This window comes from Erigeron canadensis, chromosome 2 (genome assembly GCF_010389155.1).
Source record: "Erigeron canadensis isolate Cc75 chromosome 2, C_canadensis_v1, whole genome shotgun sequence".
Taxonomy (NCBI): Eukaryota; Viridiplantae; Streptophyta; class Magnoliopsida; order Asterales; family Asteraceae; genus Erigeron; species Erigeron canadensis.
In genome coordinates, this window is record NC_057762.1 from 7873473 (window position 1) to 7995368 (window position 121896).

A 121896-nucleotide genomic window follows, 5' to 3' on the forward strand; every position below is an offset into this window, starting at 1 on the left:
CAACAGAATCCTGGTGAAAGCCATTGGATTGCTGTTAAAAATATTCTGAAGTACCTACGAGCTACTAAAGATATATTTTTGGTGTATGGAGAAAATCCAGACTTAGAGCTCAAAGTGACCAGATACTGTGATGCTGGATTTCAAACTGATAAAGATGACACGAAGTCTCAATCAGGATTCGTTTTCATTCTAAACGGAGGAGCTGTGGACTGGAAAAGCAAGAAGCAAACCACAGTCGCCATGTCTGCAACAGAGTCTGAGTACATTGCCGCCTCAGAAACCAGAATGGAAGCAGTCTGGATAAGGAAGTTCATTAGCGGGCTAAACGTGATCCCCTCAAATGAATTGCCCACTGATTTGTACTGTGATAATACCGGTGCATTAATCATTGCCAACGAACCCGGAGTTTAGAAAGGTGCCAGACATTATGCTAGACGATATCACTATGTTCGTGAGTAGATCGAACTAGGTGAAATCAAATTACTCAAAGTTCACACAGATTTTAACTTAGCTGATTCTTTCACAAAAGCTTTGTCTAGGCCCAAGCTTGAAAGGCATGCCGAGGGCATAGGACTTAAATTAACTAGTTATTTCATGTAAATCTGTTGTTTCAGTATTTGGATAAGGGATGTTAAACAATTTATATTTTTTATAATGAAATAAAGTACTTGATATGTTTGATTTCATTCAATATTAAATTGTGTCATATATTTGCATGTTTGATATGTTTCATTTAATATTTATATATTATTAAATATTCTAAATTTTTTATTGTCCATTGTCGATTAATTATATGAGAATATAATAAAAGACAAATGTGAGTGATTGGTTATATTCTTGGAATATGTAATGGATGGTTCCCACCAAACTCACATGATATTCATAGCGAATGCATATCGGACTACCCCACTAACGAATTATCACTTTATGGATCGTCGTCATTAAGTGAAATTCGTAAATGGTTACTTTTATTGATCCTTTGACTTGAGATGCAAGTAGGTCAGCATGTATGAATCGCACTTACTAGATGTAGTTCTAACTTCTAACTCACCTGAATAAGGGGGTACATAAAGGGCTATTTTCAGAAAGCGTCGTGAAGTATGATGACTGACACGTGTAGTCAATATAAGATTTGTTCCTTCAATTTAAAAGTTGAAGTATGATACCGTTTTGGCCGCCTCATTTGACTAATTAAGATGTTTGCATGGCCGTGCCCAAATAAATCCAGATGGTTCTCGATTATATTTGGTAATCATTAATTAGTTATTGAATGAGAAACATAATCGTTAAATTATGAAATGACCTTGATCCATATTCATATTTAACAAAGGTATCGGAACAAAGGGATAATAAATGCCTTAACCGTTTAAAACTATACTTAAATGTTTTTGGGAGCATTGGCGTGTTGCTAGACGCTAACCAATGTTATTACCTTCATTCGTTACGAGCTCAAGTGGGAGCTGTTAGAATATGATCACGTAAAATGAACGTATGTCCGAAAAGTATTTAAGCCTACGGGGTCACACCTCAACGTGAATGTAACTATAAATTAATTAATATATTAAAAGTAATTTATTAATTAATTTGATCACGAAAAACTAACGGAGGTCCGTTAAAAGAGTTAAAAGTTAACGGTACTTAACTAACGGACTTAACGGAGAAGAGTTGGAATTAGGAAACAATTAGGAAACCCCTCTAGAGTGTTCTAGGAGGGGACGGTCGACCAAGGGCTTCAAAAACCCTAAACTTGGTCATCAAGTTTCCAAAACACTATAAATAGAGGCCTAAGTTAATTGTTTTCAACACACAATTGATTAGGTTTTCTAAAACCCTAAAAATCTCTTCTTCTCTCTCTCTCTCTTGGTTCGGTTCGTGATCAAGTACTAGCATACATACATTCCAACGTTGTGTGTGCAATCGTAGAGAGGTTTAATTCAAACCTTCTTATTAAGGTTTCTTGCTTAATTCTCTCCAATTTAAGGTACACATTCTATACTTTGGTTAATTAATTAAACTACATAGATCTTGTCTTCCGTTGCGTGCTTTGTGATTTGTTTGATAATAGTTATATAACCCAACAATTTTTACATGGTTGACCAAATGTTTACCTGATGGCCTACAATATCAGGTTAAACTCTATATTTAATTTTATTTTTCCAGAAATTATCTTCATCATATTCATCAATTTTCCAGACGAAAATTGGATCCAGTATTTGATATTTGACAATCAGCCGGTATTTGATATTTGAGGACACTTAACCATACAATGGGAAAATCCTTGACATATAAACTACAAAATTTATATTATAAGTCGTTATAGGCAACGACGGAGCCACTATGGGGGCAGTGGGGTCAGCTGCCCCGCTCCAATTATGGTATAATGTAATTTTTCAATATTTAAAAGGTATATTTGTAATTTTTTTTTTCTAAAAGTAAGAAAAAATAAGTAGTAAATAAATACAAATGTTAACTTTTGGTTGTCATAGGCTTATTCTTTGAAAGTCATATTTAGGACTGCATCAGATTCTTTCAATAACATTTATTAATCTCAAATGCATCAAGTCCATCATCTTGAAAAAAAACACACTCACAAATGGGCAAATCAACATGGTTGCATCTCAAGTGCCAAGCCAATAAAAAAGAGACAACCATCACATCTCTCATAGCCAGTCTTTCAGTCCCTACTGGGCTTGCTAAAAACAACCATCGAAAAACACTCTTTGAGTAATATGTATTACATAAATCAAAACCAAAACAGAATAACCAATTTTTTTAAAAATAATACAACAAAGAAAGTACCTGGTTAATTTTTCCTTCTTAAAAAAAAAGAAACTGCTGCTGCTTCTGCTTCTGCTTCTGCTTCTGCTTTTGATGATGATGATGATGATGATGATGATGATGATGATGATGATGATGATGAATCGATGATAAATCCAAGAATTTGTATCTGTGAATTAAGACAGATGATGATGAATATGAAGATTGAAGGGATATATGTTTATAAATAAAATCAGATTTTGGGGAGAAAATAAAGATTTGAGATTTGTGTTGGAAAAGCCTCCCCCTCTCTCTTCTGTCTGTCTCTTTTCTTTCTTCCCTTTTGTCCCGCCCAACTTTATTTTGTTAATAAGCCCACTTCCGCCCAAACAAACTTCAGCACACACACCATTTACGCCCCCACACACACTAAAAACATCACAAAATTACCTACAACTTGACATCATAAAACCTATGTGGAAGAGCTCTTTGGTTGACACCTCAAACTTGTAATGTCACATGAGTTTCCTCCTTTAATATGAAAGGGGGATTATTAGCACTAAATTGGAAACCTTGACTATTTGTGGACCTAACAACCCAATAATGTCTAAGACTTCAATATGCAATAAAAAACTAATACTCATGTACATTTCGCATTTGCTCGAAATGAACTCGAACACTAATTTGCTTCCCAAAAGTTCATTGAGATCCGATGATTGAAATCAAATGATAAAATAGAAAGTTAACACAAACTGTTAAAGTTAGAGAAAATCGTATAGACCCAAATAATTACACTGAGTCACTGACATATTTCTTTTAAATTAACCACAAAGTATGATAGTATTTATTAAAAGAATAATTTTATAAATTACTTAATACATCGTTCATGGTTGGTTTGTAGTTTGTACATTGCTTAACTAAATCCAAACTCCAAACCATAGTCAAAACACCACCATCGTTATTAGGACGGCTTAATCAAACGGCCCACAAAATTTCCTTTTCTTCTCGCCCCAAATCTTAAAATAAATTAAAAAAAAAATAACAAAATAAAAAACACACACTCTCACTTACCTCGATTTTCTTCTCTTGTTTCTCTCTAAAATAAAACAGAGTCAGAGTTCATCTTTGCTTGCATTCATTCCGTACACCCATAATCTCATCAAGTAAAAATTTCATTAAATATATCTATTATTATAATCTTTTCGGTAAGATCACGCCTTTATTTTTATTTAATCTTTTTTTTTTCTTTATTTATTGTATTGCAATATTTTTGAATTCTAGATATCTAATCAAGTAAAAAGATTTTGTTTTATTTTACTTCATATTAGTTTTGTAATTACATAAGAATATTAATATTTAATTAATTGTGTAGTTTTAGTTTCTGAACAGACTTTAGTTATAATAATATGTTTAAAACCCTAATTTAAAGTTGATAGTAACTGAGAGAGATAATGGCGAAGAAAGATAGGTTTCCGGATGGGTATTCGGCGGGCGGGTTACCTCGGAACGAAGAATCCGGTTGTTCTGGACGTGATCATAATGAGACGACATCGGGTTATGAGAATCCGAGTGGTTTTAGGAAGAAATGGATTACGTTGAGTTCTGCGATGCAAGACGGGTTCAGTGTTCCTATTAGAAATGTGTCGTTGTCCACGTTAGCGGATTCTGAGAAAGATTTGTGGTTACTTAGGTTAAGGTCTGAACTTGATCAGGTTAGGACGTTTCAAAAATGTGTCGATGTGGATAGTAAGACGAACGTTGCAGTGGTGTCGTCTTCTAGTAACGTTGTTGATGATGTGAGGGGTAATGTGCAAGGAAACCAAACGAAAGTGAGGAAATCGATAGAGCCAAAAACGCAGAAAGGAAGTGGTGGTAATCGAGGTGTTGGTTCAAGGTTTTTATCTGTAAATGAGCCGGTTTCTTCTGCTGTTGTGCCGGATACTTTTAGTTTGATTTTGAAGAAACAGTGTGAGACTTTGTTAAAGAAATTGATGACACATCAGCATGGTTGGGTGTTTAATACACCTGTTGATGTTGTTACTCTTAAAATTCCGGATTACTATACTGTCATTACGAAGCCAATGGATTTTGGAACGATAAAAGAAAAACTTGGGTCCGGGGGTTATGACAGTCCGTATGAGTTTGCTTCTGATATCAGGCTAACTTTTTCCAATGCCAAGACGTATAATCCACCGGGAAATGATGTGCATATCATGGCAGATGTACTTAGTAAGTTTTTTGAGTTAAGATGGAAGCCTATTGAGAAGAAGTTAGTGGCTAATAATAGTTCTCAACAAAAGCCGGTTCAAGAAGAGATTGATTTGGCTCCTACCAAGAAGAGAAAGATTAGCCCAGTACAACCAAACATATTGCCAGAGCCAGTTAAACCGGTGATGACCAATGACGAAAAGGTTAGGCTAAGTACGGATTTGGAAACTCATCTTTCAGATCTGTCGGCTAACATCATTGACTTTTTGAGGCGACATAGTTCAAACAAGAATGAAGCTGGAGAAGATGAGATCGAGATTGAGATCGATAATCTTAGTAGTGAGACCTTGTTTGAATTACGTAAGATGTTGGATGACCATATTCGCGAGAAACAGAATAGTGCGAAAGCAGAACCTTGTGTTATTGAGGTATCTGTGTTTTTCAATTCTTCATTTACAATACAAGATTATTAAAAAGATAACGAGATTACAAAATAATGATCATTTTTCTTTCGAGTGCAGCTTCTGAATGAACCGGGGCTTAGCAACTCAACTATGCAATTGTACAAAGGTATAGTTTTTATCTTAATAAACCTCCCATTACTGAACATTTGATTGCTGTATGTTAACAGCAGGTTTCCATTCTAATATATATTACAGGGAATGATCTTATGGATGAAGATGTAGATGCTGCTGGGAATGAGCCTCCTGTTGCAAGTTGCCCCCCTGCTGATTTCGATAAAGGAACAAATGAAATTAACAACAAACAAGCTACTTCAGGTACCTCAAGTGGTAATTAGGTTATGTTCCGTATGTTGATTCGTGCTTTCATTAACCGTCCTCTTATAAATGATAGTTATGCTGTAGAGCTTTTATATGTTTACCCTAGAAGGCTAAAAGAGTCATTATTTTAATCCCAAAATTATTTCTTACTTTCCTTTAAGGTTTCTAGCTTAGATAGTTGAGTTCCAAAAAGTAGGTTTATGAAACTAAACTTCGAGTTATGGTCGTAACTTGTAAGGGATCAAACAGCCCTCATTAAACTTCACTACAATGATCACAAATCTGAGTGGACACAATCCATAGGAAAGCGTGCCTTTCCAGGTAATGGGATTCTATGAAAGTTCTGGCGTTTATTTTCTGATAGAGATGCTATGTTCTGAGAATTTTTGGTTAATTACATAATCATTTTGGTTCTTGCCATGAGTTTCCACATTATGAAATTTCTTACCATAGTTGAAGGACTATCATTAACATCTTTCGAAAACATTGACTTTGTATTTAAGGTTGTCTGGTATGATGTAATGAAGTATGGAATAAATACATGATTATGACAGAATTTTGTTTGATAGTATGGAACAGCATAAGTTATTACACGAGGAATGTGATATTCTCAATAACGACCATTTTCTATCAATAGGGAGTCCTTACTTCTATTTCATTCCATCTTCTAATGAAAACATACTTACATAAGTAGCCTTCAAACTTCTCCACTACAGTACTTCCTAAAAAAAATCACATCATCACTTTCATTCATTTGCATCATGCTTTGATATTTTCTATTTATTTCATTTTCATCGTTTTTTTATTAATATTTTTTTAAAGCTAACCTAATCGAAGTATAATACAGAGTAGTACATAATCTTATTTGAATAAGAGACGGATTTAAGTAAAGAAAATGATACAAGAATGTTGTTTGCCATCAAGCCAAACAGAACTTTACTTTCATTTTAATTGCATGTTCTTAGAAAGATGTTATAGGAATAACAGATGGTTAGGAAAATAGGACATCAGTTATGAACTTTTAGTCAAACAGAATACACTCAGTAGTAACTGTGTTAATGTTTGAATTTTGAAACAAATCTAACCATAGTAAATGGTACATGTTGTAGTTTTGCTTTTAAACCGTCTATGAAAATGATTGTAAAGGATAAAGAGAAATCTAAGGTAGGGAAAAGGTTTGCAGGAAGGGAGGAAATATTCTTTAAAGAAATGCTTATGAAATCTACACTCAATGTTCATATTTCATAACATTGATGTTCAAGTCAGATCTAGTTGTATGTTGTCGTGTTAGGTTGCTGAAATTACACCTTATCAGTCTCTCTTGCAATTGGTTGAGTCATTATAATCTAGATAGTGAGTTCAAAAAAGCTGGCATGAGAACTTGAAAGCTCTTTATACACTTGCAGTAAGGTAGGAATCAAAGACTAAATGATGCCTTTTTTTTAATCTGTAGTTAGTTGAAACAAGCTTAGAACATATTGAAACTCTGCATCATGTATAGGAATCAAAGATAGGTGAAATATGGTTTTAAAGGTGTTTTCCCTCCAAAATAGAGTGTTATTTCTTATTTTTGCCAACGAGACATGTCACTTATTGTATTGTTGTTAATGTTGATTATTTTGCACTTTCTTTGCAAGGGAGTAATTTATAGTAGCAAGTGGCTAATATAATGGCTAAACTAAATTCTATTAGGTAACATCAAGACAAAGGAAAAAATGTTGAAGAATAACATGTATTTGCTGCTTTGCAGAACGTAACCCATGAACTTAAGAAACAGGTCGCCAGCTGCAGTGTATAGCTGGGATCTGTTTAACATTTAAAAATTTTACATGTTTGTTATGAATGTTATATCCAGAGTTTGGGACGTCTAAAATGCCTTCGAAGGCCTAAAGGTGGAATATTTATGTAAGATAAGATTAGTTTGATTTTCAAAACAGTATTCATTTTGCCAAATAATAGGAGTTCAATAGAACTGCAGACAAAAGAAGCATGAAAGTAATCAAATCTAACATTTATGAAGAAAAAGGAAACCAGAACAACAAAAAAAAAAGGTACAGGTGCCTTGTTGGACCATGAAAAACGTTGCCAGAAAACTTTCTTAATGATTTATATCCTTTTTATGACAATATCTTCTAGGAAATTGCAAATGAAACTCTCCATATCTTTGTTTCTTCAATGGAGTTATGCGTAGTCGAATGGGATAGAAAGCATTTTCGTATCTTTCTTCGTTAGTCATTTGCTATTCTTTGACCAAGTGTTTTAGATTGTTTGATTCTTTGTGGTCTTGTCAAATGTACTTTCGTTTAGATATTGATCTTTGCCTTGTTTGATAGCTGATTGTTTTTTGGCTTATCAGATTCAGAACCTATCAGGGCTTCTGAAAATGAACTAAAAGAGGTTAAAGCTTCTAGTTCAGTTGGTGGAGCGAAGGTATATCTTGACTTTTTATAATATTCTATGCGCCAATCAGTATGCAGTCTTAGATGGGTGGAATTATGATCTTGTGTATATGGTCATTAATGCAGGAAACCGCTGATGCTGAAGTAGATTTGGGTCAGAAGACAGACACAACTTGTTCAGCTGAAAACAGTGAGTTTTAAACTACTGCTGAATAATTTATAATGACATGCGAGTCAAACTGTTCTTGTCTTTGTTTCTCTAATGGAACTTGACAAATTTAGAATCCGTTGGGTGCAATAGGAAGCATTTTTAGTTTTTTTTTTCCATTGATGAATTTTTTTTCTTTGAACCAACTTCCGTATATAACCTGATGGTTTTATGTAATATTAGGGCTTATTTGACCATGATTTTAGGTTGTTAGATTGTCTTTTAGTCATATCAAATGTGTTTTGGTTTTATTGTCAATCTTTACGTGTTTGATAGTTGACCGTTATGTGATTTTTGCAGAGTCGAAGCCTAGCAGTGCTTCTGAAAATGAACTAAGAGGGGTTAAAGCTTCTAGTCCGTCTAGTGGAGCAACGGTACATCTGGGGTTACCTTTGTTCTTTTTATATTATACTTTGTGCAAGACAGTAGGCAATTATCATGTCATTCTCAAGATTCAATGCTATTCCTTTCACACCGCTGGCAAATTCAACAATTTCCCCGGCTTGAATCTCGTTCAAGCCATAAACACATGCAATCCCATCTCCAACTGAGACCATCCGACCAATCTCATCCACTTGAAAATTCGTGTAAAAGATCTTTGTTTGGTGGAATCATAAAGCTTGTATGCCTAATATTTTGTATGTTTAATAATGCAGGAAATTAATGTCCTCCAAGTAGATTTGGGTCAAAAGACAGGCACTAGTTATTCAGCTGAAAATGGTGAGTTTAAACTACTGCTGATTGCTGAATAATACATAAGTATAAATAAATGATAGCGTGTGTGAACAAAGTTTTGTTTACCTCTATTTTCTTACTAGTCACTCTAACGGTCGTTTGATACAACATGAATTTTAGGGTTGGTTGGTGCATCAGACAATGCTGAGCCCATTTCACAGCAGAAGTCGAACTCTAATGAATCAGATAACCACAAGGATGATGGTAGGCATTGCAGACGTAAACATTATGTGTTGTTTTCAGGTCATCTGTTACCATCATTCGTTATCAAAATGCAGGGGATAGTGCTCCAGATGAGAGGCAGGTTTCTCCAGATAAACGCTATAGAGCTGCTGTTTTGATAGGCCGATTTGCTGATACAATTCTGAAAGCACGAGAAAAGACACTTCACCAGGTTTGTTGTGAATTCGGTTGCTTTGGATTGTGCATTGTTTGTCCACCAATATTTATGTGATTGTATTGTTCGTTCAGGATGAAAGAGCAGACCCTGATAAACTGCGTCGTGAGAAAGAACAACTTGAAAATCAAAGGAGGAAAGGTAAGATGGAAGTTTATTTTGTTGATGTGTAACAAAAGTAATGAGCTTGTGAAAAGCAATTTACACATTTGATTTTTATTCATGACCAGAAAAAGCTAGATTGCAAGCAGAAGCCAAAGCAGCAGAAGAAGCTCGAAGGCGAGTTGAGGCTGAGGCTGCTGCAGAAGCAAAACGGAAGAGAGACCTTGAGAGGGAAGCAGCTCGTCAGGCTTTGTTGAAGGTATCACAATCACTATTTGTCTACCATTGTCAACTTATTATCTTCAAAACTTACCATTTGTTTTGATATCTAAGCGCGAACTATTTGTGTTGGATGTAGGTTGAAGAGACGGTTGAGATCGACGAGACATCACGGTTTCTAAAAGACTTGGATATGCTGAGGACAGCAGACAATGACCAGCCGCTGCCAAGTTACTTAGACGAGATAAGTCCTGAGCTAGAGTCACAAGATGGATTAGGCAGTTTTAAGTTTGGAGCAAGCAATCCACTAGAACAACTGGGTTTGTATATGAAGAGAGATGAACATGAAGAGGAGGAAGAAATCGAGTTAGAGCCAGTTAGTACTGTTGGAGATGAACCTGGGGTAATAAATAATGATGTGGAAGAAGGTGAAATCAATTGATTTGATCGATGCTCATGTGTTTGGGTTACTGATGGTGTCTTTATATTTATGGAACTTGAAAGGAATTTTTGTTGTATACATGGTTGTTGGCAAGTGATGAGCTTCACGAAAGTAAAGAAAATGAGGCAAAGGATGGGGGAATGCATTTCTATGCGAAGTTGTGTTGTGTTGCGTCTTCCTTGTTAGCAATTGCGATGGTGACCCTCTGTTTCCGTTCTACCAATATATCAACGTACATAAAGCACTTATATAAAACTTAAAAAGTGTTTGACATTTATTCCCTCTACATTTTAAAGCTTAAACAACCAATATGCTTATGAAGAACTAAAAATTAGACTTGCAAAGCGATGACATCTACATAAATGCAAGGCGTCTTTTCTTTCTTGTGTCAATGCACGAATTAATGTTGCACTACTTATTCACTTTCATCAAAGTGAAAGCAAAAAAAAAAAAAAGATATTTAGTTTTGCAAAATATGTAACAAACCAGTGCTTACAAAGAGTGGCACGCTCCCACTTAATGATGTAAGCAGATGTCGCGGTTTCAACCTTCAAAACTAAGGCAATACTATTTTTTCTTCTTCTTCCTTTTTTCTTTTAATGGCTTTAAGATAGTAATGTAACTGTACTTATTTTCCACTTTTCTTTTCTTCATTTCCTCGTTCCTTGATTACCCTAATTGATGGTAAGGAAGAACGAGAGTAAGGGGTGTAGGCTTTTTAAGAAGAGGAAAGAACCTCAGTGTTCTTTAAAATCGACTAGAACACGTAGGTAGATGAAAATGAATAGGATGAACAAGGAGGTTAATTGTTTCTTATTCTTTTACACCATTCACCTGCATTCTTCTCTTTTTTCTTTTTTTTTTTTTTTTTTGTGTGTCCGTTAGAGCTATTCACTATGGCATTTATAGTTTGTATGTGGATCGTCGTTGCGAAAGTGGTTTTATGATATTTGATAGTTAAGAGGCAATTATATAGCTGCTATTAATTGAATTGTATAAGATATTATTTGGATGTGTCGTTATTGTTGAGCTCCTTATGAACTCCAGAAGGCGAACCCAAACACTGCTTAACATCTTTACTCAGTTGGTCACATCCCAGTATCCTACCATGTCATCATACTTAAAAGTTAAAACAACATATATCTATCTATATATATATATATATATATATATATATATATATATTAAAATAGGAGTCCTAAGCCATAATCAACTTTAAACTATCTTAAAACATTGTCATGTAGGATTTTATCCCGCGTGGCATCTCCATGTTTTTTTACAACATTTATAATACATAAATAAATAAAATTAGATTAAGAAATTTGGCAACAAAATTTTAATCCCAATTAAATATAACAACATATTAAGAATAAATCAAAGAAATTATCTATCTTATATAAAATTACGTACAAATATCATAAAGAAGAGTATTTATTTTTATATCCATAATTACAAATAAATTGTTGCTTAAATAATATTACAAAACTATAAAAAGAGTATTTATTTTTATATCCATAATTATAAATGAATTGTTGCTTAAATAATATTACTAAACTATAAAAATAAGAACATCTACCGCAATTTTGTTTTCCTGTGCTTACATATCTAACTTCACAGATAAATTACTTTTTAATATATTTCTTAATTATGTTTTCGCGTTTTGTGGTCTTGCAGCTATTTAAATAAATAAGAATATAAAATATATATAATATAAGACTTTTTTAGAAGAAAGATTTGTTGCATTTTTTTGTACATATACATATTTATCTATTTGTAGAGATATAAAACGATTACGAGATGATGTGTTTGGTAGTAATTATATTATTCTGGAGTTAAACGTCATTTTCCTTCTTCACATCCGCTCACTCAATCGTAATGTTTATAAATATTCATTCTTTTACTAATTATTATTATTATTGTTATTGTTATTATTTATTTTTACTTTATTTTGGAATGGCATTCTAATCTACTCTTACTTCTAAATCACACGCATGCCTGGGATGAAACCCGGGACTCTCATAAAATCCCTATTAATCCACCCCCACAAATGTGAGAAGTAAGATGCGAACCCAGGTGGATCCCCCCAAGGTCAAAGATATTACCAATGGACCACCAACCCCCGATTATAATTGTTATTATTTTTTATTATTGTTATTATTTTTGAACAGCGAGTTAGTAATTAGTAGTTAGCATTCAAGACACCACAGTAACATCTAATTGGGCAGTATGCGGTGCTCGAACCACGCATGCCTGGGATGGAACCCAGGACTCTCGAAACCCCCCTAATAATCCACCTCTACTATTAAAACTATATTTTATTTTCATACGTATACATCATAAAAAATGTTTAAAGTAGTTTTTCTCTCAATTTTGTCGATATTAATTCTTTTTGTTCCCTTACAATATGAAAGTTAATTGTTTATCATGCGTTACATTTTTTTCTCTTACTTTTCTTAATTGATTAGCCATGGGCATCTAATCTGGTTTTACATATTGTATAATCACTTATATATTTAGAGTTTGCTTCTAAATATAATATTTTCATAAGTTACCTTTTGGTTCAACATAATTATAGTAGACATCGTTATATAATTTTCAATTATGAAATAAACTACACAATAAAATTATGCTAACTAAACTAATTTTTTGGTTATCAGTATCAATATTATAAACTTTAAAATATTAATTCAATAACCGCACAATGTGCGGGTAACAAACCTAGTATTATATGTAAATTTAAGAATCTAAAGAGTGATTCATACCATTAATTTTGATTGCTTATTTGCCTTGGCAGTGGAGAAGATTTTGATGAATAAGGTAAGTATCTCACAAAGCTACGAGAAATATTCATTTTTGTTATTTATAGTAACATCAGCACAACGTATTATATATATGGGAAATGCTAAATACAGTCCTAAGGGCGGTATTTAACGTGCATTAAACAATTTGTACTTTCCATATTAAAAGTTCACCCCCTGATATATATATATATATATATATATATATAAAGTAAAAGTAAAAGTAACTCTCAATGCCGTCTTCCACGGGTTTTAGGTCCCAATACCGTCTTCGACAGTGTATGGGGGAGGTTGATATGTAGACAGCCTTACCCCTACCAAAGGTAGAGAGACTGCTTCCAGGTTCTACCATAGGTAGAAAAGGACCTCCAGCCTTGCTGGACATGAGGATCGAACCCATGACCTCTGTTTCCAGAGGCATGAGCTCCAACCACTGATCCAACCCAGTTGGTTTTTTTCTTTCCCCTATATATATATATATATATATAGGTTTTAGGTAAAAAAAACAAGTATTAAAGTAAAACAAAGAAAACAATAGGTTTTTTTTCAGTGATAATCACCGTGCATCATGAAAATCATCGTACATCAATTAATCCGTGAATCTTCGTGCATCAATTTAACCATGATCTAATGGTCAAGATCTTGTCTTATTTGTTTTACTTTAATACTTGTTTTACATCATCCAACCCCTATATATATATATATATATGGGAAAAGTGAGTATGATGTTGTTCCCCATCTAAGCTTAGATGGGGAACCCCTTAAATACAAATATTTTAATATTTATTTGAGTTTTAAATAAATACACGACCCCCATGATTTTTATGATTATAAAAACCAAATGTGATCCCCCTATATATATAAATATATATAGGGGTGAGACGGTGAGTTATTTTGAGAACCACTTAAAAAAAAAGAACACGAGAACCAATCTCAGTCCTCCATTCATCAAGATCAGGAAGAGCATGTTTGTCATTATTAAAAAAATTGTCCAACACTCTCTTTCTCTCTCCTCTTATTAAATCAAAATATATCTAAATCATTAAAAAACTTTTATCTCACAAATCGTACATCGTTAGACGGAAAAAAAAACATGGGTAGTCTTGAAATTTCGTCCTCTTTCATTAGAGATGCGATTCGATATACTTTTGACGACTTTTTAAATTTCGTTTTTTTTCCCATCACGTTCATCCTACACATGTGTAAGTACAACCTACACATGTGTAGGAAAGACCTGGAACTGGTGAGTTGTATAACCTGCCCATGGGTAAGTACAAACTACACATGGGTAAGTTACTTATAAAGTTCAAAAATGATGAGGACGCATTGTAAAACCCTAAATACTAAATCTAAAGCTTAATTTCTAATCTGAGGGGGAGGCTACTTTCTAGAAACCCAAGAAAATCTAAACCCTTAAAACCTAAAACGGATGAGGGTTCCCACTCTAGGGTTTAGGGTTTGAAGGTCGAGGGTTCCCACGGTACGCTTTAGGGTTTGAAGTTGTAGGGTTAGAGGCTAACCCTACAACTTCAAACCCTAAACCCTAAAGCTTAATTGCTAATCCGATGGGGAAACTACATTCTAAAAACCCTGGAAAATCTAAACCCTAAAAACCTAAAAAGGATGAGGGTTCCCACTCCAGGTTTAGGGTTTGAAGGTCGAGGGTTAGCCGATAAAGCGCGAGGGTTAGCCTCGGCTAACCCTCGACCTTCAAACCCTAAACCCTAGAGCGGGATGTATTAGGGGTAAGTACAACTTGACCATGGGTAAGTACAACTTACACATGTGTAAGATGAACGTGATAAAAATAAAGGGTATGTTTGGCACAAAAGCTTGAAGCTGGGGCTGTAGTTAAGGGCATGGGGCTGGAGCTTGACGTTGAGGCCAGAGGTTGGGGCTTTTTTTTCAACTCTCTTTCTATGAGCTTTTATTTTAAAGACCTTTTGGGGCTTTTAGGAGTTTTTCAGGGCTGGGGTTTTTGATTTCTTATGTATTACCAAACAGGGCTAAAAACTAAATTTAAAAAGTCATCAAAAGTATATCGAATCGCATCTCTAATGAAAGAGGACAAAATTCTAAGACTACCCACACTTTTCTTTTCGTCTAACGATTTACGGTTTGTGAGATAAAAGTTTTTTAGTGAATTAGATAGAATTCTATTAAAGTAAGAGAGAGAAAAAAAAAGGAGTTGACAAAAATACCTCTTTAGTGTTGAGAGGGGTTTTTTATTTTTAATCTTGTCCATCCATTTTCTTTAATCCAAAGGTGTAGAGGAGTTCTTGGGTTTTTTTTTTGAGTTCTCAAATAACCACTCCTCTCTCTCTCTCTCTCTATATATATATATATATCACTTAAATAGTAACTCCGCTTTCCCTTTTGATTTTCACAAGATTTATTATCCTTTCGTGTAGTAAATTCGACGCTATATGCAAGCTAGTTGATATATATATGACTGCAGCCATTTTTCAAAAACAGCTCATTTGTTTTCGATTTTTTCTTTTATAATATGTATTACTTCTTACATCATCTTTCAAAAACATGTTTTAAATTATTTCATTAAAGATATTATAAATATATTAAGCGGAGATTTTCAAAATAGTGAATAAAAGAGTGGGTAGCGACGACATTGGTTGCGACAACGAGTGCGGCGATGCAGGAAGCGGGTGGTGGCGGCGGTGGGAGATGGTGGCAGTGATGGTGGTGTAATGGTGAATGTAAAAAGAACTAATGTAAAAGAAAGTAGTTTAATTATTTTAAAGATTATATTGAATAAAGAAGAGGGGTAGAAAAGAACATTGACTACTTTATTGAAAAAAATAAAAGTATAATTTATTTTGTAAATGAGTAAAGATAAAAAAACAAATAAATAATAAAACAAAAATGAACGCACAATGTTTTTTATCTATCTTCACAAACTCAAGCTTCACCTATTTGTTTACCTACCCTCTTTGAAATTCATTCTTATTTTACTTTCATTTCATCTACCAGAATTCTCCTATAAATATAATGTCTTTATTCAAAGGGATAAAGAGTTTGACACAACCTTTGATTTAAGATGTTTGTTGTAGGTTGCACTAAGAATTTCTTGTGATTAATAATGATTTTCAATTAATTTAAAAAAAATGAGATGAAAGGTTACAAATAAGGTGTGGTTAATTAAGAGCACTCATACATGATTTTCGATACTTATATCCAGACCCCTCAACTATCTATTTAAAACAAAATATATCAAAAATGCAATTCAACAATATCAAATTCTATTTTCTAACAATCCCTCATTGTTGTTTTGCAAAAGATAGTTCCTATCTTTCACTCTCTTGCAAAAGATAGACCTTTCCATTTGATTTTACTTGGAATTTCGTGCCATTGTTTTGTCTAGGTCCAACAACATGAATGTACGATACGTTCTTGCCATAGTTTTGTGATGGGATGTTCTGAGGACCATATTTGTGGCTTGATGAATATTTAATGTATGTTGATGATCCTTTGAAATGACATACATTCGGATTTGTTCAAGTATTCTTACTCCTTTTAATCTTTTCATCATGTCCAATCTCAACGATAGATGATTTTCAATTTTGAATGCCATTACCTTCATTAACTGAGGCTCATCTAATCTGACAACTTGTTCATCATTGATTGATTGAATATCTTCAAAGCATAAAGCAGAGTTCTATAAATATTTGCAATCATGTTTTGTATAATAAACACATGATATCTTTGAATATTTATAAATACAAACCTTTGCTCAGGCTAAAAAATGACTAGAAGTCTCTGTTTCGGAACAGTTAGATTGACTTTTGTTTCTATTGCTCGAGTCCCAAATGAAATTCTTGGAATGTTGCTTGTTGGATAATGTAACAAATGAACCTTTTGAGTGATTTATGAGCAACTTGGACTTCATCCTTTTGTAGATTCTTTGCATGATTTATTCGTATAAATCAATAAAGTTTACGAACTTCATATAAGCAAAATCAACTTCACAAAGAGAGACTTGATTTACTTATACGAATACTTCATGCAAAGAAGGTACAAAGAGGATAAAGTCTAGGTTGCTCATAAATTAGCCAAAACGTTCATTTGTTGCATTAATTATTTAACAGACAACATTCTAAGATTTTCAATTGGGACAGTGAAAAAGAAAGTCAATCTTTCTAAGCAGAGACTTCTGGATTAGATCTTGATGAGTGAAGCATATGTCACAACCTAGCGTGAACAAGGATTTGTGGTTATCGATAGTCAAAGAAACCACATGTTTTATTAGACAAAAAGAACTTTGCAATTATTAAGATGGAACTCTCATTTATGCTTTAAAGATATTCCATATAATCTTTGATGAATATAAACAGTGTGAGAAGAACAACTTGAGTAAATAAGGTTAATGGCTTTTAAAATTGAAGATTATCTATTGTTGAGAACGAACATGAGAAGATTAGAAATAGTAAGATATCGTTGACCAAATCCGAATGTATGGTATTTCAAGGGATCAACATACATTAGATATTACCAAGTCACATACATGGTCCTCACAACTTGGCACCACAAAACTATGGCAAGAACACACTGTACATTACAATTGTTGGATGTAATGAAAATCGGATGGAAAGGTCAAGACTTAAAGATAAGAACTAGCTTCTTCAAATCAACAATAAAAAGGAGATTGTTTGAAATAAAATTTGATATTTATAATTTGTATTTTTTTTTGATATATCTTACCTTAAATAGATAGTTGACGGGGATGGATGTAAGTGTTGGAAATCATATATAAATACCGTTACCTACAATTTATTTATAAACTTCCAATATTTAATCAAGTGGTGATTTCAATTGCAACTAGATTAATACTCAGTCGGTGACCGGGTTATCAAATAACTTAAAAACCCGAAAATAAAAAATAATATGGAATCGAGCCTAATGTTGAAATAAAGTCTTAAATTTTGTACAGTTATAGATATAACATTATATAGAGTTGGTTTAATATGTATTAAATTTGTCAATACTTGACCTCACTCGAAATTTGAGTTGAAACCAATCCGAAAATCTGGGTTAGGGATGTGAATTCTCGACCCGGTTACCCGTCAACTTGAATTTTTTTTTTTTGTCCGACTTGGGTTAACATTTTGGTTAAAAGATCAGCCCACCAACCCAAAAAGATTTATATTTATATAACATTTTTAATAGGTCGAATCCAACTAATTTGATCTGACAACTCGCAACCCATTTGACGTAAAATCAACCCTTCAGCCCAACAACTCATATGAGTATATGACTTGACAAAAACCCACAAACGCATTTAACGCGTCAACCTGCCAACTCGATCACCAACCAATGTGACCTGAAATCAACCCACCAACCTATTCAACTTGCCAAGTCGATTTCTTTTGTGTTGGTGGTTGGGTTCAGGTTGATGGGTTGACGGATTTTGTGACATTTCCATGTCGACTTTGATATCATGGCCGGTTAGATATTTTCAACACGCCAACCCGAACCCGTTATAATTATGCTATAATTATACTTATTTAAATTTTATTTATTGTTTTATATAATGTTATTACCCGTGTAATAGGAATTTTAAAGTCAACGTTTGGTGAAGTAGACCGTTGTCACTCTTATCCGTTTTCGTAAGTAAATTTTAGTAGGTTGGTTCAAAGTTTTTTTACCTGCAAACCCAAAACCACCAACCCGAACCCATTGACAGCCCTATACAAAAATAATAATAATTAGATAATTTAGATGCCTCGCACATATTAATGTATATCCCTTATTTATTAGAATATTTTCTTTAATAGGGTGTTATGAGATTGTTTATCAAACAAATGACCAAAGAGGTGTTTGGGATGTCGTTCATAAAGTAAATTATGCGTTTAAAAATTGCGTTTATAATCAACTTATTTCGCCTAACGCATTTTTTCAAAAACTACATTATTCAAACGCAATACCCTTAGATGTTTGAAATTGGAAACTTTTGGTTCTAAACTTTCCAAATCCATACTTGAGAGTAACAACAACAATGTATGACCAAATCATTTATGTATCGTGTAAAATTTAAGGATCATGACATGTATACATGAAAACGTTTTGTCGTTTTTTCAAGGAGTTATGCTTCTATTTTGCCGTGTTTCTTTTTAAATGTAGCCCACAAGTTGTACCATATATTTTGAATGTATTTAAAGAGTTACCATGTTTATGATATGTAAACTTTGACTTTTATTTAAATGGTTAAGATTATTTTGTGATTCATTTTCAATGGTATGGATTAAAAGTTAAAATTATTTTTTTCTCTTAGCTCTACCAACAATATATATATATATATAATGTTAAAAAAATATCTCTTCATCATGCAAATACAAATATAGTTTGAGGTTATTTCTGGTTGAAAATTGTGTCTTTGTAATGTTAGCTACAAGCTATGTAATAAATCTGATTCCTTTCATATGTTGTACATTACACAATAGTAGACACTGATTTTCCGTTCTATTTCTTATGATTCTCCCTATACCTTTTGTGGTGATAACTATAAATTTGAGTCATGTTTTGTTGATTGATTCTAATTGTTTAGACGGTTACACATATCATATAACCTATAGAGTTACTAGACATGTGGTGCACAATGTGCAGTGGTATGGCGGCGGCAAAGGTGATAGTGGAGGTGATGGCAGTGGCAGCAGAGACGAACGGTGGCGGGCCAACAACACATTGTGATGATTAATATAAAAGTATCTGATTTAAAGAAGGTAATAATATCATAAGGGGAAGTCGGGCTTAAGGTTTATCCCTAAGTATCCCGCCGACTTTGGTTGGGTGTTTATAGATAGTTTATATTCGTTTCCCTTATTAAAGATATTTGTGCTTAATCCCTACATTTTCGGGAACCAATGTCCTTAGTTTTAGAGGAACATACATCATCTTTCGATACGTAACCTCACAGATAAGTTGTGTGGTGTTATGTCTTTGACCCAGTGAAGGGTAGGTCATTAGTATTGTTCCAATCTTTTTTAAACTTATTTTTGAAAAGATCGTAGACATACATTTTTATAACTTTGAGCTTCATCACCTTTTGTCTTTTACCATCATTCTGAATAATCTTTTTCTATGATGTCTCTTTACCTAAAAAGATTTATTATTAAAAATATTTATGATATATCCTTGTAATTTATCATTTAAAATTTTATGATATTTGATAAAATAATAAGACAAGATTAAAAAAAAAAGAGTTGAGTAGAATTTACGATTCATAAATTACTAGCTAATCAACCCGGTTTTAAATCGAGTTAATTTATAAACGCTTTACAAATAAACCGAATTTTACTCGGATTGAAGAATATATAGTTTAGATAGTTGGAGGGTTAGTCTTGTATTTATGCATAGTTTAAGGTGTAAATAGCTTAGATTAAAAGATAGTTAGTTATAACCATTTCTTAATTAGTTTATTATATAAATACATTTTCTTGTATATCAATATCTGTATCAATGAAAATACATAATTTTTCTCTCAAATTACTTCTTGCTTCCGCTTCAATATGGTATCAGAGCCAGGTTAGTGATCAGAGGATTCAATCAAGAAAAGGGAACTGATTATAAGCACACTTTCTCATCAGTTGCTAAATTGGCAACTATTAGAGTTCTTATTGCTTTGGCCACTGCTAAAGAGTGGTCCTTACATCAACTGGATGTGAATAATGCCTTTTTGCATGGATATATTGATGAAGATATATACATATTTCCCCCTTAAGGATATAATAAAGCTGCTTCTGGACAAGTTTGTAAGCTTAAAAAAATCCTTAAATGGTCTTAAACAAGTTTCAAGACAGTGGAATTTAGAATTATCAAAGTTTTTAGTCAGTCTTGGATATACACAATCCAAACATGATTATTCTTTGTTCATTAAAAAGAATGGTGATTTTCTTACAACAACCCTTGTATATGTGGATGATATTCTTCTCACTGGAAACTGTGATAAGGAAATCCAAGAGCTTAAGCAGGCTCTTGATGCCAAATTTACCATTAAGGACTTAGGGTTGGCTAAATACTTTCTTGTCATAGAATTATGCAGGACTGAAAGTGGTACTTATTTCAATCAAATAAAATATATTCTTGATCTATTGCAAGATGCAGGGTTAACTGCAGCGAAACCAGCTCCTTATCCTCTTCCACCAAACCTCAAATTATCTCTCAATAAAGGTATTTCTTTGACTGATCCTGGAGGTTATAGGAGGTTGGTTGGTAGGCTGCTTTACCTTACCATGACTAGACCAGATATATCTTATAGTGTGCAACATTTAAGTCAGTTTGTGTATGCCCCAAAAGATGTTCACATGCAAGCTGCTATATGTTTCAAAAGGTTTATTTTACCCAGTCCAACCTCATTTGAAAATCACTGGTTTCTCTGATGCTGATTGGGCCTCCTGCTTAATGACAATGAGGTCTTTAACTGGGTATTGTATTTTTCTGGGACATGCTCTTGTTTCATGGAAGACTAACAAGCAAGCTACTGTGTCTAGATCTTCCACAGAGACTGAATATAGGAGCATGGCTACTACTACTTGTGAGCTTTTATGGTTGAGTTTTCTTTTGAAGGATTTACATGTGCCTGTTAAGTGTCCTGTCACTCTGTTTTGTGATAACAAATCTGCACAACAAATAGCTGCCAACCCTTGTTATCATGAGAGAACCAAACACCTTGATATTGATTGCCATTTCACTATAGATAAAGTTGAAGACGGGTTTTTGCAGACTGCTTTTATTCCTTCTCATCTGCAGTTGGCTGATGTGATGACTAAAGCCTTAAATCGAGTACAACATGTTGTTTTGATCGACAAGTTGGGTGTTGAGAATGCTCCAACTTGAGGGGAGGATGAAGAATATATAGTTTAGATAGTTGGAGGGTTAGTCTTGTATTTATGCATAGTTTAAGGTGTAAATAGCTTAGATTAAAAGATAGTTAGTTATAACCATTTCTTAATTAGTTTATTATATAAATACATTTTCTTGTATATCAATATCTGTATCAATGAAAATACATAATTTTTCTCTCAAATTACTTCTTGCTTCCGCTTCAATACGGATATCTTTAAAATATGTTATCATGTGAAAATGTATAATAATAACGTTAAATAAATTGAAAAGTTGTGATAATTTATTATGTAAATAACTAAACTAAACAGAAACAAAACTTGTATTGTTGTGGACACATATTGAAACACATACGGGTGTTATGAGCAAAAAAATAAAACATATCCTAAAAAACACCATACTTTTCGGCCTATTATAACAAAAAATTAAAGTGATTAAAATCTTATATAAAACTGTGAGCATTAAATAAAAATTTATATTAATTAGATATATTTAAAAAAGGATAGTTATTTTAAACTTTAAATCAATAAAATATGATAATGTCATAATTAATTAAAAGGATGCATTTGAGTACACAATTTTATAAAAAAATTACTTGTATGTTATCAAAAATTTTTCTTTATTTATATAAAAGATTATTGTTTTAAACTTTTAATACTGTATAATTTTTCTTTTTTTAAAAAAAATTAATCATTTTCATATTCAAAATTTGAGTTGAAATAAAAGCAATCGGCGGTTAAAACTTCGAGAAGCTGCCATATGTTTTTCCTTCTCCTTTTCGGCACCTCATTTTAGTCGTCGTCTCGTAAAGTACGTTACTCTGCCAATTTTCACACACACCTACATCTATATCTATTTACCAGATTAATTAATCAAAAATCTATATATTCCCCCTTTAGTCAAACAAACTTTCAAATATCCCAAAAAAAACACAAATTAGGGTTTCAAATTCCTCCCCCCAAAAAAATGGATTTCAATTTCCTAATTTCATCTCTCCCAATCTTCTTCTTCATATTCCTGACAATCTATTTAACCGCACACCTGCTTGTTTTCCGGACCTGGAATTCAAAGCTCCGGCCCGAAGCGGCGAGTTGTTTGATCTCATTTGCACACGGAACACCTGCAGTCATTTTAGCTTCTTTAGCGATAAATCCGGAGACCGATTTCGCCACTCGAAACACCGGTTTCCAGAATTCGGTACTCGATTACAGCATTGCTTACTTTTTAATGGATCTTTGTCATTATTTGATATATAACCCTAGTGATATATTGTTTATAGGCCATCATTTAGCTACCCTTTTCGTGTTTGTTACGTGTCGGTATTTAGTCGTACATGGGGCTTATGGGGTTTTGGTTTTGCTTATACTTGCTGAAGTTACTAGCTTTTTGCAAAATGTGTGGACGTTAGCTAGCGCGTTGAGAGTCGAATCTAAAGTTGCAGCTAAGGTGTTTGATGTAATGTCGCCCCCATTTTATGTGCTTTATTCGATCGTTAGAGGGGTTTTAGGGCCGGTGTTTGTTTACCGGATGGTTGGGTTTTATTTAAGTGGTGGTGCTGATGATGTTATTCCTAGGTGGATTTGGGTTTCTTGGATTTGCGTTGTGGTTGCTGCGATTTCGGTTAGTATTCTTTGGATTTGTAATCGGTGGATCGAGTTGTATAGAGGAAGGTTAACTGTAATTGAAAAAGAGAAGAAATTTAGTTAGAGAAATTTAAAGTTAGTGAAATACTTGGATTACATCTAGTTCATTGTATGAATACAGTATTTCAAAGTAAATCAGATGTACTTTTGTTAGCTTTTTTTCGAAATAGTGCAATAAAATGTTATCTATGATGCTTTGAATCTTGCTGTTTTTGAGTTGAATGTCTCATGGCATTAGTCTTTGGGGCAAGTTTCATGTGTTTTGTTACATACATGTGTTGATATCAGACAATAATTTAGTAGCCACTTGCCACTGCTTGGACCTTTCAAGGGTTGTGCATTTTAAATGCTTTATATAATTATGAAGATAGAGAATAATCTAAGTTGATATTCTCCTACCTGTCTTTCCATTTTGTTTAATAATGCAATTATAGGGCTTTTGTGATGTTGACTTTTGCAATTTAAACTTGATGTTTGCGAGCTGACCAGCTTCTGGATAGTCAGAGCTACTCTTTTAGCAATTTGACAAATTTTGCAGTATTGTTTCATTTTGAAGAGTATCGTAAAAACATGTAAAACTATAGAATATGTAGGTTCTTTGTCGGAAACTTACCTAAATTTGTGTGGTGTATGGAGAATTGGAGATCTGACCATCAGACAAACCGAGATATGAAAGTATTGGATTTGGACGGTAAATTTAGTTATTTAGATTACTTGCTTTTAGTTGAAAACAGCTGATACGATAATAAACATACAGACCATTTGGGTGTACTCAGTTTGTAAACTGTAAATTTTCTGGCTTGTTGAAAATAAGCCAGTAGCTATGCAAAATATATTGAACTGCTTCCAGGTTCAATCACTTTTAATATGTTTCATGTGCTTGCTGGCTACAATGTGCTTTGTGATAGGTAAAGTTTCATGGCTGATTCTAAACTGCTTATATCTGATACTTGATCCCCTTAATACTTAAAGAAGAAATTGTCTGATAGAATTAAGACATACAAGAAAGGTCTCTTGATTGTATAACTGTCAGAACTCCGTAATACATGCTTGACTTCACTAGAACATTTGTGTTTGGGAACTTTTTTTTTACTCTTGAAAACGGAGTAGAGGTGATGTTGAATAGCAGCGTACCACCTTTTTGCATATCTTCCAATTTGAAGTCAGATATAATTTCAGATGATTTTGTTCAATGAGCAGAAGCTTATGATTTAGGGCCAACCTCAAAGAATAGGGGAAATGAAAAAGGAAACCCCAGGGATACTTAGACACGAAAAAAAGCACAGGGCCTAAATTTCGAATATTTTCAACCACATGGACCATTTGTGATATTCTCTCCAAAGAATGAATTAACATTGTTTCGATGCACATTTTGACATTTTGTAAAGAAACGTCGTTCATATTAACAAGGGCATGGATTCAGTTAGATTCGTGTTTGTTTTCTCGTTCAAATCAATTTTGCATTTCGTATTTAAATTATCCGGTAGTTTAGTGAGTTCCCTATCTAAACTACCCTATCTAAACTACTTAGTAGATTTTGCCTATATTCAATTTTAATATGAATGACGTTTCTTTCCAAAGGTTAGACGGTAGACATTGTAACTCCTAGAGTCCTAGGCCGTATCGTCTACACTATCTTGATGATAAAAATACAATAACATTCTTAATTAGTCTGATCCTCCTTGGTTTTTGGAAGACATACATGTATCTAACATCAAACCAGCCAAAGGTGGCCTAATGGTTAACATCATGAATCTCTCCCAAGAGGTCTCAAGTTCAAATCCTACTAGATTCAATTTTGGAGATGGACATGAAGGATTTCAAATGATCACAGGATACCCCTAGCCCGTAGGATGTGTACAGTTGAGTGAAGAAAAAAAGACCCGCCTTTCTAGAATAACCGGCATAGGACAATTTTATCCGTTCACATGTATATAACATCATTTGTTTCTATTAATCTAAAAGGCACCTGGTATATTAGGGACCTTGTAAAAGGGACTCGAATCAAAAGACTTCACCATTCAACTCACAAATTGAGAGATGTATAGATAGCAATTTTAGGTTCACATTTCACATGTGCGTCGATTATAGTTTATACCACATTTACACATACACAGCTTTATGAATGAATTGAAGGGAGTGTTAGAACTTCTGCAAGTAAGTTTCTTGACTAATTCCATGGCCACTTATCCCCCCTTAAACAATATTCCAATTTGTATATATACTCAAGGGATCTCCCCTGTGCAAAATTATTGATAACACAATCGCAGACTTCTGTAAACACATATAAAAATGCTATATTTTCATAGTTCTTCAGGAGAAGAACTCGTAGTCTTTGGCTTCAATGATGATCTGCCTTAAACCCCCAATAGGTGCTACGATCATTAAAGCAACCCCTAGTATGATACAGACCTGGAGTATGTGAACCAGTTACCGATGTCAGCAGAAATTATCAAGAATATGTAAAATGGTCGAAAAATAAACAAATGACCCTTATGGTGCATACCCAATTGGTGATCCAAGATAAGCTCCACGTTTTTGGTTTATAGATAGTTAGCCACATGATGCAAGGTAACTAGACCATGAAGAGCACGTGAAAACGATCAAAAAATTAGTTCTCATGATCTCAAGAGATCCACTGTAATGGAATAACTAGGAAAAAGTGGAAGTTCCTTACAAAGTATGTTGTGGGGGCGAATGCAAATCCACCGAAGAAACCCAGAAGTCCACCAAAGAAAGGGAAACAGATGCCAATGAACATTGTTAATGCTGCGCGCAAAAGAATGAATTAACCAAACAACAGTGTAATCCCAATAAGAATAAGATTTGAAGTGGCAAATGAGTGTTGTACAACGGATATGCAGGTTGAACAGGTTCGAATTGGGTTTAGTTTGGTGTCAGAAGTCGAGTATTTCTATAATAATCTAAATATTTAGATAAAATAATTAGGATTTTTATAATGCACTTTAGGAGACTTTCAGCTTGTTACCTTTTTAGCTGACTTACATGACCCAAAGCATAATTATTGCTAGAGTAGTTTACTTACCCACATAAAGATTCCTGGTAATAAACCGAAGCGTACAGCTAGGGGTGAAGTTTAAGTTCTTGACAAGTACAGTTTCGATCATATCAAATACTGGCATTGCATAAATCTACAGAAACGTAAGAAAAACTTTAGACCGGTTTAGTCAGATTAAACTTCATTAATAGAGAGAGATTTTTAACCTGATAACTTCCGATAACATGAATAACAACGAACAAGTTAGCCATAGCGATGAGCCATGTAGGTTTCTCTAAACTGATAAGAATATTATCTGAGACCTCATTTCCATACATCCAGTAGCCTATAATGGCGACAGGGAAATAGCATATAGCTACAACGATATATGCAACAACCACTCCCTTCCACATGGGTCCCTTTGACGGTTTCTCAGGTGTGGATGGAATAGTGGCTTGAATTTCCAAGACAACGTTGTGGCCTGCATATGCAAAAGCAACTTCACCCAGCCCGCTAAAGATGTTGAATACTTTCCCTGCTGTCGTAGTTGCCTTGTATCCGTATTGAACATTTGGCTGCACACCCTTTGCTACAGATGCCGACCACGCGATAATAGAGTAGCTGCATCACGTGGTTTCAATTAGTTTCCGTATCTTTTTACTAGAGGCGGCAACATTGGTGAACTGGGCATTCAGTCCAAAGGGATTCAGGTCAAATGCTTTTTCATGCTATAGCGTTAGATTCGGTTTTTCTGACACCACTTTTCATCTTGTTTTTTAAATGAAGCGATTTAAGAGGTTTATGTTCATGATAACCTACACCTTGACAATGTGATTTTACCATAAAATATTTACACAAAATAGCCCATTTTGCACTGTTCGGGCTATTTAACCTTTTCTCTTTTTTGCTAAACTTTTTTTACTTGATCTTTTTCGAGATTAAACATAACTAAAAACTGACGCTTCTATTACCTGAGGGACATAATAGCTGCAGCCAATGACACTCCAGATATGGAATTGAAATTGGGAAGATGGGACAGAACGAAATGGACAGAAGCAAAGATCATGATGAAGAAGGTGAGTCTGATTTCTTTGCAGTTATCATTGCAAACAAGATCATGGAATTTCTTTAACGATTTTCCACCAGTGACCATATACACAATGTTGACCCCGACTTCAACAATGAGTTGCTGTGGAACCACTATGTAAAGACCGAGCTTTTCACCAAACGCATGCTGGCCTAGCTCGTGGTATCTGTCGAATCGTTTCCCTGGTACCATCTCATGCATCTCTACCATTTGCCATAATGTGTATAGAGTTACTATCCATGATATTACCATTACTGATACACCAGGACCCCTGAAATTTCATACAAAATACAGTAATGGTTTTGCAGGTATTAAAGTATTATCATAATTGCTGAAAAGATCAAAATACATTCAACCTATTGGACTTTTTCTTTTTCTTTTTTTACAATCAGTCGGTATTCAACATCAAGGACACCTGACCATACAATGGTGAAAACCTGCACATACACTAGACTAAGAGGTATAAACCATGAAAAGTTGAGAACCCCTAGGACGCGTTAGAGTTGATTCAAAGGAAAAAACCTCCAAAACGCGACACTCTGGAAAGTCGAACCAATGACCTGGGGTAAAATCTAGTTTCATTTTTTAGCATAGTTTCTATGTTTCTCCAATTGAATAGCATGTATTTATTTGTGATTCATCCCTAAACTTCCCTCCATTTGCCTTTTTGTCTATGCATTCCTATTTTATTCAATGCTGATCAAGGAAAAATCCAATTACCAAGTTCGGATTCTTGATTTTTATTTCATATTTTCGACTGATCAAAACGTTTGTATTAAAGAAAGGACTGACCAACCAAGTTCCGACATTGCGTAAGGGAGGCTGAGAACACCAGCTCCAACCATAGCAGTAACATTGTGGAAGGCCGAATACCACCATTTTGCGTTCCGTGATGAGGTAACCGGAAGCCATTCATCGATGGCTCTCTCTCGTTCGGTTCTGTTATCTACCTGTTATATATACACAACTCGTGGCCATCAAAACCGTTGATATGATCAATAAATTAAAGAAGTAAAATAGACAAACAAACAAAAAGAGTTAAAAAAGAGTACATAAAGAAAATACATACAAGAGGTGTTGTAAGCGTCATGTTATTAAAGATAAGAGATATTGATTGAATCTAATTAGATTAGAATGTGTGGTTTTATTTATAACGTTACGTATCTCCCAATAATCTGGAGTAGTTCAAATGTCTGCATCTGCTAGTTCTTATATGGACCAAAATAAATCTACAATTTTGACTTAGGTAGAACACATTCTGTCACTATCCAGTTTCCACTGTCACATGTAGGCTAAATTGTTACATATCACAATTTTCTTTCTAATGACTTCTAAAAGTGTCCAACTATACGTATGTTATGATAATATGATTGTTTACAGTATGATCGTTTTCCATGTGTATTTAACCATCAAAAATTTAATATTATATGTACCCATCAATCAAAAACTTATAACCGACAACCTGGTCTTAAATGTGACACCATAATGGATGTCATATTCCGTTACAAATAATAAATATTTACAATAAACACAATTATAGTTGTACATTTACTGACGCAGACGGAAATATAGGATAAATAATTGATTCTAAGAATACCCAGAAACAACCATTCTAAAATTCATTGATTTAAAAAAGAATACCGGAAATTAGGAATTTCATACAAACACACGTGTTGGAAAAAATGAAAATTTGATTTATGTTAAACTGATCATTTTCCCATGTTCTAATACATATAAATAGAGCTGCAAATTTCGAATGGGCCTCAAAACATAAGTGGGCCGAAAATTATAACAAAAATAAAATTTGAAAAACCCAAAAAAACATATAAAAATGTCCAAAACTCATAGAAAAAGGCTGTTTCGGGGCTCAGAGGTCGACCAAACTGCCTTTGGTATTTGCAGCTTGATGCATCTTGTTTCTGCGGTCGTTTTGACTGGTCATACGCCCAAAATGAAGCCCTGTAGCTCAAGTTATGCCTATTTTAGTGAGACCTCTTTTTGTCTTAATTTTTTAAGAGCCTGCATCACTTACTATTTACATTCATGTTTAGTTAGACATTATTTGAAGCCATTAACCCCTTTATTTTAATTGTATTTATGTATATCCTTAAAAAAAAAATTAGTTAAAGAATGTGCTCTTCAATCTTTACACGTTTGATCCATATTGAGCATAAGTGGCACCAGGCCGGCATCCTCGTGGTGGAGGTTTCGTCTCAAACTCGTCCTTTCGACCAACGGTGTTCTACCGTTAATACTTCATAATCATACGTGGAAATCACGTGAGGGCATTTTGGTCACTTTATATATTTTGTCTTATTCTTATGGTGGAACTGGTTTTTGCCTCAAACTGGTTTTTTTTTTTTTTTTTTGAATGGATTTTGAATTTGTTTTATAAGAGCACACACAGTGTCTTTCACTCATTCTCCAAGGACTAGTTCTTATCAACACCACATCAACCCAATGACTAATTCCCAAAATACCCACAATGACAAGACTATTCTAGGACCAACTATTTATTTAATTCTACAATTTTATCTAAAGTTTTCACTTTTAACCCTCCAAAATTATAACAAAATCCATATATTTCATTAATAAAGAACACATACTACATTAATAATTTTCATTTTATAATAAAAACATACATAATAAAACATTAATAAATACTAAAAGACATACATAATACTAAAACCCACGTAATAATTAACACACATAATACTAAAACGTTACATAATATTAAAATACATAATACTAACATTCGAAATAGTCCGAGTCGCTGTCATTGCGATGAATGTATCGATAAGAGACCCGACAACGTCGTCTGGTTGAGGAGATGTGTACTCTTCCCCAAGGTCAGTCTGGTAATCTACAGGACGACCACCACCAACAAAGCCTTGACTGAATAACACGTGGTCTAGAGTGACGGTTAAAGTGGGTGTGGGTGTGGAAAGCTGAAAAATAGTTTGATCTAGCCAATCGATCTCCTTATAAATAATATAATCATCTTTGACGGCGTTACGAATCCGGCTTGCAGCTTCAAGTCGTCTGATTTCGGTTGTGTAAGCCGCCTTATTGGAAGTTATGCTCTGGATCACATTGTTAACTCTAGATTTGTGTCTATCATCGTTAAACATGTGATTCTGCATGGCCATTTTCCATCAAAGACAGTCATGTTTGGTATGTTCTTTTGAAAATGTGTTTGTGTTTATGAATGTGTGTTATTTGTTTAGAAGAGTGTTTTTTAAATAGAAAATAAGAAAGTAATGGTTTGTATATATGATGATAAACAGGGACCAAAAGTGTAAAATTATTCAAAATATGGATACTGGCCGTTAAACGGACTAAATGTGAAACTCTTTTGAAAATTTTGTATAAAGTCGTTTGAATCTTAATTTATGAAAAAAAATTAAAAAATAAATACAAACACAAGAACGAGCTTCATCCCGGGGGAACGGACGAGCGGAAAATGGAGGACGGACGAGTCACACCTAGCGGTGTGCACTCGTTCTCCATAAGAGAACGGGTGGAGAACAAATGGAAGATGAGGGCATTGTGAATGCTCTAACTACTTAACAATGATTGCTACCTAGGAGATTGTTAACATTGAAGTTTTATTCAGAATCATTTTTCTATTTGCAAGATCGGAATTGCAAGATTGAAAAATCATATCACGCCTACATATTTAAATTCATTTGTGTTTTATGATTCATATCAAATATCAAACACATTAGAAGTTATGAAATGCTTTAGTTAGTTTTTAATAAACATTATTTTCAAAACTTTTATTAAAATACCTGGCTTGTACTCAAGTTAACTAATTAGTATGAATTTAATTGATAATTGATTTTAATTATTTAGATTTTAAGGTATATTATATTCAGAAGAGAAAATAGTTTCACTGTTAAAAGTCATTTATTAGCTAACATACTAACATTTTTAGCAAATTTATCACTGGTTGATTTTTTTTATTAATTATGTCGTGTAACGCATGATGAAATCGTATGCTACTATGCTTCCAAAGTAGATCTTGTCATGCATCATATATAAGATACAATAATTGCATATATATGAATATATCTACATCTTGCCATTTGAGAAGTTTAATAAATGTAATATATTAACCTATATACTAAAAACCAACTGTTTTTTTACAACTATTTATGTATGATGTACATGATGTACTATGTACCAGTCTCTTTGCATATGTTACAATTATATATTGCGTATTAACAAGCCAACATCGGTTCTCTCACAAATAATACTGCAGCTAAAAGTACTCTTTTATTTGCATAAAGTACAACTTCTAAGGCATACATACAACATACACAATTTCTATCTCTATACAAAATACATATACACATACAGACTCATAAACCATTGTCGATAGCCACCACCAGCCTCCTTCACCGCATTTTAACATCTCCGGGAACAATCAATAGGAACAACCACCGATCTCCTTTAACTGCCAACAACCACCACCGCTGGACCACCGGTAACAAGTAAAAGTGAGCATAAAAACGAGACAACAGATTTCTTACTAGCAGAATAACCTACATCACTTTTGCACCATCACCTAGCCATAACTCGATGACTTCCGTCTCCAACTTTTAGGGGGAACCGTTGTCACGAAAATGCCATCAAATGACTTAACCTGTGATCGGAAATTATCAGAATAAAAACAAGTAAAAAGGCAAAAAAAAAACTTTTTATTTCATCAAAAAACAAAAAAATGATGATGTCTTGCTTTATGAAATTTTATACAAGAGACGGAGAAAAAGTGATAGAAAAATATTATTGAGAGAGAAAGATAGGTTGAGAGAATACTATAAAAAGGAAACAACAAAAGTCCACAGTTGGTTGCAATGTTTTTGAGAAATCTTCAAAACTTAAAAAGAGAATTGTATACACTAATGAAGAAAAAGTGGGTTTGCAATTGCAATTGCAATTGCAATTGCATATGATTTTATTTTTTAAGGCCGATAGAACATGTGATGTGAGATAAAGAGAATGAAAATACACAGAGACAAATACACAGTTTATTGAAATGCATATATGGCCCATGTGAACATCAAAAGTAGTGCCAGCTGTTTTCAAAAACATTTGAGGTTTTTATTTATTTTACTTGATTTTCTTTTCCTAACGAATTTTCCATATTCATATCATATTTATATGTATTTTTAACATTAAATTTTACATATTCATATCATATTTATATGTATTTTAACATCAATATTTATATTTATAAACTTCTCGGTTGCAGTACAACTTTTTTTCAAACATTAATGTTCGGAAAGAGGCTTATTGCACCGCATTTGTATATCATTGCAAGTTTGTTTGTAATGACAATTAGATTTAATTGAATTTATTTGGTGGGAAACATGAGTTAACACTAAAAGTTCCTAACATCTGGCTTTGCTAATATTTAATGACCCGCAGCGAAGCGCGGGGAAAAAAACTAGTTTAACAATCTAAGTTGCAAGGGGGAAAAACAGATAATTCTAGACACTATTACGTTATACACATTTTATTTTATCTTTTTTGATCAAAATTAAAGTTCATAGTTTTGTTGAGAAAGCTTTGGCCCAAATGACTAAAGTAGAAACCCAATAGTGTCTAGCTTTCATATTTGTACAACCCATATACTTAGGCCCATGATTCCACAATTCCACTACAGCCCACAAACCAACTCGCTTTCTCTTAAAGTGAACTCCTGATGGGCTGATGGCTCAAATAAGTTACGTCATGTTGATGCTATAATCTTTTTAATGCTTTAAGACCACAGGAACTTCAGGTGTATACCAATAATTCCGTAATGTTTTTAGGCATATATACAATGGGAAAATGTTAGGTAAAGCAGGGGGTATTATGTAAAATTCATGGGGAGTTTATATAAATTTCAGGGGTTTTATGTATGTTTATTAAATTCAAAGGTTTAATCTGTAACTTTTTTTAGTGTAACAGTACCTAAACTTAAGTAAAGTCTGCAGTACGGATTATTTTCCCATATACAATATACTCCGCAAAGAACTTTTTGGGTTGTTATATTTCTTCATTTCTCAGAAACTTAATAGTGGTTTCTATTTTTGTATAGTGTAGCATTCAAATTTTTCACATCATTTTAATATTTTTACATAATTTGTTTTCCACTTAGCGGGTATTACATATATACAACTAAAAAGTAACATCGGTGTCCCTCACGATTTACTGTAGCTAATAGTATAATTTTTCAAGCATAATGTACCACTACATTAGCAATTCAGCTTTATGGAAGCTACAGTAGCGGCTTCTTTGGCTAATAGGCTTAGTTGGCTTGGTTAGCTTCAAAGTCCACTTATATCAAAAAACTTTAAACTTTTCTCACTTTGGCCACAAAAATTTAGCCTACTTTTTATTTTGGCCACCACCTCATAAACATCAACAATTTTCAACGAAGCGCGTAACCCGACCAGGGAAAAAGTAGTAACCCGACCACCCACTATTTGCGGCGACGTCGTCGCTAATAGTGGGCCCCCTCTGTCAGTCAACGTCTGTAAGTAGACCGAATCACGTGGGTGTGGACCCCACTATTAGCGGCGACGTCGCCGCAAATAGTGGGTCCCCCACTACCGATTGTCGATATAAACAAGGCAGCTTTCTCTTCTTTCGTTCCATTCCTCTTCTCCGTTTTACTTCTCCTCCGTAAAAACTTTTAATTTATCCAGGAAATCCTTTCTTCTCCATTAGTATAACTCACAAATCCGGCCATCTATCCCCTCATCATCGTTATCAACGTTCTTTTTTACACGACCTACCTTTTCCGGCCTCCCGGAGTCCATTTTCAGGCGTTTTTTTAGCGGCGACATTTTTCAGGCGATTATATTTTCCGGCGTACCAGTTTTGCGGGGAACCTATTTTCCACCACTGATATACGGGAAAACAGATTTGAAAGTTTTCCGGTTTACTCCGGTGATATCGTTTTCCGGCGACTAATTTTTTTTCCGGCCAGCCATCCGTTATTTGTTCTACTCTTTTTTCCGGTAAACCATTTTTCAGACGAGGTAACACTCATTTACCTTTTAAATACTTGTTTTTATTTTAATATATAATAATGTTATCAAATATTTATTTCTTATAGAAATTATTAGTTATAGAATTGTTATATATTTTTGTTAGAAAATATATGTTGAAAAAAAAAGTTAGAAAAAATATGTGTTAGAAAATACGTGTTAGAAAATATTAGTTATATAAATGTTATAGTTTAATGTTATATAAAATATATGTTAGGAACAAGTGTTAGTAAATATATGTTAGAAAGTATTAGTTATAGAAATGTTATAGTATTATAGTTAGGAAAGATTACTTATGTTATTATAGTTAGGAATGATATGATTTTAGAAATTCATAAATTTTTAAGAAAACATTTGTAGTTATAATTATTGTTTATTATAGTTCAAAATATGATTCTTAGAAAACACTTTTTAGTATGATTGTAATTGTTAATATAGTTGTTATTAGGTTATTATTAATGTTATAAACGAAGGTTTGAAAAAAAGTTGCAAAAAAGTGGTCATTTTAGGTATAATAATTTTGGAAAACAATTTTGTGTTCAAAATATGTTAATTTAGGTCGCACCTTTTTTATGACTTTTATGTTTGTTTACGTTATTTTATAAATTGGGACGGCTGATGTAGGTTACAATGGCTGCACTTCACGGCGGAGATGGTGGCAACGACCCTCCAAATTGGGGGTGGAATCCCGAATGGGGTTGTAGGCGTACGGGTGGTAAGTATATATTAATGTACGTTGCATATAAATATATGTTACATATGTATATATATATATTTGTTATTTTATTTTGTTTTGTAGGTATTAGCACAGGGAGAGCTGTTGCCGCTAACAACGATCTGGAGCATGAGTTTCAGAATTCGGGACGCCGAATCTCGCTTATGTTAAATAACGATCTTAGTAGGTGGCAGGCAATCGGGGACCACGCCAAGTGGTACAAGAGCTATTTGGGGACCTATGTCGCTACCGTCCCACATAATTACGAGTCGTGGGATCAGGTGTCGCAGCCCATCAAGGATGGACTTACTGACGGGCTTATGGTATAAAACTATCTTTTTTTACTATTTAAATACGTCATTTAAAAAATATGGTAGATGCTAACTATTACTTGGTACTATTGCAGAGACGGTTCTACTTAGAACCATATCTAGGTCACCCAGAAAATCACCCGTTACGAGAGGCCGTAACCAGGATGATTCGTCAGGATGCCCTAAAGATCTACAGGGATAAAAAAGCAAAATTCAAGAAGACTTGGTTCACTGACAGGGGTGGGTCCCAGAGGCTGGCAGAACTGGAGGGTCAGCCTCCGTACGGGATGCCTCCACAGGTGTAGAGTTATCTACTGGGTTACTGGACCAGCGAGCCCCGGATGATTGCTGCCTAAAGAAACACGACAAACAGGCAGCAACAAAATAATTTTGTCAGTACTCACGGTCGGCAGTCTTACGCTCAGCGTGAATGGCGTTACGCTGTAAGTTATACGTAATTATTTATATCCACGTATGTAAACATATATCTATACAGAGATACACATACAAATATATAACTTTGATTAATGTATATACAGGAAGATAATGATGGGCGACGTGAGGAGCCGCCTGAGTTTTATTTGCGGGCCCACACGAGACGAGATGGGATGGTGCAGGACGCAGTTAGGCCCATTTATGTAAGATCTTGCACAAATCCGGAAAAAAGATATTTTATTGGTATATTTATATTAAGTATAACTAATTTTTAGTTATTATTAACTTAATTTTCATGTGCTACAGGAGCGGCTTCTTGATACCCACCAAAGACTTTCCCAAGTGCCCAATACCCCGCCTACGCAGACATATGTGGACGCTTTAGGGACTCGATCGGGACATACTCGTGTGGTTGGGCGTGTGGTTAGGGGAACATGTGGACCGAATGTCCCCCTCCCCGAGGATATAGAGCAACCCTTGCCAGCCCAACAGTCACCGTCCTTTAACGTCAATGATATGTTCGCGCAGGGTAGCCCTTGGAGCCAGTCATCATTCGAGGCCGGACCTAGCACGTCATCATCCCATGCTGGGCCTAGCACGTCACGGGCCCCCACACAGCGGTTGGGTAGTGATAGTGATAGTGATAGTGATGATGAAAGTGATTAGTTTTCCCTTTTTTTATTGTTTGTATTCATTGTTTAACTGAAATGTGATTTCCTTTTGCGTGATATTATCATTTGTATTTTTTATGTTTTTATACATTTGTTGATAAAAAAATAATTGGAATCAACTTTAGAAAAGTATTATAAAATCAATGTATGTACAACAGAAAAGTATGAAAAATTGTTGATTGAAACTTGTTTTGGAACAACAACAACTTAAATACATAAAAAATATATACGATAAAAAAAGTATACATACAAACAACCTATATAAAACATAGACTGGCGTTAATCGTTTATTACAATAGGAGGGCCTGGTGGTACTCTTGGTATGTTTGCGTACAACCAATTTTGATACGCATTTTCTTGATTTGCGTACGTTAATGCTAGTCGACGTGCAGGATCGGTTGCGTGAAATTCCCATTCCGGATTCTTGTAGGCCATTGGGTTGTCGCCTGCTAATTTCACTGCAACAAAATGGGTTTCGTCGTTTATGAAAGCAATACTTATCGGTTGTTTGAATAACAGCTGATCTAAGCCGTGATGCATCGGAAATACTGTGCGGGGGTCACGTAGGCTAACGCAGTTGACTATTATACCCAGCTTATTGGCCAGGAGGATATGGAACCAAACTTTACTCATCCAATGATCTATGGGCCGGCTTCTTCCATAATAAGATGTTCGCAGCGCCTACAACATTCGGTTGCCCTCTGTTTGCCCAAACATTTGCATGTACCCATCGAGGTCAGATTCAAACTTCGCGAGCATCTGCGTACGAACCCACTCTGCACCCATCTCCTCATCTAGCCCCAAAGCTACAGCGGTAGCTCGAAATCCACAGTTACCGTCTCCTTTGACATTTTGTGCGCCTACAACCTATGACCTTAAGTACGATGGTATCTCACCTAGTACCCAAGCGTAATTTTTGGAAAGACTGACGTTATACGGTTCCGCAACATACCCAACCCAACTGGCCGATGACTGTGCCTCTGACTCTGGATCTGACACCTGCGCCTGCCTTGATTCATATATGGGTGCATTTCTAAATTGTGTACGTGGTGGCCCGAAGATGTCATCAACTAAGTTGGAATATGGTTGGTCATAGTTGAGCCAATGGTCTTGGGACGTATCGCCGAATCCATATAATTTTTGTGTCACATATGGTGTATCCCCGTCCCCGTAGGATTGGGACGGCTCCCCGAAAGTATATATATTATCAAGACCTGGATATGGGTGCAGGTTTTCGAAAATGTCAGGATTATCTTTGACCCATTCTGATTCAGGGTGGGATTGATCGTCGAACAAGTTTCGTTTCTCGGGATAACGACAGGACTGGGACGGCTCGTACGTACTGTGTCTGGCGGGCTGCGCAGGTGGAGGTTTGTTCAAATCTGGCACCTTGTATTCCCTCGGTCGACTGGACTTGGATTTTCGTAGCCCAGGTGGGTTGGTGTTGAGATCGGGCACCTGGACCATTAGTAAGAATCAGTTTCCTTAACCGAGGTAGTTATGTATACTGTATTAATTGAATAAGACAAATATTTTTTAAGATGTATTATGTATACCTTTGGCGGCTTTTGTTTCAAGCCGACTGGTCTTCCGCGTGTGGTCTTTTGAACAAGAGGATCTTTCACTTGTGTCTTACCAGGCTTAAACATGTCTTTAATTTTTGACAACCAATGTTTTTTTTGGGCCTTGGGTTGCTGATCCAAAAAATTCGTAAGACCATCAACGAATTTATGGACATCGTCTTCTTCGTCTTCGTCTTCTACGCATGTCCACGGTGTTAAGTCAAGCTTTTTCCAAAACGGGTCTATGACATGAGGCTGTATATGAGTCCCTGCATTTTTTTGAGATAAATAAGTGTACGAAATTATGTGGTTTTGATGAAAAAATACAAGTAATAAATCGTACTAACCGCGCTGCATGTACTCGGCAATCTTGCAGGCACATGGTAGCCCGCAACTGGACTGAACCTTGCACCCACATTTGTTAACATGTCTTTTAAGGACTTTGTCTAAGCGTACAATTTCATCAGCCATGATGTCCAAAGCTTTAAGTGAAACCTTTCCCAACAGGTCCTTCATACAGTTGTAATTATGTTTCCCCTTCCGGGTCCCGTTGCTATACCCCAGTTGGCCCCTTATTTCTGCTTCTTGACTGATCAGGACAGAATCAACACATTGGAGGATTCTAGTAAATGTGCATTTCCCCCTCAATTCTTCCTTCAGTAAATGGTGCTCGGCCTCCACTCTGTTTGTGGTGTGGTTTTGGTAGTTGAGGTGTTCGTCGACCCAACAGGACACAAACTGCTCTCGGTATGGGGACAACCAATTATCGGTCAGGTACTTGTAGACGCCTGGAAAACCCGCAAGTTTTTCCTTTAACTCCTTCTCATTTGACTTAAACTCGTCAAAAGTCCGAGACTGATAGACTTTTTTCCACCAAACGTTAAGCCTGTCAATGTTAACATCTTTCTTCATCCGCAATGCCGGTTCACAGTGCTTGATTATGTTTTGCCATATATGGTACCTACACAGCAGTTGTTTCGCTTCCGGCATAACAACCTTCAAAGCTCTCATCAGGGCCAGCTCCCTGTCAGTAAGAACGACACGAACGGCAAAGCCATCAGCAAGGGTGGACTTGAGACATTGTAAAACCCATTGATAATTTGCCTCCCGCTCGTTTACGATAAACGCATACGCTAAACTGAAGGTCTTCCCCGTTGAAGTCACGCCGACGATCTCAACTAGCGGCATGTTGTAGATGTTGGTTTTGTACGTGGAGTCTATTTCAATAACCCAGGGAAATGCGCGCCATAGGGTCATTGATGTTGGATGAATGAAAAACAGGTTCTCCAAGCGTCCATTTTTGTTATTTGTGGTGAACTGGTAAAAGTACCTTTTCTCTTGCAACAGTGAAAACATAACCTGCGATTAGTGACCAAGATATAGTAAATAAGTCAATTCCAACAACGTAGTACAATAGAATATTTAATGTTTGTACCTGCATTGGAGTACGCCCTGCTTGGCCCGACCTTCTTCTCGCTTTTAGGAAGTTGGTAATGTCTCCTTTCCGAGTCAAGTTTCCTGGAAATTCAAGTTTGAGGTTTACCAGGATCTGATGTGGGTACAAACCGCGATCCGATTGGGTCCCCACAAATTCCTTTTCTTCATCCGTCATCCGTCTGGCGTATGCATTCCCTTGCAGATTGGTAGTTGGATCATGATTGTGTCTCCAATCCTTGACAATTAACCTCCAACCACCATCACGCCCAGGGCGGCCTATTAAAGTGAAGGGACAACCTATCTTACTGGACCGTTTGGTGGGCCAATTAACCTTGCATCACGCGCTCCACCGTGGTGACATATAAGTGTCACTTTATTGACCACCTCTTTTAAGTTTTTGTTCGTCCGCCGTATAACTAGAACATAACCCAAATCCATTGCTGTTCTTTGAGCCCACTCCGTTAATTCTTCAAAGGAACCGAACACCTCATCAGCTTCAAAGTCCCCAGCTTCGCATTCATATTCACCGTCTGCATCAGGTTGCTCAAACACATTATCCGGCACTTCAATACGTACATTTTCTGGGTCTGCCCAAATATCCTCCAAACTATCCATCTGAAACAATTCAAGTAAATATCAACCTCATTAACTATTAATGGTGTCCATACTATATATATATATATATTTACATCTATACTCAAAATATATATATATATATATATATATATATAAACAAAACGCTTGAAAAAGAAAGATACACAATACCAGCAACTACAAATACTGTTAAAGAAAGAGACACAAAGTCTTGAAAAAATATATATCTATACTCAAGAAATTTTTTTCAGAAATTTACATTTGAAAATGAATGTGATTTAGTTGGTAATATATAGTATTCGAAAATGATGGGCTGCCATCATTTTATCCTATCGAAGTATGAAAAGTATTGCTCGGTATGGCACATAACCATTCCCAAAGTCGCAGACCAGTATGGTACTGGACGTTGAATGACAGCCATTTGGGCGATGAAAACCAAGCGCCACGTCACCGGTATTAGCGGCGACGTCGCCGCTAATACTGGTGACGTGGCGCTTGGTTTTTATCGCCCAAATGGCTGTCATTCAACGTCGCCAGGCTGTCGGGGGTCCCACTATTAACGGCGACGTCGCCGCTAATACCCTGGTGGGGTTGACCGTTGACCTGGTGGTGTTACCTAATGCCTCCTCACCTAACCCTAAATCTTCATTAGCCACCTTCTCAAAAACCACTCCGCTGACATATCCCAAGAACAATTTTATTTATTATTATTTTGTTATTATTGTCATTACTTTAAGTAAAAACTTTTACGTAAATAACGGATCATCTTTGTATATGTTTTTTTTTCTTTTATCAATAGTCGTATTTCTTTTCTTTTCTATATAATCATCGGAAGGGATGTTCGAAAAAGAAAAAAAAAATCATCATTCGAAAGTGAGATTGTATGGAAACGATGGTTAGATGTTATTCAAATTATTTTGTATGTCAAGAACGTGACTACTAAATTATAGCTTTGTGAAAAAATAAAAGCATATTAATATTACGACTAAATTACGTATACTATCACATAATTGAGTTTACACATTTTTGTATTTTTTATAAGTTTGGCATTGCACTATATTAACTAAAAAAGTATTATTTTGTTAGTAACAACAGTAACTTAAACCGATGCTTACTATACGATGTTCATTATTTGTCGGTGGAGTTGCATTGCCAAATCTCACTGATGAGATAGGATATACGGTGGAGCTGCATTGCCAAATGAAAGGTTTCTCATCATCTATTTTATGCAATGTTTTAAATACCGGTGTTTTGGTCGTACCGGTATCACCGGTATACCGGTCGGTACGTACTGGTACGGTAATTTAATTTTTGTTTTTTTATTTTTATATAAATCCTACAAAACTTGTTACAATTTAATGAAAATAATCAAAATAATACAACTACAATCCACTCAAAAATAATACCAAATGGTTATTTCATAACAAAATATAAATTTTAAAGTTTACAAATAACAAAACATAACATTTAAGTATCAAAAAAGATTTTCAAAAAATAAAAAATAAATAAAAAATACCGGTATCACCATTCCGGTAATACCAGAAATACCGAAAAAACTGGCCGGTATTGAATAGTGAAAATATCGGATAAAATACCAGGATAGGTAATACCGGCCAGTACGTACCGTTATTTAAAACACTGATTTTATGCATAAGATGTTATGCTAGCTTCTTGGAGAATTTTCTTCTTCCAACATGAGTGATTACAAAGGCATTTGATGTATTCTATACCGCGTCGGGCCAAAAAATAAATTATCAGAATATCAATCTATTTGTGGCATTGGAGTTAATGATTTAAAAGTTCAAAATTTGGCAAACATGGCGGGATGGAGAATTACAAATTAAAGCTCCCTTGTACATACTTAGGGGTTCCTATTGGTGCTAGGATGTCTTGTATATATTAACCAACGGCAGCCAATCATTCAGAAATTTATCTAAGTTATTAGTTGGAGCACTTAATTGGCACATTGTCCTTTTCAATTCCTTGTTTCGAATACCTAAAGCTGTGTTATGGCTAAACTTGTGTCTATTAAGCATCAAGCAATGATTTGCTGTCACTTCTATTAACTGGTGAATAGGATTTACAAGGTAACAAAACTTTTTTCTGTTAAATGTTGTTTATTCGTTGACAAACAAGTATTGTTGCCGTAGGCCGGTGATGATGGTATACAAACTAGGTGGAAGAAATTCATATGGAAAATTAAACGTAAACATATACGTGTTCTCTTGGAGGCTATATATTAAGAGATAGATTGCCAGATCGGCTTCATTTGTCAGCCCAAGGTATACATCTTGACTCTATATATGAATGTGTACTTTGTACGAGGGGTTTGGATGATATGTTCGGCAGTTGGAATGTCATATTCTATCAACTCTCGTAAAGGGTCTTAGGTTGGGTCCAAATTAAGCATTATAGTTGATATATATAATGTAAGTCGTCAGGTACTTGAAGTGATTATGTTCGTCGGTCATTATAGTAACAATTGAATGAATTTTTATTCAAGTCCAGCCCGCGTAAGACATTTTAAGAAATTTAAAATCAAGTTTATCTTAGATTTAATCTAATCAGTGAGGAAATCCCTAACTTGATTTCTTACTTTTTTTTTTTTTTTTTTTTTTTTTTACAAGTGAATTTTACCTCAGACGCATATGATGTGTGCTGATCGCACAACGAAAGGGTCCCGCACTAAGCGGATCTTAAATAGCCTTTCCCACCATACCACCTCCATTATTGAAAAATACCGTTGAGCAGAACCTACCAAGGCTCGAACTCGAGACCTTGGTGTAAACTCTCCCGGGGTTCCGCATAGCAGGTTTAGTGAAACGCCCCTAGCCACTGGGGTTTAACCCATTTTACGAGATCTTTCCATAACATAGACATTTGGTCATAATTAATTACATCTACAGATTAAAATCAATGGTCATGATTTAATAAATTATTTTTGAATTTTTGACCTTTGATTTTAATTTAAAAGACAAAACTTCTTAACTTAGTAATAAAGTTATTAGTAATAATTTTAAAAGATATTAATCCTTTTTATTAGAACTCATGAAAAAAAATATGTGAGGGCTAATATATACATTATCAAAATGTGTAGTTAATATCTTGTCGTTTCAAAAGTTTGAAATTTTAATTAAATCAAACATGTTTTAAATTATAGAATGTGTGGTTGATATATTATTAACATATGTGGCTCATGTACGTATTGCCTCTTCAAAAAATTGAGTGTTCAATTCAAATCAAGCATGTTTTACATGTATATTTTGTAGATGTTATTAGCTTTCGAATCAAGCATCTTACATGAAATTGAGTTATACTGTACATATATTTGATTTTTCAATTGTGACAATAAAATTGATATTGGGATTGATCCTACAAGGGAATATATCTCACCGATCTATGTATGGTGTAAGGGTGGACGGTGTACACCAGTGATCAAATTGGTACCGGTCGGTCATCAGGTGTAACCCACTCCGCACATCCGATACTGGAAGGGTGGGAGGAAAACAGGAGGGTCGCTCTGGGTCTCTCACCGCCTTTGTTACCTTTAGATGCTTCCAAGTAAGTGATTTTTTTTTTGAGTTAAGTACTTTTTGCGTCCCTGTGGTTTAGCGTTTTATCACTTTTCGTCGTCTCAGTTAACTTTTGGCTAAATTCATCCTTGTGGTTTGCATTTCGTCATTGGATCCGTTAACCCAGGGGCATTTATGTCTTTTCATCCATCTTAAGTGCAAAATTCGTCCTTATGGTTTGTCGTTTTTGTATTTTTCATCCTTAACTTTAAAAAACCTCCAAACAAGAATTTAATCAAAACCAAAACAAACTCAAATCAAAAACCTATATATACATACATATGAAGATGTAATTTAACAGCGGCGGTACGACTAATTTGATTTATATAATTTATTTTATAAAAATGTTATAAAATTTACTATAACTAACTAAATTGTCAAAATATAATTACTATCCACTCAAAAATAATACCAAATATGTATTTTATTATAAATATAAGTTTTAAAGCTCACAAATTAAAAAAAAACATTAAAATATTACAAATGGGAATACCGGAACGGCAATACCGAAAAATATCAAAAACGTTAGAAATAGTTGTACCGGAGTACCACCCCGATACCGGTATTGCCGGTAACAGACCGGTATACACCTGTATTTAAAACATCATATGTACGTGTTTGCATTTGAATGTGATTGAGTAGATTCTCAAATATATATGTATATATAGGTTTTTGTTTTGTTTGGATAAGTTGTTACCATTATTTATTTATTTTTTGTTAACGGAGAGGATGAAAAATGCAAAAACAAGAAACCACAGGGATGATTTTTGCACTTAAATGGGTTAAAAGACGAAAATGCCCCTCGTGCATGTGAGGGGGTTAACGGCAAAGTTATAATGGCAGGGACGAAATGCAAACTACGAGGATGAATTTAGCCAAAAGTTAACGGCGAAGACGAAAAATGATAAAACGATAAACCACATGGACGAAAAAAGTACCTAACTCTTTGTTTTACAAAAAATAATCTCCCATTTTTCATTGATATATATATATATATACATATAGAGTTTCAATATTTTGAGAACTACTTTTTTTTTGTAAGAAACATAAGAACTCTTAAGTTATATATGTTGAGTCCCAATGACAAATGTAAATTTAATGATGACAAATTTGACCTATAAACACTTAGAAATCTTTTGGTTCTTGTAATATGATCTGGGTCAGACTAAGCTGACACAGCTTGCGATCTATAACTGACCCAGATCATGCTTCATACTTTGTATTGTAATATTTTCTGGAAGCAAGTGTTTTTGAAGCTGCATCAACAAGTACATAACATTCAATCCAAGTCGAAGAGAAGGATTGAAGATAGAGGACCAAGCTGGTAGTGAAAGACAGCTTGGGACTAGTAGTCAGCTTGGAACACTTAGGCAGATTGGTGCTTTGACAAACTGCACAATCTGTGTCTGACAATCAAGTGAAGATAACAACCTGAGTTGAAGATAAGGATAAATGGCGTGACTAGGAAGAATCCTAGGATCCAGGTTGGTGGTTAGATATACATATGTGTTAGGTCCAGATTTACTGGACTCGCTCCAGATGAGACTACTGGAGCCCTTTGAAGATTTGTCCAGAAATTATGAGAAGGCCAGTGAACCTTTTACTTGGGGAATCTAGATTCCACCAGATTGGTTCACTAGACTTCACTTCAGTCAAGATCTCTCTACTGAAGAACATTCTCACTGAAGTCGAAGCCTGAAGTCTGAAGAAAGAAGACTGACAAATGGCGGAGCCCATTGGTAGTTTAACCAGATCTCCTGACTGGAGTCCTTGTCAGTGTTCTAGACCTTACAAGTCTGAACACTGATTACGAGGATTTGACTTTATGCCTTTACACGCTTTTATCCGGATAACTCAATTGTCCCTTGTTAAAAGCCTTACACGCGTGTAAAGGTGGTTGGTTAAATAGATGACAAGTCACTATCAAGTGACTTTATTCTTATACTTTAATCAATGCATTTAGGGAATTAAAGTTGTTTCCTTAAATGCATGTAACCATATTTGTACGACAAAAATATTATATTATTCTTTTTGCCTATAAATACTAAGTCATTTCCCTCGTCCAAATTACTTTTGCAATTTGGTGTGTTTTGCCTAAATATTCTCGATCTTAACAGTTATACTTCACAACTTTAAGTATTTCGATCAAGGAGTTTATTTAGCAAATATAGATCACTTGTAGTTCATAAGGTTGTTTAGATACTTAATTTGTAATATCTTAGTTCCGCAACAACCTTGTATTTTATTTAACATCAATACATAAAATACACTTGAAAATTACATTTGTGTTCCACCATTTACATACTTGTTTACTTATTTATTGCTTAAGTCGTTATTGCTTTATTTATATACTTGCATTTATATTTCAAGCAATACTAGTTCAATCTAGTGCATACTTGACCTTGTTATTCTACACTTGTGGGTTAAACCATCAAGTGAGGGACTTCACAATATGCGTGTCCATACTCTTATTGGACGATGAAGAATGTGCAGTTGTACGTGGGGGACCACAAGTACGATGAAGGCACGATTGATTATTCCTTGATCGTCTAACAATAGAAGAATATGTGGCTGAATTGGATACCAAGAGAAGAAGGAGCTTTCGCCTATAAAAGCTACACTCCTTGTATGGATATGTGTCACATTCCTGGGAATCATTCTTCACACAAGTTTCTCTGTTCTTACACACAACTTAGTCTGTACGAGATCAGCTTGGGTTGATTCTCTTGAGCTAGAACTTATTGATTGTTATTTGTCATTTCATAGTGTTGTTTAGATATCTGTAGGCTATCTTTATTCCGCAACAACCTTGTAATTCTTTGTAAAGATTATTTTTTAATAAAGGATTACATTTAAAAACCACAATCTGTGTTTAAGAATGTTTTATTTCTGCTTTACTGTTTTATTAATTCTTGTTCTTTACTTTTTTTTATATTTGAATCAGAGTTATTTAAAACATTTATTTAAAAGTTTGTACAAGTTCAAAAAAAGTTGTATTCACCCCCCCTCTCTACAACTATCATGTGTACAATATACTTTGGTATATTGATACATCGTGGGACGTATCAATATATTTGTTCACACATTATTTTTGTTTATTCACATGTGAAATGATATAAAAATGTATGTTGTAAAAGAAACTTTTTTTTATAAACCTTCAAAGTAGCCTTTTGTGAACTTGTGAATGAATTTGTTCACGTTTTTTTTTTGTTCACATGTGACAAACGGTTATGTATAAGGTTTTGAAACTGCAACATATGTTTTTATAGCGTATCACATGTGAATAAATAAAAAAAATACGTGTTCCAATATGAAATTTATGAATTCTCACGGTTCTTAAAAAAAATGAGTTCTCAGAATAAGGCTCCCCTATATATATATATATATATATATTGATTTAAGGCCAATACCACATTAGTTTTAGTCTGTTATTAATGTTGTATCGCTATATATTTGTAATAATAATAACTTTGATACATAAAGCGATAGATATTTATTTAATGACTATACCTCACGTCCAAAAGTTTGTGTGAATACAAATATATTTTTTAGAAGAAACCAAAAATTATAAACAAAGGGAATACAAAAACTAGAATGAAAATTTTCAAAATATTAGTTAGAAACTAAAAAGGAAAAAGTTGTTTATAAAACCCCCTGAAGAAAAAAACTCAAACTTGGCGCGACATTGCGAAATTCGAACAGTGGAATGGGGTAAATAAAACAAAATATTAAAAGCGAAAGAAAACAAATAGTTGATGTACGGTTTGAAATGAAAGAAGGATATACGAAATAAACAAAGAAAAAACTCAATTGAAAATAACCAAGCGGGGTGCAACTTGGCAAAAAATGAACGATGGAAGGGTGTCTTGGAAACCATGAAAGAAAAGATTTGTGCAAGAAACAAAAAACAACCGAAAGAAAAGGACCCAAACATGTTGATATTTGGCGAAATCCGAACGATGAAAACAAAAAAGGGAAAAAATGTGAAAAAAACAAAGAAAAAACTCGATGGAAAAACCAGGCAAGGTACGACATGGAAAAAACGAATGATGGAATGGTGACATGGCAAAATTCAAATGATGGAACAGGAAATGACATGGCTGAATAATAACACTCATCATGTGACATATCGAGATGTTACTATTCACAAGGTTTTCTTTTAATATAGAAGCTAATAGAGAAATGATATAGTTTAAAAACATTTACAAATAAAAACACTTAATTATGTAACTAATTATACCCGCCTATCTATATTACCTAATAAATTTAAATCTCATTTTTGTTTAGAAGTGGTTAGACTATGAAATAAAAATAAAAATAGGACATTAAAAATGACTTAATTGCCCTTAATGAATTTTTTTTAAGAAAAAATTATAAAAAATTGCTCACTTTACCCTTAATGAACTAATATATACGAGTACTTTGAACCTTTACCTTATTAAACCAAATATTATCTTCTAAAATATTTAAACTATTATTTTTACATCAATTTACATCAGACGTCATTAACCGTCAATAGTCATCGCCATCGCTAACTATCGTCCCATCACCAAATCGTCGCTACCACCACTATCACATTGTATGAGTATTGTGCTAGTGTATGATAACATAATAATCCTTTCGTAAATACATCTATACCCACATAGAAATCCCCCGTAAGTAAATACATCTGTATGGCATCATATCATATGGGACCACGTATGTGGCCAATACCGCATGTGGAGTGGTACAAGATCTGCCTCTTTGCTTACGTCTGAGATATATATTGTCTTTCAATGGTAAAAAAAACAAAAAAAAAATTCCTCCATATCGACTCTATGCCCGCCTAGCTATGAGCATTCAAAAGAATTCCCCCCTAAAATCTAGATGCAACCATAAGCTAGGCATCCTAACGTGTGGAGCCACATATGAACAGTAAAAAACCCGTAAATGGATGTATGGACAATATATATGAACATATGTAAATAACAAAACGCATGTTGTGGACCTATCAATAGTGAAATGTGTCCTATATATAATGCATGTATTATGTAGAAATATAGTACATGGTTGTGAAACATGTCTAAAATAACAAAACCCGTAATTTAGCATATATTACATGGTCGTGAAAAACGTGTAGATTTTGTAGCACTACAGGATTGAAAATTGGTACCACGTTTAAGCTTTAGTTTCTTGGTATAATAATATTCTTCTTCTTCTATATATGTATAAGTGTATAACGAAGGTAATTAGAAATGCTCAATTTCGTTCTACAAATAATTTAATAGTTGATAAGATAAATGATTCTAATTATAGTAGTTGGTACATGTCCTGCACTGCGGGGTATGATTCTAACTATAATTAAATAGTTGATAAGATTAATAATTTAATTATATGTTTTTTTGTTTATATATGTGATTTAAAGAACTGGTAAAAGGTTCACACAAAGAAAAACGATAAGAAAGTTAAATGCAAAACGAAAATTAGTATACAATAGATATGTTTATTCAAAGTTTGTCATATTAAAAAGAATGATTATTTAAATTTGATATCAACACCATGTTCAAAAGTTTATTATATTTTAGTAAAATATAAGCCTAAGTGAAACTTTAATGAATTCATAATCATTTATTTGTATGCATAATCTTGTAAAATTTTAAAATTAAACATGAAATGTCTTAGTATACCTACAACTTAAATTTTAAATTAAAATTACCATATAACTAAATCATATGACCGCACAATAATGCAACGGTGTAATGGCGGCGGCGACGAGGATGACGGTGACGGGTGGAGGCGGCGAGCGGCAGTGATGGCGGTGAATGGTGTATAGGATGTTGATATAATGTGGTTTTTGATGTATGGTACATCATGCAGTAGCATATGCATATTAACGAATGTTGAGAATCGAAATTTAAAATGAGATTTGATTTATAATATACGAGTAGTATAGAAAATAGTTAATTATTATATATATTTTAAAAACTAATATGAATTTACAACTCCTTTATGCATTAAACTACAACTTTCTTAGGGCTCAAGGAGTCATGTAGTGTAAAATTTCAACCCTCCCAAATCCCACCAATCAAATCTCTTCAACTCATTTTACCCTTTCAACCCTCCCAACCTATTTCATAGGCATCACTTTTTCAACCCTCCTAAATTTTTTTATTTTATTTTTCATTTAATTTAATCAAACATTTATAATAAAAACTAAACATTTGATTAAAATAAACATTATTTTCATTTTATTTATAAATTTATAATGATCCTAATAATAAATAACTAACAATGATAAAAGATATAAATAACAATGATACTAATTTAAAAAAATATACTTCATCCGTCCCACTAAACTTGTCCACTTTTGAATATTCAAAGTCAAACTCTACGAACTTTGACCATATATATTTTTAGTTGTGTTATATAATAGTTAATGAAAGTTATACCAATGAAACACACATATAAAACACAATCAATTCATATGACTTTTATCAAATATTATATAACACAAACAAAAATCTTTATGGTCAAAGTTTATAAAGTTTTGACTTTGAAAATTTAAAAGGGGACAAGTTTAGTGGGATGAAGAGAGTATTACTTAAAGTACTTTTTTCCTCCAATAAGGTGCTATTTGTATAAAAATAAAAGTAGAAGATTTAAATTGAAAAATATAAAAGTATAATACTCTGTAAATCTATTTCTTCCTATTGCTTCCCCATGCCATTTCTTCTTCCCTGTTTTTTTTTCTTTTTTTATAGCGCGCGCGCGCACACACACACACACACATATATAAAGGGATTTTTTAGGTGTGGCCCTCACTCTCCTCCCAGCCTCAACGGTCAAAAATCCTAGCCCTTCCCCTTACCCGCCACTGGCTTGAAGCCCGGTTAACCCCATCCCGCTTGGAGCCCGCAGCATCGGCAGCGGTGTGTTTCGACGGGTTGGACCAACCTTTTGGAAGCCCGTGCTCCACTCCGTGAGCCCTTATGCATTATGAGTGATACAAATACAAGTTTTCAAGAATTACAACACTTTCTTTCATCTTTTTTAATTTTCAATTTATACCCTAAACTTTTAACTTTTCAACTTTAAACATGATTTTTGTGTCTCTTCATTTCTAGCCCCTTAAGTTTCTATTATTTAATTTTTGTCTCCCATTAAAGTTTATGTTTTTGTTTTTTTTACACCATAATTTTAGGTTCTTATTTTTTTTAAAACAAGTTTCACATATTTACCTTTAAGCATTTGTTTTTGATTATTTTCTTTTGTTTTCTTGTATATAATGTTTTTTATTAAATAGTAATTTTCATCATCATTACTTCTTATGTTCTTATAACAATTAAAATAAGACACCATATTATATCACCGTCGTTATCAGAATTTCATTATTTATATGCATTAATATAGCCATTTGTTTGTTCTATGTTTTTATATGTTTGCATTAATATAGTCATTTGGTTTGTTCTTTGTTTTTATATGCCTTATTGTTCTTATATGTTATTTTACTTAATTTTATCTTCTTTAAAATTAGGTTCGAAAATTCGACATAAATGTATATGTATTACTCTTATATACTACTATATATTGTTTGTGTTCAAAACTTTGTCCTATAAAAAATGAATTTTGCAACAACGTGCGGGTAAACTAGTTTGTATACTGGTTTTTAATACTTCATGGCCAATGGGTTAAAACCCAAGCGGCATTCCGAAGTTCCGCAATGATGCTTGGATCCTCGGAGACCAGTGTTCGAGTCTGAGCAGGCAAGGTTTTACTTCCAATTTAACGTCGTTCCTTCTGTAGCGATTAAATTGGTGAGTTTTCCTTCTCTTATGGTCCCTGAATTTGTGGATCGGTTGCTAGTGACTGCCTGCCTGTATGGATGTAATGGCTAGCCGTCCAGTGACACGAACGTTAAAAAAAAAATACTTCATGAGTTTTGCTAACCTCGGTTAAAACCCATGAACTGAAACTAATATATATATATATACCAGGTCTTTTACCCCGCGCGATGCGCGTATTATTATAAGTTATTGTTCAATTAGTGTTGATTTAAATGTGTTGATGTAGACATACAGAATATCAAATATTTTGTTTAATTAGTTCAATGTGATTGTTTTTATTTAATTCGTAAGCATGTGAATATAAATAAAACAATGTTAAATATGGGTATAATATATCACTATCAAAATGTTTTAAAAGATAAATATGGGAAAAAACGGATGTTTACACTTGAATATATTCAAAGTGTTTACATAAAAACAGAAGAAAGAAAATAAGATGCTGCAAAACATACATAACTTAATAAAAACAAATAAATAAAGCTACATATATTTAAGACTTTCTTCTAAAATAAAAATGTTCATTAAACATTTTTGTAGCAAAAAAACATTTAGATATCAACAGAAAACCCATTTACATTAAATAATACATAATATTTACATTCAATTTCAAGACTACATTGTGAAAAGAAAGTTTAAAAACTACAACATACTAAAGGTCGACTAAGCATATATACCAAAAAAAAAAATATATCCATGCGATAATAGGTAATGAAAATCGATAAACTTGGAATCAAAACTCAAAAAAAGTTACTACATATCAATATCAAAACTTTTATAAAACTTGTTGGCCGTGCTGTAGAAATAATTTTATTAGAAGAAAAGATGATCAATGAACCTTTTTAATTTGTCATCAGGGGCAGAACCACATTGAACACAGGGGTAGCCTGGGCTACGGGTCCGCTAAATTCATGTAGTTAAATTTTTTTGAAAAATGATGTATTTTTTATTGGTGCTACGGGTCAAATAAATATAGGATACCGGTCAGTGTAACCAACTTTAAGCTTTTAAAACATTGTCCTATCAATAAAACTTATAAAAGTGTATCTGTACAACTAAATGATAAATAAAAACTACTAAAAGTGCCAAAAAATTCTTAAAATCCATTATAAGTAGCCAAAGAATCATTAAAAAAATGCTATAACTCGTAACAATTTAGTTGTTATCATTGTTGTTGTTACTTTATGCTGATAGAAGACTAGTGGAAAAAAAATTGTGCTACTGGTCACTTTCGTTTCTGGTTCTACCACTGTTTGTCATATCCCTTCCACTTTTCTAGAACAACTACCACACGACATGAAAATGTTAAAAACAACACTGCGCGTAACATAAATTTGTAAATTATTCATTTCATTAAATATTATATAGAATTTGTTATACCTATTATAAATTAAAGAAGGGTGATGTGCGGTTGTTTAAAAAAGTTGTTTTGTTGTTTAGTTATACGAGTATTAATAATAACTTTTACCAATTATAAATGCTTTGTCATTTAAACATATATATATATATATATATATAGGTCAAAACTCCTTCAATGAATCAATGTTTATAGGTATTTCAATATCAACTTTGTTAATTGTTTTCTTTCTTTTTTTGTTTTTTAAAAATAACATCATTTATATAAAAACTAAAGACAAAAATCCTCCATGTTTATAAAATATAGTCATGTCTTCCACCAAATAGGTTAATAATATATATAAATGTTTGAAAAAAAAGGATTAAAAAGAAAAAACCCTAATTAAATAAAAAACAAAATTGTTGTTTTTTTTTAAATAACATCATTTATTCATTTATTATCTTAGAAGTATTCAAGTTTATTGTCTTTATTGTGTCAATATCATTGGCATTATAGGGGTTTTTACCAACTAAGTTGATGAACATTTCCTTCAACTTTAATTATAACAATAAGAACATATATAAAAACTAAAGACAAAAGTCCTTCATGTTTATAAAATATAGTCATGTCTTCCACCAAATAGGATAATAATATATATAAATGTTTATCTGAGTAGTGGAAGAAAAAAAGGATTAAAAAGAAAAAACCTTTATTAAATAAAAAAGAAAATTGTTTTTACATGTTCACCAAGAAAAAGTTTAAAAAAAAAGAAAAACTAAATTAATATATCAAATGATCAATGTGATATATGGTTAGAGTTTATATTACGTAGGATATAACAAAACTATTTTGAAAAATAAATATTTTCCAATTTTAAAAGTATATTTTAAGTTTATACGGTTTATGACTTTTTTTTTCTTTGTTTTTGAATTTTGTAAAAAAATATATATAAAAGAGATAAATATTGCCAAAAAATATAGAGATGTCACGTAGGATAAAAACCTATGTGACAAATTTTAAAAATAACTTTAGATTGAGTTAGAAAGGTAGGATTATTACTGTTTTAATATATATATATATATATAATCATTTAATATCGTTAACAAATTATGCTATGATTAATTATATGTATATTGTACGTTTGTTTTCTCATCCAGAAATTGTTAGCATAATTTTAATAAGTTTATCGAAAGAACAATTATAGCTGAAATACTAATTGAAATTGGTAACTTTTGTATTTCTTCACATATATTTTGACCAACTGAAAACTACATGAACGCGTTTGTAGATAACGATTTTAGCTAAAAAAAATGGAAGTAGCTAGCAATTAAGAGTTAAGACCACACTATAAATACCATACAAATGCAAACAATACAATACGTGAAAAAAATACTAACTAATTAATCATCATGATATTCTTCATTATTGTTTCCATCGTTTCAATGTTCTTCTTCATGCTCACAAAATGGACGACTTGTTCACACAAAAAGCACTTGCAACCGCTTCCCCCGGGGCCAAAACCCTTGCCTTTAATCGGTAGCTTAATCACCATGCTTCGAAACAAGCCCGTGTTCCGATGGATTCATAAAATGATGGATGAAATGAAGACCAAGGTCATTTGCATTCGCTTGGGTAATGTACATGTCATAGCTGTTAGCGATCCAAAGATCGCTCTTGAGTTCATGAAAGACAAACATGGTGTCTTCTCGTCAAGGCCCGATGTCATGTCGAGTCATGTTATATCCTGTGGTTATTTGGGCACCATTTTTGTTCCAATGAGTGATAATTGGAAGAATATGAGGAGAATTATATCCACTGAGGTTGCTTCAGTAGCTAGGCATAAGTGGCTTGCGAACAAGAGAAACGAAGTAGCCGACAATCTGCTTAGGTATATATAAATGTTAATAATATATAAAAACCATTCAAACATATGTAATATTAACTATAACCTGACATGTTCATATGTGAACGAATTTGTTTACATATACCATTCGTATACGAACATCAAGTTATATATATTTTACAAGTTCTGATGATTCTTCATATTCAAATGGTTCTTCAGCTCGATCACATGACTTTTTCTAAATATATATAGAATAGAATGTTCCTATATATATATATATATATATATAGCTGGATTCTGGAATCTGCATATATATGCATCTTGCGAAAACCTATTATAAAAATCTAATACTATCCATAAAATGAACATCCACATCTGTAATTTAGTTGTCTCAACACTTTACTGCAAAATGTGTACTCTTTTAGGTACATATACAGCAGATGTGAGACCAATGTCGTGGCTACTGGTGGCATTGTTAACGTAAGGACCGCCGCGATCCAATACACTAGCAATGTCTCAAGGAAGATCATGTTTGGGAGTATGTATTTCGGCAAAGGGAGTGAAGATGGTGGACCCGGGGAGGAAGAAATCGAGCATGTTGATTCGCTTCTCACGATTCTTAGTCATATCTATGCCTTTTGCGTGACCGATTACATCCCATGTTTGCGGTGGATTACTGATTTTGATGGGCACGAGAAGACCTTAAGGAAGGCCTTTCATAACACAAGAAAGTATCAAGATCCTTTGATTGATGAGAGGATCCAACAATGGAAAAATGGTGTGAGGAAAAAAGAAGATGATTTGCTTGATGTTTTAATCAACCTTGATAACCCTCGACTAACCACAGATCAGATCAAAGTCCAAATCCATGTAAGATCAAATAATTTTAAGGGATTTGCTAATAATGACAGTTTCATGTGTTGTCGTTAACGTGAATAAAATAGTTGTACCTTTACCATAAAATTCAGGGGTACATTGGACCTTTTATATGGAAGATACAATTTCCTTTATGCATGTTAACGACAACCCTTGGAGCTAGTTAGCGTTTTCCTAATTTCAATACTTTGTGGCATTTTCACTGTCCAATTATGGAAATTAGACATCTTTTTTTGATGTTATATGTATTAATTACAGGATCTTATGATAGCAACGATTGATAATCCGTGGAATAGTGTAGAATGGGCAATGGCGGAAATGATAAACCAACCAAGGATCATGGATAAAGCAATCCAAGAGCTTGATTACGTTGTCGGAAAAGATAGACTAGTACAAGAATCTGATCTACCCAACCTCAATTATATCAAAGCATGTGTGAAAGAGTCTTTCAGGTTACACCCGGTTGCACCTTTCATCCCCGTTCACATGACAACGAGAGACTCTAGTGTCGCTGGTTACTTCATACCAAAGGGTAGCCATGTGATAGTGAGCCGTCTTGGGCTAGGCCGGAACCCTGAGGTATGGAGTGACCCATTGAATTTCGATCCAAACCGTCACATGAATGTAAATAGCCAAGTGGTGCTAACCGATCACAATCTTCACTTGTTTTCGTTTGGCACCGGGCCACGTGGGTGCCCCGGGGTGTTGTTGGGGACAACCATGTCCGTAATGCTATTAGCTAGGCTTGTACAAGGGTTCACTTGGAAATGTCCACCCAATGAACCACATGTTGATCTTAACGAAAACCTTCATGATATATGGAGAGCTAAGCCATTGTTGGCCCTCGCCAAGCCTCGTCTGCCGCACCATCTATATCCCACTTGCTAAATAAAGTATCTTTTGTTTGTAGTAAGTTTTACAGTATACTTGTATATCTCAAAGTAAAGAGGCTGATATCAAAACTATTTACATTACTTCGTGTTATATGTTTTTCATATTTGTTTTCCATCCGAAGGTCATATTGGATTCACTAATATATAAACTAATGTTATGTAATATAATCAATAAATTTATAGTTACTATGTTTTGTATAGTTTACTAGCTAGTTTAGGGTTTAAGTTTTCAATGTCAATGTATGTACACATATAATTGCATCACATACTTATTTACTTATCAAGAAATTCATGGAACTTTTCAAATTTATTCACATTAATCCGCACATTTTATACTTATATTATCGTCAAACTTTCATATATTGTTAGAAAGCGGTAAAGCAACCTTATATCAACCTTATAATTCATTGGATTGATAGCTAATGGCACAGGAATAATCCTTTCAATGAAGGCTTGTTCCCGGGGGATCCAGGTTCAAGACCGAAAGGGACGAGTGTTTTACATCTATTAATTGTCATGTCTTCAGGCAAATTAATAGAGAGTTTTTCCTCTTATAAGGTATTGGTTAAGAGGGCTCTCTAACGTGGACCTGGTTAAAACAACATACTCTAGACCCCTTTTGTGAATTGTGATGTTTTATCCGCCTGTTAAAAAAAGAAAAAAAAAAAAAAACCTTATAAATTCTTCATGTATCTTGATGATGATAAATAAAAAGGAAACTATTAAATGCGACATTAAGGACTGTACTTAACGTGTATAAAAAAAATGTAATTTTTTATATCAAAAGTCTACCTCTTAATTTACTTAATTTATGGTAGGTGCAAAACTATTTTATGTATTCTAATAATAGCTCATAGAAAGTTTTTAAATAAACAAACAACTAATAAAGTGTATACATTTTTGAACACCTACTATTACTGAAAATTAAAAATATGTATAAACTTAATTGTGCTCCACAATTAAGTTTCAATGTTAAAAAACTAAAAATATGAAGTACCGTATTATATAAACATAATAAATATATAGTAGTAAAGAGAAAAAATTTCAAGTTTGATTTGTTTAAAGAGTGTTATATAGATGTAGGGGTGTAAACGAGCTGAGCCGAGCACTAAACCGAGCCCGAGCTCGATAGTGTTCGAGCTCGAGATCGTTTAAGGAACTCGAGCTCGAGATCGTTTAACATTGTCAAAAGCGTTGAAGCAATTAAAGTGGCTAGGAGGACTATCGATAAGACAATGAAAGGCGAGTTGGGGAAGGGGACTGATATAAAATTCTGGATCGATATGTGGGCAGTGGATGAGCCTCTTATGTCTAGATACCCACTGTTGTTCAAATTGGAAAAAGATAAGAGAACATGTGTCGCATATCGATTTAACAAGGAAGAAAATACGTTTAATGGGCTTTGAAATTGGACCAGACATTTGTCCACGACTGAGGAAGTGGGTGAGTTTTCGAGCCTAATTAGTCTGCTTGATGGGAGGTGTTTATCTAATAGGGAAGATAAATGGGTATGAATGGGCGCCAAGGAAAAAGTCATGACGGTCAGTACTGTGAAGGAGTTGATTATTAGTAAAAGAGACTTAACCAATAGATATGTTTTCGATTGGTGTAAATGGGTACCAAAGAAGTGTAATGTTTTCATGTGGCGTGCTGCCATGGATCGGCTACCCACCTCGACAGCTCTTCAAGCTAGAAACTGCTATTTTGACAATCCTGAATGTGTATTCTGTGGCGATAGGGTTGAGGATGTCAATCACCTGTTTTGAAAGTGTATTACAGCAGCAAGAGTGTGGCCGGAAAGTAAGGAACGAGATCAAATTTGCAAAGGTCAACCGCAATGTGACCGGAATTCTCCAAGACATTAAGTTGTTCGGGTTTTGTGGTATAGGAATCGTACAAAGAATAAGGGTATAATGTGAGATGATTGATGTAATTTTAACATTGTGTAATATGTTGTAAATATACTGCCGGCGATTTGTCGGGGTCATATAAATAAAAGTTTACTTAAAAAAAAAAATAAAAAAATGCTAAACACAACCTTTTCAGACAAAAAAAACCCTTTCATATCAAAAGAATTTAATGTTAATTGCAAAACTATTTAACTATTTTTTGAAAATCAGATAAAGGTTGATACCAAAACTGTCTCCACCGGTAATCGGAAACCATTGGCGGCCGCTATTCTTTACAATAATAATCTATCATTCACATGAATAATATATAGATACACTATAATACTATATTAGCATGAATATTTACAAGATTCTATATTTTAGTAAAAGATTATGGCAACAAAAAATCACAGCAGTAAACATATATCCATCTTATTCATCACTGTTTTTATTGGTGGAGCATTCATCTTCAGTTATTTATGGACCTCTTCTTCTTCCACTGTTTACACACCATTTCGCTTTGTAACCCTAAACCCTAATTTCTTCAATGACACCAATAAGGTCAGTTTCTTCTTTTTTCTAATTTTGACTTTTTGGGTCAATATTTAGTTATTTTAAGCTCGAAATTGATGTGATTTTGTTGCAAATTAAGCCATAAAAATGGTTGTTTCTTATTGATTACTTGTTTTTCGATTCAATGTGGTTGTTATTTGCCCTTTAGATTACCTACATTGGTGTAAATTTGGCATTGGGACTAATTGAAGTTGACCCGGAAAAGTCAAACTTTGTAATTTTTAAAATTGGCACTTTCCCAGGGTTTTTTTTTTTTTTTTTTCTTATTTTATTTTTAGTAGCAAGAATGATGTTTTGAGTGTTGCAGTGTGTTAAAGTTTGGACCTTTTTGCTTATTTTGTTTTATTTTTTTAGATAGTAGATATTAAAGTTCAAAAGGATGAGAGGTTATTATCAGGAACTTTTGCGGATTTACCTGCCCCCGAAATCGAATGGGAAGAGATGGAACCGGCACCTGTTCCACGTCTAGACGGTGCTTCAATACAGATCAATGAATTGTTTTACGTGTTTTCTGGTTATAGAACACTTGACCATGTGAGTATTTATCTTTCCTTGCATCGAGCGTGTTTCGTTTTAGTTATATGTTTCATGTACAAATTACCTAATTACATTCAAGTTGCAATTATCTAAGATCTTATTATTTTGGGTAATAGGTACATTCTCATGTTGATGTTTACAATTTCACAAGCAAGAAATGGGGAGAAAGCTTTGCTACACCAAAACAAATGGCTAATTCTCATTTAGGAATGGCGACAGATGGACGCTATATATATGTTGTTTCTGGGCAACAGGGTCCTCAATGTCGAACTCCTCCTGTTGCTGAAACGTTTGTGCTGGATACTCAAACAAGAAACTGGGAACCGTTTCCTCCTTTACCAGAACCTAGGTATGATAGTGTATTATCAGGCTTCGCAGTGTACGTTCTGACGGAGCTGAAAAATGGGTGGGTCAGGCTTGGCTGGTAACAGATCAAAACGTTAAACTGTGTACAGATTGAAACAAGCCGTGTTGTTTGACTTAGTTCTTAACACTGTATGCTCAAATACCTAGATACATATATTTTATAAATAATTAGTCCGTCGAATATCATTTTAGGATCATATTCTTTTAATAAGATTAATCTTTTTTTAAAAAAAGAAAATAATGTAGGAGGATCTATGTTTAAAATATCCTCAACCTTTGACTTAGACCAATTTCATTTAGCTAGCTTTCTATTCTACTTGATCAACCCGTTAAAGTAAACATAAACCCAAACCCCATTCATAAGTTCAGAATTGCCACCTCTTTATTCTGATTTTTTTTGAAATTAGAATGTATTGGCCGTTTTAATGTAACTACACAAATATAATCTCCAGATATGCTCCGGCAACTCAAGTTTGGAGGGGTAGGCTTCATGTGATGGGAGGTGGAAAGGAAAACCGTCATACGCCTAGTACGGATCATTGGAGTATTGCAGTGAAGAATGGCAAAGCATTAGAAAAAACATGGAGGAAAGAAGTACCAATTCCTCGTGGGGGTCCACATAGGTAAACCCACTTGACCAAGCATACACCCATATGGGATCAGCTGTGTATAGCTAAATAGGGAATAAATTGATAGTTATCAGGGATGTATTGTTTTGTGTTTTAAGGGGATGTATAAAACCATGTGTGTTTTGACAGAGCTTGTATTGCTGTCGGAGATCAGCTCTATGTTATTGGTGGTCAAGAGGGTGACTTTATGCCCAAACCAGGGTCACCTATCTTCAAGTGTTCACGCAGGCATGAGGTCAGTTGAGTTATACACTTTCATATACAATCTTAAAAAGAATTACATTTCACCCTCAAGCGTATTACTTTTCATGATCAAAGTTGTTAGCTACAGATTAAACAGGGGCGGTTTAGTTGAGACAGTTAACTTTTTTTCTGGATGTCATTTGCAAGACTTGTTGAAAGAATTAGAGTTCATTTTGTCTTGGAAGTTAGAAATAGTGTGTGAGTTGAATTATATGCTTTAATTAATTTTATATAGCAACAGAGCTTAAATAACATAGTGACATGTTCAATATTTCAGGTAGTTTATGGTGATGTTTATATGCTGGATGTTAAGATGAAATGGCATACATTGCCATCTATGCCAAAGCCCGATTCACATATAGAAGCTTCATGGGTAATTTGTAACAATTCAATCGTGATTGCGGGAGGCACAACAGAGAAAAATCCCGTGACAAAGCGAATGATATTGGTTGGAGAGCTGTTCCAGTTTGATCTTGACTCAAAGGTATGGTATTACTACCATCTCTTGCTTAAATCTTGCTTTTGTATTGCTGTGGATGTCTTAATACCCTACAAATCCACACAGAAATGGCATGTGATCGGTAAACTTCCTTATCGTGTGAAAACTACACAAGCAGCATTCTGGAATGGATGGTTCTATATCACATCTGGTCAGCGAGACAAAGGACCTGATAATCCACAACCAAAAAAAGTTGTAGCAGACTTGTGGCGAACCAAACTGAGCTGCTAAAAAGATCGTTTTCAACTTTTTGAGTTCCAACATTTTTTGCTTACTTCATTATTTTACTAAATAGCTTGATCTAGAGAAATTTTTTTCCCAATTGACAGTTAACACATTCGGTGTAGGATGTAAATGAGTATAGTCTCGCCTGTTTTTTAACAAATATATTAGACAATGTAGATAACGTTTGTTTTTTTTTTTATCAAGATAATTATTTAGTTCTCATGTTGATAATTCATGCTTGATAGACTTGATGTAGAACGATCTACATGAAGATAGTCCTTCAGTTGCTTTTAACAATGATTTAAAGATGAGAATTTGGAATTTAGTTTTATCAGTTTTATTTTTTTGGTTAAGAAACTGTACAAGAGCTGAATTTCTCGTTTATACAATAAAAATCTCATAACAATATCTTGTACTCGGTATCAGCAGATAGCTATATAACAATAAAATGACCTGGAACTTAGAACTTTTCCATACTAATTTGAAGGTCGTGAGGTGGTAGTTGATGCTGCGTGTACATGTGTATGGTCTCTCATTTGCTTTCAACAGTGACACGGAAATGAACAATTCGGCATTTTGGTTAGAAAAACTGTACAAGAGTAGTTTCTCATTTATAGAATAAATCAAATAGCAATATTGTGTACTTGGTATCAGCAGATAGCTTTAAAGCAGGAGGACGACCTGAAATCAAAGTTTTTCCATGCTAATCTTAAGATCAAGAGTGGCACAATGAAATGGAAAAACAAGATCACCTCCTGCTACAACATACAAACATCAGCAAACAACTTAACTGGCCTAGGCAGCTGGTACTGTATGGTTCCTTGTAACTCGCTAGGTTCCCAAAAATATATGGAGATCGTAGAACTCAACATCCTAGATCCAATTTTATCTTAGTAAAGGCGCATATGGAGCTGGGCATGGAGATATAGTGAGATCTGGTAATTGGTTAATCAGATCAACAGTTGCCTCCAAGCATTTGCTTAGTATTCTCTTCTCACACCTGATAAGCTGTGTGGCGACTCGTTTCTTGGGGTCGATATCACATTCACCTAGCTGTATTACCAAAAAGCATATTGATTAATTCTAAACGCGACCAGGATATGAATTGAGGTGGCAATTTCAACCCATTTAGGTACAATGGGTTGAGTTGGTGGTTTATGATAGGGTTAAGTTATATATCTAGCAGGTCAACTAGGTTATGCTTAATAAAGGTAATGATTAAAACGGAATAAAAGTCATCGGAAATATATTCAAATATTCAAGTACATAAAACCTCCTAAATCGTTTTATTGCCGAAAATCTTAAAATGTAGTTCCTGTAATCGTACTCGACACATTAACTATCTAAAAAATTAAACAATATCAGGGGTTGTAGTTTGGACAGATCAGATCTAATCCATTTTGACAAGCACTACAAAAATAGCATCTTCGACCCGTTACCCAGTCCGCCCCTTTTACAACCCATAGGCATAGTTCAAAACTAGGAAACTTACCAAGGCTTCATCTTCGCTTAGAGTAGTGGGGTATCCGGCCAGTCTTTCCCTGAAATACGTAGCTATTTGATCCAAAACTGCATGTTCCATACAAGGACTTACCTGTGATATCATATTATGAAAATAATCATGACACTAAGTTGTAAGTTGTCACCTGATATCGACAACATGTCCACCAGATTGACTTACCGGACAAACTGGACCCTGAGAAGAAAGAACAGATTCCATCTCTAAAGGATCTGAAACATAACCTAACCTCATGTACGGAAGCATATCTAGAACGGCTTCTCTTTCCTTCCCTACTTTCACCTAGAGAAAAATAAAATGTAGTCAGCATCTAACCTCATGCACAACATCATTATTCATACAGCAAAACTAAGAATGACGTATGCCTGGAATGGTTGTATGGTTAACTTTCCATTTCGTTGAGCAACTAATCTCTTGTCTTGATATTGAGGATCCTCTGTATTTAATGCTGCCTGAAAGCCAGAGAAGTAAGATTGAGTACATGCAGATATATAATTTTGATAAAGATATGAGTAATTCAGAGTTCACCTCAACCACCAGACGGTCAAAAGAGTTATCTTCATCAACAAAACCATAATTTATAAGCAACTTCGAATTTGGTTGTGGACCACACCTACGATTACAAAACAAAAATGTATAATAAAAATCAGCAGGGTACCTTGACAGTAAGCGCTTTAGAAACAGTCCAGACAGAAAATAGATATTCACAGAATCACTCCTTATTTTTCGGTTTTGCAAGTAACTTCATGTTTTATAGATAGTACGAGTAGGCTAGAAAAGGCTATTGAGGCATCCAGTAACTGATTAAAAACAAAAAAAATCACTGCAGAAATGCATATGATGTTTTTAGAACATATCCATCTTTAAAATTACAAAAAGGGAACCACCTGTACATGGACACATACATGGACACATACAATAGAAGGGAGTGATACTTCAACTGATGAAAGACTGCTTTAATAACATGACAACACTACTACTGCAGTAGCATCTTGAAGTTACATCTTGTGATGTAGTCTAAAAGGAAAAAGATACCATACCATACGACTATAGATTGCCCGGCTATGTATGGGCGATCAACAACCAATTGAACAGCTCCATCTACAGCTGTTAACATCGCTCTGCAGTTGCTCCTATAGGTCAGAAGAGGAGGTCCAAGAGGGACCAATGCAAACCTCCGTGCCAAACTGACATTCTGAATTTGGAAAGCGAGTATTGTACAATTGATAAGGAACAGTGAAAAAGAAAGGCAGAACTATAGAAAGTTGATGATAGATGAGAATCTGTCATATATTATACTTATTTTATTTCCAATATCTAAAAAGATACTTTAACACACATTCAAATGCTAGATAAAGCTAAAAATGCATATTACTCTCATCTCAAAACAGCTTTAACACAGACTATTCATATCAGACTATAATCTTATGACCATAAAGTGGTGGAATAAGTTATATGTAACGGCAAAAAAACAACCAAGTGACACTTCTATATTTAATATTTTCTAATATCAGAAAAGAACAGACCCTAAAACAATATACTAAAAGGAAAGTAAATGACAACCAAGTGTAATCAGATAATAGGAGAAACCTGCAAATGCACAACACACGACTGGACTGCGACAAAAGCTTGTTTAAAGATCTCATATGAAAACGCCTCTGTAGGAATATCAAATGGATATTGCTGCTCAAGAAAAAAGGAAAAAGTAAACTAAAGTAATCAGCTATCTGAAGAAAGCAAAAGTAAATCCAAAACCGTTACATGTACAAACACAAATAAAATAAAATGAACAAGGAGAAAGCACCTGAAATAGAGATCCAGCCATAAACCAGACAGTGTCAAGCTCGCTATACTCTTTTCTGATGCCTTCTGCTCTTTCAACAACTTCAGCCTGATATATTTACACAGAGATTTACATTGAACTGATGAAAACGATAAACATTTTGCCAAATTTTATATATGGTTTCTTTTACATACACGAGTGTTTACTTAAAGATCTTAAAGTTAAATCAAACTAGAAACAAATACCTTAACGGGACTGCCTGTCAGATAATCCAATTCTGATTCGGACCACAATAGAGGGGATTCCACAGATAACTGTCCCCTACCACGCTGACGATCAAGCTCCTTAATATACGGGTACCACACAGATTCTTTCCCTTGTTTTTTCTCATACATTAGATACAATGCAAGACAAGCTAACTCCGATAGTTTGTTCGTGGTTAGCAGTTCCGCTGCAATAAAGTTTATAAACAAAATCCTAGTCATATATAAATATTACTCAAGCAATAAGAATTTAGTTACAAAAAAACGAATAGCTGCCAGCATATCATCCTACATCATCAAATTACTCAAGAATTCCGTACATCTAAATTTCCAACTACACAATAATTATCATTTTTTCATCGCTATATCTAATTCAAGCCTAGTAACGAGAAAGTATCTATGTTCGATATAGAACTATGTACTCAACCAACTGGCTAAAGAACAATGCAAAACAATTCACATATAATTATATAAAATGAACAAAATTTCGTAACACGAAAAGAAAAAACTCAAAAAGAATAAGTTACCGATAGTTTCGTTCCCTAAAACTCTCTCTAGTGTAACAACCAACGAATTCGGCACAGAAAACGCAATATCACCTGCCTACAATTCAATAATAATAATAATAATAATAATAATAAAACATATATAATCAAATTACTCAAAAAAAAGAAACAAAAATGCAACAACCTGCAAGTCTTCACTGGCGGCAACATAATGAGTGGAAGGATGGCGTGAATCGTAAGCAGGACGATCTTTCAAAACAACTTTACACGGAGGCAAACCGTTTTTATGCATCCATGATTTCAAATCTTCTTCTGCTTCTTCTTTTGTAAATTCCTTATGTTTATTAATAGCAGATACCATTATATCGGAACTCGAAGAGGCGAAAAAAACGTTTCGGTTTCGATACGAAGAGCGAAGAGCATTGTTGTGTTTGTGACTCGAAAATGAAAGTCTAGGAAGAACTGTAACAGAGCGATGATTATTATTGTTATTATTATAATGAATTGGATTAAAATCGAATATGCAATTGGTTTGATGTATAAAACAGACGTCCATTTTAAGTCAGAGTTGATTTAAATTGGAGGAAATGAGACTTGAAATTAGGGTTTATTTGTGATTTTGTGACTGACGGAATTACTGACTGACAAAGTGGGTGGGTGGATAATTTTGTTGGTGGCGTTGAGAGAAGAGGGGGGATAAGGAGGGAAAATGACAACCGGATTATATAGAGGATTGGGTCACTTTGCTTTTTTGGTACCTTACCTTTCTACATGTTTCTTTCTCCTTTTATTTTTCTAGTTTTCTGGAAACTTTACATTTGTGTCAAGTTAATTAGTCTAGCAAAGTATGTACGTACAATAGCTTTGTTACATTTGCGTTAATTAGTCAACCACGGCATGACTCCACAATTTATACGATATAATTATATAAATATGATTTTTTTTTGGGTAAAAATGTTACCATAATACCGTGGTTAGCTTCTTTTTTTTTTTAAACTGCTTCAATAATCCGTCCTTACAATTGTAAAAAGTGAAATTCAAACTATGATGTAAATATTTTATTACTGTCTATAATTGACTTCTGTTACGATGATATTCATTTCAAATACATCTATCTCATCACTTTATACCATTTGTATCTTATCTATTATCTCACCACAAGAAACCTACTTGAATACAAGGCCGACTTTGCTTTTGATCTAAGCGGCAGAAAGCTTCACTCCAAGAATGTTGGCCGGTGTGGTTACCATAATGACGTTAGATGTCACATTGAACGACACTAGATGTCACCCCAACCCATAGTCCCATACATCGTGTTCTGGAAATATTCTGCTTTTTAAAGCACCAATAGCGTTTCTTCATGGTCGGGCCTCTATCACATCATAAACCGGCTTTGTTGCTCACATGTTTGTCTGATGTGGGACTATCAATGGTATGGTTTATATTATCTATGATACGATATGACCTATTAAAGCTCTGAACCACTCAAACATAGTAATATACTACCACAACACAGTAAATACATACATAATACACCGACAAATACACTTACCCAACAAACTAATATCCCATCTTCGATTTTACATCTAACCTTGTGTGCCCGTTTAGCAAATCCTGGACACCGGGTTTAATAAAAAGATGACTTGGATTAGTACACAGCAATGTTCCGTTGTCAAACCTACAAAGTAATGATGCAATGGACCTGTGAATGTTCCAGACAATGGAAGCAAAGCAAGCGACATGCTTTTGTTATTCAATGCCAACAGAGAAGCAGCTAATGAAAAAACCAAAAAATACATATCCTGAAACAGCGAGTCAACATTTGGTCTACATAGTAGATAACAGCTCCAGAATTCACGCACTCAGTTGTGATGCTTCGTCTCTCTTTTTACCTTTGCTAGATTTGTTGCCACCTTCTTGTTGTTCAGCCTTCTTTTGAGCCCGTACCATGGCTCTTCTTGCACGTGGACGCATTTCACGAACTTTCCGGGGTGGCATTACAAATGGTTCGAGGGGCTTGTCACCGAATGGGTGCTCGCTGCCTGGGAATATTCTCAGTTTACGATCTCTGTCCTGTTTATATAAATTAGCTCTTGATGACTCATGTCGGGTTTAAAACACAGTTACAATGGAAATATAAGTCACATGAATGGCAAGACAAGTAAATAACTAAAATGAAAGTGTAGGATAATACTCTTAAAGACTTTAGGGCCAAGAGCCTTATTAGGGTGGCAATATCTACTTGTTTACCTAAAGGATAATACTCTTAAAGACTTTAGGGCCAAGAGCCTTATTAGGGTGGCAATTTCTACTTGTTTACCTAAAAATGGGCCTATTTGTGTTCTATTCAATCTCCAGCATGTCAACTAAGCGGATATTTAAAGCTTCACTAGAAAGAGAACAGGTTGAATGGGTAACGGTTCGAAGGTATCCCATAATGGTCAAATCTTGAAGATACATAGCTAGTATATAAAAGGTGTATTAACTAATGTTGACATCATATAAGAGTATAACCTGAAAGACTCGTATCAAGTGTTATGGACTTACATCACGCAGTTTATTTCTTGGAAGCATGCGAAGTACAGCTTTCCGAATAACTTCAGTAGGATCCTTGGCCATTTGGTCCTTCAAACTTCTTTCCTTAAGGTGCCCAACATACCTGCATACCAATCATATATTGCATAAAAAGATCTTTAGATAAACATGACATCATCTGATAAATGGAAAGCAAAGATTAATATGATGGGTCAAAAAAGATTATACTTTTTGTGTTAAATAAGTTACTTACTTACAAACTTCAACAAATAATCTCAAGTGAATTCAGTATGATTTGAGAGATATTCTACATTAACATTACACTTTGGCCAACTTTGACCCGTTTGACCTATTTCCTCATCAATTGTTAATTATTTATATTTACCTTTTAAACCCAAATTGACCAACTCTTTAAGTAAATTACTCGAACTCGCCACCTCTACAATAGAATACGAGCATAAATGAAACAATTACGGTTTCTCATTAGTTCTATGTTATCTAACGCAATGCCAGTCACACTAACATTTGACAAGCAGTTTTGTACTATTTACTAGCAGCAATAACAATGCTCGGCAGAAATGATACTTACCCAGTGTGCCATCGGTAAAATTTGTCAGTAAGTTTCCTCCCGGTGACACAAATATCTTTAGCATTAAGTATAACACACATATCCCCATCATCACGATTAGGAGTATACGTAGGCTTATCTTTTCCTTGAACCACTGTTGATACTTGTGATGCTAATCGCCCTAGAACCTGCATTTTTTGAATGAAAATTACTTCCCACAACTTCCCGGGTACGTGAAATCATCTGGCTACGCTCAATACATATCCTACAAAAATAGTAATTCATCTTCCGGGATAAGGGTAGTATATTTTCCCATGTCACTACCTTATTTTAGCCACGAAACACCAAACATGCTTTCCAGTATTGTACGATACAACATCTTAAAGCACGTTTGGTGGTTTAAAACTAAAATATATGTGGTGTACGGATCATCACTCTTTTCTAACCTATCCAACTATGTCGCAGGGCAGGCAAAGCCAACGATAAACATCGACTTCCTATGAGTCCAGAAATTTTCAATACGTGAAAAAATCATACATATATTCTTATATATATATATATATATATCCCATATTTTTAGAGAGAATGTAGGGACCTGGCCTTTGGCATCGAATACTCTCCACCGCAGTCCTTCCAAATTGATGCGCCTAATACCCGCAACTGCTTTCTACAACATCAATCCAACCAAAACCAAAAACTATAACATTTTTGAAGATAACTACCTTTTCTAAAAACAATAATAACATTTTATCTGAATTAAGTTGTATCTATTTAATGTTTTTAGTTGACAAAATCAATCGATACGAGAAATATAATTATACCTTAAGGTTGCCATTGAAAGACTGAGCTGCTACGGTTGACATAGATATAAAAATTGATGTAAAGAAATACCAAAATGAAAAGAAAGAAAATTTCAGATAAAAATGATTATGGAATTAAGACCCTAGGGTTTATTTGGAGAATGTTTGGATCATTTGCCAAAATGTTTCTCCAGAAAATGGGTGTGGGTTTTACGGCTTTTTAATGGGCCCAATAACGCATCATTTTTTTTAAGTTAATATTTAATAATTAAGAACTTAATGCATTTAGTCATGTTTTTTTTCGACTTAAGAAACAAAAATAACCGTCAATTACCTATTTTTTACTTAATACATTCAGACATTATTTATATATTCAGTTTCTTAATACATTCAGCACTTCATGACTAAAAAAAAGAACGACCCCTAACACATGTAATCCAAAGCCGGTTTTGACCAATTTTGGTTTCGTCTTTTTTTCCAGTTTCGCCCACGAGTCCACGACTATATATGACTGGGTATTTACTATAATGTTTTTTGACGAGGACCGAACATTAAACCTAACTAATAGCCTGTTCGCAATTCAAACGTTAGGATTGGACCGAAACCCGACCCTTAGATTAACAAATATATATAAAAATAAAATAAATCTAGTAAAGATATTTTATATTATATACCGGATAATGAAACATAAACAAATGTTTTGGAGGTATTAATCCCTTTATTTAACAGGTTTTGAGTTCGGTTCTAATTGCAAACGTTATTTTTCTTTAATTTTTTCATTAAATGACGGGTCATGCTTTCGAAACTCACTTCCTACGAAATTTTTTCAATATATGTTAATGTTTAACAGACCGGTTACAAAAGAATTAATCTTTTTCTTCTTAGTGATGGATCGGTTTGGTTTCCAAAACACGCATATATATCTGATTCTCACATTACAAAACCATTATGATGGCCAATATTTTGTTAATTAAGTTTCTCTAAAAAGCAAGTACAACGGCAATAATATTGGTTCAATCGGTGAGGCCTTAGCCATCTAAAAGTTATGAGCTTTTTTCTCTTTGAAATGAAGTATTTACTTTCCAAGAGTACAATCTTACTTGGTAAAACCTTGTATACAAACCAATCGAATGTTGAAACTTTTTTGCTAAAAATTTATCTATTATTGAAATTTCTTATTTTAATGTTTAACGAGAGTAAGTACTCGTGCGTTGTGACGGTGAGATGGTGGGGTGATAGGTCATAAAGTGTTATAGCCAAATGCCTTAACCATACGGGTTCCGACATCAGATTTAAAAATTCGTCAAAAGTATATCAAATGACATCTCTAATGAAAGAGCATGCAATTTTAAGAACACCCATATAATTTTTATAATTTATCGATGTACGGTTTTTAAGATAAAAGATTTTGAATGAATTGGAGGAATAAATGATTTATGGAATTGAGAAAAAAATGATTGGTTGAGATTTGAGTAGAGAGAAAAGATTATATAGTTATTTTAGATAAATATAGCATCGATAGGTGGGCATTTTGAGAAAGTAAATATTGAAACTTAAAATTTAAACAGAGTTTTTTTGCTTTATAATATAGTATAGAAGATAAAAGTAAGGTGGTGTATGGCGGTTATGCCAATATATATTCATTCATTCATGAATGTCCAAACAGTAAATCTGGTTACATTAAGATCTCATACTCTCTCTATGCTAAACTTGGTAAAAGATTATCTATAATTGAAATTTTCTTGACATGGCAATGTTATCGATTGAGCAACAGTTATCATCTTAAACAAAATTTGAAGACACAGGAATTTTTTTGCATTAAATAAGCTAGAAAAATAAGCTTTTTATAAGTACATCATTCTAATATGCAAAACTAACTGTAATGAAAAAGGTTTAGGTCCCAATGAACCAAGTTAGTGAGTTACTCCCATTTTTTACATGGACCTCTCTTGGACCGGGAGCACAAGACTGTATGCGGGAATAATTGTTTAAATGCAATGATGTATCATGCTAAACAATGACGAGAAAGAGCCAGATAAGCATACGAAATCATAACAAGAAAGAATAAAAAAGCAATATAGGAAAGGACATCAACTTTATTGTCTAACATCAGAAAAAAGTTGGTTAAAACTAAGACCTGATGACCACGCAATTAGTCATAGCAGACTCGGCCATCCAGGAAACTCTACCAGAACTATGCAATAAGTTACCATATTTGCTGGACCTAATAAACTAAATACTACAACTTCTTATATAAAACTAAAAAGCCAGAGATAGGACCTGGAAAATTTAAGAACATAAAACCAACTATGGGCTATCACTTTTCGGTTATACTCTTTTGTACAATCCTCATCATTTGGTTGTTGCAGTTTCATTTGCGACCGCGTGCTACAAAAACTTCCTCCAGCTTTGGAGTTTGCATCACATGGATCTCATCATATGGCTTTGCTTGTTTCACGTCGACATATCCTCCAGTTTTCAGAACCTGCATCATTAATTCATATATCAAAACACCCCAGGATTACTGACTTCGAACAAACTAATGTGCCGTAGATGTTTAGAAGTTATGGTTATGTGTCAGAAATACAGCAGATGCTGCTTACCAGTATCTGATAGAAAAACCTTGCGCTTTCTTTCTTAGTTTTCTGTTTCAAGATCTGGGACAACTTTAGAGCTCCCTCTTCTCCTCTTTCTTTCAAACATACAAAATAACCATGCATGCGACGCGCAATGCTTCTATACGCCACCAAAAACAGATCTTATAGAGGTTTAAAAGAAGGAATAATATCAAAAGAATTCTGAAATAACATAAAACTTACTTTGTAACAGCTGACCACTTTTCTGCAGTGAGGACTATAGAGTGGCAGATAACATATCAAAAAAGGAAAATATAACTTAATTAGATCTGTAAAGAACGTGAGATGCAAAATGCAGGAGGCTTTACAAAGTAACAAACTGGAAAACTAAATAGTTACATACAGTTTTCTTGATTGCTTTCACCCAAAGCACTTGGTCCCTGAAATTGGTTTAGAGACAATAATAAGCATCAGAACATTGCTAAACACTGAACTATATTTCAAAAAGATATGTGAATATTGCAAGAAAATGTTTGCATTCAATAATAGCTGGTAGAAGGCGGTTTCAACCATTTATCTAAAAAATTGTTCGATTTGGGTTGTATATATATATAATTTATATAACAATGACTGACTTTATTTCCCATGTAATCTGAGATCGACTGTGAAGCTCTAAATATTCAAAGAGAAGTAGTAGATGACCTCTTCCAACTGAACCTCGTCCATATCTACACCAACGACTCGACGGTAGTCTCTTTCTACAGTCTCGGATGAACTAGCCGGTCCCGCTTGACTGGCCAAGGACTTCGCATGGACCTCATGGAATCTCAATGATGTCGATCGGGTTACTGGCGTTGAGGGAGCAATGGTTTCTTCTTCTCTTTCCTCAGAAACTTTGTTCATGTTCAGGGGCGTTGAGGGAGCAATGGTTTCTTCTCTTTCCTCAGAAACTTTGTTCATGTTCAGGGGCATTAATTCAGTAACTTTTGGATCCGGTTCCCTTGTCTCCTCAACTTCTTCCAGCACCAGCTCTTTCGTGGAAATAACTGACCTGAGATCCGATGGAAAATCTGCACTGACTGAAGAAGAGCTAAGGATTACTAAATATGGTGCTTCAAATATTTTGGCAATAAACAAAAGTTATTAAATATTTGCCGTACAATCAGTAACAAAGGTAGAAAATTCAGACTGATCCTTCATCGCATCATAAGAATGTCAAATTAAGTAGAGAAGAAGAAAACTTACTGGCAACTATAGGTTCCAGAAAATAATCAGTAGACCTACGTTGCTTCCAAGCATGAAGAGAAGATGTAATCCTCCTTTTGCATACTAGGTCACTTGCATCCTCAAGCCAGTCTCTATATACACTGCCAGATTAAATGGAAGACCATTAAAGTTTCTATGACCTATGCCAATGGAGGTCTTCGATCTAACAGAAGAGTTCTTTGGTTTGGAGAACCGGTTGCACGGTCTCTTCTTTGTGCCTCATCGGTTTATTTGGCCACTTAACCGAAAAACTGATCAAGGGAGTGGCGTCCATTGGGTGGATGTTCGTGTATATAAAATAAAGAGTTCAAGGACGACATTACAATAACAAAATTTTTATATCTTTCTTTCATTTATGCCAAAAAATATTAATAATAATAAAAAAAATTCAAAGCGTGCACGTGTGTCACTAAAAGAAAAGGTTGACATCACTCACTCATTAGGAATCTTTCTCGGTTCATCAAAAACACATTTGCGTTTCCTTGGGAGCCTAACTTCATTCATGGGAGCTGGGGTACGGACAGCCACACAATCTGATTTGTGTTCACCTGCATTTAAGAATCTGTTCATTAATGCAAAGCCTGTGATGACGACAAGTTAATCTAATTGGAGACATATATTACCTAAAACAACTGGAGCCTTTGACTGAGGGGTCACGTCAATGGTAACCGACACTTGACATTTGTCTGGACTAGGTTTGAGAATTATGTTATCAGCGGATGTCAGTTCCAAAACAACTGTTTGCCCAGTTGTACTGTCTTCAACAGGATGCATATGTGAAGTTTCACCATCCTCAAATATTATATCTGGGATATTTATATTAGTACATTCTGGCTCTTGCTCAATAAAGGGTTTTACAGGGACATCTTCGTCATCAGTTTCATCGAGCACCATGGGATCCAGGCATTCCTCCAGTGAAAATCTATGACGAAACTTCTCAGCACTTTTTTCCGAGTTACTTGGGTTAAAGCTGCAAAGGTGGACACAAAGACTTGAACGTATGTAAAATAAATGCAGTTGCTACTGAAATAAAACATTGTTACATACTTTGTAGCCATAGCCGAAGTAGAAGTGGAAGCATGGTCAGAAAATCGAGCATATGCATCCCCATGCTGCTGGAAGATTAACATACCACATTTAACTTCAATGAACTTGAACTATATACCATGCAAATCATTAAATTAAACATAACTTTATATGTACCTTGCCATAATTATGATGCCTTGTTTGGACATTTTCCCATGCATCTATTATATGAAAAGTCATACGATTAGGCTAAACTTAAAACACCCTTTAAATTATGCTAAAATAATGCATACACTTAAAAGCTTACCATTAAGCACAAGCTCCAAATGGGGTCTCACGTGGTCACTGTGATATCACAGAAACAGACAGGATGGTTAAAAAAGTTACAAAAATGGACAGCAATGAACAAATTATAAAGGATTTGTAACTTACTTGCTGCTATCATCTTCCACGATTTCCAGATCAAATGCGTCTAGTTCAAAAGTTTCTGGCATGCTGATTGAAGAGAATTGTGCACGCATAGCTTCAATAAAAGTATTGGATTTCTTTTTACTAGAAAATTCCGATACAGGCACGTCTACAGTGTTTTGTTTGGATCTATGTCCTGAAGATTCAGGTAAGCACATACCCGTGACATTAACAGTATCTTTTCTCCTCCCCTCAAAATATAATTGAATTTCATTCATGCTTCTATTGCTGTCGACCAGCAGATACTCAACCTTCTTTGCGTATATCCTTGCCACTCCAAGTAGAAGAAATCCTAATATTCTATATGTTACAACAGAAATTTGGTCCACCAATATGTTATCTGAATCATTTGCAACACAAAAAGAAGTAAGTCGGTAATGTTACTAGATAACAACAAAAGGACTAAACAAATGGCACCATGACATATATTGAACATTGAATGATTGAAGTACAATAGAAATACGTGTTTCCTAACACAATGTGTCGTTTGCAGTTGTTTTCATTTTCATGGAACAACATATAATCTTAACAATCAGATAATCACATGTATTAATTATCTGAAAATAGCATGTAAATATGCCAACAGTTTTAGTTTCTTTGCATTAGCAAATCAAGAAACTCTTACCATATACACATCCTCTTACGTCGTATACAGTAACCTCAAATTTCGATGGCAGATCCTTTAAGGAAACTCACTTATAAACAGTTAGCAACACAAGCCCATGTAAGAAGATCAACACTCTAAAAGAAACCCAAAAACATCTTAACTCAATCATTATTTTTCTAAATAAACTAGCCCCTGATCTAACTCAAAATTTGTTCACCTTGACCTCTTTTTTTCCGGTATGCTTCATCATCTCATTTTTAACAACCGGATGAAGACCGTAAACTCTTTCGTCTATTTGTCCAAGAGGGAGGTTCCAGGTACAAATCCGGGCACTGGCGTTTAACTACTAACTTGGGGAAAACCAACTACCGGCATTTGTCGTTTAAAAAAATAAATAATAAAAATCTTCTTTTTTCAAGAAATAACAAAACCCCTCTTCAGTCTAACAAATAATGAACAAATTTACAGCCAAAGTCACCAAAATCACAAAATCTAACATTTATTTCTACATTACAACTACTTCATACATATGATTAAACTATACAATATACATCCCCTTAATTTGTGCAGTGACAAAATATACTCATTATTTGCAAAAAAAAATGATAAACAAATAATATATGGCAAATAATTGGTTTTTATTACTAAAAAAAGAAAGAAAAGAAAAGAAAGGGAACAAACCAACAGAAGAAATGATATTGGTGTAATGAACAAGTTCTTTCTTAATACGTTTAGGAAAGTGGGCAGCCATCCATACATTCTCTAATTCCTTGCTTTTCTTCCCCATTGACAACTGTTTGTGTATCACCATCTCCCTCACCCCCACCCCCTTTTTTTTTCTATCACTTTATTAAACCCACTAATTATTACTTATGTTTATATCTATTATTATATGCATATGTATTTTTAGAATGATGTAACAAAGCCTGTTGGTATGTTTTGTGTGTGAATATAAAAGTGAAATGGTGTGTGTGTGTGTGAGGATGGAATGGAGAAGAAAACGGTCGAGTAATGGAGTATGTGTGTAGAGAGAGAGAGAGAGTGTCTCGGACAAGTTTCTTAAACTTCTGTATCGAAAAGGGTAATATCCAATGTTTTTACCACCATCATTCACAAAATGACAACTACTGTTATGTATTTAAATCTCATTGCATAATTAACATAATAATTGTGTGTGGGGTAATAAGATTTTCTAAATGGAAAATAATAAATAAACTCAAAAATGTTTAATATACTGATGATATCTGACATGATAAAAGAAAAAATTAAAAATGTAAACAAAGCCCTTGAGGCTTTATTTAACGTGCATAAAAAAATTGTATATTTTCATATTAAAAGTTCACCCTTTGAATTTTATGTTAAGTGTACAACTAATTAATGCACCTTAACGGAAGCCCTTAGGGCTTCATTTAGCAAAACCCTTTAATAAATTATCAGGTATGGTTTTAAACTATACTGTTAAGTTAATTTTTTTTTAACGTTTGAATGATAGTCTGTTCGTCCTACTGATATTTGAATTTTTAGGCAACCACGAAAGGAAAAAAAAAAACTCCTATCAATCTATCAAACTACACGACAATTAATAAAAGTAAACTCTGTCTTCTCAGGACTCGAATCTAAGTCTTTTCTCATGCCTAAAACTCTCGTTATGCCTCAATGATTATCATTACTTTTTAAATACATATTTTATGTATTTTCAGAACACAAATAATATATAGAAAGAGTAATGAATATTGGGAGGTTACTGAAAAGTAAACTTTTATATCAAAATCATCGAAAAGTTTTGAGCAAAAAGAGGGGTTCCCTTCAAATAAAAGGAGTAGATATTGATGTATTTGTAAATCATAAGACACCATTTATGAATCAGCTCTTAGTTTAAGGAATGAAATTTCAGTATATTTGTCACTTACTCAGAAAGAAATAGAATTACTTTAAATAAATCTAAAATTTACTGTATAAATATGGGTGTTTGGGGCTTGGTGCACTGTAAAAAGTGGCGGTGCGTAAGTTACAATGGGATATACATAAATATGTTACATGGCGATTAGTTAAATGAAAATGCATATAATAGATTGTTGTATTAGCGGTTGTTGCGGAGTGCGGAGTGCGGTCTTCTTTTGGGTTGTTTGTGATAACGTTTCTGAAACATTTTTTCATATTTTGTAGAATGATATTTATATATATATACTATCTAATCAACCCGGGTTAACTGATAAACATTTTGTAAATAATTCAAATGATACTCGAGTAGCTTTAAAATATGTTATCATATTAAAATGTATAACAACAACGTTAAATAAGCTGAAAAGTTTGTGATAAATTATTATGTAAAAAACGAAACTAAAGAAAAAATAAGGTGATTAAAATCTTATATTGTAATGTTGACATCTAATAAAAATCTATATTTATGATACACATTTAAAAAAAAGATATTTCGAATATTAAATAAGAAAATGTGATCGATGTCATAATTGAATTAAAAAATTGTGTGGTAATACATTTTTAAAAAAATCTTATGTCAACACAATCTTTCTTTTATTAATATAATAGATTTTTTTGATATATAAAGAATTTTTTATGGTTTTATTTACAGGCTTGGAGTTTAACTTGATAAACTTATATGTTTTTTTTCTTTTTTACTACCATAGATAAAAACAAAATTGAACGTTTTAAAAAGATACATTTAATATATTCTTATTATTTATATTTTTAAAATTTTATCTATAAAAATACTAAACATGGCTTAAAAAAGCAAATATGTTTTTCTTTCGTAAAGAATTCTCAAACGGAAGGCCCAAATGCTCAATTGAAGAATTGGTTTAATGAAAAGGATTGATGGACGTAAATCCAAATTTCAAACTATGCATACAATAGGGTTGTAGGGCAAATTGTGTTTAACGTATTTCAGTCTCTTATATAAATAAAATAAGATTTTTATGACATTATTATTTTTTAAATAATACTTATTTGTCATTATTACATTTATTTATATCAACTTTATCTTTTTTACCTTTTTGATTTATGACATCATCATATTTAAAGTTTAAAATATTTTCTATTTGATTTATGATTTATGTCTTTTTTCTTAACATAAACCAAATTAATGTAAATTAATATGTAATTATCTAATTTATTTTTTTTTTTATTTAATTTACTCATGATACTAGACTTTCCTTCTTTAAATTTATTTCATTTTTGTTATTTATGATATCCTTTTCTATAAAAAAAAAATTAGTTCTAATTTTCTTTTGAAAACTCTAACAGTTTATACATGGTCTTTTAAATTTTCATCATTTAAATAATTTAATCATGATAGATTTTTAAAGTATTCACATATTATGCGGGTTAATAAGTTAATTATATCTAAACTCCTTTATAAAAATTATTTCATTAACTAAAAAATTTTCACTATCACGATTAAATCAACCTACACCACTTGACACCGCCACCAACACCAATAGTTTATCACCGACACCACTAGACCGTCTTCCCCACCACTGTCGCTGCATTGCTCAGGTACCATACTCGTATATTCAAAATATAATGTGTACTATTTCAAGATTTTGAGTATGGTTGAACTATCTCAAAGTTCTTAGATATCAAGGTAACTTAATATCACAAAACTTTTATTAATAAGCCCGGGTTGAACCCGGGTTATTAGCTAGTTTATTCAAAACGAGGTTTGTACCCGGTTGTTGCCTCAGGAAATGTTAGTTGTATTGTCGCTCGCGCTTCGCCGCGAGTGAGTATATATTGACAAAACACAGGTCATCGTACGTAGTCTAATATTTGATTTTAGTCTTTTAGGTAACAACTTGCTATTTTTGTTAGTTATCAAAGAACGTCATTTCCTAAATTAATGCAATATTAAGAGCACATAATTATGTAAATTACAAAGTCATATAAAGTTAGAAAAATTAGAAAGTCATATATGATTAGAGTAATAAAGGAAAAGTTATTTAAAAACTCATAAATAAATAAAAAACGCGAGAACAATTATGGTTCATATATTTCTCCTATTTTCCTCTCTCTTCAATTAAATGATAAAATTCATCTAAATCATTCAAAATGTTAGATCTCACAAATCGTAAATCGTTAGATGGAAAAAAAAAGTATGAGTAGTCTTAAAATTTCGTCTTCTTTCATTAGAGATGCAATTCGATATACTTTTGACGACTTTTTAATTTTCGTTTTCTTTCCCCTTGTACTCGTGTACCTACACATGTATCATTATTTTCACATGTAAATTAGTAAATGAACATATGTACAAAATAATGAAGGTTAAGGGCGGAGACCGTCAATCCAGGTAGAGCCATGGTGGCTAAGGGTGGAACCCGTCAGTCCATGGCGGAGCCATAGCGGCTAAGGGCGGAGCCCGTTAGGTAGATCACCCATCACCGATCACCCCTATGACCTGTCATCCTCTATGACCTATTACACTATGACCTATCACCCTCAATGACATATCACCCCCACCAGCTTTAGTTTATGAATATCCTTAAGGGCGAAACTCGTTCCGAATCATAATTTTTGTTCAACCTACACATGTGTAAGTACCAAAAAGAAAACGAAAATTAAAAAGTTGTTAAAAGTATATTGAATTGCATCTCTAATGAAAGAGGACGAAATTTTAAGACTACCAATTTTTTTTTTCATCAAACGATTTACGGTTTGTGATATAAAAGAATTTAAATGATTTGGATGAATTTCTATTTTTAATTGAAGAGAGAGAAAACTACACAAAATATGTGGTCCAACATTATTTTCGCGTTTTTTTTATGAGTTCTCAGAATAACTCACCCCTAGAGTAATATATGTATCGTTTGTCATGGTGTAACTTTTTTTTGGAAAATCAATGTCGGTATAAATTTAGTAGTCATTAGCTCTTTAGTCACGTTCGTCTTTCTGGTTTCTACGTAATAGTATGTAACTATGTAATATATTTTGTACGTAAAAGATTCAATACAAATTACAAAATATATATTCATGTGATACATAACATACAAAATTAATTAATAAACATAAGTCTTGCAGATCATGTGTCCTCTTAAGCATGAACCACGTTCAAAAATTTCTAACATGAACATTGAGGTTTGTAAATAAATAAATAAAAAAAATTGAAAGAAAAGATGGTGAAAGTAAGCATAAAAAAACACGGAAGAAAAAGAATAAAATAAAGGACCTAAACGTTTTATTGTAATTACAAATATGCCATCTCTTTTATTTATAAAGAAGCCTTGTTTCTAGAAGAAAATTTTAAAAAAAGTCCGACGTGGCAAACCCCAACCCCTTTCCTACGCAGCTTTTTAAAAGCAATGACGTATTTATCTTATTTTACCCAATTTTGTTTTTTCAGAGTTTATTTTCAATTCTTCTTATCTTCTACCTTATTTTACATTTTCTCATGCCATGGATGTTCTCCAAAGTGATCAACAACATATTTGTTTATCCCCAAGGCATTTTCTTCAACCATATATCAAAAGCATAATCATCCCATCTTCTGAAATTATATTCCAATCAAACCTCCATGCCCTAAATCTTCACTACGATCAACAAAAAAAAAATTAATAACAATAAAACAGATTTAATTTCGACTTTAGTTACACGCTTACACCATCTTTGGACTCTGGTAAGGTATCCCATTTTCTTATGATTGTATGTTTAACAATAACATATTTGATTTGATGTATTCTTCTCTTATATGCTTGCTGATGTCGCATCTAGGTTTTGAAACAAAGCTATCCCTTTGTAAATATAGGGTTGAAAATATGATACGCAAGTTTCCCTCAACCATCCATATGAAGGTACACTTCCGAATTTAATTAATAAGAGAAATATTAGAATTTGATGTATGGTAATAAACTACTAAAATTTATATGGTTTGTAAGTTGAATCGATAAATACGAAGACTACTATTTTTCAATTTACTTTTTTGGTATACATTGTTGATAAAGAAAGATGATCCGGTGTTCACCATCGTTCTTAGCCTTATGCTTCAAGTTTATATAATATTTGGTTCTCAATATAAACAAAAAACTATTGCAATATCTTAAGATGGCTTTGTGATATGTGAAACCATAGTTCAACTCTTTACTTTTTATTACACAATTAAGTCACGCTCAAGTTTGTTACCAAGTTTGGATTGTGGTTTGTGATAATAGTCGTAGAGTTTTTGGTGATTTTCTTAAATCGTCAGTATTTTCTGGTCTCGGGGCTCTGTTACTGAACCAGTGTAGTTTTTCTGCTCTAGTTTTTTAATCCTTGCCCAAACAGTTTTAAGTTGTTCTATTTCACCAGCCCGATACTAGAAATGATTAAGATCAAATCAAGTGTTATCTGCATAAATGGTTTAACCTTTCACATCATATGGTTTGACTCTAGAAGTCAAATTGCTTATGTCTTACATCTGGTTTTCTTAATATCTTTTACCTTTGTGTTGATCGTAAGGATGGCCAGACTTGGACACGATCGCGTTTGCAAAACTCAAACGGACCATTGTTGGCTTAAAGCATGGATTCCATGTTTATGTTCATTTCAATCAATGTAACTCTATATTTTGTTTACAGGGCTCATTGGTTATGGTCTCTCCGGATGGAACGATTAGGGAGCTTCGAACAAGTGAACTCTGCCTTGGTGATCCTTGGATAATTGTAACTACTATACACCTTACAACATTACTATAAGGGGTACGTATCTACAATTATAGTGTCATATTTTATTTTATTTTTATATATATAATGAATGATAATTTACTACAATATGTGTAATCTGTTTACTTTAAATTGAGTAAATTTTATATAACTGTACATGGAAACAAATACCAATATTAGAAACATGTCATCGACATCTTAACTATAAATAGATTTACATAACATTGAATTATAGATTGAATCACAGTGATTGATTTATAATTAACACAATTCATTTCCATTTTCATTTTCATACACCATGTGCAATTTTAAATCTCAAAAAATCAAATATAATCACCATTTCTTCCCTTTTTTTTGTATTTCAGCAAATGTGGAAACCTCCAGCAATGGATTCTTTACTTTTACAGTCAAGCAAGATTGGACCGTAGGATTATTTTATCCAAAAAAGGAGACCATGTAACTCTTTTCCTGGACGTAGGCCACATTTAGCGAGCTTAAGCATATTTTAAACCACAAAACTACCTTCCAAGCTACATCGCCGTCCGGTGAATAGAAGATGTATTTTACCTTCTGAGAATATTGATCCAAATATCCTTTATGGATCCTCATCCATGTAGGCGGATGTTCATTTCATGCAACCCACCCCATATACATCAAACCGTATTTGTCAATTCTTTTTTCCCTACAATTCTCCTTCTTCGCGAGTAATATCTCCTGCTCTGCGAATATTTCATAATGGGTCATCCACTTCGAATGTACCAGGTAATTCATAGTTTCTTTCCTAAATGTAGTTACTATCCTATATTAAGATACAACAACCGGTATTTTTGTTGGTAAGAGTTTTGCTTGGAAAATCAACTTTTCAAATTACAATTTCGAGAACATGATGTATACATAGTGAAAAAGTTCTCCGATGAGGATAGTGTTATCGAGGCTATCCTTAAAAGGGCAACCGTTAATAAGGTAATAAATTAAAATAGAAAACCTTTTAAGTTGGCTCATTTACTTGATTTCAGTTATGCTAACTCATTTTGTTCACCTTTTTTAGGCTGCCCCATCAAATGTTGATCTCCAAGTTTATAATGAGTTGCCATTTTATTGGCCTTAACATCAAGGTACTGTTTATTCTATGTCAAATGTTGTGCGTTGAACCTCATATTTAACCTTGTAAGCTATCGTACCTATATGTAACAAGTTCCTTGGTATTTCACGAACACAGGATGATGTGGCAGGTCTGGTGAAAATGCCACCAATGTTAAACCAATAAAAAGTACTGTCTCGAGTTCACACTAAAAGCAAGTGGTTGAAGAAGATGGAGATGATAAAAAAAAAAGCCACCATGTTTTCATGTTTTAATGCCTGGTGATTTTTTGCAATGTTTTATATTTCTTAGGGTTCGGTTTGGTTATTTGTCTACCGTTCCTATTTTCATTGTTTTGCTCGAAGTTCGAGTCCTGTTATGCATTATAGTAAACTATGACGTATGCTTTGTTAACCACCGGGTGTAACCTTATATTGTCTTCTTATTTGGTACACTCTTCTATGTTTATCTATATCCTTACCACTTTGAGCTACGGTACAAGTCAATGATGGTAAATGGAGTATCCTTACAAATCTATAAGGCGATCATCTTTTCTTTATGCGAGTGAAATATTTGCAAAGATAACCCCGTTATTAGTTCATTGTTTTGAATTTTCCATACAAGGCCCGGGTTTAACCCGGGTTGATTAGCTAGTTAGAGATTAAAAAAAAAAGCAAAAATCGAACGTATGTGAGAGTGCACGCACTCCAGTACTTCCATTTTTATGAGTATGTATAATAGCTTTATCATGTTTTGAATAAAAAAATGTGTTTTTTTTTAACACAACATTGACAAAACAACTATTATGCGTCCTAGTTGGTATCTGGTGACTATTTAGGGGGTGTTTGGGTTAGCTTTTATTTTGTTGCTTTTGCTTATGGCTTTTTTTAATAAGTTTATAAGCTTTTATTTTAATGTTTGGATTAGCTTTTGGCTTTTGAAAGAAAAAGGAAAGGAAACTTTAGGCTTTTATTATTAAGGAAAGGAAACTTTAGGCTTTTGTTATAGAAGCTTTGTTTTTTGGCTTCTCAAAGATGGCTTTTATAAGCTAAAAAGCCAAAACAAATACTTAAATAGGCTTATGTTAGGGAAAATAAGAAAAAAAAGCCATAAACCTCCTAAAATAAGCTAGGCCAAACACCCCCTTAATCTAAACTTAAAACAACCAGCTACACATCGGCGTTTGCATTTTTATATGCCATTGAGACTTATAAAAGCTTTTTCGGCTAGTTTTGTCCATCTTTTCTTCAGTCATTCATAAATATATTTGGATAAGTTGGAGTGGTTTGAAAACGATGTGTATAACCGATGAACTATTAGTTTAAGCCTTTTAAGGTTGAAGTACGGAACCCATATGGCCATATGGACAATAAACCAATTAACATCATGTCAAAGCGATGAAATTCCAACTTCTCATATATAAGAGCAAGGGAGATTGTGCATACTACTATACTAGGAGTTCAACGTCGAGTCGACGTGGTGCTATACCAGCTCATCGGCCAGTTCGTCCTCTTCAGGGTGGAAGTTAAGTGTGCCCCCTTTCAGATCCCGGGTTGTTTGAGATGAAAGATAATAATAGTGGGAATAAAAATGGATTTTCCGTGGTGAGATGAGAAAAATAATGTGACGTCTGTAATCATCTTGCACTCCTCCGCTGATGTATGCATTGATCCTGGGTCCTCTTCTACTCCTCCTCATACCTGATGCTGTCATGAAAACAAACCCAACACACGATAAAAGACCCGCATTACAAATGCTTCAAATATAATTGATTCAAGCTCAAAAGTACTTGTACTCTAACATCTTCAATATTGTTTCAAAATCACAGTATAATGAAATTGCCCAGTAGCTACAACATTCATCAGCTTTGATATCTGTACTAAAGGTATTCTATTACAAGCATACTGGATCATCATGTTATTATTGCATCTGGGATTCTACAAATCAAGCACAAGCATTCTTTTTCTTCACTTTTCGCTTTAGAAGTTTGTAAAAGTCTTCATCAGATAGAGACAACACCTGGTTCAAAAGCAACCTGACTGCACTCTCTTTAACAATTTCATGCCTCGGTTTAATTCTCTCCTCCAAACTGTACCCAAAATACTGAGGAAACTTAACCAGTTCAGTTTTTGGGTAGTCCATGGTTAAAAAGTATTCCCATTTTGGTAACAAATTATCTTCCACACTAAAAGTATAAAGAGCTCCATATCTGGAAGCCATTAAAGCAAAATCGGCAATATGGTATCCTTTTTGCAAGAAAAACTCGGTCACAGGCTTCAAACTTGCCTCAATGCTAAGACCAAAAGCTTGTGGACAGCGAGACATTAGCACCGCGGGATTAACTCCTATTGACTGAATATACTCGGCTGTGGGCCGTAGCTTCTCCTCCACACTGTAACTTATGATGGATGGGTAGCGCGTTAAAACTTTACCCACATCTTGAGAAGAAAGCCCGATTTCGTAAAAATAATCCACTGTTGATTGTAACTTTGATCTGCTATAAGTGAGAAGGGCAGGAAATCGGTAGATAACTTTTGCCCATTTTTTCTTGTCCACCCCTAAATCTTCTAGAAATGCCATGGTTGGGATTAGATTTTCGGTTAGACTAATACCACATAACTGAGGTCGTTTACTGATAATCACAGGAATATCCGACTTTGATATACCAAGGTCAAGAAGAAACTCGACCACTGGTTTTATTTTCCCTTCCAAGCTGTAATAAGCAAAAGCAGGGAATTTTCGAATTACCTCCTTAATCACCTCACGCTCCATTCCAAGTTCTTCAAGATAGACCACATGTGGAGGGAGATTTGGTGTTTCACCAATGTTATTCGCTCGTGTCTGCTTTTTAAGGTTTGTGGTGGATTCAAGGGAAGAATCAGGAACAGTTGAACTTTCAGTTTCATTAGAAGGCGGTTTTTGCACAATTTCCTCTGATTTCTCTTTGACTAGTGGGATTGGAAAGTATTCTAGCACTTCCACAAAATCATCCCCATGCTCATCAACAAGTTCATTTAGGTATGGAATGAGAGCATCTCTGATTTCAGGAGTTGTGAGCTCTCGTCCTACAAGAGCATTCATAGCATTAACAATAGAAAGAAAAAGAAGCAGCTTAAAATCCTGTATTAACGAGTATATAAAAACTAGGTTACGGTATAGGAATCACACCTACTAGATATCGGGTTTTGTAAACTGTGTGAAGCCTTAACAAAAGGTGATCGACGAATAGGTCCAACTTTTTCATCTTTCTGGATGCATTTAACCGGTTTAAGCCCTGGCTTGTCAAAAACATGTGCAACACAGCCTTGGCTTCTTCTCTTTCTGCTAATAGTAGGTTTGGAGGCACATTTACCAAGCTCACGGACCCATCTATAACATATTAAAGATGTCAGATTGATAAACAGCAAAACAAACCACCAAAATGGAAGCCTAAATAACCACATGCAACAAGAAGAAAGCGAAATATAATTAACAAAACATGAGTAGATGATACTGAAAATTTATATGCTTACCTATCTCTGCACGGCAGAAGAAGAGCCTTTGTGGAAAAGAAAGTTGCGTCCTGAATCCATAAAAACAAAGGTTGGTATAATATATGATTAAGCACTTAGAAAATTTGAAGATATAAAAACTCACACATTGGATAACTTGATTTAGGAAGTTCAAACGATAATATGATCCATACAATCACCTTTCGGCTATTACATGTACAAATCATAGATACTGTTGTACTAAATAAACAGTTGAAAGCTATTGGATAATTTATACATTTTTTGAACGGCAATCTATCTTACCCCTACTCCTAAACTACACGAATGCCTAAGATACAACCTAGGATGTCCAAAAAAACCCTCCAATAATCCACCCCTACAATCGTGGAGAGTTGGACGACTAACCTGTCCATAGAATGGGTTGAAATTGGATTCAACTTTTTGACACAATTAAATGGGACAATGGGCTGGGTTTGGGTTGAGATATATAAGAACCACCAGTGCGCCGGCCTGACAACCCGAACATGACATCATGCCAGCACCAGTTCTAGATCTTCTAGATAACATTCGCGAATAAATCAGCACGTGAAATCACTACCATTACTCATTCCTTTTGTTTCAGTCCTGGTACGACAACAGTACGCAAATTTAAAAGGCCCAACTATCTGCATTCTGTCCCAAAATCAATACTTTTGGGCTCCCATTTCAAACTGACCCCACTTTTGGAGATCTTTTAAACTTTATTATTCTTCTTTGAGGAATTTTGGCCTAAATGTCTCTATCTATATCTATATCTATACTACTATATGAAGCATTTGGCGTAAATGTTGAAAACTTAAATCTTGATTTTTACCCATATAAACCAAATCAAATCAAATCAAATCTTTAAATATTAATTGTTATTTGGGAATTCATTCAAAGCTCGTTGCTATTTAATGCAAATAACCCTTAACTAAACAACTACTGAGCATCGAATTCTAATTTCAACCTAACCATATGTGAAGGCATGACATCTCCATTACTATAAGCATGTACAATTATACAAAAACAGGTGTCTCTCAACTGTAAAGTTGTTACAACTTAGTACTTTTCTATGGCTGGCATATATTATATAGACATACGTATATACGGCATCTATGGAACCTGGAAGCAGCCTTTCTACCTTAGATAGGGTAACACTGTCTACGTCTCAACCTCCTCATACATATTAAGTTGAAATTGTACAAAGCAATGACTGAAATTGAAGAAACATAATCAAAATTTCCTAATTGGGTAACAGAAAAACAAAATTACCGGTGGGAGGAGATGGAGGAAGAGGCTGCACCGAAAAGTGAGAGGGTGTCGGACATTCCGAAGAGACTGAAAGCCTTCATTCTGTCGGATTAATGTTGTCTGTCGGATAAGTAACTATATTATTTTATGAATGAAGGGAATGGGTGGATAGATGAAGTAGCTAAGTATGGTTCATTAATTTTGGTTCAGACTACTCTTCCTAGGAAAGAAGATATGGTTTTCTTTTTTTTTTTTCCCCCAAAATGCAAAATCTTATGTGGGCAGTTAAATGCGTGGACGAACATCATTGAGAAATCAAATATATATCTTTGTTTGATTGGACTATTTTTATGTCATATGTGATTGTAAATTTTTATTCGTAAAAAGTTCGTCACCCTATAAACCTTGGGAACATTTTTATAAATGAAATGTTTAAATATCATTTTTTATATCTATAATCCCTTATAAAGAGGATTGAGTTTAAAAAATTCAGCATAATTTTTGTTTCCAAAATACCCCTACTTTATTTCTAAAGTTTCAAACTTATCCTTTCACACAAAAAAAAAACTCACACATCCTAGAAATACATATTCACGCAAACAAAAAACCCACCGGTGTCTTTCTTTATTTTTCTTCTGATGCCGCCGGCGCCGGAATCAAATCCCTACCGTTGTCTTTTTTTTTTGTTTTTCTTTCATGTTTCGTATGCGATCACCGTAAAGCCGCCGCAACGCGCGGGCACCAGGCTAGTTTATAGGAATAAGTTATGGGGGTTCGAGTTTAAGTTTTATCTCAAGCATCCATGGTTCGAACTTCACATACTGCCTAATTAAATATCACTGTGGTGTTGCGAATGTTAACACTAACTACTAATTCGCTGTTTAAAAAAAAAAATAACTACCACTGGAAGAATGAATACGAAATAATATCAATATTTACATTTTGTGTATGGATAAGAGAAAAAAAAAAGAATAATTCATGTATTGAAATGTTTATGTGAATGAACATCAAACTATCAAGGTATCATCTTATAATTTCATAAAGTATAACATTATTTTAAACTCATATTTTATAGAACTAATTGATCATAAATTAACTGATATTGTTGCATGTATTATCTATATAGGAAAAGTTACAAATAATATGTTCAAATTATCCCAAAGACAAGTAGAGACATTATATACAGTGATCTATATGTAAGAATAGTACCTCACCGAACACATATACGGTCTGGGTTACAAGACCGTACTTGCCAAAAGTTTCACACCCATTTATCCATCTTTTCCTCATGTTTTATATAGTCATAATGTTTGTGGCACAAAAATGAACAAACTTTGAATTAGAAGGTAACAACTGCAAAGTAGCAAATATGAAATATATCAATGTTGGGAGCAAATATTTGGGTTTTAGTAGAACCCTAAAATAAAGTAAAAAAAAACAAAGCACACAAAATGGCGATATCAATCAAGCGTGCCATCATATCCTGTCGTAACATAAATCCTTTACTCCGATCATATTGCCGGAGTTCTCACTTCTCCGCCGCCGCCGCCGCTACATATTTCCTGAACTCTGCTGGTGATCGCCGTCCAACCTTTCACAGTTCCCCGGCGACCAGTTTTCACTATGAATCTCGCAGATACATGGCTAAATCTCGCAAGAAATGTATCTCTCTTTACTATTACTATTATTATTATCACGTGTCTTGTATTTGAAAATAGATATACATCAATTATATTCTATTCAATTTTGTATCTAATTAAAAGTTTGCAATATGCAAACAAATAATAATAATTATATTCAAGAAATGTTAGCAATATACAACCAGGGGTGAAACTAAAGATACGTCAATCCATGTAGTGTAATTTTTTTTTTTGAAAAAAGTTGTGTTCTTTATTGGTGTTACGGGTAAAAGAGATATGGGTACCGGTCAATGTAGTTAACTTCAAACTATTTTACTAGCAGTGAAACTTATAAAGACGTATTTGTGCAACCGAGTAGGAGATCTAACTTATCAAAAGCCCCCAAAACTTAAAAAAAGCTAAAAGTAGCAAAAAAAATTCTTGAAACTGCTAAAAGTTGTCAATTTAGTCATTATTCGTTACTTTGCGCGGATACAATGCTAGTGTTAAAAACTTTTACTAAGAGTAAATTTTAATCCTAGTTCTGCTATACAACAGTCTTATGTTTTTAAATGGCATGTGTTGAGTATGGCTAAATTTTGTGGTGTACATATCACCAACCGGATCAGTGAGATATTTGTGGCCTTATATTTCCACTATTAGTGCATTACTTAACAAAGCTTACAGGGGATGACGATGACGGGGAACTTGGTGTTGCTAATGCTGATACTACCAGCAGAGTCGAAGTTGTAGATATTGGCCCGATTATTAAGGCAGCTGCTATTTCTGAAATGGAGGCAGGGATTGAAGCTGTATCACATGAGCTGAGTAAATTGCGCACTGGAAGGGCGTCATCAGGTTCTTATGATGTTTGTTTGGATGTTCTATTTTTTATGTATGTTGATTTCTGTAGAAGCTTGTTTTTTTAATTTTGTTTCTGTTCAAAATTTTGTAGGAATGCTTGATCATATTATAGTGGAAACTGGGGGTGTGAAGATGCCTTTGAATCGGATGGCTGTTGTTTCGGTTTTAGATCCCAAAACGCTCTCAGTTACTCCGTATAATCCAAGTGTAATACTCTATCCCTGTCATACCTTATATGCCTTCTTAATCATATGTAATCTGTGGACTTGGGAATTTTGATATTCAGTTTGCATACATTTAAATGGAAATTTGGAAGTTTGTTAATATGATGATTACGTTCAGCTGAAACTTCTTAAGTTGTTATTTGCTATGACTTGTGCATAGGGCCATAGACTATTGAGTGAATGATAAGTTAGATTAGTGAATGCATCTTTGCTCTGACAGCGTGATTGAATTATTCAGGCCTTGAAAGAACTAGAGAAAGCTATTATTTCATCACCATTGGGTTTGAACCCTAAGCCAGATGGCGAACGCTTGATTACAGCTATTCCTCCGTAAGACTCTCAAACTCAGTATTTCCTGCAGGATGCAGTTATCTCTTTTAGCCAATGATAGATGCCGTTTTCTTCTTTTCTGATTATTTTATGTTATTATATATAACATGGGAGGAGATTTTGGTGAAAGATGATTTCACTACTTTCTTGTTTTACTAATAGCGCCTGTTTAGTTTATGTATGAAGTGTTCTATTTGTATCTTGGCTGCTGATGTTTTTTGTACATTTTGCAATGAGCAGCATGACCAAAGAGTCTATGCAGGTATTATTATCTTCTGTAGTGATGCTATATGTGTATATATTTTGCTTTTTAATATCTTAGAGAGTTGTTCAACCTACTTCAGGCTGTATGCAAAGTGGTAGCTAAGTCTTCTGAAGATATCAAACAAAGAATTAGAAGAGCTCGACAAAAGGTATAGTTTCTAATTGGTCCTTTCTCTTAGTTGTGCTGTTAAATTTCAATTCTTCAACTGCCTGGTAAATGTCATTCAGTATGGTTTAATACTAGTATCTTCAATTCTTATAAAGGATGTTTGGAGATACTTAATGGATCATTTAATTCTAACATCCGTTGAGTCTATAAAAAGATCGAACTGCAGTATGTTAATACAACTTGTATTATTTACTTTCTCAAAGAAATAGTGAATGCTTAACTTTTAACATTGTATAGATTATATGAATGTTTAAAGATTTTCTCTGGTGGTTTTGCTACTTAGAACTTCGATCATATTTATTATATAGGCTTTGGACTCGATAAAGAAATCCATGCCTAAAAAAGAAGGAAAGGATAAAGGCAAGGACAAAGAGAAGAGCAGAGCTAAACCCATTTCAGGTTTTTCAGCAGATGATGCTAAAAGATTGGAAAAAGAGGTAAAACTTTATAAAAGCGTATGCTCTTACTAATAATCGACACATTCTGGCTATTCATTAGAATTTATTCTTTTCCCTATTCTCAGATTGAAGAGTTGACAAAAAAGTATACCAAGTCAGCTGAAGATTTATGCAAAGCTAAGGAAAAGGAAATTAATTCAAGCTAAATACAATCTTTTCAGTATTCATTATGGATTAACGGGTACTTTGTCTTAGAAATAGAAGATCAAATGTTTTTTTTATAATTATTAGTCCTAGAAAGTTTGAGGAGCTTCACAAAGTCCATGATTGAAGCTTGCCGGAGGCTTAAGTTAATCTTGTTCCATGCAACAATAGTTTCTGCGGGAGATAAATTGATCCCGCATTGGATTGTTGGGGTAGTGTTGAAGGGTTTGAGAAGCCTTACATAATGTATTTTTGTTTGGATATGTGAATAAGGTTCAAAACATAACTGGAACATTTTTGGAACTAAATAGTTACAAGGGGGTGGCTCAGTTGTTTCAGAGTCTGTTTCATTTAGCATTGTGTGTTTTATTCATTGAATAGTTTTGGTTTTCAGCTTTGTGATTGTTGATTTGGATGCTATTTGCCTATTCCAATCAAATATATTTCTCTTTTTAATATACTGATAATCATTGTAACCTGTAGTTCATATCTGTTTGTACATGGAATCCATCCTGAATAGGTTCTGCCGGAGATTTCACTTACAAATAAGATTGACAAGAAATCATATTTAACTCCAGTTTTGTCATTTCAAAGTTACCGTTGGTCCTTGCACCACAGCATCTGGTACATAACTGGAAAACTTTGTTTCGACGAAAGCTAACGCTAACAAATTTTGATGATTCACTCGTAAAGTTTAGAACCAGTGAGAATTGTCATACTTATACTCTAATCAACCTGTTCGTGGTAATGATGTTTGAGTTTGACCTCTTATGGTCCGACTTCTTGACTCTTAATAATGAGATAAAGCTAGCTAGTAGTATATTAGGATTGATTGTGAAAGGTCAAAACATGGTGTACGGTAACTTGAATAAGATTGTTTCATAGGACCCATTGACCCAATGTTTATTTCACTTGTATAGCTGGATACAGCATGGCTGAACACAATCCATTGCAAAATTAATAGATTTCTGCATATTTATGAAATGAAAAATGCTAAAAGAAGCCCTTAAGGCTTTACTTGACGTGCATAAAAAAGTTGTACGTTTCCATATCAAAAGTCCACCCCTGAATTTTATAGTAAGTATACAACTATTTAATGCATCTTACGAAAGCCCTAAAGACTTCGTTTAGCAAAACCCGAATGAAATATCTGAAAACATAATTTGTAATCATATATGTTCATAGTGCTCAATTGAATTGATATATTTATACTTCTGATTCTGATTTACCCTATAAACATTGACGTTTGATTACTAAATTGGTTTCACCAATGACTAACATTTACCGTATAAATCTTATTTAGTCAACTTTTTATTGATGTAATCAACTAACTTGGTATAAATTTTAATTTAAGTAAAAAAATTCCAAACATGTTTTACAAAAAACAAATAAACTTTTTTCTAACTTAAAGTACGCACAAAATAACTTTTTCATTGAGATTTCTTTTCTTTACAAAGGTAACAAGTTATGTTATTTTTCAAACTTAACGAGAGAGAATTACCATAAAAAAAATAAAATGCCATCAATACAATATATTCACTCTAGACACATTGTATGGACATTATACTCTACTTTTCCTTGATAGATAGAAAAATTCTCTCCGCTTACTCTATTTCTAAAACTATTGTCGTCAAGCCATATATAGAATATGGAAAAGATCTAAATTGAAACACAAATATGCTAATGAAATCATATAAGCAAAAAGGACCATATGTCGTACCTTTTCCATAACATATTTTCAATCCGGATTTCTCGGTAACATTCCTATTACAAAACATTCAATAAATACAAATTTTAACAAGATTCACAAAAATCTTTATATTTTCGTCAAACCAAAAAAATGTACATAATTAATCCCGCAGCCTTACAAAAATCAACGTCATATTCCATTTTTAAAAAACCAATTACAAAATCACCACCATAATTAACTTTTCTTCCTCTTCTTAATTACTTCCTAAACACGACTTGATCATTATAATTCTTGTTATAAATACTCGAAACCAATTCACAAACCTTGCATACATTCTATTCAAAAAAAACCATTTATCATCAACAATGGAGAAAACCAACACCAATGGAGCAATAAGTAACATGAACATGAACAAAAAAACAACAAAAGGCCGAAAAAAGATTGAGATCAAGAAAATAGAAGAGCAGAACACACGTCAAGTCACGTTCTCTAAACGACGTAATGGGCTTTTCAAGAAAGCGTCTGAGCTTTGTATTTTAACCGGAGCTCAAGCCGCCATTATTGTTAGCTCTCCAGCTGGTAGGATGTATGCATTCGGTCACCCTGATGCAGATCATCTCATTGATACTTATCTAAACAACAATAATGATAATAATAATAATATTAGTACAAATAATAATAATAATAATAATAATAATAATTATAATTATAACAATAATGAAGCAAAAGTGGTGCCAATGAATGCATTTAATCAGCATTATGTGAAAGTGTCAAAGGAGTTGGAGGCAGAAAAGAAACGAAAGGAGATGATACCGAGTTCTAGTACTAGTAATAGCAAAGAAGCATGGTACGAGAAATCGGTTGAAGGAATGGATGTTAGAGAGTTGGAAGAGTATCTTTACTCATTAGGTGAGTTGAAGAAAAGAGTGTTGACTAGAGCTGATGAGTTGTTGATGATTAACCAAACTCCGGGCTGGTTTGGCCCGAATGCGGTTGGAATGGGTTGGAGAAATGGTAATCATCAGATGGGTGGTGTTGGTGGTGTTCCTAATTACAAGGATAGTTTTCATGGTGGTTTGAAGTTTGGGAAGTTCTTGTAGAGCTATATAAGAAGTTCATTATTATGGGATTTGAAGAGTCAAGCATATGGAGTGTTTATTTTTTGTTTTTATATTTTATTTTTTTCAACATTTTGGTGTGATTTACTGGTTTGAATGTTATTTGGGAAATAATAAATCGAGTGTTTGGTTTTAAGTTAATTATTATAAACTTTAGCATGATATATGTTATGCTTTGCTATTTATGTATTTGATTTGATGATTAGTTTAGGGATGTGCCGAAAATAATATTTATCTATGTTGTTGAAAAAAACTTGTAATCATTAGGAAGGTTAGTCAAAACACTCAAAACTACGAAAATACCCAATTTCGTCAAAAGCGCTTTTGATCGATACGGAAAATATGGTCAAAACATATCCTTAATTACTAGATGTTCTAATTCATAAGGAGGAGAAATAAAAGATGAAACAGAGGTTAATGTATATGTGTTTATGAAAATATGTTTTATTTGCTATGTTCGTAAACCGTTTGCATGTGTCATAGCTATTCAATACGTGTCTTGAAGATTAATCCATATTCAGATTGTTAATGACAATATTAACATATATAAATATAAATAGTTGTATTTTTTAAAATTTAGTTAAATGATGAACTTTTAACATAAAAAATACTAAAAATTTTATGCACATTGTCTAATGGTGCAATTAATTAACAATTTTCCAATAAAATTCATACATATATCATGATAAGGATTTGTAACTGTGATTTATACACATGTATTTTCTTTAGGGTAATTTAATGACTAAAGGCTACCCGTTAGTTGGCCCATGGAGCCAAGACTCATCAGTCACATGTTCCGAGAAAAACTTATCAACCTATTCACCCAAAAGCATGACAACGAATTAATAGGAAAATCTGATACTTATAAAGACTTAGACCTCGGTGTCCCAAGCCAAAGCCCTCGTGTTAGGATTAAGACTTGTAACTGTGATTCTGGTTATATTAGAATTGGAACACATGCATATATATATTAACACGATAAAGACTAGTAACGGTAATTCTGGTGGATATTTATAATACATACATTTTCTCTGATCTGTCTTCTCTGCGCCTCCAACAACTTCATAATTTGTATTATTGTCAGTGGTAACATTTTAAATATAACAGTCAACATCTAGTAACAATCACACACGAACAATTACATACCACCAGCAAGCTAAACAAGTAGACCAAAATGGCCGCAGGAGGTGGTCTTGTGGGTCGCCGAGACAAAAACAATATACGCGGATCACGAATGGCTATTGGACTAGTGATCGGAGTTACACTTGGGTGTATCTTTGCATTTTTGTACTACCCACATTATGATCATGCTTTTCTTTCTTCACCACAACAATCTACTTCTCAATTTCAAGGCCGCCTTGGCATCAAATCTTTTCTTGAATCTTCAGAGCGGAAGCTGGCAGATTTATCAAGCGAGAACAATGATTTAAAGAAACAGGTTAAGGATTTAACTAAAAAGTTAACAATAGCATCAGCTGAAGATAAAACCAAAAAAGTCGGGCCTTTTGGTACTGTCAAAGGTACAAGAACCAACCCGGTAGTCCTTCCAGACGACTCTGTTAATCCACGACTCGCAAAAATACTAAAAAAAGTTGCTGTCAAAAACGAGCTTATAGTTGCACTCGCAAATTCTAATGTTAAACCCGTGTTAGAGTTGTGGTTCACTAGCATCAAAAAGGTCGGCATACCAAATTATCTAGTCGTGGCCTTAGACGACGGAATCGTGGATTTTTGTAAAGAAAATGATGTCCCATTTTACACAAATGAAGATCATAATATTGTTGACAAATCAGTTGCTAAAACGGATGACCGTCACGCTGTTTCAGGATTGAAATTTAGAATCTTGAGGGAGTTTTTACAATTGGGTTATAGTGTCCTGTTATCCGACGTTGATATTGTATATATCCAGAACCCTTTTGATTATATATACAGAGATTCAGATGTCGAGTCTATGTCTGATGGGCATGATAATATGACTGCGTATGGATTTAACGACGTTTCTGATGATCCTTCAATGGGATTCGCTAGATGGGCTCATACAATGCGAATATGGGTTTATAATTCGGGCTTCTTTTATATACGTCCTACTTTACCTGCAGTTGAGCTTTTAGACCGTGTGGCTGAAAGACTATCTCGACCGCCCCCTTGTTGGGATCAGGCGGTTTTCAATGAAATGCTTTTTTTCCCGTCGCATCCAGGTTACGTTGGGCTTCATGCTTCTAAAAGAACCATGGATCATTATATGTTTATGAATAGTAAGACTCTTTTCAAAGAAGTAAGAAAAGATATTGGTCACTTAAATAAGTTGAAGCCTGTGGTTGTTCATGTGAATTTTCATCCAGATAAATTGCCTAGAATGAAAGCAATAATGGAGTTATATTTCGATGGCAAGCAAGACGCGTTGGACCCGTTTCCTGATGGGTTTGAATGGAATTGGTAGCAACACTACTTTGATCGATATCGTGTCATCTGTAACAGTTTGAACGATTTTTTTTTTTTTTGAAGTGGACATATTTGTTACTCATTTTGTCAAACAAGTTTTTGGAAAAAAAAATTATAAAACAACTAAATCCGGCATTAGAAATGCTGGACTCGTACATGTAAACTCAACCCAGATATAGGAATGCCGGATTTAAAAACTTTTTCGTGAAGGGAATATTGTACAAAGGAATCCGGAAGTTGGAATGCCGGATTGAATGAATCTGGAAGTTGGAATGCCGGATTGAGAGAAGAAGTACACACGTGACACCAACAAATCCGGAAGTTGGAATGTCGGGTTGATTTTGAATCCGGAAATTCTACTGCCATTTTCTAAAGTATAATAATGTTCCTTAAAATTTATAAAAAGTGTTCATGTTCTTATAAATAAAACTGATAAATAGTATTTACTTCAATCCGGCAATAGGACTTCCAGATTCACTTTTCCAATCTGGTAATAGGATTTCCAGATTCGTTGTTGTCAGGCCACATTTGTATTTCCGTGTCAATCTGACACTCCAACTTCCGGATTCCTTTGTACGATATTCTCTTTCCTGCCACGTATGAAAAAGTTTTTGAATTCGGCATTCCTATATCCGGGTTGAGCTTACGTGTACGAGTCCGGCAAATTTAATGCCGGATTTACTTGTTTTATAAATTTTTTTCCCCAAAAACTTGTTTGACAAAATGAGTACTAAATATGCCTAGTTCAAAAAAAAATTCCAGTTTGAACATCATATTTCTATAGTTATATGTTTGGTCTAAATGTTAAATCGATAAGATAATTGACCCATTATTGGTACGTTGGTTGCTCTGAAATATTATTTGAACAATTTTTTGAATAAATTTGTTGATCCAGTGAGAAGTGAAACCTTTGAATTCTCTCTGTAGAATCTCATACTGAAAGGATCGAGACAAGAATCATAATAATAATTTTATTATGAGTTATTTTATTTTTGTAGATAGCTAATTAAGTAGAATAGATGCAGAAACATCTTTTCAAAACATAACAGATTCCTAAACGTGTTACTAATTGCCAGTTTGCAACACAACGATAATTAAAAAGAAATACATAATCAACAAATAAGTAATAACGTTTACGTAAATCTAATAAACAATGGGTAGCTAAACTCCGTCATCCCATCCCGTCATCAATATTAGCCACCGTGCCTCACACTCAAGCTACTCCCATTTTCATTGCTTAACCTGAAGGCACCATATATTTTCATATAACAAATGTCAGCTTAAAATGTTATGAAAAATAACTAAAAAACATGGATCGTCATTTAAAATATTTCTTAGGAAATCATGTCACACATATAATCGGACACAAATACACACACCACCACATTTTGGTTAGTAAGGATTATAATAGTGTCTAGCAATCAACAATTATCCATTTTCATCCATTTTATTTAAGGGGGAATGATAATTGTAGCCCCAAGGTCTAAGAATAATAAATTATTATAAATAATTATTTAAATAAAAATATATTAAAAAATTAAATTTCTATTATTTTAAACATTTTTTCTTTACTTAATCAAATTTCTTTTCTCACCTTCCACATTATATGGAAAATAAAATTAATCATATTTCATATCTCTTCAATTAACTAGGGCGGGTTGAAATTTACCAAAAATGGAATGGGACAATCATTCGAAAATGAGCTAGACCCGACTCCGGTCGATCCGGGTTGACCAGACTAATACATGGGTTGGCGAGTTCACAGACCCAGCTTATTTTAATTTTCAAGTAAAAATATCAAATCAACATTTTTGTGGTTTATAATAGGTATGTAGATATGAAAATAACGACTATTGTTAGTAAAGCTGTCAATGAGTTCGAGTTGGCATGTTGATGGATAAAAAACCTGTGACCCTGACCTAACCCATTAAAAATTTCAGGTCAGAATTTTCAACTTTTACCTACAATAGTCAACCCAAACCAACCCATCAACTTAAAAGAAAATTGGTTTGGGGGGTAGTAGGTCGAGTTTTGGGTTGTCGGGTCAAATAGGTTGGTTGATTGACGGGTTGGCAACTTAAGGTTAAGTCAAATAAGTCATATGAGTTATGGGTTGGTAGGTTGATTTCAGGTCAAATGAGTTGATGGGTCGACCTGATAAAAAAATATTATATAAACTTAAAAATATTTTCACGTTGGAGAGTCGACCTGTTAAACCAATAGGTCAACCGCAACCTAACCCGAAAAATAAGGTTAGTGGGTTGGCGATTCGAGATTTCACAACCCTAACTCAGTTATTTTCGTGAAATTCTGGTTTCAGTTTAAGTCGAGTAATGGCAACCCAAATTGTTATGGTTGTCAATCGGGTCAATCTGTATCGAGTTGGCTTTGGGTCAAGTACTCAAGTGGGTTTGACGGGTCAAATAGGTTGTTTCGAGTAAGACCGGGTATTAATCTAGTTTTATTTAAGGGGGAATGATAATTGTAGCCCCAAGGTCTAAGAATAATAAATTATTATAAATAATTATTTAAATAAAAATATATTAAAAAATTAAATTTTTATTATTTTAAACATTTTTTCTTTACTTAATCAAATTTCTTCTCTCACCTTCCACATTATATGGAAAATAAAATTAATCATATTTCATATCTCTTCAAATATATATCACTTACTTATGGATATGAGTAAAAGACCTTTAAAACCAAATATCCCATAACCCAAGACCGGCTTAGATGGTGGTCGAAGTGGCCGACCAAAATGACCCGATTTTTAAAGGGGTCCGATTTTATTTTTTCTTTTAATGTTATATGTATTAAAAGTTATGTATTCGTATATGTAATTAACTAAGTCCATTAATTAAAGCATATAATTTAATCCATATACAAAAGCTACTTACATACGTGTATGCATTGAAGAAAGGTTTTTCAATGCATTATCTCAGAACTAGGCAGTCAAGTCGCCATGACATTGTCACTTCATTGTCTACCTTTTTTATTTACAACGTAAGTAGTCATTTTTCTCATTTATTGTAAACAATACATGTATATATTAGGAGGAATGTGAATATGTGGTTGTCATGTACCTAAGCTTAGGTATAAAACTTTCCCATTTTAATTTTTTAATCCACAAAAACATAGAGCCCAATCATTTATTCATTATACAAAAAAATATTTAAAAAATTAGTATTTGGGGTTTTATACCTATGTTTAAGTACATGATAATCACATATACATTTTTCTCATATATTATTTAATAAAAAAAACAGCATAGCAGTTTGTTGCTTATCATCATACTAGTTAATCAACCCGGATTCAATCCGAGTTATTTTATAAAACTTTTACCAAAAAATAAGTAATATGTTATTTGTTTGGTTGATAAATTTATAATTTAATTAGTAAAAATGTATAAAGTTATTAACCAAGAGTTGTAGTAAAATGGTTTAGACTGAAAAAAAAAACACAAATGTTCTAGTTATTGTTGATGAACCCACGAATTTTTGCAAAAGTTAAAAAATATAACCAGAAAATGGCTTGTGGTAAAGACAAGATATACTTTGACCAAACATGCTCAGAATTTTTTTTGTCAATTCGGGGAAGTTTTCAATAATAATAATAAAAAAAAAACACAGCACAAACAAATATAAAGACTACTTTAAAAAAATAAAAAAATACAAGTATGCAAATTAAACTAAGAAATTTTTGGCAAGATAAGTCTTAAAAGAAAATATATATGACATCATGTATTCTCATAAATATTGGTAGGAAATAATTCAAGCTTGACACATCACAATTTTTCTAAAAATAACTTAAGAAGACAATCTTGTTTTATTTATATAAATGAAATGATATTATTTCGAACATATTGAAGTTTTATTTATGTTTTAGATTTAGATTTTACTTATTTAAGCATAATAATTATATTGTTAAATTTAAAATTTGGATTTAATTATTAAATTATTAATCGTCTCACAAATTAAAATTTGATTGTTAGTTTATTTAATATAATTTGTTATACCATAACCAGATAATGACAAACCACACATGAACCATTCTTGAAAACTATACCGAATGGAAAATAGAACTTAAATTAATATCACTTTCAAGCTAATAAAAAACTCAACGAAATTGATAACATATCACTTTCTATAATAATATCTAGCATGATAGCAGCCAGGCACGGCTCCAACATGGGGCATTAGGGGCAATTGCTCCCACCCTGATTTTTTCACAATATAATTTTTTTATTTAGAAGTATATTTAAAAATTTTTGCCCACACCAAAAAAAATTTAAAAAAAAAGAAGTACATATGCAATCAATGACATGCGATTTCAATCCCAACTTTCAAATCTCAATTTTTAAATGCTAGTAGCTATAAGTAAATAATCTCCATTCTCCTTCTCTATACATCTTTTCTTATTCAACAGGTAATACTTTCATTTATTAATCATAAAATTATACATATATATTTTCCCTAATTTTTAGGTTTCTTAATTTCTTTTGACGTGAATTGAAAGATGAAAACGTGATGATAGATTGGAAGAGCCGAAGAGGGGTTTTGTTTTGGAAAATCTCACACATAACACACTAAACAACATATTATCAGTTATCTTGTATTGATTTAATATAAAATATGAGTACTAAAATACCATTATATGGATCGTATAAGTTTAGTGAATAGTTCGTGCTTTTGGTTATACGACGAAATTGTAGTTGGTTTATTATATCGTCTTTTGAGTTTGCATTTTGGTTGTAATTGGATGGTTATTATTTTGTGGGTATATGAATTTATTGGAATTTGATCGATATATTAAAATTTTTGTACCTATATAATGTTTTAAATTTGTCACCTTACGATAAAGTTCCTGGCTCCGCCTTGATAGCAGCCTTCATGTAAAATTGGTTTTCATAAACGTTCTGAGTTTTTATAAATTTTGTAACATGTCATTCTTCTGGAAATATGCTTCTCTTCAATTTAACGCGTATATGAGCGTTGCATTCGCATATAATCGAATGTCTCGTGGAAAGTACTAAAGACTTGGCCAACGTTAGGTTTCATTATCATCTTCTAGGGGATTGTTTAAGTCCAACATAATTAAGAATTTACAAACAGAAGGAACAACGTAGGAAAAGTCATAATCAATTGAATAGTTTGATTAGTCAATTTATCAGTACTTAAACTAAGATATAGTAAGATGAGGTTGAAAAACAACTACTATAACATACAAACATATATGGATCTTCCTTAAATAATAACAATGTTAAAGATTACTGCAAAAATTACAGACCTTCATTTTCAGCAATGATGGTATGAAGTTGAAATAATCGTTTGTTGTTTTCAATTAACATTTTTTCACAAAGGGAGAGAGATAAATATGGTGATCAGCTTTATATTTCAATATAATGTGAAAGGTCTGAGAAAAAAATTTGACCAAGTGTAAAAAATGTGTTTTGGATAAATAAAAGTTAATTTAAATAATCTACTAAAATTAGCCCCTGGTTTACAAATATCATTTCACTTATAATTTATTAACCATAATTTACTAATTTGTTCAGTCAAACTTTTTTTTTTATATAGTTTCTTTATTTAACGTACTCACAACACATTACAATCTCTCATGTTGGGTATTTTTACTGCTGCATTACGTGAGTTTTTTTTTATTGTATCATATAATTTTTGACAAATGATTTTTAATAAAACAAACCTTTTCACTCTTTAATGGTGAGGTTTCAACTCCACAGTTTAATCAATTGCCGATCGATGTATATATGTAATTTTTAGTTTTGATTTAGTAAATACAGAATTATTTAACTAGGGTATAGGAAGAGTAGAAGACTTAAAAATATGGGTGATAATTTCTTGATTCTTTCAATTTGAGTAAGTTAAAGAAATCTTAACTCTTCAAATTTTGGCCTTTAATTTTTATCTAAAGGTTAATTTTTATCTAAAGGTTAAGATTACTATAACTTGGACTAATTCCCTTCCTAAAAATATATACCCATTTTCCTTATCTGACTTGGAAAATAGTGGGGTAGATCGGATCTGACCTAACCTGATTTGACCCGATCCGACCCGAACGTTGAAAATGAAAATTAGTTTACTAGAGGTGGTTCACCCACAGAGAAGTTATACCAAACCGAAACAACCCAACAATGGCTTCTCCAACAACAACAACAGATGATAACAAAGGTAGATACTATTTCTTTTTCTTCTTAATAATCTTAATATGTTATTATTTTCATTGTAGATAATCCAGTTCTGCATTTTGTTGCACAGAGAAAGCACCTGCTAAGAGAGTTGCAGTTGTTGGCGCCGGTGTCAGGTCAATGTTACTACTTTCATATATATAATATATGTATCTTGCATTTTATTTTACTTCTTACTTTTTACGGCGAAATACCCAAATATCCCACCCCACGGAAGGTTATGTAGACTTTGGTTTTCTTTGACCTCTATAGTTGGTTACTTGTTATGGCCATGAAATGAAAGATTCCTAAACGAGGGTGGAGATTACTCTAGCGTTTGTTTTGACCCCAAAAATGCTTTGCTTGTCGGAGGACATGACCAATATTTAGAGGACTAGGATTAGCTTAGCGGAATATGGTAGATAAGTAATCCTTTTAGGGGTACTTTATATAATTGTGGATTTTCATGCATGATACCTTTCTTATATGCTCATATGACTTCTTTGCACTGTTAGGGGTAGTGTTCTCGACAGCTAGGTGACCTATGCTACTTTGTTTCATAGGTCGATTAGGGATTAGTACCCACTATTTTTTTATTTTTTTGGAAGGCATTAAATTATATTATATTAAAGATAAAAATTTCCAGTAAGAAACTAGCCGATACATAGACTGTCCAATCCAAAATAGAAAACTAGCACCCACATTATATGTGGGCCCACCAGTCCCCAGGACTTCCTAGTAAATATCTACTTATATCTATGTATGCATGGCTGATACCAACCCTATTTGCTTTTGTGACTTGCTGGGAGGAGGTTAAAGGGGTTCTTGACTTCTTGCACATGCCACTCGTACTACCAAACCTATTTGCTTCTATGACTTGCTGGGAGGAGACATGCCCCTATTAATTGTTGCTCTCATCCCACATGTTTGGTTCTATGCAGACGGTTATATTTATTATGTTTTTATGATGTTTAATATGTTCAAATGTCTTATTTACTATGTATTGTCCAATTTGGGCTATGTGGTATGTCTTCTACCCTTGTCTACTCTTAATGTAGTAAGAGTATCATGATACTCGGTCGACAGGTATGGTTACTGAACTCTTTACACTCTCCTACTTTTGCCTTTTTTGGATGGAGGTCCTTATGGAAGTAGTCTTTCTGCCTCTGGGTAGAGGCAAGACTGTCTACATCTCACATCCCCCATACCCCTCGCACAAGAATTGGGTCATGTTGTTTTTGTGGACTCGAACCCAGATGGTAAGATGTTTCCAATGGGGTTTACATATTGTTGATTTTTTGCTGCTAGTATAATATATTATTTTGATTATTCGTTACATGTATGAAATTTGTAAATAAATTGGTGAGTATAGTAGTCTAGTGCAACATGGTGATTGATTGATATCTAGAGGAATGGCCGGCCATATTATGTTGAATCATGAATGAATGACTTGGTTTGTTTCAGTGGGCTTGCGGCTGCATATAAGTTAAAACTACATGGAATAAATGTCACTGTTTTTGAAGCCGGTGAGATAGCCGGAGGGAAACTAAGAAGCATTTCACAAAACGGTTTAATATGGGACGAGGGTGCCAATACTATGGTATGATATCGATGTTAGTTTGCTTATAGACATAACTTCTTTTTTTTTATTTATTTTTTATTTTTTTTAAAAAAAAGTTGTTTTGATGCTCTTTTACTCCGTATTTGTAGACTGAGAGTGAACCGGATGTCAGCAGGTTGCTTGATGATCTTGGTCTTCGAGATAAACAACAGTCTGTAAGTTATATGTTGTTGGATATGGAACATCATGCTTCCTGTAGCGTGCGTTTGAAAATTTATTTTTGCAAATTTCTCCCATTGTATACTAAATGACATAGTATAAAGAAGAGGAAATTGTTTATATCACTTTTATTCGTGTTCAAATACGGAAGGCTAAATCCACTTTATGTGGCTGTGGCTGTAATAATTTGTCGGCTATGGTTCTTGTTTCATTTATTTGTTGTGGTCATGTGTGTATATGTTTACCATGGCTGAATACTACACTATATTTCCTTTTGCAGCCACTTTCCCAACATAAGCGATATATTGTAAGAAATGGAAAACCGGTACTGGTATGATATCTCAACACCATGCTGAAAACTAATCCTCTGTTATATATGAACAAAAGAGTTTAAAAGTATAAGATGAAACTTTACTTCAAAATCATTAGTAGAAATTGTGTTTTATTGGACTCAAATTCTCAACCTCATAAACACTTATCATTTGTTTACAAAGTTTTGTAAACTGATTTTGGTTTTCTGGGAATGTAAATAATTATGGCAGTTTATTGTACTGTTCTTTCGTATAGATAGTTATAAACTCAAAACACAAAAAAAAAGGTTGTTTTATTACGCGGTCGTAGCTGTCACAATTTTAGTTTTCTTTTGTACTTGCCAAGTTCATGTCTTATATACTGAATGTAACTTGGCCAAACTCATGTCTGCAGGTACCTTCTAACCCCATTGCACTGATCCAAAGCAGTTTGCTTTCCACTCAATCAAAGGTTCGTTAGTAGCTCTTGGATGTTTAAGTCTGAAGTATTTAAACCGTATCCAATCCTTTCATTCTCATATTATCTACCCAATGATTCTCAATGTCAAGGCTCACAAAAACTCTTTATCCTACTATGCTTTAAATTTTTAATAAAAATGATGCATGCCCTTTTCGGTTGTATTTAAAAAATTATCCAAAATTGCAATGGTAATATATTAGCACACGAGTTACACAAATTCTTTCTCATTTTGATATCAGATGATCTCAAAATTATAATTTGTACTTCATTACATTGTGTATGTGATTATGGGGTTTGTTGCAAAAATTACAGCTTCAAATACTTTTGGAGCCATTTTCATGGAAGAAGAAGAACTCGTCTGATACACAAGAAAGGTAATATATAGCCTTCTTTCCTATCTATCTGTTAAACCCTATTAGGGACTAACTTTTTATTTATTTACTATTTTGTAGTGTTGGTGCTTTCTTTCAACGTCATTTTGGGAAGGAGGTATATGTATATTGTAACCTTTATCTTCAGTTCAGTTATTCTGGTATACGTCTTTCTTTTGATATTAAGGGGTCCAAGTTTTCATTTGTGTGGTACTTCAAAATTTGTCCATGCTTTCCGCTATCTTAATTTTCTATACTTAATGTACATATGTAAGGTTGTTGAGTATCTCATTAATCCTGTTGTTGCTGGAACAAGCGGTGGAGATCCGGAGTCACTTTCTGTGAGTAACTCTTCCATGTCCATGCTGCTTCATATTAGTGTGGGGATATACATAACTGATTTCAATTAACAAACAAAAACACTTTAAAGCATGTGGAGGTGCAAATGCATTCTTTGACACCCCTGCTAAGTGCTACCTCTCATCATTAACCTTCTAGGTTAATCTATCAACCTCATATTTTCCATACAGATGCGCTATTCATTCCCTGAATTATGGGATTTAGAGAGAAGGTATGTAAGCTACAAAATAATATGTAATTCATTCTTTAAGTGAGCTTGATTATTTGTTCCCATGCAATCTACTATGATTTTTTATTATAATATTTATAAAGCTTGGATTCTTAAATTCAATGTGATGACGGTCAAATCAACATGCAGGTTTGGTTCACTCATTTCTGGGGCATTTCAGTCTATGATCTCTTCTCGAGGCAGAAAAAAGAGTCCTTCAGGAAGCAGCAAGCGCAGGCGTGGCTCCTTTTCATTTTTAGGTGGAATGCAGGTAAGATTGGTGATTTTGTCTGTCAAGATTCATTTATTGGAATCTAATATATTCTTTAAAGTAGAAACAGGCCATCAATATATTGCTTACTTTGTTCTTTTAAATCTTTATTCTCATGCAGACACTTACAAATGCACTGAGCAAAGAAGTTGGACAACATGAACTTAATCTTCAATCCAAGGTGCTTGAAATGTCCTATAGCTATGATGATAACACTACTGGGAGTTGGTCGATCTATTGTGCTCCAGATCAGAACAAACAATTAAATCAGCAACCTTTTGATGCTGTGATCATGACTGTGAGTATAGTTGTGTTATCTTACGGTGACATTGACATAAATTTGGTTAATGTTTTGCATTTTGACAAGACTAGTTTGTCTCAGCAACTTTTTTTTGTGCTATCTTGGTGGATCTGGATTCATCAAATATTCAAATCTGTGGACAAAATATGGAAATTCTTATTCTCTATTTCAGAAATAGGAGAATTATTGTTTATACACCCATTTGTTTTAATGCTTATTAGTTTGTAAGTGCAATTAGAACGTAATTAACACAGTACATGCTCCCGAATTAGGCCCCACTTGGCAATGTGAAAGAAATGAAGATTACAAAGACAGGAAGTCCGTTCCTGCTCAATTTTATACCTGAGGTATGTTATTGTACCGTGTGAGTTCTATCATATGGAATTCGTGCAGAACCCCTTAGTTTTAGCTCTTTTGAAATTTAAACAATAATCTTTACCATGGGGAGATATCCTTTAAAGGAATATTTTCTGGTTTTTATAATGCAGCTTAGTTATATGCCAGTTTCAGTCATAATCTCTACATTCAAGAAAGAGAATGTGAAGCGGCCCCTTGAGGGATTTGGAATGCTTGTTCCTGCCAAGGAGCAGGAAAATGGTTTGAAGACGTTAGGTAAAGCTTGCCTGTGTATTATCTTTTTATTTTTTTTCCTTTTCATTTTTTTTTCTTTTTTTTTTCTTTATTGTCTATAATTATTATTGAAAATTCTGTTATGCAGGCACTCTCTTTTCTTCCATGATGTTTCCAGATCGTGCCCCTGAAGACTTGTATCTTTATACCACCTTTGTTGGGGGAAGTCGAAACAAAGAACTGGCCAATGCTTCGAGGTAGGCTTGATCATTGCAATAATTTCTGCTCAATATTTTAGCTTCAAATTTACTCAAGTATTGAGGAAGTAGTTGTATAATGGCTGTCTCTAAAAACTTCATAAGAGAATCTTCTTGACCATTCCCTATAGGAATATCAATCTATTATTTATGATGATTATGATGAGTAAGTAATAATTTAGTTTGGAAACTTTTTTGGAGGAAAGGAGAAATGTTGGAGCTTTCTTGTTGCTGTTTAAGGGGAGAGGACATAACTCAAGTATAATTCTTGCAATAATATATATTTTCTGTAAATACAGGGATGAGTTGAAGCAGATAGTAACTTCTGACCTCAGACAGTTGCTTGGAGCAGAGGGAGAGCCACAATTTTTGACGTAAGGACACATTCTAGCTCTGCTGCTTTTATTAAACGTTAGTTTATCTAGATCAAAGGATTGCAAGAATTGCATTCCTGAGCACTATACAAACAATTACACAACTTAATTTTCAGCTTAGACTTTTTCATTGGCGCATGTTCACCAATTGAAATTGTTTCTTGAAATTTAACTTTTTTTTAAAAGCCCGAGGTTCACAGATACTTGTACAATGTACAAGTAGCTTATGCTTAATTTGTCTTGTGTTTTTTTGTTCATGTCATACATGATAATGATGTAGTTTAATTGCAGTCACTATTACTGGAGCAAAGCATATCCATTGTACGGGCGTGACTATGGCTTAGTTATGGAAGCAATTGAGAAGATGGAAAGAGAGCTACCTGGTTACTTTTATGCGGGTAAACCTTTTTGTGTTTGAAATAAAGTAGATATATACAAATCTATACTCCCTTATAAAGAGTATTAGATTTCTTAAAATTAAGCATTTTTTTTCTTCCTAAAATACCCCTACTTATACATAAAACCTTTATATATCATCCTTTCCCACATTGTCTCTAATCATTACACGCTCTCATCGACCTTTTATCACCCTTCGCCGCCGCCCTCCTCCACCGCCTCTCTCGATCTCCACCACCGTCTTCCATCACCTTTTAGCCGCTACAACGCGCGGGCATTATGCTCGTTTTAAAAAAGCAAGTTAAAAAGGATAGTAGGTTGATAAGAATGACTAAATGAGGACAAATCTATTAGGTAACCACAAAGGAGGACTTGCAGTTGGAAAAGCAATATCCTCTGGATGCAAAGCAGCCGAATCTGTGATTTCATATTTGGATTCATATTCCGATGAGAAGCGTTGCTAGATGTTGTGGTAATACTATTTATGATACAAAAATGAATGAAATTCTGAGCCTGAACCATATAATCCTGCATTTTCTTAATTATTATTCAAAGTGCAAGACTTTTCAGGTACGTGTACATCTCAAGAAGTTTTCTTTCAATCGGGATTGGATAAATATGGCGAAAAAATAGTGTGGCTTTTTCCGGTGTCTTTGAATGTAGTCGAAGGACTAAGCTTTAGTTACTTTTATAATGCAATAATAATGGATCAAAGTGTTGTAGAAATTGATCGTTCCGGATGATGTTAAACATTGCAAAATGTTGTAACAAAACATGGGGCTCGGGTTTTGCTTAATTTGCATCTGTAACAAAGGCTCGCCATTTTTGAGTATACTTTTAACTATCTGTCTCAACCAAATAGTTTAAATAAACGTGCTTGAATTAGTTGTACTTTTATTATAAATAGTTAGGGGATGAACTTTTGATATAGAATATACAAATTTTCTATTCAAGTTAATTATAGCCGTTAGAAAAATCCCTAAATAAAAGCCAATCAGGTTTTAGGTTTTTTTTTTTTCTTGAAAAGTTTTCCATTATTTTAAGGGTTATTCCTTGATGGTGAGCCATTTTTGCTCGTTATAGCGGTCTAAATAGATTTTACCTGTGACCGGTGTTATCCATTCACATGGTCACCTCCAAAATATGCTTAAGGACATATTCGAACTTGAAATCTTTTGTGAGGAAACATATAATTCTTTCGGGTTTTGCTAAACAAAGCTCAATGGGTGTGCATTAAATAGTTGTACACTTACCATAAAAATCAGGGGTGGCCTTTTGATATGAAAAAGTACAACTTTTTTATGTACTATATTCCAATTCTTTATCACTAGATAAACTTGATGGTTAGCTTCTTTTTTTTTCCTAAACATAGGTGTCTTACTCACTTAGACTAGACCCAAAAGTTGACTCGCTTTGCGAGCCCAAGTCAGAGTAGGTAAGTCTCTCTTTGGGTCACTAGAGTATTTTTCTTAAGGAGTTTCATCCTTTTAGAGACATCCCCAATCAATGGACCTCCACCCTAGTGTTTTGGTTGGTTAATAATTAAGTATTATTATCCCTGTTATATATTCTTACAAGAGGTTTTAGATTAAAACATTTTAGGTAATATTTTAGGAGTGGTTAGAAAAGGGTTGATCGGAGAGGATGTAAAATATTGTTACGCAAGGGGTCAGAGTGGAAAGATAAAGACCGGTATAGTCTTTCATAGGAGTTTGTGTCCTCGAAATTCACCCAAGAACTTTGTCTTTGTGCTGTCGTACCTTTTTCTTTTTCTTTCCCTTTTGTCTGTTACTACTCCGTATTAACTGACGTTTTAATATTGTTTAGCTTAACTAAATAGATTATTGGAGGATTAGTATTTGTTTTCTTGTGTTCATCTCTTTGTTTAGTCATTAATTGAAGGTGAATCAAGATCCGAATAAATGAATCTAAAACCTATTTGCTTAGTCATAAATCTTCAAGAAAAGATGAATTGTTTTGCTTAATTTTAATCCTTAAAGCAAACATGAATTGAACTCTTAATAAAAAAGAGCTAGGTATTTATGACGGTTATTGGCTGCTTTAATTAAGCTCTTTGTCTGCATATCCCGAGTCTATCCAAATCATCACCCCATTATGCTGTCGGTGCTTTTAGGACAAAATCATTAGTGTTAAGTTCAGTCTTTTAAAACCGTTATAAAGCTACAAATATTAGATTCATCTTCTCTACAGAGAGGTGTATCTTACATTCTTACACTTAAAACGGATAAACAGATGAATTTTTTCTTATTTTGGTAATTTTTTCGAACTTTTTCACTAGTCGCTTCTAAGATTGTATATAATGAGATTCGAACTTGAGACACCCAATTAAGGATTTGTGCCTCGTAAATACATGAGCTGAAGTTAAAGCCAAATCACTCTTTTCACTTCTAATACCTAGTAGCATATTCATCATTCATTATAAAATTTTACACGTTATAGTTGTTCAATTATTTATAGTCGTCATTAACATCTGTTTGAGAAGTTCATCAATTTCCAGTACACTGGTAATCACTTAAAAATAATTGGAGTCGTCTGTAGTCCCCCCTCATATGTGAGTACTTTTTAAATTCAAGAGGACCCATAGATCTTTAACTACATTTATTGATTTATACATTATTTCATATAGCATTTTCTGCAGATACGATTTGTTATGTAGCAACATAGACCCATGTTCAGTCCAAACATACTAGTACAATTTTGGAGCAATGCAATAATGAGTATCTAAAGTTTCATGTGAGAATAATCAATTACTTAGACACTAGACGTTTTTTAACAATCAGTTTGTTCCTGGTACATTGGCACCAACTCGTCTGAGCCTTCAGCGCGTTGGCCAGCAAGTAGTTTTGGTTTGGTGGTCACTGTCGAGCAATTGGGCACGTTAAGTATTTTTTTTACATTTTTTATTTCATATGTATCTCTGTGTGGGTGGGTTGTAGGTGATGTGAAGAAGGCGATAGGTCTTATATTAGTTTTAGAAAGTTTTTTTTAAAAAAAATCCTATTCTTTAATGTAAATCATATTTTATTTTATAGGTTTATTGTTATTGTTAATAAAATTTTAAATTAATATGTTTTATAATTTAGTATAATAAGCTTTGTAATGTCATTATATACACGATGAGGTGATATCAACAAATTGGACTTTTTAGTATGGTGGTTCATGGTAAAACTGGTTCAATACTTATTAATGTGACACCAACAAACTGAAATTTCCGAGTGATATGATTTGCAATGGATCATGGGGGATCGCTCAGTGGCATTTCACGAGGGTGCTTGGCATCGAGAGGTGATCTACACCGATGGTATTTGGGGTAGTGGATCATACCAACGCCCGTGGAGCAGAATGTAATGTCTGGGGTAGAGACGATGGATAAAAAAAAAAGATAAACGTGATATATCCGTAGCAAGATGAAAGAAAAAGCTAATCTTTTATATCCGATGTTGTAAATTTTCAATGAAACATGTCATGTCCAAAAGGACAACATTATACATCTCTCATTTCAATTTTGTCCCAAACATAAATTAGAGCATCCTATATATTCAAATGAAGCCATCCCCTACCCAAAATCCTATCTCATTATTCTTTTCTTTTCTTCCATTGCAGCAGCTTTCCACTAAATGCATATGCACTCTCTTCTTCATGTCTTCAACTACCTCCCATTACTCTTTTCTTGCTTTTATTTTCAACACCCATTTCTCCCTTTTTAACTTACTAAACACACACACCCAATAAATTCTCCACAAAAGGACCATAATTAACCAACAACTACTATTCTACATTATCTCTTTTATCATTCCTTACAGCCTTTTATGCAGGAGTAGTCATGTTTAAAGTTCAAATTATTTTCATGCACAATTAAGTTCATATATATATGCTTATACCAAATTTCTTAGCTTAACTTTGATCCATTTTTCAAGATTCTTGAAATGGGCATATATTATTTCTTTCACATAATCATTGTTGTATGGCTTTTCTTGATCTCAAACACATATGCATTACAAACCACTCAATCTAGATATCTTCTTCAGTTAAGACAACATTTGGAATATCCAATTCAGTTAAACAGTTGGGAATACTATTATGGAGATTTTTGCAACTTCCCTTCAAGTCTTCATGTAAGTATAAAATGTGAAGACAATTCTGTTACTGAACTCAAAATAATGGGAGATAAGCTTCCAAAAGTCAGTCTTTTCAATGGATTTGCTCTGCAAAACCAAACGTTATCCGAAACTTTCTCTATCGAATCGTTAGTCGTTACATTGACAAGACTGACTACTTTAAAGGTTCTTAGTTTAGTATCTTTAGGAATTTGGGGTCAACTTCCTGATAAAATCCATAGGCTTAGTTCACTTGAAGTCTTAGATATGAGCTCAAATTTTATGTTTGGTTCTGTCCCAAATGAGATTTCGAGATTAAAAAATCTTCGTACTTTGACCCTAGATGCTAATTTCTTGAATGAAACCATCCCTGACTGGTTTGATTCATTATCTAACCTTACCATTTTGAGTTTAAAGAATAATTACTTAAAGGGTCATTTCCCTGCTTCAATTTGCAAGGCTACAACCCTTACAGATTTAGCACTTTCCCACAATCAAATTTCGGGTAAATTACCTGATTTAAGTACTTTATCGAATCTACATTTACTAGATTTAAGGGAAAATCATCTAGATTCTGAACTTCCTTTGTTGCCTAAAGGAGTGATCACAGTTCTATTAAGTAACAACTCCTTTTCGGGCAACATTCCTGAAGAGTTTGGGAAACTTAACCAAATTCATCATGTTGACATTTCATTAAACTCATTGGTAGGAACGCCACCGTCTGGTTTGTTTGTTTTGCCAAACATTACTTATCTGAATCTAGCTGCAAATATGTTAAGCGGGTCACTTTCCAATTCGATCAAATGTGGAAACAAACTTGGTTTTGTTGATATTTCTAGCAATCAGTTTACGGGTAGGCTTCCTTCTTGTTTGGACGCAACTTCTAGTAACAAACGAGTTGTAAAGTTCACTGGAAATTGCTTTTTTGTTGGTAATGGAAGCCATAAAGAATCTGATTGTAAAGAAGGAAGGATGGTAAAGAAAACATATATTTGGGGTAGAGCTTTGTGGGTCCTCATTGTTGTAACTTGTTCCGGAATCTTTTTAGCATCATTTGCGATTCTCATACTAATATACCGAAGAAGACGTCATCCAAGAGAGACAGTTACGCTACAGCACACTGCACCGAAAGTCAGTAAGGAGAGTACACCAACAGGAACCTCTCCTGAAGTTATTACTAATGCTGGTAAGTCATACTCGATATATTCTGTTGTGGTTATTCAGTAATTTGGAGTCTATACTATCAAGTGCAGGACATTAAAACTTCTTTCATTTGGGTTTAGACCGCGCTCTCAAACAAGACACTTGCTTTGATTCATGATTTTAATTCAAGCTTAATCCTTTGAATGAAGATTTTGGGTTTTAAACATTTTATACTTGATCAACATCCAATCTTGGATTACATTCTTTATCCAGTTTATTTCATCAAACATTCAAGATTTTCACTTAAGGCAATCCATAAATGTTACTAGCCCCCTTTGGGGCCTCATGGATGTCATATTGGCGCAACAACATATATATTACTTTGCACTGACCATTTTAAAATATTTGAGTAGGTATTATAGTTTTCTATTGTGTTATCCAACTCACTCATACATTTTGCAATGTGATTTCAGAAGATCATCATAAGTTGATTAAAGTGTAACAGAAAAATGATCTGTTTGGGGTTCTGTTTCAGGGATTGTGTCTGAAGCATCTGAGTTAGGAACACAAGTTGCCCCATCGTGCCGAGTGTTTTCCATTGAAGATCTAGCAGAGGCGACAGACAATTTTGATCAGTCGGCATTCCTGGGTGAGGGGTCCATTGGGAAGGTAACATCATTGTTTTATATGTTTTGCTACTTTTCAAGATATCCAGTGAAATTTAAATTTCAAAATCTTAGTAGGTTGAGTAATTACATTACACATTACAGGGGAAAAAACGAAACTTGTATATAAGTTGGTGTTAAAGGATATGTTTTTTCATAGTTTGTCATAATAATCCTCAAGTTTTAAGCTGCATATTGACGTTGCTTTTATGCAGCTTTACAAGGGAAGATTAGAAAACGGAGGATATGTTGCAATACGCTCACTTTCTTTGTTCAAACGATACTCAAAACGAAACCTGAAAGTCAGATTAGATTTGATCTCAAAGCTTCGCCATCCACATCTAGTTGGCTTCTTGGGTTACTGCATACACGATGGTGGAGGAGAAGAGTCAACTTCTAGCAGAATCTTCCTCGTATACGAGTACATATCTAATGGAAATTTTCGAGCTTTTCTCTCAGGTTGTTTCAAGTTTTTTATAACTTTTTTAATCTATATATCATGAGTAACGATCATGCTAAAATCTATATATGAGTATCTCAGCTGGAAAATATGTGAAGTTTCGGAAAAAATTCAATTAGCTACTAGCAGACTTAGAAAAATAACACTTGCTAGAAGGTTGGGGGAGTTTCTTTATGTTCATATTTTTCTGGTTTTTTGGCTTGGAGAGTTAGCAAAAGTTAAGTATTTTCATTATGCATTTTTTCTTCCTAATTATGCAGATAGCAGGCTGGAAAGAGTTCTTAGGTGGCCAGACCGATTAGCAGTTCTGATAGGAGTTGCAAAAGCTATACATTATCTGCATACAGGAGTGATCCCCGCTTCATCAAGTAACCGTTTAAAGACAAACAACATATTGCTTGATGATTATCAAATTGCAAAGCTCAGCGATTATGGAATGTCTGTCATCACAGGAGAACTAGAACAGCTTGAGGTATATTGTATACCTTACAATCTTGTTATGATTTTGATAAAAAATTCATGTACTTACATTCGGTATTTTTATAATGCAGGCAAAGGGATCAGATGTACCTAAATCATGGTAATGAACTTAATTCTATAGTATGTTCATTGCAGTTTTGTTTAAAGCAAAAGAGTTTCTTTCCAAGACTTATTTCGAAGATGTGTGTTGCAGGCGTTTAAAAAAGATGGCTGATGATGTATATGATTTTGGATTCATATTACTCGAATCACTTGTAGGGCCAATAGTAAGTGGCAAAGGCGAATCATTTCTGCTCAATGAAATGGTATGTTAACTTTTGTGATTAGCAACTATCTAAAATTTCATAGTTTTAGTCTAATGTGGGAGTGTTTCTTTAATTTGTATAGAAATCTTTTGGAAGCCAAGACGGGAGACAAAGGATTGTTGATCCGGTGGTACTAACAACATGCTCTCAAGAGTCTTTATCGATTGTGATATCAATCACAAACAAATGCATATCACCAGAACCAGCAAACCGGCCATCGTTTGAGGACGTGCTTTGGAACTTGCAGTATGCAGCTCAAGTACAGACCACGGCTGATCTTGATCAGAGATCAGAAAGTGCTTCAATGTGTTGATTGTTTTAGACTTAGTTAGCTAGTCTTAGTTCACATAACAAAATTAATGTTCATTATTTTATTTTAGACTAATACAGTTATAAACCCAAAGTTGTTACAAATTTACCACATTACTTTCTTGCATTTGGCTACATAGTATTTATATAAAATTTAAAAATTATAATCTTCAGGAAATACAGAAAGCCCATAGTATGCTTGTAGCACCCTTCCTACCACGCAACGACCAAAATATTTTCCACTTCGCACGCAGGTATATGACTTTGTCATTGGAAACCACTTTGCAGATAAAACGGACGATATTGTGGTGTTGCTAAGCGAGTAGTCTGAGTACCTGTAGTCGAGGTGTCAAGGTGTTACTACGAATTTCAAATTAGACTTAAAAGCTAAAACTTAAAAGTTAAAATCATGAATTATATTTAAAGCCCATTTCCTATTTAGGCCCACAATGTGTTGCAAGATATCACATTCTAAAAGTTTGGTTATAACTTATAAAGGCCACAGACCATTATTGGATAGGGGGTCATTTCAAGTTTTCAAACTGTCAAGTTAATTTTGCGAAACACGAGGAATTAATAAAATTTAAAAAATTGAATCCACCGAAAAGATTTTACAATATTTTTGCATTCACAAAATTACAACTTAACTTATTAAGTTAAGTTGATACATAACTTAAGAGGATTCTCATCCACTAGTATTTAAAGATAATGATAATAAAATAACAATGATATTTGTCTTTTGGGATAAGTGCGCCGGAATGCAATCAACTAATTATGAAAAGTTATTGTATGCACAAACCCTAGGTCAGCTTTATTGTGTTCAAAAAACTTGAAGTTATGGTTATAGTAACACTTAAAATGAATTTTGCTTATATGGAACCGGTTACCTCTCCACGTGGATGACAAATTCCAAATCAATATCACAAACCCTGATATTGAGTCAACTTTTCGTTGTCAATCTTATAACTAATTTAAAAAAAAAAAAAAACAAAAGAAATCAAAAAAAGAAAAAGATTCAACAACTTTTTCCTTCATCTTTTCTCTCGATCTCAATCCCGTTGTTCAGCAAATCTATCTGAAATTCATAAGGTTTTACTCGCGGTCAAAATCGGAACAGAATGATGTTTTTGAATCTTCGATTGGTTAAGTTTAACTGACGGTTTGTTTTTCGACAAGACTCCATATTTTCCGGTGACTTCAAAACAGAAAACCGTTGGTCAGGGTTTGTGCAGATTCATCACTGAGTAATTTGGTGAAAATTTCAAGTTTTATCTCGAAGAAACAACAAATTATCATCGTTTAAATTTTCCCGACGAACGGACATTTTTTCCGGCGATCTAGATCACAACAACTGTTAGGTAGTGTTTGTGCGGAATTCAATTCGGAGTAGTTTGATGAAAATTTCAAGTCTTATTTCATAAAAACAACAAATTTATCATCATTTTAATTCTTCCGGCGAACTTACATATTTTCCGGCGAGTCTCAATCAACTTTATTTTGGATAGGATTTGTTCGCGATTTAATTGTGAGTGGTTTGGTGTCATTTTCGAGTCTTAATTCGGAGAAAAGTGAAAGATATCGGACTTTGACAATTTAGATTCGATTAAGTATTATATAATACATACATATATATTTACAGAGTACATATATGTATATTCATAATACTTCCTCTTCTTCTTTTTCCTCTCCGTTATCTCCGGCAACGGTGTTTAATCTAGATTCGATTCTGTAAGGTTTTAACCTAGGGTTTGAAGTTGAAATTGAACGGAAAAGGTGACGGTGATACTCGGGATGACGGAAAAGGTAGGACGATTGAGGTTGAGATGGTGGAGATGGATTCCATTATTTTTAATTATAATGATTGTATTATAGATACAAAATATAGATATAGAGATTGTGTTTGTGTTTGTGAGAGAGTAAGAGAAGGTGGTTGAGAAGTTTGGTGTTGATCGGTGGTTGAGAAGTTTGTGAGAGAATGGTGAAGACAGATCAATAGATAGATATAGGGCTGTCAATGGGTTCGGGTTCGGGTTGGCGGGTTGAAAAACTCTGACCCTAACCCAACCCACTAAAAGTTTCAAGTCATAAATTTCAACCCTGACCCACAACCCGCCAACCCATGACCCAACCCATGTGACCCGAGAAGCAAATATATATAAATATAAAATGGAATAAATCAACCAATATAAAGCTTTATCATTGATGGTGTAAGCCGAAAACGAAGGGTACAAAAAAGAAAGAAATACGAGGGTATTGTTAATACTTGGCACAAAGTTAACAAATTTACCGCCTCATCCTACATCACTTATCATCTCACATAATTTTGAATCCTCCTTTTATTTTATATTTGAAGTTACTTTAGGTTAGAAATATAAAAAATGAGAATAGGACGTATGAATTAGTGTAATGTGGAATATGAACTATTATATATAATTCAATTATTTTAAAGATATTGGGTTGGTGGGTCGACCTGACAACCCAACAACCCAACCCGGACCCAACCCAGAAAAAATCAGGTTGGTGGGTTGACGGGTTGGTCGGTCGAAAATACTCAACCCTAACCTGATTTTTTTCGGGTTGGGTCGAAATTGACAGCCCTAGATAGATACATAATAAAGTAGTTTTTTTTTTTTAATTTAATAAAATCCAGCTATACATGCCACATAAGCAGTCAACGGGTCAAACTGAAAGTGGTGAGCGACTAACTTCTTACCCTGTCACTTTTGCATGATATGGGACTCTTGAACAAGTTTCTTGAATACAATAAAGCTGACCTAGAGTTCGTGTACACAATAATTTTTGAGCATTAGTTGACTGCATTCCGGGACACTTATCCCTTGTCCTTTTTAATTATTCTATATGTTTCTAATAACCAATATTATTTTAAATTTTGTTTCTTCTTTACCTATTTTGTTAGAAACTAGTTATTGTACATGCGCGTTGCCATGGCGTACGATTTTTATATGAAAAAGTTTTGGACCCAAATTTATGTCAAATATCCGAACTCAAAATTTTCAAAAGATAATTAACATGTAGCAATAACAATAAAAAATGTAAAAGAGTAATAAGATGTATAAAAGCATAAACAATAACTATATTAATGTTTTAATAGTTATATAAACATTAGACGTAATGATGATAAAAGTTATTATATATGAAAAACGTCATTTATATAAAAATACAGGTGAAAATAATCAAAATCAAATGTTTAAAAGTAAATCCATAACTGTGTGAAAATTGTCTGATGAAAATCCAAAAGTTTAGTGTCACGAAAATGAAAAAAACTATGATGGAGAGCAAAAGTTAAAAGATAGAAAAAATTGGTAAAATTATTATATGCTATAAGGACGTGTACATTTCAAGCATAAAGGACTTGTAAATTTGTAGAGACTTTTTTGTATAAAAACATAAACAAATTACTATATTAATGTTTTAGATGTTACATGAACGTAAGACGTAACGATAATGAAAGTTATTATATATTAAAAATGTTATATATATATATATATAAAGACCGCTAAAAATAGTCAAAACCAAATGTTTAAACGTAAAATCATAACCATGTGAAAGTTATTTGATGAAAACATTATGACCCAAAAATTTATTGTCAAGAAAATAAAAACGAAACTTTGATATGTGACAAAAGTTAAAAGATAGAAAGTTTAAGGGGTTAAAATGAAATAGTAAAAATTATTATGTGTCATGAGAACTTGTTACATTCCATGCATAAGTCACTTGTATATTTGTATAGCTTTTCTTTTTTTTTAACGGCATTTGTATAGCTTTTTAGTATATTATAAATATAATAATTAAGTTGTATTTTATGTTTATAAGATTGTACCAATTCTATGCATAAGAGAGTTGTACCTTATATACAAAAAGAACTTGTAAAAGCATATAAGTTTTTAGTATAGTTATAATATATATTTTTCAAACGGACTTTTATTAAAGATGTTATACTTTAGCTTGTACGCTTGTGATGGTTATGTGAAAATTCTCGAAACTTTCGTTGTTGTGTCTGGAAATTTTTTTAAGTTTATGTTAAGTTAAACACAAAAAGTATAATGGTTAATGGAGACAAATGAGTAAATTGTTAAAAAATGGTAATTGGGGGTTCCCTCCCAATAAACGGCCAATTATTTATACTATCTTATAATAATTATCACTTTTCCTCTCATAAAAGTGTTAAATGGAAAATTATCATTTTACCCTTTATAAATTAATTTACATCATTAATCATTTATCTTCTAAATTATATTTACTATCACTTTACATCAATTACATTTACACAAATTACTTACACAGTTGCACCCACCATGAACAACACCACCACGGCCACCGTCTCCACCGCCAATCGTCGTCACCACCAAACCGCCGCCGCATCGCGCGGGTACAATGCTAGTTATCGTTTATGTATTATGTACGGAGTGGCCCATTGACGAAAGCTCACCGCTTAAGCACCCAATCCATTCGTACGTAGCCCTAAGGCGTCCCATGTTACTCCACATCCGGGGTACCTAATAATCCGCCCGCCCGTATGCACAATAACGAATTATTGGTAAAATTTGTTTGCCTCGAGGATCAAACTCTTATTTCCAAGAGGCATGGTATGAGAGTGGTTTTAATTTTTTCGTCGGTTCGGGTTTAGGTATAGTTTTAAATGAAAACTTGAATATCCAACCCGTATACTTGAAACCGACTTATAGTAACAAACGAGGTGTGAAGTTCACTGGGTATTACTTGTTTGTTGGTAATATAAACCATCGAGAATCTGATCGTAAATAAGGAAGTATGATGAACAAAACATATATTGTATAAGCGAGAGCTTTGTGGTCCCCATCGTTGTATCTAGTGGCACTAAGTGATAGATCCGTATACCACCAAATATGATTTACATTATCATACATATAACATCTTTAAGTATGTTAATTAATATAAGGATAAAATAACAATGGTGTCTATCACTTGTTCTAACACGAAAATCGTGAAATAAATTTGGTGGGGGGAAAAATGGTGACTGTTGGTACTTAACATCGATTTGGTGAGTTGTCTAAAACAAGTGACGATAGTTGCATCTCTATCAAGCAATATGGGTCAAGCTGTCTATGTCACTGTTTTACCAAGTTAATTCCCTAGTCATTGA

General features: G+C 33.7%; 16 protein-coding genes and 1 long non-coding RNA gene across 21 annotated transcripts; 11 read left to right on the forward strand and 6 right to left on the reverse strand.

Annotated features, from left to right (window-relative positions):
* The first annotated feature begins 4088 nt into the window (after window positions 1–4088).
* Window positions 4089–10535, forward strand: LOC122588470 (transcription factor GTE9-like). The gene is made up of 12 exons (XM_043760591.1): window positions 4089–5393; window positions 5487–5535; window positions 5625–5744; window positions 8104–8177; window positions 8273–8336; window positions 8655–8728; window positions 9011–9074; window positions 9210–9293; window positions 9368–9483; window positions 9561–9627; window positions 9717–9847; window positions 9947–10535. The coding sequence occupies exons 1-12, from the start codon at window positions 4209–4211 to the stop codon at window positions 10247–10249; spliced, it is 2331 nt and encodes a 776-aa protein (XP_043616526.1). The 5' UTR covers window positions 4089–4208; the 3' UTR covers window positions 10250–10535.
* A 12146-nt stretch (window positions 10536–22681) lies between these two features.
* On the forward strand, window positions 22682–23744 carry LOC122589327 (TLC domain-containing protein At5g14285-like). Its single transcript, XM_043761613.1, has one exon. The coding sequence runs from the start codon at window positions 22867–22869 to the stop codon at window positions 23605–23607; it is 741 nt and encodes a 246-aa protein (XP_043617548.1). The 5' UTR covers window positions 22682–22866; the 3' UTR covers window positions 23608–23744.
* A 1844-nt stretch (window positions 23745–25588) lies between these two features.
* Window positions 25589–28792, reverse strand: LOC122586998 (lysine histidine transporter 1-like). The gene is made up of 8 exons (XM_043759054.1): window positions 28698–28792; window positions 28421–28578; window positions 27513–27899; window positions 26769–27162; window positions 26590–26695; window positions 26221–26312; window positions 26050–26118; window positions 25589–25955 (listed from the first exon to the last, which is right to left on the reverse strand). Exons 1-8 carry the CDS (start codon window positions 28716–28718, stop codon window positions 25857–25859), a joined length of 1326 nt encoding a protein of 441 aa, XP_043614989.1. The 5' UTR covers window positions 28719–28792; the 3' UTR covers window positions 25589–25856.
* A 3089-nt stretch (window positions 28793–31881) lies between these two features.
* Window positions 31882–32569, reverse strand: LOC122589838. The gene is made up of 2 exons (XR_006322363.1): window positions 32450–32569; window positions 31882–32276 (listed from the first exon to the last, which is right to left on the reverse strand). It is a non-coding gene; the product is annotated as an uncharacterized LOC122589838 (long non-coding RNA).
* Window positions 32570–34292: 1723 nt separating this feature from the next.
* LOC122589168 lies at window positions 34293–36017 on the forward strand. The gene is made up of 4 exons (XM_043761418.1): window positions 34293–34641; window positions 35296–35386; window positions 35471–35709; window positions 35793–36017. The coding sequence occupies exons 2-4, from the start codon at window positions 35302–35304 to the stop codon at window positions 36000–36002; spliced, it is 534 nt and encodes a 177-aa protein (XP_043617353.1). The 5' UTR covers window positions 34293–34641; window positions 35296–35301; the 3' UTR covers window positions 36003–36017.
* Window positions 36018–36075: 58 nt separating this feature from the next.
* LOC122589169 lies at window positions 36076–36862 on the forward strand. The gene is made up of 3 exons (XM_043761420.1): window positions 36076–36140; window positions 36237–36335; window positions 36439–36862. Exons 2-3 carry the CDS (start codon window positions 36306–36308, stop codon window positions 36796–36798), a joined length of 390 nt encoding a protein of 129 aa, XP_043617355.1. The 5' UTR covers window positions 36076–36140; window positions 36237–36305; the 3' UTR covers window positions 36799–36862.
* Window positions 36863–54521: 17659 nt separating this feature from the next.
* On the forward strand, window positions 54522–56936 carry LOC122589287 (phenylalanine N-monooxygenase-like). The gene is made up of 3 exons (XM_043761561.1): window positions 54522–55012; window positions 55393–55837; window positions 56102–56936. Exons 1-3 carry the CDS (start codon window positions 54534–54536, stop codon window positions 56729–56731), a joined length of 1554 nt encoding a protein of 517 aa, XP_043617496.1. The 5' UTR covers window positions 54522–54533; the 3' UTR covers window positions 56732–56936.
* A 1957-nt stretch (window positions 56937–58893) lies between these two features.
* Window positions 58894–61888, forward strand: LOC122589513 (kelch repeat-containing protein At3g27220-like). The gene is made up of 7 exons (XM_043761813.1): window positions 58894–59186; window positions 59553–59732; window positions 59852–60084; window positions 60554–60724; window positions 60860–60965; window positions 61251–61457; window positions 61539–61888. Exons 1-7 carry the CDS (start codon window positions 59019–59021, stop codon window positions 61701–61703), a joined length of 1230 nt encoding a protein of 409 aa, XP_043617748.1. The 5' UTR covers window positions 58894–59018; the 3' UTR covers window positions 61704–61888.
* Window positions 61889–62271: 383 nt separating this feature from the next.
* Window positions 62272–66532, reverse strand: LOC122588710 (ribulose-1,5 bisphosphate carboxylase/oxygenase large subunit N-methyltransferase, chloroplastic). The gene is made up of 11 exons (XM_043760880.1): window positions 65953–66532; window positions 65790–65865; window positions 65245–65450; window positions 65021–65107; window positions 64807–64899; window positions 64257–64411; window positions 63745–63829; window positions 63582–63668; window positions 63379–63498; window positions 63190–63291; window positions 62272–62750 (listed from the first exon to the last, which is right to left on the reverse strand). Exons 1-11 carry the CDS (start codon window positions 66322–66324, stop codon window positions 62583–62585), a joined length of 1551 nt encoding a protein of 516 aa, XP_043616815.1. The 5' UTR covers window positions 66325–66532; the 3' UTR covers window positions 62272–62582.
* Window positions 66533–67236: 704 nt separating this feature from the next.
* Window positions 67237–69862, reverse strand: LOC122588623 (50S ribosomal protein L13). The gene is made up of 5 exons (XM_043760779.1): window positions 69693–69862; window positions 69467–69538; window positions 68893–69059; window positions 68316–68427; window positions 67237–67841 (listed from the first exon to the last, which is right to left on the reverse strand). Exons 1-5 carry the CDS (start codon window positions 69732–69734, stop codon window positions 67623–67625), a joined length of 612 nt encoding a protein of 203 aa, XP_043616714.1. The 5' UTR covers window positions 69735–69862; the 3' UTR covers window positions 67237–67622.
* A 1887-nt stretch (window positions 69863–71749) lies between these two features.
* Window positions 71750–76689, reverse strand: LOC122589044 (sister chromatid cohesion 1 protein 2-like). Of its 3 annotated transcripts, none has more exons than XM_043761283.1 (13): window positions 76296–76671; window positions 74972–75347; window positions 74847–74884; window positions 74717–74760; window positions 74561–74625; window positions 74137–74483; window positions 73950–74061; window positions 73493–73614; window positions 72950–73326; window positions 72651–72687; window positions 72491–72524; window positions 72275–72407; window positions 71750–72156 (listed from the first exon to the last, which is right to left on the reverse strand). In XM_043761283.1, the coding sequence occupies exons 1-13, from the start codon at window positions 76423–76425 to the stop codon at window positions 72043–72045; spliced, it is 1929 nt and encodes a 642-aa protein (XP_043617218.1). In that variant the 5' UTR covers window positions 76426–76671; the 3' UTR covers window positions 71750–72042. The 3 variants fall into 3 exon arrangements, 2 of the variants coding, with proteins under 2 accessions (XP_043617218.1, XP_043617217.1); XM_043761282.1 differs by having other exon boundaries at window positions 74561–74628; XR_006322219.1 differs by lacking the exons at window positions 71750–72156; window positions 72275–72407 and having other exon boundaries at window positions 72494–72524; window positions 72883–73326; window positions 74561–74628; window positions 76296–76689.
* An 8424-nt stretch (window positions 76690–85113) lies between these two features.
* Window positions 85114–88380, reverse strand: LOC122587152 (transcription termination factor MTERF5, chloroplastic). Its single transcript, XM_043759241.1, has 4 exons — window positions 88130–88380; window positions 86858–86907; window positions 86514–86714; window positions 85114–86410 (listed from the first exon to the last, which is right to left on the reverse strand). Exons 1-4 carry the CDS (start codon window positions 88207–88209, stop codon window positions 85290–85292), a joined length of 1452 nt encoding a protein of 483 aa, XP_043615176.1. The 5' UTR covers window positions 88210–88380; the 3' UTR covers window positions 85114–85289.
* Window positions 88381–89464: 1084 nt separating this feature from the next.
* On the forward strand, window positions 89465–92518 carry LOC122588492 (ribosome-recycling factor). Its single transcript, XM_043760623.1, has 8 exons — window positions 89465–89770; window positions 90415–90585; window positions 90683–90798; window positions 91054–91145; window positions 91386–91407; window positions 91490–91558; window positions 91887–92015; window positions 92102–92518. Exons 1-8 carry the CDS (start codon window positions 89560–89562, stop codon window positions 92180–92182), a joined length of 891 nt encoding a protein of 296 aa, XP_043616558.1. The 5' UTR covers window positions 89465–89559; the 3' UTR covers window positions 92183–92518.
* A 1635-nt stretch (window positions 92519–94153) lies between these two features.
* LOC122590183 (agamous-like MADS-box protein AGL62) lies at window positions 94154–95139 on the forward strand. The gene has a single exon (XM_043762517.1). It carries the CDS (start codon window positions 94236–94238, stop codon window positions 94968–94970), a length of 735 nt encoding a protein of 244 aa, XP_043618452.1. The 5' UTR covers window positions 94154–94235; the 3' UTR covers window positions 94971–95139.
* A 1023-nt stretch (window positions 95140–96162) lies between these two features.
* Window positions 96163–97439, forward strand: LOC122590211 (arabinosyltransferase RRA3-like). The gene has a single exon (XM_043762545.1). It carries the CDS (start codon window positions 96163–96165, stop codon window positions 97426–97428), a length of 1266 nt encoding a protein of 421 aa, XP_043618480.1. The 3' UTR covers window positions 97429–97439.
* Window positions 97440–103540: 6101 nt separating this feature from the next.
* On the forward strand, window positions 103541–110164 carry LOC122587076 (protoporphyrinogen oxidase, mitochondrial). 3 transcript variants are annotated; one of them, XM_043759149.1, is made up of 19 exons: window positions 103541–103618; window positions 103706–103751; window positions 105079–105214; window positions 105325–105390; window positions 105675–105725; window positions 106100–106156; window positions 106478–106539; window positions 106618–106654; window positions 106812–106877; window positions 107067–107107; window positions 107255–107375; window positions 107497–107673; window positions 107949–108023; window positions 108165–108288; window positions 108395–108503; window positions 108803–108877; window positions 109169–109275; window positions 109628–109745; window positions 109829–110164. In XM_043759149.1, the coding sequence occupies exons 1-18, from the start codon at window positions 103582–103584 to the stop codon at window positions 109735–109737; spliced, it is 1497 nt and encodes a 498-aa protein (XP_043615084.1). In that variant the 5' UTR covers window positions 103541–103581; the 3' UTR covers window positions 109738–109745; window positions 109829–110164. The 3 variants fall into 3 exon arrangements, with proteins under 3 accessions (XP_043615084.1, XP_043615085.1, XP_043615083.1); XM_043759150.1 differs by having other exon boundaries at window positions 109835–110164; XM_043759148.1 differs by having other exon boundaries at window positions 109844–110164.
* A 3015-nt stretch (window positions 110165–113179) lies between these two features.
* LOC122589097 (probable inactive leucine-rich repeat receptor-like protein kinase At3g03770) lies at window positions 113180–116880 on the forward strand. Its single transcript, XM_043761341.1, has 7 exons — window positions 113180–114577; window positions 115070–115203; window positions 115415–115658; window positions 115920–116131; window positions 116211–116239; window positions 116333–116444; window positions 116527–116880. The coding sequence occupies exons 1-7, from the start codon at window positions 113221–113223 to the stop codon at window positions 116755–116757; spliced, it is 2319 nt and encodes a 772-aa protein (XP_043617276.1). The 5' UTR covers window positions 113180–113220; the 3' UTR covers window positions 116758–116880.
* The last annotated feature ends 5016 nt before the right edge of the window (window positions 116881–121896 follow it).

Coding starts and splice junctions, on each gene's coding strand:
- LOC122587152 (XM_043759241.1), bottom strand. CDS start 88,209: ATGAAGGCTTTCAGTCTCTTCGGAATGTCCGACACCCTCTCACTTTTC. Junction 86,908..88,129: donor TCCTCCATCTCCTCCCACCG/GTAATTTTGTTT, acceptor TTATGGATTCAG/GACGCAACTTTCTTTTCCAC. Junction 86,715..86,857: donor CTTCTGCCGTGCAGAGATAG/GTAAGCATATAA, acceptor AATATGTTATAG/ATGGGTCCGTGAGCTTGGTA.
- LOC122589169 (XM_043761420.1), top strand. CDS start 36,306: ATGGTGCAGGACGCAGTTAGGCCCATTTAT. Junction 36,336..36,438: donor ACGCAGTTAGGCCCATTTAT/GTAAGATCTTGC, acceptor CATGTGCTACAG/GAGCGGCTTCTTGATACCCA.
- LOC122589287 (XM_043761561.1), top strand. CDS start 54,534: ATGATATTCTTCATTATTGTTTCCATCGTTTCAATGTTCTTCTTCATG. Junction 55,013..55,392: donor GTAGCCGACAATCTGCTTAG/GTATATATAAAT, acceptor GTACTCTTTTAG/GTACATATACAGCAGATGTG. Junction 55,838..56,101: donor AGATCAAAGTCCAAATCCAT/GTAAGATCAAAT, acceptor TATTAATTACAG/GATCTTATGATAGCAACGAT.
- LOC122586998 (XM_043759054.1), bottom strand. CDS start 28,718: ATGACGCTTACAACACCTCTT. Junction 26,696..26,768: donor ATGTTATCGGAAGTTATCAG/GTTAAAAATCTC, acceptor ACGTTTCTGTAG/ATTTATGCAATGCCAGTATT. Junction 26,119..26,220: donor TCGCCCCCACAACATACTTT/GTAAGGAACTTC, acceptor TTCATGGTCTAG/TTACCTTGCATCATGTGGCT.
- LOC122588470 (XM_043760591.1), top strand. CDS start 4,209: ATGGCGAAGAAAGATAGGTTTCCGGATGGGTATTCGGCGGGCGGGTTA. Junction 5,745..8,103: donor CAACAAACAAGCTACTTCAG/GTACCTCAAGTG, acceptor TTGGCTTATCAG/ATTCAGAACCTATCAGGGCT. Junction 9,075..9,209: donor TAGTTATTCAGCTGAAAATG/GTGAGTTTAAAC, acceptor CATGAATTTTAG/GGTTGGTTGGTGCATCAGAC.
- LOC122589097 (XM_043761341.1), top strand. CDS start 113,221: ATGGGCATATATTATTTCTTTCACATAATCATTGTTGTATGGCTTTTC. Junction 115,659..115,919: donor TTTTCGAGCTTTTCTCTCAG/GTTGTTTCAAGT, acceptor CTAATTATGCAG/ATAGCAGGCTGGAAAGAGTT. Junction 116,445..116,526: donor CATTTCTGCTCAATGAAATG/GTATGTTAACTT, acceptor TAATTTGTATAG/AAATCTTTTGGAAGCCAAGA.
- LOC122590211 (XM_043762545.1), top strand. CDS start 96,163: ATGGCCGCAGGAGGTGGTCTTGTGGGTCGCCGAGACAAAAACAATATA.
- LOC122590183 (XM_043762517.1), top strand. CDS start 94,236: ATGGAGAAAACCAACACCAATGGAGCAATAAGTAACATGAACATGAAC.
- LOC122588492 (XM_043760623.1), top strand. CDS start 89,560: ATGGCGATATCAATCAAGCGTGCCATCATATCCTGTCGTAACATAAAT. Junction 90,586..90,682: donor CACTGGAAGGGCGTCATCAG/GTTCTTATGATG, acceptor AAAATTTTGTAG/GAATGCTTGATCATATTATA. Junction 92,016..92,101: donor CTAAAAGATTGGAAAAAGAG/GTAAAACTTTAT, acceptor CCCTATTCTCAG/ATTGAAGAGTTGACAAAAAA.
- LOC122589168 (XM_043761418.1), top strand. CDS start 35,302: ATGGCTGCACTTCACGGCGGAGATGGTGGCAACGACCCTCCAAATTGG. Junction 35,387..35,470: donor GGGTTGTAGGCGTACGGGTG/GTAAGTATATAT, acceptor TTTGTTTTGTAG/GTATTAGCACAGGGAGAGCT. Junction 35,710..35,792: donor GACTTACTGACGGGCTTATG/GTATAAAACTAT, acceptor GTACTATTGCAG/AGACGGTTCTACTTAGAACC.
- LOC122587076 (XM_043759149.1), top strand. CDS start 103,582: ATGGCTTCTCCAACAACAACAACAGATGATAACAAAG. Junction 107,108..107,254: donor TTATGGGATTTAGAGAGAAG/GTATGTAAGCTA, acceptor ATCAACATGCAG/GTTTGGTTCACTCATTTCTG. Junction 107,376..107,496: donor CATTTTTAGGTGGAATGCAG/GTAAGATTGGTG, acceptor ATTCTCATGCAG/ACACTTACAAATGCACTGAG.
- LOC122588710 (XM_043760880.1), bottom strand. CDS start 66,324: ATGGACGTCTGTTTTATACATCAAACCAATTGCATATTCGATTTTAAT. Junction 63,669..63,744: donor TTGACCGTCTGGTGGTTGAG/GTGAACTCTGAA, acceptor TCTGGCTTTCAG/GCAGCATTAAATACAGAGGA. Junction 63,499..63,581: donor TAACCATACAACCATTCCAG/GCATACGTCATT, acceptor ATTTTTCTCTAG/GTGAAAGTAGGGAAGGAAAG.
- LOC122589513 (XM_043761813.1), top strand. CDS start 59,019: ATGGCAACAAAAAATCACAGCAGTAAACATATATCCATCTTATTCATC. Junction 60,085..60,553: donor CCTCCTTTACCAGAACCTAG/GTATGATAGTGT, acceptor TATAATCTCCAG/ATATGCTCCGGCAACTCAAG. Junction 60,966..61,250: donor AGTGTTCACGCAGGCATGAG/GTCAGTTGAGTT, acceptor TCAATATTTCAG/GTAGTTTATGGTGATGTTTA.
- LOC122589044 (XM_043761282.1), bottom strand. CDS start 76,425: ATGGTGATACACAAACAGTTGTCAATGGGGAAGAAAAGCAAGGAATTA. Junction 75,348..76,295: donor CAATATCATTTCTTCTGTTG/GTTTGTTCCCTT, acceptor CAAATGATTCAG/ATAACATATTGGTGGACCAA. Junction 72,525..72,650: donor TGAAAGCAATCAAGAAAACT/GTATGTAACTAT, acceptor GCCACTCTATAG/TCCTCACTGCAGAAAAGTGG.
- LOC122588623 (XM_043760779.1), bottom strand. CDS start 69,734: ATGTCAACCGTAGCAGCTCAGTCTTTCAATGGCAACCTTAAG. Junction 69,060..69,466: donor TATTCGATGCCAAAGGCCAG/GTCCCTACATTC, acceptor CAAAAAATGCAG/GTTCTAGGGCGATTAGCATC. Junction 67,842..68,315: donor CAAGAAATAAACTGCGTGAT/GTAAGTCCATAA, acceptor TTATATAAACAG/GACAGAGATCGTAAACTGAG.
- LOC122589327 (XM_043761613.1), top strand. CDS start 22,867: ATGGATTTCAATTTCCTAATTTCATCTCTCCCAATCTTCTTCTTCATA.